This window comes from Ziziphus jujuba, chromosome 10 (assembly GCF_031755915.1).
Source record: "Ziziphus jujuba cultivar Dongzao chromosome 10, ASM3175591v1".
Classification (NCBI taxonomy): domain Eukaryota; kingdom Viridiplantae; phylum Streptophyta; class Magnoliopsida; order Rosales; family Rhamnaceae; genus Ziziphus; species Ziziphus jujuba.
Window position 1 is genome coordinate 163,440 of NC_083388.1, and position 123,627 is coordinate 287,066.

The window sequence follows — 123,627 nt, forward strand, 5'->3', positions numbered from 1 at the left end:
TTTTGGTTCAAAGCATGAAGATGAAATCTCTCCTCCATAAATTATAAAAAAAGAAAAAAAAAAGTTCACTCTCAATGTAATATATATAATCTTGATTAAGTTAGGCTAGTCGTCTTTAACTAGACGATGCTAAACATTTTAAGCATTTTACGTTGCCTGATTAATGTTTAATTACATGAAATTCATGGGGATATTTCATTCTAAATTATATGTAATCAAGCAACATAAACATCCCTTAACAAAATGTTTGTCGAACATCTAGATTATAACAAAATAGGAACATACGTCACATCAAAATTATATGAAATTAAATGTCACACTAATATTGATGTGATGTATGCTCATATTATATTAAAAACAAGATTTTATGACTTAATCAAATATGTATATATATATATATACAGAGAGGCTAGCCTAAGGACCGACCGCATGCCTTACGTGCAGTCCAAAAATGTGATTAAAATTGGGCCCTTTGATCTGCACATTTGGCATCAACGGTCCTGGACAAAAGCTGGTCTCAAGTGAGAATTCTCTTCTCTTCTCCCATTCGCAGCTTCGTTTCTTTGGCCAGATCTCCCATTTCCCATTTGCAAATTCCCTTCTCTTCTCCTCCCATTTCTCCTCCCATTCGCAGCTTCGTTTCTCTTCTCCATTCCAGTGACGTTGCAAGCCACCAATCTCCAGTTCTTGGGATAGCCATTCAGCCCCAACCATGCCAGCCCTAACCCAGATAAAATCTGCAACTTCTCTGCTGCTTCCATCGGTCACCGGCCAGCCCTACCCAGATTTTCATCGTTTTCCTTTTGCTTATCTTTGTTTTTGTTCTTTATAAATAAAATTCAGCAATCTGTGTTACTATAGTTTCAGATCGGTTACCAGAACAGTGGAGGAAAATATTTAAATTATTTTGACTATTTTTTTTTTTTGGTTTCCCTATGAATATTGATAAGGTCTGAGTCGAAATGGTTTAATTTGTTTTTCATGTTGAGTAGAGCTTTTTGTTCCCTTAACACCTAGATATGATTTATCAATAAATAGGTTTGTTGAAAATTCAAACTTGGCTGCTTCTACCGGCCAGCCCTGCCCTAGATTTTCAACTGTTTCCACTATTGAGAGTGTCCAGGTTAAATTTGCAACTTCTGCTTTTGCCTTATATTTAGTGGTTGTTGATTGTTTATTGTTGATTGTTGATTGTTGATTGTATATTCCAGTATTGATTAAATTATAAACTTGAGAGATTGAAACGTTAATGTTGCAACTAGATATGCTACTATATATATATTTTTCCTTTTACAATGCGGTCCCCAAACTAATTGTCTTGATTCTATTCGTCATAAAAAAAGTCACATTATATGGACCATATATAGGTTCTGCGCAGTTGTGTGGAAGTAGACCATGTGATGATCTCACTAACATCTAATTATTTTTATCAAAGGTGCAAATTTCATGTGATTGTAGGACTACCTAATTCCTCTAACAAAGACTTTCACGTCATATAAATTCTATACAAGTTTTTGAAATGGACATGTGATCTTTGGACCACCTAATTATTTGTTTTTTTAATCCCAGGAGGTAGTAAATTAGGACTAAGCCCTTTTAGCACCTACCTTGTCTGCTATGAAGTTGCTAATTGGTTCATTCCATTCTACTTCCAATATGATTCCAATGCTACCTCCTTGTTCTTTCTGAAAATTTATCAGAAAAATATTAAAAAAGACTAAACTGATTAATCGTCTTGCAATCCTATTTAGACATAAAGCAATAAGAATATAAACCTGATATGGTCTTATGATCGAGGTCCTATGATCCTTTTTTTTTTTAATTTGTTTTTTTTTTAAATTAGGTCCTACAATCCTCTGTTTTTGCTTTCTTTAAGAATCTAATTGATAACATGGAATAATTATTAGTCTGTGGATGGATTTCATGTTCTTTTTAGTGATCACGCAGATAGTCTAAATTAAAAAGCAAAGAAGACAAGATGGGCACTTGTCAAGCCAATGAAAACTCTTAGTAAAACTACTTGTTGAATATTAGTTCAAAATACTATTTGCTTGATGACAAAGTTTTACTGAGAGCTATTACAATCCAATGGGAATTACTTCAGCAGAATATAGACAAAGAAAATTGTCTATTTATTTATTTATTTATCGTGTTTATTATTGTATCCTCATAGTTGGATGGTATTATATACATTTGCCCAAAGAGAACCAATTTAAATGCTAAGATGGAAGAAATATCAAGCCTCGCATGCTTACTGGGAAAAATGCATGTAAGCTTTTGAAAAAATTAAGATAATTAATTGAAGTGAAAAGGTTCGAAAAGATATAATATATATTTAGTGGTTGCTATTGCTATTGCTTTATAGTCATTGGTATTGCTAAGTTAGATTCATTCATTCATGTAGAAAGGTTGCTGGTGGTTTTTTATGTTTTTCATTTTTTATGTCTTTTGGTTTTTTATAGCGTATTAAATCCTGCCTTGTGTTCTTTAGAAGTCATAGCTGGAGATTAGTTGTGTAAGCATGTCAACAAGTACTAGTGATGTTCAACCGATCCGGATGTGCTCATGTGGGCAATATATGCATTTAAAAACATCAAGGATAGATAAGAATCCAAATCATCAATTCTGGAAACGCTTAGATGGAGAACAGGTTGTCTACAATTTTTTATGTGTTGAATTTTTATTTGTTTTCATTTATAAAATAATTAAATTATATATGTTTACTTGCCACAGGAAAAAAGATGTAGTAAATTCATTTGGGCAAAAGAAGGGGAAGCTAAACTAGAAAAAATAGATGTACTTATCGGTGAAGTTCGTCGTTTATCTTTGCAAGTGGAGAAATCTAATAATATGCTTGAAGCAATTCAGAAAAATGTCAAGAAGCGCGACCAATATGACATTAAGACTGTCATATTTCTTGTACTTTTATTATTTATTTTCTTTAAAATATTAGCCTAGTAATGTAGTCAAGCAATATATATGTTTTTTCGGTTGGTAAACTAATTATGTAGCACCATATGTATCCTATTAAGCTCGCTGTATGTTTTGTTTCTATTAAGTTGATGTTTAGATTCCTATTTTGGTGAAGCTTTATCTGTACCTCTTGCCGTATAGCCATGCCTCCCTCTCTCTCTCTCTCTCTCTCTCTCTCTCTCTCTCTCTCTCTCTATATATAATTCATTACAGCTTGCATGGCTTTGGAAAAAGCAAATAATATTAGTTTAGTTTACTCATTGTTACAGCTTGCATGACTGTTGCTGGTGCTGCCAAGCTTGCTGTGTTGTTGCTGTTGCTGTTGCCGGTGCTGCTGTATTGCTGCTAGTGCTGTTGCTGGTTTACCGAGCTTGCTGTGTTGCTGCTGGTGCTGCCGAGCTTGTTGTTGCTGCTGCCAAGCTTGCTGTGTTACTGCTGGTGCTCCTGTATTGCTGTTGGTGCTGTTCCTGGTGCTGCCGAGCTTGTTGTTGTTGCTGCCAAGCTTGCTGTGCTGCTCCTAGTGCTGTTGCTGGTGCTGCTGTATTGCTGCTAGTCTGTTGCTGGTGCTGCTGAGCTTGTTTTTGCTGCTGCCGAGCTTGCTGTGTTGCTGCTAGTGCTGTTGCCGAGCTACGTGTTGCTGCCGAGCTACTGTGTACGTGTATTGTTTACATGCACTGTTCACCTATGTTTAAACATCCTTTTTTTTTTAGATTTTTTTTTTTTTGCTAAAATACCTGTGTATAAACATCAATCTCCAGCTTCTCCTTCCTGCTAACTGAAGTAAACCACATTGGTAAATAAACGGCAAACTAGACTAAAAGCAAACTAGCATACATTTAGTTAAATAATCAAACAAGACTTCATGTTTCCAATACATGGCAATTTAAGGAATCTATAATCATAACTCAACTCTCTTTTAGTAACTAAGCTGATAGTTATTGCAATATGAAAAAAAAAGAAAAAACAATGTAAGAAAAAGAGGAATGTTTAAACACAGATAAACAGTTCACGTGAACAGTATGCGAGAACAGTAATCGTGAAGCTTGCTTTCTTAAGTTTCTGTACTAGTTTGTACTATGGCTTTTTTATCCTGGTTAACAAATATACCAACCAATGACAGAATCCCATGAAAATAATCTAGTTTTCTACAAAACCAAAGAACAAAATATCAGCTTTTTGTTCTCTGCAGAATTTACCACAGCATTGAGCATCCTATTCCTTAGAGCACTTTCCTTTTTCGTTTCGATTATTAATGTCCCATAGGATATTTCTATGTGCTTCAGCTAGCTTAAGACTTTTTAGATCTTTTTCTGAGATGCCAATCTATCCATTGACAAACACACCAAAGTAGAGGCCAGAAAATTCCTAATAAGCATAAGTCCAATAAACAGGCATAGAAAAAACATGAGAAAGATGAAATAAACAGGCCAATAAATCTTCTAACAAATAAACTAAGGTGGTGAAGAACAATGTGGCATTTTAGAAGTAAATCAATAACATGACAGATTAGAATATTGAAGTAGAGCAAAATAGTAGTGGTTTGTGGAAGAACATAATTGTTGCAAAAATGGCTGCTTTTCTCTTCATTTATCATGATGTACAGAAATTAAACGTTCCAAACATAAAGAGTAGCATGTGAATATACGGCAAAGCCAGTATACATTCAATCCAATAATCAAAACACATCTCTATTTTACATAGTCAACTGATAATTCTTGCTATAAGATAGAAAATCCCAAACAAGCACACCAAAATAAAAATAAAACAACTTCTTCTCCCAAATCTGTTGCAAGATAGGTCATCCTTTCGTTTTCTCATGCAGACCTGCCAAAGTCCAGCAAGTCCTTAGATTAGCAGCATGTTAGTTCAATAAAATATCGAAGACCATACGATACCACTTAGTTTCATACTTGTGGAAGACAAACTATCAGCTTCAGAATCATATTCCGAGGCATGTTGAGGACTTTCCTCATTTTGTGAGGACCTCTATAGATGGTTTGTACAAAGTATGATCATACAAATTGCATAAGAATAATAAATAGTAAATGTATTATTTTCTTACGGATTGTTGAGGAGTGGACAGTTTCTTTTGTCGTGGGATTGCCCAATTTTTCCACATCCATTTCATCGTCGACATTTATACTTTGTGGCATTTGTTGCCTTCTCCTTTCCCCTTTTTAATCTTTGTCCACATTCCTTTGCCCTCACAGCAGATGGGTCTTTCAAAGCTTCATAGTCATGAGCAGTGCTACCTTTTTCAGAAATGCCTCCACTTTTTGTGTTGCTAACTATGGATTCAATCTTGCCTAGCAAACTTTGAAGACCATCATTCACAATTACACTTGCCTCTTTATATATTATGGCTTTATCAATGACTTCCGAAGCAAGTTGGAATAGTTTAGCTTGCCAAGTCAACATTGAATTACGTTGTCCACCTATCTTAACACCTTGCTTATCGGTTATTATTTGATATTTTGCACCTCTAGTCCACCTTTTCATTATATATTGATTTGGCAAAGGAATGTTACCAAATAGTCTCAAGAATGCCAAGATATGTCTACAGGGGAGTCATTCACTCTCAAACTTCTTACATGTACAATATGCAAAGTCCAATTCTTTATCATAAGCAATTTCTCGCACTCTACGAACACCTTCTTTTGGACTACTCTCGACCACATACATTTTGTGTGTAGCAATTTCATGAACAAATTGTGTCATTATTACTAAGCTATGCCACAACTCATTTTGAAACTTAAGAAAAATCTTGTGTGTGTAAATCTCAGCCTTTTGCTTTTCCATTTCCAGTGGCAATTTCAAAACAAGCTTCTCATTAATATCAACGTGATCAGCCCCTAATTCTTTGTGACGTTGATGTGCAAGCGCCCTATTAAATTGAAGTATAAAATCCATCAATAAGTTTCTCTTCGAAACATATTTCTTGAAAAATGCATGAAAGCTTTCCGCACGTTGGCTGCTTGACATTCTAGCTGAGAATATATGGTTAACATATGCAGGCACCCATCTTGAACGTAGCTCAAATATTGATTTTAACCAATCATTGTTATCTAGGCTTGCCTTCTCAATGGTAGTCATCCATTTTCTTTCAAACTCTTCAGGGCATTCTGATTCCCAAATGCATTGTTGGAAGTCCTTATAAAAATCTCTATAGGTGATTGCATCTAAATACGTAGAGAACTTTTCAAATATGTGCCAACTACAATACCTATGAAATGTATTCAGTAAGCTCTGAACTATAGCTTTTTTCATTGCAGGATCTTGATCGATAATGATCATTTTTGGGTTGTTCGTCGCCATCCTATCTTTTAATAGCTCAAACAACCAAACAAATGATTCCGTTTTTTCATCACTTAAAAACGCACATGCAAAAAGCACCGTTTGACCATGATTGTTCACCCCCACCAAGGGTGCAAATATCATACCATGCTGATTAATGTTGTAAGTTTTATCAAATATAACTACATCACCAAAACATCCATAAGCTCTTCTAGACACCGAATCAGCCCAAAAACAACACTTCAATTTACCATCATCATCTACATCTATTTTAAAAAAGAAGCATGGATCCTTTTCTTGCTCGGTTAGGAAATATTCCTTTAAAAGTTTTGCATCTTATCCTTCTTTGTACACCCAATATTCTCTGTACCCCCAGCTTCAAATTCAAGAATGCTTATTTGTTGATGAGTTGGCACATTTGCTGCTGAAAACTGCAAGGTTAGTGACTTCTTGGCTTCAGATACACTATGATGTGACCTCAATAAATGCACTCTTCGAGGGGTTGATAATGGATGACTATGTTCTTCAACAAATACAGTGATGACAAATTTCCCCATTTTTGATCTAACCACGGCAAGTTTAGCTTTACAATTTTCTCTTGTCATCCCCCGATACCTTTTTCTCTCACCGTCTTTTATAGAAGATACTCCTTCCTTAAAACACATAAATTCTTTCCTGACAACTTCATTCACACCTTTACATCTCTTAGTCGAACTGCTACGAACACTAAACCCCGCCTCTTTTGCATATTTATTGTAGAACTCATGTGCCCCATCTATCGATTCAAACTCTTGTCCAACCTTTGGTTTGCAGTTTTCGACCACTTAGGGAATGTGAACATCATCCATGGATTTTCAATGTGACAGCAAGGATATGTCTTCAACTCGTCTACAATCTGAATTTGCGTCCAACTGTTCTACACTCACGTTTCCAATCTGAATTTGCTTCCAACTATTCTACACTTAAACCAGCTTCCTATTGATCAATTTTTAACTTAGTAAATGGCAAAGCAAAACCATCATGAGAGGTGGTAATATCTTTTATTTTAATAAAGTTTAGTTTCTAAATAGAAGAGAAAAATTTTGCAAAAATAAAGGCACTTCAGCCAAAATCTGCCGAGTTTGCATTATGGTTGTTGATCCAGCACACTCTATAATGAAAGAAACAAATATGCATGCATCAACAGAAAAAAATAAATAAATAAATAAATCTAAATCCTAGGGTTCAAAAAGGTTAATAGTACATATAAAAATGAAAAATATAAGTTGCAAAACAATGAAATAATTACATCTTTGCTAGATAAAGGGAAAAAAAAATATTGATACATAACTCTTTAATCAATGAGAGGTTAACCAATCTATGCAAAGGCTATTAAAAGAATAAAAATAAAAAGCAATGATATCAATTTAATCTATTAACTCTATGTTTCATGCATATTAAGGGGATTATAATTATTCAAAGTTCTTATTCAAGACTAAACTAAGCAGTTTTGGAACGGAACACAATAGTATATATATACATATGTCTTTATGTGTGTGTGTGTGTATGTGTAGATATAGGAATTACAAAATAGAATTACTTTGTGTTCCAATTATAACAAACTTATTTTCTCTTGTATAGCATGCATGGATTGGCCATTCGTATACTCCAAAAACAAGTGGTGTAAATATCTCTTTTGTGTTAGTATTATGATAGACTAATTGAATTGATTATTACACAATGAACAGTATGCATGAACAGTATGCGTGAACAGTGGTATTTATACGCCAGGAAAGAAAAACAACATGCATACATTCATGCTTTTTCTGCGAAAAATATCATTTTCTAAATTTTCGAAAATCATCATGAAGATTGGCCTTCGTTCAAGTTATTTCTCAACCCAAATCACAATCCCACATTTAACAATTTCAACTATGGAAGACTACATAAAATCACCAACATAAAAACAGAATGAAAAAAAAAATTACAAAACATAAACTCACTCACTCACAGATACGAAGAGCCAGAACAGACATGCAGAGTAGAAGATTATGAGCTGGTGGGTACAGAGAAGGGTGGCAATCGTGGTGCGAGCTAGTACGTTTGCAAGATGGCAATGCTGTGGCAATGGTGGTGCGATCTGGTGGGTTTGCAAGGATGGCAATGCTGGTTGCTGCTGGTGCGATTGGGAATTTTGGCAAAGTCCTTTCGAGCTGGTGAGAGCTGGAATATGAGCGGGAAGGTCTCAGGGGAAATTTGGCCAGCCATTCTCACGTGAGAGTTGCTTTGAAGTTGGGCCGTAGATGCAAGCAGTGCAAATCGAAGAGCAGGAAATTTCATCACATGTTTGGTTCGAATATAACCCATGCGGTCGGTCCTAAGGCTAGCCTCTCTGTATATATATATATATATATATATATATATATATAAATATATGTATATGGAAATTTTGGTTGGATGATGTTGATCTTATTGCCATGTATGATGTATCTTATGGAGAGAAGATACACATGGTGGTGGCTTAGCCATTGCAGTTAGGGTTTTGTCTTCTAGACAAGTTTCACATTAATTAGAAGCTTATGTTTTTATGGCCGCAATGGTTTAATGGTCAAATAAGGGAAGGAAAAAAAAATTCAATCTTCAAGTTGACTCTGATGATTTCCTTAATTAAAGCCCCATTTAATTTGTATTAGTAGTTGTATACAGAAGTGTTCAATTCAATTAGTTATCAACTTTTTGAACGACAGTGGAAATCAAGGCTAACACTAACATTAATTATTCAATTTGCTAGCTTTTATTTATATTTTCTTTGATATTAGAGATGGCTTGGGTATTATAATGTTCTAATAGAAAAATGTTATTTATTAACACCGGTGATAATTATTTGAATTCATATACTATTTGGTAATTTAATTATTATTTAAAAGTGTTTATTTTTTTTAAAATTAGATTTTTAGAATAAAAATTCATTTACATAATCATCATTATTAGTGACAAATAATAAAACTAATTTAATATAATCTTTATTTGGGTTCAAGTTTGTGTGAGCTATGATGGAGAGTTTTGTTTTGATGGAGGAGAAGAGAAGTCAAACATAAAAACAAACACGCCATCCACCACTAAGATTGAGAAACAGAGATTACTCAGTCATTAAACAAGGAAAGATCACTCAAAATTCTTATATGGCAAGAATCCCATTGATAGAGAATGTCTTTAAAGATACTAGTTGACTTTATTTTGAATTTATTTGAATTTCTTGTAATAGAGGAATGTGTCATTAGTTCCTTTTTTTGTTCAATACCATTTCTCTATATATTCAATCCATTTTGTAAAGAATTTTTATCAATGCAAAATCAATATACAGTTGATCATCTTCTTCATGTCAGAGCATCATTCTACACCTATCACTACTACTATGGGCTCTCAAACTGAATTCTCTTTGCAACCAAATACTAGCACCAGAGTTTTCGTCCCACAAATAGAACCCATCTTGATAATCCAAGCCTTTCACCAATGCACCAGTTTGGTTTCAGTTAAACTTAATGCCTCAAACTTCCTCCTTTGGCATTCATAAATCCTTCCATTGGTGAGAAGTCTTGGGATCATCATCATCTTACTAAGGATGAACCACCATGTGAATTTTTACATAATGAGAAAGAAGTTCTTATTATAAATCCAAACCACACTGCATGGATTAACAATGATGGGCTATTAACAACCTGGTTGCTTAGCATTTGACTTATGAAATTTTGAGTTTGAATGTAGGTATTGATAGTGCCTTTCTACTATGGAAATCCATAGAAGATCAGCTGCTGCCTTCAACAAAAGAACAAGAATGGGTTTTTAGGGATAGACTTGCTTCACTTAAGAAAGGAAGTCTCTCAAGTGATGAATACTTGATCAGAAAATTCAAACAAGTATGTGACAGTCTTGCTACCATTAATGCTCTAGTTTCATATGTTGATAAGGTGTTTTCATTTGCTTAAGGGCTCAATCTTGATTACAAGGATTTCAAAGTTTCCATGCTAGCAAAAGCACCTTGCCGATCGTTCAACCAATTCATCTTAGCATTATAAAGTCGTAGCCACATGCTGGAAATTAAAGATGAAGAACATGACAATAATCAGGTCTATTTTCAACAATGTGGCCCTGGAAGAGGTCGTGGTGGTGGCCATTTTAAATCAAAAGGAAGAGGCATCACTCCAACAGGAAATTTGAGTGAAGCTAAGGATAACAAAAAACCAGAGTGCCATAGATTGTTGGTACAGGTTCGATCATTCATACATCATGGATAATATCCCAAAAGCATTAGCAGCACTTAATATTGTAGAAGACCTGATCCTAACTTTTATGCAGATTCAAGTGCCACTGCATATATGACAAATGATACTGGTAAAATTTTCAACATTTATCCTTATAAAGGTAGTGATAGTATATATGTTGGGAATGGAAATAGTCTTGTAATATCTCACATTAGCAATGCTAAAATTAAAACTTAAAATGGATGTTTAAATCTTCAAAATGTTATAGTAGTACCAAAATTGAAAAAGAATCTCTAATCTGTCAGCCAATTAACAACAGATAATGATTGTATCTTTAAATTCTCATCCAATGGTTTTACGATAAAGGACTGCAGCCAAAGAATCATAATAACAAGACACAAGAAGGTAAAATTGTATGTTCTAGATGAAGGAAAGCACCATGCCTTAACTGCAACAAAGGCTTTTGTAGATTTGTGGCACCAATGAATGGGACATCTCAGTTTTAATAGTTTGAAAAGTTTACATTCCAATAATGTTATTAATGTTTCCCGTTGGACAAATAAATTTAGTATTTGTGCTAGTTGTCAATCAGGGAAGAGTTGCAAACTTCCTTTTTATCCATCTAATAAAATTTCAAACTTTCATTTGGAAAAGATCCATTGTGAAATTTGGGGACCAACCCTAGTGATTTCTACACAAAAATATTGTTTCTATGTTGTAACATCCCGTCCCAAAGTACAACGAAAAATTTTTCAACTTTGACCGAGGTTGACCGTTGACTTTGACTTTGACCGTTGACCCAAGGGGTCAAAATTTGACTTTTTGTTCCGGTTGGAATTCTAGGTTGACTGAGGCACCGTTACGAAGTACACGTTGGCATGAGTTCATAGACTAGTAGCACGTTGAAAACGGAGCTGCGGTTTGAAAGTTATGAGCAAAACAAGTTGAGGTCCAAACTGTCCAAGGGGTGCCGGAGTTGACTTTTTATTCATGCAAAGTTGAGCTTTGAATCATGCATGGTTGTGAAGTACTAGTCGATACGAGTCCGTAGACTAGCGGCACGTCCGATCTAGACATGTGGTTTGAAAGTTATGGACCTGTAGAGTTTTTCAAATACTATATTATTTTAATATTATTTTTAAACGTGTAACGATGTGCCACGTGTGACTTAATAAATGTGACCATGTGTCACCATGTTGAGATGCCACATGTCAACCATGCTTAATACCCTATTATTTTATTATTGTTATTTGTTATAATAATATTATTTTTAATATTATTTAATTAATTTTTTAATTTATTTCTTTTATTTCTTTTTCTTTTCTTTTTTCTTTTTTTTCTTTTCCCCACGTGGGAAAACACCTTTCTCCTTTTCTTTCCTTTCCTTCCCCGAGCCCGTCAAAAAACCAGCAAGGATTTCTCTCTCTCTCTCTCCTTTGACTCTCTCCCCCTCTCTCTTTGACCAACCGTTTTGGCCGGATTTTAGTGGCCGGACGGCCACACGCACCGGCCACCGGTGAAGCCCAGTCCCCCGTGACCCCAACCTCCAATTTTCCCGGCCAGTCGCCGCCGAATGCGTCCAGATCGGGCCGATGAAGTCGGCGACGGCGGGTTAAGTTTTTCCGGCGATTCTCGCAGTTTCCGGCCAACCCAGCCCGACCCATACCTCTATTCCACCATTTTCGACCCCTCTGAGTCCATTTCCGAGGTTAGATTGCCCAAAATCCCCACCGTTTGAGAGATCCCTCAAGTTTAAATTCGGCCGAAGCTTTCCGGCCAAATTCCGACCACCACCGGTGGAATTGGGGTCGATGGAGACCGGTAATACGATCCTCGTTCCACAAGCTTCGATTCGGTATATTATTTGACAATTTTGGTTAACGTTTGTGTTTGACCCCCCAGGTACCGGGTATTATTATCTGAATAAAATATTAATTTATTTGACTGTGTGTGAATTGTGTTCTAGGAGCACGGGTGAGTCGTGGAATTGATCCCATGGAGGATCTTAGGTTAATTGCGTGCTCCAGGTGAGTGACCCACCTTTAAAAATATTTTGGGGCAATTAATTATATTTAATTGGTGTTTAATTGATATTTGGAATTTTGCTCATGTGGTGCAATTTAATTATAATTGTGGAAAAATATTATTTTATACGTACGTGTATGTTATTGGTGCTAAATGAAATTTTTGGGTTATTAAGAAATCCCCGATTTTTATTATTGTGATTTAATTGTATTTATTACACATGAGCAAGTATTTTCATTAATTAATTGTGTCTGGATTTTTATATTATTTTTGGGCATAATTGGTTTAAATATTTTGTGAAAATATTTGTTTAAATTGGTGGTTTAATTTTATAATTATGCCCGTGGTATATTATTTGTTGAACCTCGTATTACGAGAAAAATTATTATTTTATTAATTATCGATGTTTTCGTACCGGGTTGTTAAATGAAAATATGTGGGATGGTAAGTGTGAAAATTTGGTATATTTCCCACGGTAATTTTGGAAAGAACGGTACGGTTGATTTAATAATTATTTTAGAAGCATTCATACAGTATTAGTGTTCTGGTGTATGTATATGTGGTTAACGCGCAAGTATTATGTCTCCCGTGAGTTTCCATTGGACCGTGGACAGGCAAGTTTGATATTGGCCACAGCCGCCCCCCTCCTTGGCCGGGATGACGGTTTCAGCAGCGGTACTGTCTGGACGTCGAAGTGTCGTTTGCAAGTTTCTCTCTTTAATCTCCCCACCAGTCAGTGCTCGGGACGCTGGATATCGGAGGGCATCACTGGTATATGGTGTGGTGTGTCAAGTACAAATTTTTCGGATAGAAATTTCAAACCCCATAGAGTACAAAAATTATTTATTATAATTTATTACATTTTATTTATATTTGGGGTATTTATTTAATTATTGTTTATTAAATTAATTGATCCCTTGGTTTTCGGGAGGTACGAATATCGGGTTTTGTGAAAATGTTTTAAAAGGGGAACATTTCCAACGGAGTGAATAGTAAGAGTTTTGAGAGAAAATATTACTTCCAATGTTTATGATTTATTTATTATTTAATTGTTGGTATTAATTAAATTCATTTATTTGCTATATTATTAATATTAAAGGTGTTCAGTAGATAGGGTCACTCACTGAGATGATTAGCATCTCACGTTTCTAAATTCCATTCCCCTAGGTCCAGGTTGGGATACGTTGATCGTCTGGGACTAGCCCGACGTCTCAGTTCGTTACCAAAAGTCCAAGAAGTATTTCTTCCCTTTTCCTCTCCATCCTGTATTACTTCTTATCTGTCATCGTATTAATTTCATATTTATTTGTATAATGCTCTGTATACTATATTGGACATGTAGTTATTATTTATGCACTGAGTTGCTGTTATTCTTTAAAGTGCTGTAAATTTGTGGAATCTATTTGTAGTATTGTGGGAGGAATAAGGGGATGTTTATAGAAGTATGTGCTCAGTGCAGAAAATTTTTGGTTAGTCCTACCCTTAGGGGAGGTGCTGCCGGATTTTCCGTTGGCAGGTTCGGTGGTATTTCCCTGGGATCAGGGCTTGTCTAGGGTTCCGGGGAGAAATTCTGGATGAGTCCTGACAATGTTGCTTTTTTTTAATGACTAGTCTAGGTACACTTGGTTATTCTCTTTACATAAAAAATTAGAATGCTCTAAATATTTTTTTAAATTTCAAAAAATGGTAGCGAATTAGTTTGACCGATGAATCAAAATTCTTCAAAATGATGGAGGAGGTGAGTTTATATCATCAGCTTTCAAGGAGCACTTAGGTAAGCATGGAATTGTTCATTAGTTGTCTTGTCTAAGAACTTCGGACTAGAATGGGATTGCTAAAAGGAAACATAGGCATGTGTTAGAGATGTGTTGAACCATGATATTCCATGCCAATGCACCTTTGAAATTATAGGTAGAAGCTTTCCTAACTACAACCTTTCTCATTAACCGATTGCCATCATCTGTTTAAAAATAGAAAATCCATATTTTCATTTATACAAAAGACATCCAGATTATCAAAGTTTATGAGTCTTTGGTTGTAGGTAGCTATCCTTATTTTTAAAATTATGCAGCAAACAAATTCTTAAAGAAAACTCTTCCTTTCATCTTCATTGGATACAGTCCCCAGCATAAAGGATTTTGTTGTTTTCATCCAAATACAATCGAGTTTACATCTATAGGTATGTTATTTTTTATGAACAATATTTTCCATATTTATCTACAAATAATACAGATTCGAAGAAACACCTCAAGCTTGTCAATTTTTTAGAAACCTACATAGAGGAAACAAAAAAAGGAAACCAACTCAACGCATCCATCCCAGATTTCCTTTATCCTATTACCAAACCATGGAATCCTATATCAACTTCTCCTCAAATAAATCAATTCCCATACATACAACACATACACATAGTGAATTAAGGGAAGAATCAGACATGTCATACCTCACAACACAAGCAATCTAAGAATACCGTACTACTCAAGCAACTCATGCAAACAGCTAATCAGCACTAAGTCAAACAACTCTTGAAATAGCACCAAATCAACTAAACACAACAGAAACTGATCTAGTTTCCAACTCTGTAATTATCCTATCATAACAATGGAAAACATAATAGATCACCAAGCTATTGAACCAAATAATAACATTGTGTTTGATTCTGCATGTATACAAGAAAATCTTGTGATTAATTTACAAGTCCCTATTGCAGAAGACAACACCATACTAGATACAAACACACGTTAAATGATCACAAGATAAAAATTAAAAGCCAATCTATAGCTAGCATTTCAAATGGCATTGCTGTCATCAACAAAAAAAACAAAATCCTTAAAGTTAGCCCTTTAAAGTCCTGAATGGTTTCAAGCCATGCAAGAAGAAATCACAGCCTTACGTGACAACAAAACTTGGGAACTGGTCCCATAACCAATACACACCAATATTGTTAACTCAAAATGGGTATACAAAACCAAATATAAAGAAGATGGATCCATAGACAAGTTTAAACCTCATCTAGTAGCAAAGGGATTTACCCAAATTGAAGGACATGATTATATGAAACATACAGTCCTGTAATCAAATATACTGTGGTAAGAATGATTATATCAATAGTTGTTACATGCAGGTGGAAAATTCGACAGCTAGACATCAAGAATACGTTTCTCCATGGCCAACTTAAAGAAACTGTGTATATGGAGCAACCTCCAGGTTTTATCTTTTCGTCTCATCCGCATCATGTGTGCCTTCTCAAAAATCATTATATAGGCTTAAACAGGCCCCTAGAGAGTAGTTTGACAGACTCTCTCAATTTCTATTCTCTTTAGGTTTCATATGCAACAAAATTGATCCTTCACTCTTTGTGCTTCAAAATTCTAAAATAGTTGTGTTATTACTAATTTATGTGGATGGTCTTTTATTAACTAGGAGCAATCCTAGCATCATCAATGATTTGGTTAGTAAAATGGGAGAAGAATTTTCTATGAAAGACCTTGGTAAACTACATTACTTTCTTGAACTAGAAGTACGTTATTTTCGAGGGGGCATGTTTTTACACAGACCAAGTATACATATGATCTTCTGTCATATGCTAAAATGCTCGAAGCAGATCCCACGAAGACACCCCTAGCTATCAAAACAACAACTCAAACACATGATAACGATCTTGTCAATGCAACTGAATATCACAAGCTTGTTGATAGCCTCCAGTATCTCACGTGCACTAGACCTGACATCCCTCATGCTATAAGATGTGCTTGCCAGAACTTCCAAGAACCCACCATGCTAAATCTTAGAGAAGTCAAAAGAATACTAAGATATCTCAAGGATACCGTAACCTTTGGGCTATGTTTCCTATATCAAAGTTTTTTAACTTGACAGGTAATTGCAATGCTTACTGGACAAGCTGTCCAACCACAAAATGAAGCACTAGTGGCTACTACATTTTTTTAGAGCAAACTGCATCTCCTGGTCTTCCAAAAAGCAACCAATAGTAGTTTGTTTTAGCACGGAAGCTGAATATCAAGCCATGGAAACCACAACAGTAGAAATAATGTGGCTCACTTATCTACTCAAAGACATTAGCATAACTTTATACAGACCACCTCATCTGCTGTGTGAGAACATGAGTGCCTTACACATGACCATTAATCCTATTCCGCATGGACAAATGAAATGCATTCATATCAACTACCACTTCATCAAAGAAAAAGTAGCAGTTGGACATCTCATCGTTGCTATATTCCTTCACATTTACAGGTTGCAGACATACAAACAAAACCACTTTTAGGAAAAATGTTTCAACAATTTAGGAACAAGCTTGGAGTTCATATAGCATCTTCTCCAAGCTTGAGGGGGCATGATGAAGGAGAAAAGAAGTCAAACATAAAGAAAAACATGCCATCCACTTCAAAGATTGAGAACCAAAAATTACTCAATCATCAAACAAGGAAAGATCACTCTCTTGGGCAAGAAAATTTTTATATGGCAAGAATCCTATTGATATAGAATGTCCTTAAAGACATTAGTTGACCTTATTTGAATTTCACGTAATATAAGGATGTGTTATTAATTTCCTTTTCTATTTAATATTGTTTCTCTATGTATTCAATCCATCTTGTAAAGAATTTTTATCAATTCAAAATCAATATACAGTTGATCATTTTCTTCATGTTTTGTATTTATCTATCATTTCATTAAGATATCAGTCTCCTATCAGAATATTCTGATAAATTTTCTATCAGAATTTTTATTATTAGCTTTTGAATTGCTTCAAAAGCTTAGATTGAAAGATGTATTTGAAGTTTATAACTTTATTAAAATAATAAAACTCTAGAAATACAAAAATAAACCTCTCAAAACTTATAGAAATTGTAAATATATCTTGAAGTCTTAGTGCTCAAAAAGATCAAAAAGCTGATAAAAGAGATTCTAATGGAATGAAAGGCATACCTTCCATAATGTGTTGTTTAATATTAACATCATAACTTTATTAAAATTAAGATATTTTAATATGAAATTTTTCCTATTACATATATATATATATATTTACATACATACACGTTCCTCTCTTTAATTCTTTGTGGATGACTAGTTTTTTAAAATAAAAAAATAATAATAAGAAGAAAAAGAAAAAGAAAAAGAAAAGGTGATCAAGCACATTAATGAGATATATATGAATAAAGAAGCTAGGGTTGGGTTGCACATAAAGTCTTCCTCGGAACTCAGAGCATCTTTTAAGCCCACATGGGATGTTGCAGTACAGAAAATGACGTATTAAATTTGGACCAAAGGCTTCACCCTCCAGAAAAGAAATTAGGTCTCAGCATTGGAGTGAGAATTTTTGATTGACAAAATAAATAAACATTGCTTTTTTTTTTTTTTTTTTTTTTTTTTTTTTTTTTTTTGGTACCGATTGCTTATGCCTCTGCCTTTGCCTCGTGGTTTTCTATTTCTGGTTGGTTGCCCAACTCTTTCAGCCTTATCTGTCAAACACTTGGACCAAACTCAATAATAACATTGAATTAAATGCCATTTGGCCTTCATCACCACCATTTCAGCAAAAAAAGAAAAAGAAAAGTGTTTCCACCACACCAGGCCAGCCTTGGGGTTGGGGACTGCATTGGGTTTTATTAATTTTATTCATTTGATAATATTATATATCACTATATATGGTCTTTCAATGTATATTATTCTCTAATTAATCACTTCTTTTTAATCTTTCATGCCTGGCGCTGCACTAATATGATTGATTAGCTAGGATTATCAGTGATTGAAGTGTGCGAGTCACATACACACACACACACACACGAAGGATATAATAAGGGATTCATTAAGAATGATAATAAGGAATAAGAATATATAATCATCAACGAAGGTTATACAAATTTAATAACTGTAAATGCTGTCTTTCAAAATCCTTCGTTATAAATCGTTCACTATATATATATATATATATGTGTTATAAAGAACTTATCCATTATTGCTCCTGCCAACAAGATCTAATTATTAATTGTCACTTCTTAGCCTAACAACATAATACTAATTATAAAGCTAAAGTTATTTATTGGCGATATATAAAACATATAGGTGGGGTAAACTGCCCCCTTCCACCTAACCAATAGTGACTTGTCACCTAATTGGTAATATTAAAATATATAGTCCGTAGTCGTAATCAAAATTTTTTTTTGTTTTTTGGCTAAAAGATAGTATAGTAATCAAATAAGTAACGTGCAATTAAGCTGCCTAATGTACTACGTATTGTATCTATATATATGTGTATACGCACACTATATATGCTAATTAATTTAGTGAAGAACACTCACATAAATATATATTTATATATTTATATACAGTTTTGAATTAATTAGGATATTTTGATTTTATAAAGTTAAGATATAGTTTAAAATTAATCAGAAAAAATAGTTATTTATATATGCTAATATTTATATATTTTTGCATTTGCATAGCTTATTTAACCACCAGCTAGCTAGCTAGGTTATAATAGTGATATATACTCCAAAGTAATAAATACGGTGATTGGAGGGATGTTGGTTTTAGCCACAGCTTGGAAGTGTACAAAATATATATATATATATATATATATATATATATATATATATTTATATAGCCACAGCTTGGAAGTGTACAAAATATATATATATATATATATATATATATATATATATATATATTTTTATATAGCCACAGCTTAGAAGTGTACAAAATTCTACAGCTTTGGAGTAGAATTTCATCCAGATCAAAAGTTGAACTTTAAACCTTAGAGGTGTAGCACTAGGCAAACCTATGTGTAGAGGAATGCAATATTGTTTATGTTGCAGATCAAGCAATAAATAAGCTCTTCTCAATTTGATCGTTTCTTTTGCATAAGATTCAACAGTTTTAGTTGCAAATTGATAAGTGCTTTACACCCCCTTGTTATATATCAAAAATCTCTTTTCTTTTAATAAAGAGAAAACGACTTTCTTTTTTTTCGTCCTTGTTTCTAAAGGAAATTAATATATATATATATATATATATAATGGTTAATGTATTCTTCAAATTCAGAATGCGATTGATATTAATTGATTCATGTCTCTGCTATCTACTCGAGTACTTGCCATCCTCCACCTATCAAGATTTAACCACTCCTTAATATTAAATATATAAATCCAGTCTTTCCAGTACACATTTAGAAACAACTTCATTGATCATCATAACTTTTTTAATAATATATTTATTGTAAGCCTTTATTACTTTTACTACAAGAATCGTAATGATAGGCGAACTAATTAATGCGTTAAACAAAATAAAAAGAGATGCGAACATAAAACGTCTCCTAATGTCTTGTCGCTAATATCATAAGACAAAAGGCGACGCATACAAAAACACGCCGCTAAATATCAAGAGACATGCGACGCTAAAAATTTAATGTTTAACCTCTAGCGATGCAAAAAAAAGCATCGCTAATAAAAGCGTCACTAAAAACTGCAACATTTTAATAATTAAAGAAGACCCTCGATAAATACGTCGCTAAAGGTCACAAATGGTGACTTATACAATACGACGCGTTGTTTCTTCTAATGTGTCGCCCTTTTTTTAAAAAAAAATTGCTTATTATAATTTTTTTAAAATTGATTAAAATATTATAAATATAAAATAATTAAAATACAAAAACAATTAAAACTAGCTTCATCCAAAATAATTATAATACAAAAATTTTAAATAAACATTTTTCATAATAAAATAATTATCATATAAATTAAATATTATCTCATAAAATATTTTTACAATTTTGTAAACTATTGTATATGCAAAAGCAAAAACAATATTAATTAAACTTCCATGAATGCATAGTCATTGAGATGGAAGTTGACATCTTCTTGTTGATGATATTATATCCTTATACTAGATATGAAAAAACTAAAAAAAAAAATTATTAACACTTATGCAAAATAAATAAATTAATATTAATTATTAAAAAGTAATTTAGTAAATGAAAATTTAAATAATATTACCATTGTTCTTAACATTTGGCGAGGCATATTACGAACATAGCCACTCCCACATTCATCCTCATTATCATTTTCATCGCTACTTGGCAACTGTATGACAAATGGATTGTGAGTCATCGTAGTATCGTCAAGAACATCTTCTTCAACAAATTCTTCTTCAACAAAAGTATGATGTTGTGGTGGAGTTGAAACAACAGACCATCTCGAATCATGTTGATCTTCAACATAAAATGCTTATTGCACTTAACAAAACAATGTCAAGTAATATCATAAACAAAATATCACAAAAGCAAGATTAAGAAAACCTAACGAATCTAACCTGCGGTTAAAATGAAGAAAAAAAAAATCCAACCCATCACATGTCACTGCCAACCACAAAGAAAAAAGAAACTCACCTAAACGATGGAGACGAAAAAACAAGAAACCCAGCTAACCATGAGGGCGAAACAGAGAAACCCAGCTTCCCGATGGCAACGTAGGCAAATGAAAAATGAAACCCCGAAATATCCCACTATTCAAGTCTCTCTTAGATTGCTTCCAAATATAACATCTATTAGGTAATGTACTTGATGTAGTTTTAGAAAAGAAAAAGGATTCAAAGAAACACATAAAAATTTTAAAACGCACCAAAAATTTTCAAAACAAGCGCGTAAAATTTTAAAACTTTTTTTATAATTCTTTTTTTCTTTTTAAAATTAAGAGAACAGGAGACACATTCACATCTTAAAGCGTCACTTGTTCCATCAATGTCATTATTTTTTATTTTTTAATTATTTTTTATTCTTCATCTAAAAATAAATGCTGAAAATATTTCTTATATATGTGAAACAAAATTACCAACGTGGTAGTTTAATTATTTCGTTTTTCAAGTACAGTTTATTTACTTTAAAATCATGTTCTAAGTTTTATTTTTTATTCCTTAATTTGATGGAACAGTCGACGCATAAAAAGCAAAAAGATTCGCTAGATACTTTTATTTTTTTCCTTTTTTAATAGTTATTAATTTGCTTTTGAAGTATAGTTTATTTGCTTTTAAAAGTTACAAGTATAAATTTTTTTTTTTAATTAAGAGAACAGACGACACATTTACAATTAAAAGCGATGCCTTTTCTCTCAAATTTTTTTTTTCTTTGGTTTTTTTTTTAATTTTTCATCTACAAATAAGCATTGAAAATAGTTAAAGAATAAAAATAAAAAAAAATAGTTAAAGAATAAAAGTAAAAAAAAAAAAGAAGGAACATGCGACGCACTCATAAAACATTGCATCGCCTGTTCTCTTTTTTAAATAATAAAAATACTATTTAAAATATTTGAAAATTTAATAAAAAAATAATTTGTACTTGAAAAACAAAAAAATTAAACAAAAATAATTAATATATTTAACTAATATTTTATTATATTTGATTCATATTTTTATTAACTCTCCTTTAAAATTTTCAAAATAATTAAATTTATCACAATATTTTTATTTCCTATCTATTAAATATGAATTAACTATTTATTAAATTATTAATTTTGAAATAATAAAATTATTATGTGAGTTAATATTTCATTTATTTGAAATATTAGTTTCTAATCAATATTTATTTTAATTTTATTGTCTATCAATTATTTTGTATAAATTTATCTATCAAATAATCCTAATTTGACAAAACTAAAAAGTAATTACCAAATTGGGGGGAAAAAAAGGGGCGCTAAAAGCTGAAATAGGAGACGCTTATCTGATAGTATAATTTCCAAATTTGTCACTAAATATAAGAATAGGCGACGTGTTTTTAAAAAAGCATTGCTAAATGCACTAAAAGGCAATGCATTGTAAAAAAAAAAGTATCTTATTAGTTTTTAAACATAAAAACGTTTTTTCAATAATTTTTCATTACCTTTTTAACATAAAAAAGTTTTTTAAATAATTTTTCAAGTCTTTAATGACACAATTATTAAGAAGAAATCTCTTAAAAATAATTTTTATTTATAAAATTATTTTTAAAGCATAAATAATTGATATATTATTAATTTATACATTATGTCATAGAAGTATAACAAGTAACTTGCCATAGAAACACAAATAAATTAAAGGAATTGCTTAATAATTTTGCCTCATATTTCTATCTATTAAAATTTTTAAAATAATTAAATTTATTACATTTTTATTTCCTATCTATTAAGTATGTATTAATTATTTATTAAATTATTAATTTTAAAACAATAAAATTATTATATGAGTTAATATTTCATTTATTTGGAATATTAGATTCTTATGCCAATATTTATTTGAATTTATCTATCAAATAATCCTAATTTGACAAAACTAAAAGTAACTACCAAACTGGAAAAAATAACGTCGCTGAAGCCTGGAATAGGCGATGCTTTTTGAGATTATAATTTCTAGATTCATCGTTAAATATAGAAATAGGCAACGTGTTTTGAAAAAAGAGTTGCTAAATGCAATAAAAGGTGATGTATTGTTTAAAAAAAGTGTCTTATTAGTTTTTAAAATAAAAAAGTTTTTTAAATAATTTTTCGTTACCTTTTTAACATAGAAAAGCTTTTTAAATAACTTTTCAAATCTTTAATGACACAATTATTGAGAAGAAATCTCTTAAAAATAATTTTTATTTATAAAATTATTTTTATAAGCATAAGTAATTGATATATTATTAATTTATAGATTATGTCATAGAAGTATAACAAGTAACTTATCATAGAAACATAAATAAATTAAAGGAATTGCTTAATAATTTTTTCTCATATTTCTATCTATTAAAATTTTGAAAATAATTAAATTTATCATATTTTTATTTTCTATCTATTAAATATGTATTAACTATTTATTAAATTATTAATTTTAAAATAATAAAATTATTATATGAGGAAACATAAGACGCAATCAAGGAGAATTGTGTCGCCTGTTCCAATTTTTTTTTTTAATTTCTTCCCCTTTTTAAAAAAAATAAAAATACAATTTAAAAAATTACAAATTAAAAAAAAAATAAACTGCACTTGAAAAACAAAATAATTAGAGAATAACAATAAAAATAATCATATCAGGCAACAAGCGATGCAATCAGGGGGAATTGCATCACCTGTTCCAATTTTTTTTTTAATTTGTTCTCTATTTTTTAAAAATATATATATAATTTAAAAACTTGCAAATTTTAACAGAATAAATTGTATTTGATAAACAAAATAATTAGAGAAGAACAATAAAAATAATCATAAAAGACAATAGGTGATACAATCAATGGGAATTGCATCGCCTATTCCAATTTTTTTTAATTTGTTTCCTTTTTTTAAAAAAACAAAAATATAATTAAAAACCTTGTAAATTTACATAGAAAATAAACTGTATTTGAGAAACAAAAAAATTAGAGAGCAACAATAAAAATAATTATAAAAGGCAACATTGCGTCGCCTGCTCCAATTTTTTTTTAATTTATTCCCTTTTCTTAAAAAAATTAAAATACAATTTAAAGACTTGAAAATTTAAATGGAAAATAAATTGTACCTGAGAAATAAAATAATTAGAGAACAACAATAAAAATAATCATAAAAGGCAACTGGCGACTCAATCAGGGGGAATTGCATCGCCTGTTCCATTTTTTTTTTAATTTGTTCCCTTTTTTTAAAAACCAAAAATACAATTTAAAAACTTGCAGATTTAAACAGAAAATAAACTGTACTTGAAAAACAAAATAATTGGAGAACAACAATAAAAATAATCAAAAAAGTCAACAGGCGATGCCATCAAGGGGAATTGCATCGCCTGTTCCCATTTTTTTTTTTAATTTGTTCCATTTTTTTGAAAAAACAAAAATACAATTTAAAGACTTACAAATTATTTAAGAAAAAATAATATTCCTTCACATATTAAGAAATATTTTCAATATTTATTTGTAGATAAATTAAATATATAAAATAATTAAAGGACAAAAGGAAAAGAAGTAACAGGTGGCACTGTTTTGATTAAATGCGTCGCCGTTAACATAAAATGTTTATGAGATTGGTAATGTAAAGTAAGGATATGGTGACTCTTTTCAGTAAATGCGTCATCTAAAATATCTAGTGACTCTTTATGCTATTGATGTGTCGGCTGTTCTTTCAAAATAAAGGGAAAAAAATTAATTTATTATGATTGCAACTTGTAAGATTAAATAAACTATCATTGAAACACAATCAAATAACTAATAAAATAAAAGAACAATGAATAAAACAATTAAAACCGAAACTGTTGGGTCATATATTCAGCGACGCCGAAAATCAGCGTCACTTATTTTTATTTTCAGCGACTTTCAATTCATTTTGTTTCATAGCATCGCTAATTTTATGTCGCCAAATCTCAATTTTCTTGTATTTAGCAACGCCGTGGAAAGTGTGTCGCTTATTGTTTTATTAAGCAACATTTTATCGTGCATTTTTTTATTACGTCGCAAGACTGGTGTCGCTAAATCGCTATTTTCACGTTCCATCACTGATAATAATATCGCTGGCTACCGTTCCCTCCTTTATTATTAGAACCTAACTGATTGATAAGTTTTTGCCAAAAAGATTTTTTACATACAATAATAAAGTTGGTTCAACTGTATTTCTCATTCCTAAGTAACCTAAGTATACAAAAAGATTCACATCTTTCAGGTACTTAATTTGGATAAACCAATAAATACTGTTGGGGTGTAGTATCCGCTTTTACCAACTGGTCTTCATTTCCAAATTAATGTTTTATTATTATTAATTAAACCTATAGAATTTTACAGGTTATTAATTAATTATAAAGCTTTCATAGCATTACAGTTGAGTTGATACTGCAATCTCATATATATAGTTGGTAAAATTCGTGTATTAATTACTAACGAAAAGTAATAAATGTGAACTGAAAACTATATTCTAGCTAGGCACACCAACTAATAACATAGGATATCACAGATTGGCCCCATTATAATTTCATACAGCCCTTGTTAATTAAATTACACACAACATTATAAGAATAATATTAATTATGTTGGACACTGATAGAAATAAAATAGATGTTAGTGCAAATACTGATGCTAAATAATTTTATTTTAATTTCCTTTTTCTTTATTTTGTTTAATAGGAACAACCTTCTACATTCTTTGTTAATTGTATATATTATACAATTGTTTTCTTTTGGTCAGTAAACGACTGAGCTATTTCAGTTCATTTTACAGAGTTCGTTCTCTCAGTCTCTATGTTCTCTCCTTCTCTAATTTCTATTTGACACGTATAACATAATAATGTTAAGGTTACGCATTTTTTTTATCATATAGTTATACAATAATATATATATATATATATATATATATATATATATATATATGCAAATTAAGGATTGTCTCTTTTTTGCCAAACCAATTCTCTTAAAACTTTAAATCATTGGAAGGTTAATTATCATAGTATTTTTCTTTTTTTTCCCCTTAACATTTTCCTCACATACAGGTTCAGTTTTTTTTTTTCTAAAAAAAAAAAAAAACTTATTTAAATTTTTATATACGTTTTTCTTATTTGTTAGTGAAATTGTTGAATTTAAAATTTAAAATTTTAATTTTAAACTTTGATGCTAAGTTAAATTAAATAATATGGGGCATACATTTTTCTAAAAGGTAGCTTGTTAATTCATGTCCAAAACTTGTACTAACTATACCTAGTCTCAAGCTCGATTTTGCTGCATAATCTCATGAGATGACTTTTTTTTTTTTTTCCCTAATTTGTGAAAAATTTCTTCGAGTTAACGAAAGATCACTTGTGACACTTCTTTTCAATTTTCTTTTTGAGCCTAATTAATGAGTCATTTCAAATGAAGAGAAATAATACTTTATATAACAAAGAGACTAAAACTAGATAATTAAGTGACAAACACATATTATACTTAAACTGAATTTCAAAAGTTGGCATGGTCCCCCCCTCCAAAATAAAAAGAAAGCATAGAGCCAATGCTTAGGTACATTACTCCTAAATAATATTCTTTCTTTTTATGGCAGGTCTACTAACACTTTCTGAAATTTGATAAAAATTGTATGAGAATCAACTTTATGAGCAAAAAAATAATAATACTAATACTTTTTTTTTCCCGCAAAAAAAAAAGGTAAAAAAAGATCAATTTTTATGTTATTTCAATTCGCTCGCTCACGTGAATTCTTAATTAGTTTGTTAATTAGGGAACAAGCAGGGGACCATTATTTATTTATTTATTTATTTATTTTTATTAAATTTAGGACGATGATTTTATCTTTGATTTGAAATGGGATATTGTGGTTATCAATAATAATAAAAAACAGGTTACTATCATTTTAGCACATATCATAAATTTTGATCAAATTGTACATTCAACATTTTTTTTAAAAAAAACTTTTTATATTGAGTTCTTAATTTACATTTTTTTAATATTAATTCAATTCCCAAACTGATTATCAAAAAATTAAAAAATTAAGAAAAATTGACTATTTTTCTCAATTTATAATAAAAAATAAAAAATAACTAATTGATTGATGAGAAAACTAGTCAACTTTTTTATTTTTAAATTTTATGTTAATTAATTTAGAAATTAAACTAATGTGAAACAAATTCTCAATGAGAAGTTCTAGTTGTACTACTAAATGAATTCTATAATATTTCACTGTAAATTTATATTTTTACCTCCATTTAAAATTATCATTAAAAATATTTATTAATTAAACATATCTATATTTAGAAGTACAAAATTGAACATTTCAAATGTATTTAGAAATATGTGATTAAACATATTAAATATATTTAAAAATATGTCATCAAACATTTTTAAATACTAATATTTCAGAAGTATTTAGAAGTATGTGACTGAACATATTAAATGCATTCAGAAGTATACGACTAAATGTCTTTAAATACAAATATCTCAAATATGTTTAAAAGTATATAAGTGAATATCTTAAATGTGTTTAAAAGTATACCACGGAATATTTTTTAAAATATTCATAATTTTAAGACTGACCACTCTAACGAATACATCTTTCCAATGTCCAAAAGTGTTATACTGGAAAGAAAATTTTATGAAATTTTCATAATCCTCAATTTCGTCCAAAAATATTGTGAAGAGTTTTCACAGAATGGTGTTTGATTTGTAAGCCAAAAAAAAAATTGTGTTTTTTAACTTAGTTAAAACTCTAAGAATTATGGATATTTATATATTAAAAATATCATATAAAATTATTTTATATTTTTTGTACGTTTAAATGTTAGTGTGTAAAGAACTATACTATATAAAGTTCTTTTAAAATTGTGAAAAATATTCTCATTCTAAATTGAAAACCTAATATGAAACATTTTAAATTTAACTGTATAATGCAATCTACCAAAACACAAGTTACTAAAATGAAATTAACCCATAAAAATCTATAGAGTAGTCTCAATTTTCAAGTATGAATGTAATTAATTTGAAAAAGGAGTTATATATCTCCCACTTTAATTGATATTAGTATATAACTACTTTCCAAATATGGCTTGACCAAAATTTCTACGAAAATCCTCAATATGTAGCAGTATCTAGTTTTCATTTCGCAATTCAATGACAGTTTGATTTTTGTAATACATATGCATGTCATTAATAGACATATATATTTGACTATGCATTATTTGGTAAAAGAAGATAATGATCTTGTAGTTACTTTTTTGTTTTTTTTTTTTTTTAAACTCTTGGTTATTAGAATTGTGAATTTTAGCTATTTGTTTTTGTTACTCTTACTCTGAATGATGAACTCGATTTGAACGGTGCGTAACGACTATATATACACATATAAGTCTCAACCAAATTTACCAAATATATCTATGTATATATATATGTCTGAATCAACCATGTCAATTTATATATATAGTTTTGTAATCTTGTTTCCAAACCCAGAATCAATTATTAGTGAAAAACCACAACACACACGCATACATATACATATATATATATGTGTGTGTGTGTGTGTGTGTGTGTGTGTGTGTGTGTGTGTGTGTGTGTGTGTATTTTGTATTGAAAGAAAATTGAAATTTTCGGTTCTTTATTATTATATTTTTTTCAGAGAAGAATGATACTTGAATTGGATAAGTCTATATACATACATGAACTTTTTTTTTTTGTGTTCGTGATATGAAATGTGTAGATATATATTTGTATATATATATATATATATACACATATAGAATACTAAACAGGATCCCAAAAAAAAAAAAAAATGTAGCTATTCATCGATATATAATATGTTGGTAGGTGAACAGTTATATACAAGATTTTCTCTAGTCTACGGGTGGCCTGTATATTTTCTTTTTAACATTAATCTAATTCATGAGTCAATTAACATTCCTCTTACGGAAGCTGGGAAATAATTAGGGACATACATTAATTAAAGAGAAAATGGCAGAAGGAAAATCAAGCACAGAATAAATATTACGAAATCATAAAACAGGAAAACTGATTTTTAATGATGTGGACTTTGGTTTATCTGTTTTATTTTAAAAAATATTATTTGTCGTTATTAATGAACATTATCAATAGGATTTATAAATTATTTGGTAAATTAAATTTTTAAAATGAAAAATCAATACATAAACAAATGCAATCAATTAGTAATTATTATATCAACAATGATTACATTGATGATCATCACACTGGTGAATAACTAACAAATAGCAAATATTTTTAGTTTTACATGCTAATCCTTTAAAATTTTTTCTCTTTTTTAAACTAAAAATTTAATATGGAATAGTAAACCCATAAAGGTGGTCAATTAAATTACTATAAGAACATATAGGTCTCATTTATTAGTATCTATCTATTTATATATATATATATATATATATATATACAGTCAGTTTTTAGAATTGACATCCATATTTTTTTGAGATATGGATATGATTTTAGATGACGATTTATATATATATATATATACAAAAACCATCGTCTACATTGGATACTCTCCATATACATATATATAGAATCAAATTCGTATTAGATCAACCAGATGATTATATAATTAGAACATTTTTTATCAACCATTGGATCTTTTTAAAATATAATATTTAAAAGTACAGTTATGATTCATCATCTTGTAATAAAATTCACATTTTATAAATTTGGTTTTAGAATGTTCCTAAATCCATTTGGTCACTTGCTGAAGTATTATCTAAGGAAAGTGAATTTTGTAACAAGTCCAATGAACCATAAATTTTTTTTTAAAATTTTAACAATTGAAGTGATCCAATAATAAATAAAAAAAGATATCATGATTTTACTAGTAAGTTGACCTGATATAAGCCTAGTTGTATATCAATTAAGTAATAGTTCTCTAATCAGGATAAGCAAATGATGATTGTTCTGCAAGTGCTAAGGACTTTTAGAATGTTAAGGACTGTTAGAAGTCATCTAGGATTTTAAATTTAAATCTAAATATTAATTATTATTTAATCCATTGATTAATTTTTTGCCAACTAAGCAAGCTTAATTTAGTTAAATCAAAAATTCCTTAATGAATGTGAATTTTTGTTTATATAATATAAAAATTAGCATTTGTCCAAATTTAGACGGCATAAATGCACCAATGGTAATATGTAGAGAATTAATTATGGCTATTAATTAATTATATATTTTTTATTATTTTTTTTTGAAAAATAAAAAAAATGATTTTTCAAAAAAAAAATTATTAGGTAAATTTCATATATCAATTATGTTTATACCATATCAGCTTGACGTTTTATATTGGACATTATCATTATACTGTCCATATTGCTTGTATGGCAGGCTTGTTTCATAATATACATTTCTATTAGAGATATTTTAATATCAGATTTAATCCAATAATTTTATCATCAATACTTTTTTTTATCAACTATTAAATAACTTTAATAATTTAGATTTAAATTTATAAATTTACAGTATCTATATAATATTTATTTTTTTAAAAAATAAAATTTTAATATGCTATTAAATTTATATTAAATTATTTATTAATTTTTAAATTGCAGTCACGAAACAATCCTGAAGCCTATAAAAGAGAGAAATTCTTCTGCACACTAGGTGTATGATTGATGTGTTACAGGTTCCAATTAAAACTTGCCATGTCAAAATTATTTCTGACATCATCTTTACCATTAAATAAGCCCTAAAATTCTTTAACGCCGTTATCTTGTATCCTTCTGTCATTTTTTTTTTTTTTTGGAAAACAATCGCAGTAAGCTGTTGCCTTAATTAGCGTCTTCCAACATTATTTTTTTATTTTATTTTTTTTTTTTTTTGGCTATGACGCAAATTGCACTGGAGTTTGTGATTCTTCAAAGCGATTAATGGCGAATAGTAGGAAAGTTTTCTTACTGCTTTCTCAATGTGTTCTGCAGAGGAGGTATTTTTGGAAGGAGAAAACAGGAGTAAGAGTTGTTCCTTTGGTATTTTTGGAAGGAGAAAACAGGAGTAAGAGTTGTTCCTTTAAGGCACTGCCCAGGCCATTTGGCTCTTATGAACTATAAATGCCATCAATACAGCCCACAGACACTACCTCTCATGTACAAGGCTCAAAGATTTTATTTTATTTTTTTTAATGTGATTGTGGAACTCCAATGGTGGATCTGGTTAATTATAAACCAGAGAGAAAGAGGAGCTGAAAGTGAGAAAGATGAAAATATAAATCTCGAGATCTTAATTAAATTTTTTTTTTTTTTTTTTCCTGATGAAGAACTCTCCTCCAATTGAAATTTTATTTGAGGAAAGCCATTCGCTAGAATGAAAATAACAATGTATAAAATCAAATAAAAAATAAGCAAAGACCACAAGTGAAGAAACGACGTTTTATGAGTGTTGGTGTTAATTCAATAAGCAGAGCTGATGTCAAAAATTATTTTGACAGGGCAAATTTCAATTACAAAAATCATGAGTACTGAAGATTTTCTTCATAAAAGAAAATCGAAAGCTAAAATCATAACCAATCTGGTGTAAAGTAGTTATATATATATATATATATATCATCTATTTTCTAACAATTGCATAAATATAATTTCCTTTACATTAGCTAAATGCTGTTGCAAAATAGCCTTTAGTGATAAAAATATCATCATCAAATCTCATGCATAAACTGATAAGTTACTTTTTTTTTTTTTTGGTGAATATAAACTGATATGTTACTGAATGCAAAATCTTATATAATTTATGTAGTGTCTAATGTGCAATTAAAATAATGAAGTTGGAATAGTAGGTAATGTAGGTGTTTCCAGCAAAAAAAAAATAAAAAATAAAAAAGTAGATAATGTTGGTGAAATATTCACAAGTAAGAAGAATATATTAACATAAAGCTAACGTGTCAGGATAAGTTAATATTTGCAGAGGGCCAGTAGGTAGGAATTTTACGTTAATAGGACTAGCACGTACTATGCAATACTGTTTCCATTTTTAAGAAATATGTGTCACGTGACTAAGCATTTGACCCAGGGTGGGTTTGCGTTGGTAAACTTGACCAAATTAAATAATGTTACTCAAATTTTGATCATAATTAATAATTCAATTTTGAGGAAACCTCTCGCTCTCAGTGTGAGCTAGTAGAGCAGCAGGGGGTGGGGGTGTGAAGGGGAGGGTGAGAAAAAAATCATCAACTACTTGCGTGCACTCAACCTCATAATTGCTCGCTTTCCCCATAATATTTTCATCCTCTATATATAATCTTCTAGTTCTATATCGAAATCTGACATTCCCTCGCTCTCCACCTCCAGGGTGAACACTGACTGTCCCATTGTCTCTGGTGTTCCTCTCTCTCTCTCTCTCTCTCTCTCTCTCTATTCCAATTACCAATTACTCTCTGCTGCTGCTGCTGCAAATAATATTAGTATTCTCATCATCTTCTCCAAAATTCATTCTCCAATGGAGTTGGAAAGCATACTCAAGTTTGTTGAAAACAAGACCATTTTAGTCACCGGTGCCACTGGCTTCCTTGCAAAGAGTAAGTATTTTTAATTTTACTCGGAGATCTCTATACCATTCTCTGGCTCTCTTTCTGATACATTATATTGTATTATATGAAAATTAATTATTGTTTTGTTTTTTGGATATTAATTTATGCAGTTTTTGTGGAGAAAATACTGAGAGTCCAACCCAATGTGAAGAAGCTCTATCTTCTCTTAAGAGCTTCTGATACCAAGTCGGCCACACAACGTTTGCATAATGAAGTACTTAATTACATATATACACTACTTGCCACTTTAGACCCTGATTTGTTTTACTTTACTTTTTACATAATGATATTATTATTATTATTACATCAAATTAACACCCACCTAACTACAGTGGCAATGCCAAAAACTCTCCATGTTGTCCGCCTTAGTAAATTATATATATATATATATATATATATATATGTATATGGCTCTCATCTATTTCAATTAAAGCAACTTCTATACTTATTAATTTGCTAGTTTTTATTTTTTTATTAAATAATACTAATTAATACCATATAAATTTTTAATATAACGATGTTGGAGAATATTGAATATTATGTATGTATATTTGTGTTGATCTGATGGTCAGGTGATAGCGAAGGATCTATTTAGACCGTTGAAGGAGAAATGGGGCTCAAATCTAAATTCACTTATATCGGAAAAGCTGAAAGTGGTGGCCGGAGACATCTCTCGGGAGGACTTGGGGTTGAAGGACTTGAGTTTGAGACAAGAGATGCTCAATCAAATTGACGCCATTGTTAATTTAGCTGCAACAACCAACTTCGACGAAAGGTAACTACTTAATTATACCTATTCTAATTTATCTGTATATATTTAATTAATTAAAAGATTAATAAAATATAATTATTGATTTAAGCAAGTTAATTTATATATATATATATATATATATATATATATATATATATATATATATATATATATATATATATATATATATATATATATATATATATGTATATATATTTGCAGATATGATATTGCTCTTCGTCTGAATACAATGGGAGCTAAGCACGTTTTGAACTTCGCTAAGCAATGTCCAAGACTCAAGGTCTTAGTCCAAGTATCCACAGGTACGTAATTAATATCAATTAATTTGCTTGCTGTTGCTGGTCAAATTAATATTTTATCAATCTTAATAATCATATTATATACAATAATATTATACGGACCAGCTTATGTATCTGGAGAAAAAGAAGGACTAATACTGGAAAGCCCATATCACATGGGAGAGACACTGAATGGGACCTCTGGTCTGGACATTGATAGCGAAGTGAGAGTGATGGAGGAAAAATTGAAACAACTCCAAGCACAGGACTTAACAGAAGCAGCAATTACCATGGCTATGAAAGATTTTGGCCTTCTAAGGTACTATCTTATAATATTCATTCATCCATTCATTAATAAACAGCTTGACTAAAATTACTCTTTAATTAATAACAATTACTTCCACCTTCAATATTAATTTTTCTTTTATTATTATAATCTGTGCTCATGGTTATGTTCATGTATATATGTACTCCAGCTACTCTAGTCTTACATTCAATTTTTCCACCCTAGTTTAAATATACATATATATACATATATGTATATACCTATGTTCATATCTATATACATATATATATGTATATATATATATATATATATGTATAGAGAGAGAGAGAGAGGCTTTCCTTAGACCTTACTTTGGAAGTATCAATATTTATAAGAATTTTCTGAATCAAAATTCGGGACCTACCTGTTATATATAGAAATATTTGGCTCCTCTATTTATATCCATTTGAACCCTCTTTTTGTCATGGCTCAGCTCCTATATAAAACCATCCAATTTATGATGTTTTTCTTGTTAAAAATTTATCAGAAAATTAATTTCCAGCATGTTTTATATTTTTTTCCTATTAGAGTATTGTTTAATATTCAAAATTTACTTAAAGAGTATCAATTATATACTAGTAGTTGTGTTTTTAATAAGAAGCACTATTTTAATTTTATGTAAATACTATATTTATATATATATATATATGTAAAGACTATATATATATATATATATATATATATATATATATATTATATTTTTATTTATACTATTTATATTATTTTTATTAATTTACTATATTTTAGTATTTTATAAATAAAATTCTTGTTCGGACTCCCTAGTAACAACAGTACTTGTACCAAAAAGAAGTACTTAACACAAAAAGTTATTGTCCTCTCAGGAACACCAAAACGTAATATTAATTCGGGCCAAAGGTTCTCAAGCTTCTTACCCTTAATAATTCTCTTAGGTTAAATAGAAGGTATATATGTCTGGAAGAATAATTAAAAATAAAAAAAGAAGAAGGGGAAAAAATATTAGATGGAAATTCCAAAAAGAAAGGACATGGATATTGTAATTAGGAAATGTTTGGTGGTTTCCCCAGGCGCTTGGCTTGATTCATTAAATGAAACTTGGGGTAGCCTGGCAAATGACCATCACAACATTAAAAATTATAATTGACCCTCCACCAAACACAACCCACCGTCTTCCCAAATTGATGAAGTTTTCACTAATTATTCACACCACAAAGGCCATAGACAGAGGCCTCTGCCTACTACTAAGTAGGTTTGGCTTTAATTGGAAGGGAAAGGAAGAAGATTGATAGAGACAAAGACAAAAACCTTTTGGAAATTCCTACTTACTCTTCTTTACCATTATCATTTATTATTACTCACTCTCAACTCTCACACCCTTAGCCTGGTCTCCCGAAGGAAACCCAACATACTCTCATTTATACTGTCTTTTCTCTTCTTCTCCCACTCCTTTACACATTAATATTAGAGTCAAACTAGAGGTGTCATTTATTAAAATTTCCTTCAATCAAATATCAATTTGATTTCCATGCAAGTAGAGCAAATAAGTTTTTATTTTATTTAATTTCCTCACAATCTTCTTATTATTTTTAAGAAAAAACAAACAAATTTGTAATGCAACATCCTAACTACCTTAAATAGCTAGACTTATTGAATCCCAGCCCTTACTTTAAATTAAGATAGAAAGTATCTTACAATAATGAATATTTGTGATGGTAAATGTAGTTGAAAAAAGAGGGTCTGCTTATATATATATATACATATATATACATATATATATATATATATATATGGTTAATAAACGAAGTGGGGTGTATTGGATTTCTAACTTTTTCAACCGATCAAGGTCAGTGCCATGGCATTAAATTGAGAGGGACAGGACAGTAGCAAGTATAGTAACTAGGGGTGAGTCATTGAGATTGGGAGTAATAATATACTTTAATGCACCTTCTACTATTAGTCTCTCTCTATAGTTACATGACACACTACTGCTTTTTTTTTTTTTTTTTTTTTTTTGATAAAGATGACACACTACTGCTGGTAAAACAGGAAGTGGTTTGGTTGGAAATAATTCTATTGTGCTCCCGGGAGCACTAGATATTTGTTCCTTTGGTTGAAACAGGCAGAACCCAAGAAAGGTGCAACCCAATATTTTTATTAATTATATATTACTCTTGTAATTATTATGGTCCAGATCACATGCTATTTAAATAGAGCAACCAACCCCACCCACCCCTTTTCATATTTATAGCTTTGGTTCACGTCTTTCATTTCATATTAATATATATGTAACAAAAACATTTTTTTATTTTCTTTTACTGGGATTATTTTGAGTGGTCAGAAGCTAGCAAAAAGATGGCATGGCTACATTTTTCTATACATATATATATATATATATATATATATATATATATATATATATATTTTTGTATATATGCTTAAATTGAATGTTAAAAATCTGATCAAGTAAGTGCATAATTAAGATGATGATGATGATATAAATAAATAGAAATAAATATGAAATAGGGCAAAGGCATATGGGTGGCCAAACACATACGTGTTCACAAAGGCAATGGGGGAGATGATTGTAGGAGAAGAAAAAGAAAATGTGAATGTGGTGATCGTACGTCCGACCATCGTTACAAGTACATACAAAGAGCCCTTTCCCGGGTGGGTTGAAGGTGTCAGAACCATTGATAGCCTTGCTGTTGGATATGCTAAAGGCAAATTGACTTGCTTTCTCGGGGACTTGGCGGCTGTCGTGGATGTGGTATAATTTCTTTTATTCTTTCGTAATCTGTTTGATTTATGTATTGTACTGACATCACCATATTCTAATTGATTAAATGAAGTCTTTCACCGAAAAAAATAAATGATGCTATAAAGCCACGCATGATAGAATGCAAATTAATGAGAATAGATTAGTCATTTACATGCTTCATGCATCCTGATTACCTAATTTGTATTATTATATCTTCATTTCATAAAATCAAGATATGATATATATATATATATATATATACACATCCCGATGTTCAGATAATTGTTCTACTTATATGTATGTATTCAATAATATAGTCATCAATAAAAGACAATATTAATTGTAAATAAATATTAATATGCTTTCAGATACCTGCTGACCTTGTGGTGAATGCAATCATAGTGGCCATGGCAGCTCATGGGCATTTGTATTTAGGTGGTGGCAGCCACCATAAGCACAATAGTAGCATAATATACCAAGTGGGATCCTCAGTGAGAAACCCTGTGAGATACTCCAATCTTCAGGATTATGGCTTTCGTTACTTCACTAAGAAACCATGGATTGGTAAGGATGGTAAGCCTGTCAAGGTTGGCCACGTCACCGTTTTGAGCTCCATGGCTAGCTTCCGCAGATACATGACCCTTCGTTACTTGCTTTTCTTGAAGGTCTATTTTTTTTTTTTTTCTCAATTCCTAATTCCTAGCTAATTAGCTAATTCCATTATTAATATTTGCATTCATTTTTATATATACAGGGATTGGAATTGGTCAACACTGCCTTCTGTCAGTATTTCCAAGGCATGTACATTGATCTCAATAGAAAGATCAATTTTGTCATGCGATTGGTGGATCTCTACCGCCCATATTTGTTCTTCAAGGGCGTGTGAGTAGTTTTTCTTCAATTTCGTTTTCTTGTACAATATCATGTTTTTAACCATATATATATATATATATATATATATATATGTATATAGATTAATTTTTGTGATGGTTGTTGTTGGCATGCAGTTTCGACGACATGAACACAGAGAGGTTGCGAATGGCAGCAAGAGAAAGTGGGATTGGGAAAGAGAATGAAATGTTCTACTTCGACCCCAAGGGCATCGATTGGGAAGACTACTTCATGAACATTCATATTCCTGGAATCGTCAAATACGTTTTCAAATGAGATTTAAAAGCAAAACAAAGAACACTTTTTTTTTTTATCTTTCTGGATTGCATTAATATTTGAGATATATATATAGGGATTTCTCTAGCTTATGATTTCATGGAGCAACATATATATATATATATATAATTAGTGTTCTATTCATTGAAGGTCGCTAACGAGCGAGCTAGCTAGTGTTTATTTGTAGCTGCCATGCATTAAATTTGTAGCTCACTATCTACTTTCATCATCAAGTGTATCGATCCATTATGAAATATATAATTAAACTCTACATTCTTATTTTGTCTACATCTTCAGGAATCAGGAGCATGACACATTGTGTAGTCATCATGTCAAATTATTTGTTATCATCAAATTCAAATATACACGGACAATATCAATATTGAATCTTTGATTCCTGGCTAGCTATAGGAAAATAATGATAACAATAATCATGTGAAGGATAATAGTGTTTGAAACATCCCAAAGTAAACTAAACGGATAGTCAGTCGTCATTGCTCACAAGAAATGCCAATACGCGAAAAGAAATCTGTCTTATTGTAACACCCCGTCCCGAATCGCACCGGAATCCGTGCACGTTGACCGAGGTTGACCGTTGACCGTTGACTGAAGGGGTCAAAGTTGACTTTTTGACTCGGTGGGAATTTCGAGTTGACCAGGGTACCGTGGCGAAGTGCATGACGCCCTGAGTTCGTAGACTAGTAGCACGTCGAAAACGGAACTACGGTTTGAAAGTTATGGACGAAACAAGTTGCGGTCCAAACTGTCCAAGGGGTGCCGGAGTTGACTTTTTGTTTATGGGGAATTGAGCTTTGACTCATGCATGGTTGTGAAGTGCTCGTCGATACGAGTTCACAGACTAGCGGCACGCTCAAAACGGACATCCGGTTAAAAAGTTATGGACGTTTGAAGTTTACCGGATACCGTATTATTTTAATATTTTTTTTGGGTCGGTGAACAGTGAAACGCCACGTGTCAGTTTCTGATTGGTCCACGTGGCATGAACAGTGTCATGCAGGGGTTTTATTTGTTAAAACACTCGGGGAAGAGAGAGAAAGAGAGAGAAGAGAGAGAAAGAGAGAGAGGAGAGAGAAAGAGAGAGCCACCGCCGGCCACCGGATTTTGCCACTGTTCCGGCCGAGTTACTGTACACGCGCCGGACAGAAAGGTTGCCCACCTCATTTCCGGCAAAACCTCCAAATTTCACGGCGAACGGCCGCCGGACGCGCCCGGATCGGACGTCCGAAGTTTGGCGGCGATTTTTCCCCTCCACCGCCGGCCACCGCGAATCGGCACTATTCCGGCCGATAAACAGTACACGCGCCTGACAGCCTTGATCCTCTCCTCAAGTCCGGCCTACCCACCAAAAATCACGGCCATCGGACCACCGACGCGCCGGGATCGGAGCGTTTTCCGGCGAGGGGTCGAAAATCTTCAAACGGTGATTTCTCCGCCGTCCGACCTCCGTTTTGCTCACCGTCGGTCCCGTTGGATTGCTCTCCTCACGATCTACAAATCTGCAAAATTTCACAGCAAACGGCCACCATCGGAAATTACTGTTCCGGCGACGGTTGCCGGTGACGTGGCGGCCGCCGGAAAGTACTGTTCCGGCGAGTACCCCGAAAATTCCGGCCAGCTCCAGTCCGCAGTGTTCGACCTCCTGAACCCAAATCCGACTTCCGTTTCCACCAATTCGCGACGGTTTGGGAGAATTGCGGAGCCGAAACCCGAAAAGCTTCCCGATAAAATTCCGACCCCGTCGGGTACGATCATCGGAAATTAAGACCGGATCTGTGATTAGCATCACTCGAGCTTTGATTCGGTATATAATTCGTAAATTTTAGTTATCGTTTGGTGTTCGCTCCCCGGGTACCCATTTGGGGATTACCCGAATAAAATATTAATATTTGTGGTTTTGGTACTGTGGATGTTTTAGGTGCACGTGCAAGTAGCGGAGTCGATCCTGCGGAGGATCTTGATTGAGATACGTGCACAAGGTGAGTGACCCACCTTCAAATTAATTTTGGGGAATTTAATTGATGAATATATTATGTGTGAATTAAATATTTGGAATTTAATATCTATGTGCCAAATATTTATTGGATTTATTGTAGAATTATTTATGAATTTATTGGATTTAAGAAAATGCGAATTCTACAAATTTATGCCATGTGGAATTATTTTATGGTTTTGAGGATTTTGAAATTGGTGTGGTTTTAATGGTAAATTGGGCATGATTTGATTTTCAAATATTTCAAAGAAAATATTTGGTTATATTGGTGATTTCAATTTTTATGAAATATGCCCATAAAATATTATGGGATTTGATTATGATATTTCGAGAAATTATTTATGCTTGGAAAAAATGTGGATATTTGAATTGATGGATTTGGGAGTTGGTGGATTTGAAAATCATGGAATTTATGGTATGGATTATAAGGAAATTGTGGAGAATTTCCCGGTTCAAGCGGATGGATTATGCCCGCTATGCTTATGAAAAATGTGAAATTTGTTTTATGATTTAAATTTATGGATTTTATAATTTTTAGATGCACCGTGCACGTACTGGTGTTCTGATTATGTGATATGGTATATGTGATATGGTTAGTGTGCACACGGTTGTGATTAGCGCGCAGGTGGGTGTGAGTAGCGCGCGGTTGATATTATGAGGGTGTCCTGTGGATGCCATCGGAGAGGGCGGCCACCCCCCTTTTGGCCGGGACACCAGGTTAGCAGCGGCGCAGTGGGACGCCACGCGACCGTATGCCGGTTTCTTTCTATAACCTCCTGTCTGGCGGTACCTTGGGACGCTGGGTACTGTTGGCGCCACTGGTATATAGTGGGTGCATCAAATGATTTTCAGAACTGTGTTTTAAAAATAAAATGTTTGGAAACTGTATTGGAATTAAAAATATAATTATTACTGTTCGGATATTTATTTGATGTCTTGGTTTTCGAGGAATATGAATAAAGGGTTTTGTGAAAAGGTTTTAAAAGGGGAACCTTTCCAACTGAGAGAATTGTAAGGGTTTTGAGAGAAAATATTATTTCCAAATAATTATTATTTATATACTTATTACTGTGATATTATATGGTATAGTAGTAGGGTCGCTCACTGAGATGATTAGCATCTCACACTCTTAAATTCCGTTCCTCTAGGTACCAGGTTGTCGGTGTTCATCCAGAGCGGACTTGATCTTCATCGCTGTTTTACTTCGTGAAGTACCCTGTTCGTCTTTATTGCAGTTGTACTATTTCTTTCATTCTTGTTGTATTTATTATGCACTGGATTACTGTATTTATTTTGAAGTGCTGCAATTTATGGAATCAATTTGTAGTATTATGGGAGGAATAAGGGGATATTTTTAGAAGTGTGTTTTCAGTGCAGGTAGTTTGTGGTAAGTAAATCCCTTAGGGGAGGCTCTGCCGGATTTTCCGTTGGAGAGTTCGGTAGGGTTTCCCTGGGATCAGGGCTGTCTAGGGTTCCGGGGAAGGAATTCTGGACGGGTCCTGACAGTTGGTATCAGAGCTCTAGGTTCTAGTATTCCTAAGGGACTGTGCATTGTTGTGCATCCTATCCGTGTTTAATCTCTCGTTTTACCCGTGTGAAAGCGTTCTTTCTGTTTGTCTCGAAGTAAATTCGTTGCCCGAGTTTGAATAACTCTAATCTTCGAGGGTGTCAATTAGGATCATCTATCCTAACGGGAAATTCCTATGGCCTAGTCGATGGTCGAGGATGCCTTTTCTTTTCGAAGGTCAAGCTTATCATCGTGAATGGTATCCGTTTCGTTCATGGAGAAGAAGGATGATTGCCTAAGGATGTGTGTCGATCGATTTCAAGGCGTCAAAATATTTTCCCGATCGATTATCAAAATTTAAATGCTTTTCAAAGTGGTATTTGAAATTAAAGGTGTTTTATTCAAGTATTTTTGGTTTTTGTTCGTACATGTATCTGTATGTTCTATTGTTGATATTATACTGCACCATATGGAGGCGGCGAACCAATGTGGTCCATGTAGAGCTAGCCCCATGATCATGTTGCCTACGAGCCCGGGGAATTGGACGGCCAATATAGGCAACCACCCTGGTTTGTATTGGTAGCAGAGTGTCGGTGACAGTTGGAATCATGGATTACGTAACATGTAGAAGGTGTCGTACGTACCTCCATTACAAGCGTGCATATTTTATTTTATGCTATGAATTTTAAGATATGAATTTCAATGTGGAGTTTTAACAATTGCCTATGCAAGTTAGGTATATTTGAAAAATATATTTTATTATTTGTTTTATGTTATGGTTTTTCCAAGAGCGACTTAAGGGTTAAGTATCGCCAGTCGAGAATCCAAAGCAGGGTATCGTTGAGTTCAAAAAGGAGATCTTAAAGGAAGCACGTGATTCAAGGTATGCGATACACCCCAAGGGTACCAAGACGTATGGAATGCTCACTGGATGACATGGTGGTTTGGCACGATAAAGGAAGTTGCAAGATCCGAATAAAGGTACTTAGGTCACCGATAAGTAAAAGTAGGGAGATGTAAATATGGATTTCGTGCTTAAACTATCATTCACAAAGAGAAGGTACGACAGCGTTTAGAGAATCAAGCAAGCTCCGGATAGCGACTAAAGTTCTACTTGGTGGTTGATGAGGTTAATGAGATGAGGATGATTCCTTAGGCATGGTTGGATGTTTAAGCATGGTTATTTTTCATTCTAGAAGCTAAGATCTTGATATCTTATTTCCTTGGAGATTTAAGGTTCGTATTGGTGGTGCTTTATCGATTCAAGGTGGTTGAGATTGTTGGTGATAATTTACAATGATAAGAAGTATGATTTTTGGGACGGAGTTAGAATTTAAGAAGTGTGGAATACTTTATTGGGTTAAGGATCTAGTGATTTGTTCATAGTATTGGTGGTGATGCTAGAATTAAGATTTAAATTCCTTATTGCTTGAGGTGTGGATTCATGGAATTTATTTGAAATAAGGGAAACTTAGGGTTTTCAAGAATGATATTTGGATGTTGAGAATTTTATTCATGACCTTGATGAATTTAGTTAAAAGAAAGATTGATGTTTGTCGAGGTTAAGACTATTGGTTAATCAATGAGGAGCAGGGGCTTTATAATTGTAAGTACTAGGAGGGTAATCGAAGATAAGTGAATTAATCTCAACCTTAACTTGGTGATACCAGTATTTGAGGAAATTAGACTTAAGTTCTAATCTAACCTTTTAAAGTGCTGATCGAGTCACGAGAGTTGGTTGTTGGTTTAAGGATGCATGCTTTAGAAGCACCTTATGGTTAGCGTTCGACTATGACCAAGACTTGTAGATCGTGTTCTCGTGGACCAATTTGACTATCCTTAATTAGTGGGCATGAGAAGGAAAGTTGCACAAGAGGGAAGTTAAAGTCACTATTAGGCGAATGTAGTGGCAGATGCTTTGAGTAGGAAGGCTACTGGATCCCTTGCTCACATCCAAGTCATCCAACTACCTCTCATGGTGGAGTTGAAGAAGATGGGGGTGTTAATGCATATGCATCCTTCAGGAGTTCTCATGGCTAGCTTCCAGGTACGACCGGTGTTGGTGGATCGTATAGTAGAGACCCAAATGGAAGATCCTAAGTTGAGGACAATTAAGGGCAAGGTACAAGAAGGTCTTGATCCGGAATTTTCCATAAGGAGGGATGGAGCCCTCGTGTATAAAGGACGACTTTGTGTTCCGGATATCCCAGTACTCAAGAAGGAGATTTTAGAGGAGGCGCATAGCTCGATGTATGCGATGCATCCTGGGAGTACCAAGATGTATCGGACGCTTGTTAAGTATTATTGGTGGATGGCAGACTTTGTATCAAAGTGTTTGATTTGTCAACAAGTGAAAGCAGAAAGACAGAAGCCTTCGGGACTACTCCAACCTTTACCGATTCCCGTGTGGAAGTGGGAAGAACTCAACATGGACTTCGTATTCAAGCTTCCTTCCACACCTAGAAGGTACGACGGCATTTGGGTAATCATTGATCGTCTCACCAAGTCGGCACACTTCCTACCGGTACGAGAACGTTTTTCGCCCGAGAAGTTAGCCCAGTTGTTCGTGCAACGCATTGTAAGTCTTCATGGAGTACCGTTAGCCATCGTCTCCGATCGAGATCCGCGCTTTACTTCACGACTATGGCGGAAGTTGGCTGATGCACTAGGAGCAAGACTTAACTACAGCACCGCTTTTCACCCACAATCTGATGGACAAGCAGAGCGCACAATCCAGACATTAGAAGACATGCTAAGGTCTTGCATTATGCAATTTAGCGGTAGCTGGGATGAACAACTGCCACTGATAGAGTTTGTCTACAACAACAGTTATCAAGCGAGTACTGGAATGTCCCCGTATGAAGCTTTATATGGGAGGCAGTGTCGGACACCTTTGTGTTGGAGTGAGGTAGGAGAAGAGAGGCTCCTTGCAACAACTAATGCGGTCGGATCTGAGTATTTAAGGATGACCTTGGACAAGGTGAAGATCGTTAGGGATCGATTGAAGGTTGCCCAAGATAGACAGAAGAGTTACGCCGATGTGCGTAGAAAGGATTTGGAATTCGAGGTAGGAGATTGGGTATTCCTAAAACTATCTCCATGGAAAGGAGTAGTACGTTTTGGACGACGAGGTAAGTTGGGTCCTCGTTATATTGGGCCTTACGAGGTTACGGAGAGGATTGGCCCGGTGGCGTATAGGTTGGCGTTACCGGAAGAGCTAGCTCGAGTACACAACGTGTTTCATGTGTCGATGCTACGGAAGTATATTGCAGACCCTTCGCACGTACTCGAGAGTCCGGATATAGAGATAAGGGAAGATCTTTCGTATGTGGAGCAGCCAGTACAGATTTTGGATCGCGAGGAACGCACGCTACGCAACAAGACTATTCCTCTAGTTAAGGTCTTATGGCGGAACCACTTGGTCGAGGAAGCAACGTGGGAACCCGAAGCACAGATGCGTGAGCAGTACCCGTATCTGTTCCAGTGACGTGCGGAAATTTCGAGGACGAAATTTTTGTAAGGGGGGAAGGCTGTAACACCCCGTCCCGAATCGCACCGGAATCCGTGCACGTTGACCGAGGTTGACCGTTGACCGTTGACTGAAGGGGTCAAAGTTGACTTTTTGACTCGGTGGGAATTTCGAGTTGACCAGGGTACCGTGGCGAAGTGCATGACGCCCTGAGTTCGTAGACTAGTAGCACGTCGAAAACGGAACTACGGTTTGAAAGTTATGGACGAAACAAGTTGCGGTCCAAACTGTCCAAGGGGTGCCGGAGTTGACTTTTTGTTTATGGGGAATTGAGCTTTGACTCATGCATGGTTGTGAAGTGCTCGTCGATACGAGTTCACAGACTAGCGGCACGCTCAAAACGGACATCCGGTTAAAAAGTTATGGACGTTTGAAGTTTACCGGATACCGTATTATTTTAATATTTTTTTTGGGTCGGTGAACAGTGAAACGCCACGTGTCAGTTTCTGATTGGTCCACGTGGCATGAACAGTGTCATGCAGGGGTTTTATTTGTTAAAACACTCGGGGAAGAGAGAGAAAGAGAGAGAAGAGAGAGAAAGAGAGAGAGGAGAGAGAAAGAGAGAGCCACCGCCGGCCACCGGATTTTGCCACTGTTCCGGCCGAGTTACTGTACACGCGCCGGACAGAAAGGTTGCCCACCTCATTTCCGGCAAAACCTCCAAATTTCACGGCGAACGGCCGCCGGACGCGCCCGGATCGGACGTCCGAAGTTTGGCGGCGATTTTTCCCCTCCACCGCCGGCCACCGCGAATCGGCACTATTCCGGCCGATAAACAGTACACGCGCCTGACAGCCTTGATCCTCTCCTCAAGTCCGGCCTACCCACCAAAAATCACGGCCATCGGACCACCGACGCGCCGGGATCGGAGCGTTTTCCGGCGAGGGGTCGAAAATCTTCAAACGGTGATTTCTCCGCCGTCCGACCTCCGTTTTGCTCACCGTCGGTCCCGTTGGATTGCTCTCCTCACGATCTACAAATCTGCAAAATTTCACAGCAAACGGCCACCATCGGAAATTACTGTTCCGGCGACGGTTGCCGGTGACGTGGCGGCCGCCGGAAAGTACTGTTCCGGCGAGTACCCCGAAAATTCCGGCCAGCTCCAGTCCGCAGTGTTCGACCTCCTGAACCCAAATCCGACTTCCGTTTCCACCAATTCGCGACGGTTTGGGAGAATTGCGGAGCCGAAACCCGAAAAGCTTCCCGATAAAATTCCGACCCCGTCGGGTACGATCATCGGAAATTAAGACCGGATCTGTGATTAGCATCACTCGAGCTTTGATTCGGTATATAATTCGTAAATTTTAGTTATCGTTTGGTGTTCGCTCCCCGGGTACCCATTTGGGGATTACCCGAATAAAATATTAATATTTGTGGTTTTGGTACTGTGGATGTTTTAGGTGCACGTGCAAGTAGCGGAGTCGATCCTGCGGAGGATCTTGATTGAGATACGTGCACAAGGTGAGTGACCCACCTTCAAATTAATTTTGGGGAATTTAATTGATGAATATATTATGTGTGAATTAAATATTTGGAATTTAATATCTATGTGCCAAATATTTATTGGATTTATTGTAGAATTATTTATGAATTTATTGGATTTAAGAAAATGCGAATTCTACAAATTTATGCCATGTGGAATTATTTTATGGTTTTGAGGATTTTGAAATTGGTGTGGTTTTAATGGTAAATTGGGCATGATTTGATTTTCAAATATTTCAAAGAAAATATTTGGTTATATTGGTGATTTCAATTTTTATGAAATATGCCCATAAAATATTATGGGATTTGATTATGATATTTCGAGAAATTATTTATGCTTGGAAAAAATGTGGATATTTGAATTGATGGATTTGGGAGTTGGTGGATTTGAAAATCATGGAATTTATGGTATGGATTATAAGGAAATTGTGGAGAATTTCCCGGTTCAAGCGGATGGATTATGCCCGCTATGCTTATGAAAAATGTGAAATTTGTTTTATGATTTAAATTTATGGATTTTATAATTTTTAGATGCACCGTGCACGTACTGGTGTTCTGATTATGTGATATGGTATATGTGATATGGTTAGTGTGCACACGGTTGTGATTAGCGCGCAGGTGGGTGTGAGTAGCGCGCGGTTGATATTATGAGGGTGTCCTGTGGATGCCATCGGAGAGGGCGGCCACCCCCCTTTTGGCCGGGACACCAGGTTAGCAGCGGCGCAGTGGGACGCCACGCGACCGTATGCCGGTTTCTTTCTATAACCTCCTGTCTGGCGGTACCTTGGGACGCTGGGTACTGTTGGCGCCACTGGTATATAGTGGGTGCATCAAATGATTTTCAGAACTGTGTTTTAAAAATAAAATGTTTGGAAACTGTATTGGAATTAAAAATATAATTATTACTGTTCGGATATTTATTTGATGTCTTGGTTTTCGAGGAATATGAATAAAGGGTTTTGTGAAAAGGTTTTAAAAGGGGAACCTTTCCAACTGAGAGAATTGTAAGGGTTTTGAGAGAAAATATTATTTCCAAATAATTATTATTTATATACTTATTACTGTGATATTATATGGTATAGTAGTAGGGTCGCTCACTGAGATGATTAGCATCTCACACTCTTAAATTCCGTTCCTCTAGGTACCAGGTTGTCGGTGTTCATCCAGAGCGGACTTGATCTTCATCGCTGTTTTACTTCGTGAAGTACCCTGTTCGTCTTTATTGCAGTTGTACTATTTCTTTCATTCTTGTTGTATTTATTATGCACTGGATTACTGTATTTATTTTGAAGTGCTGCAATTTATGGAATCAATTTGTAGTATTATGGGAGGAATAAGGGGATATTTTTAGAAGTGTGTTTTCAGTGCAGGTAGTTTGTGGTAAGTAAATCCCTTAGGGGAGGCTCTGCCGGATTTTCCGTTGGAGAGTTCGGTAGGGTTTCCCTGGGATCAGGGCTGTCTAGGGTTCCGGGGAAGGAATTCTGGACGGGTCCTGACACTTATCCTTACTTTTGATCAATATATGTTTACATGTACTTGATTTTGAGAAACAGCACTAATTGCTTCAGTTTTTTCACGGATCCACATGCATATGATACCATACTTCTAACTTCAATTTGCAGACCCAATGGCATTTTTCTCGTTTTCGTCAAATGCTATTATTCATACAAGAACTAATCTGGCACAACTACAAATCAGTAACGATTCATTCTTGCTGCTGTAACTAGATATTTGTTTTTAGAATAACCCAAGATTCTTTTTTGCTCCCTTTCAAGTTTCAATTAATATCTAAGAAATATTGACCCAAAAATAAATAAATAAATAATTATCTTAAGGACGGATTTTTAACAATTTGGCTCATAAAGATTGGCTCTGGACCGGTCCTTTTTTTTTTTTTTTTTTTTTCCAGACTTTGTATCGGAGGGGAATGAATTTAAGTCCACCCCTTTTGTTTTTCTTCCTTCCATCAGCTTTCTGGATCTTCTTTCGTTGCTTTTGAATGAATTTTCCCCCAAAAGTAGGAAACATCTACTGTATTATATGTCTCCAACCCCAGCTGGATAGTTTTGTATCTATTTGCTTATATCTAAATACAATAATATTTTTCTATCAAAAAAAAATAAATAAATACAATAATATTCACAAACTAACATAAAGAAACAGTCAAGCAAGTACATACACATTTATGAAAAAATGAAACTTGATTGTAAAAAGTTCGCTTAAAGCTTCTTTTTCTGTCCATTTTGCGTTCTTTCGTTCTCATTTCTGTTTTTATAATGTATTTCTGTTTATAACAAAACACCTTCTTTTTCAGTTTCTGTGACAATTTAGAGCAATCACTATAAACATTAAACAATTGAAATGTAAGAAAAGCCACATGGAACTTACGAAATCCAATTAGAACCTGAAAACCAGAAAGCTCTTATACCTCATCTTCTGAGCTGAAGCCTATAACATAAAGTAGGAGCTTCACCTCAAAACCACATATCTTTTGCTTGTGTGAAGCTTCACTTAATATAACTTCAGTTCCCAAAGCACCAAATCTTTTTCTCTGCAAAATATTTCTGGCAAAGGTAATGATTTCTATAATCATACACTTCTGACTCCACGTAACCTGAGGAAAAAAGACACCTTCTGACAAATTCTTTTAGCCATTACTTACTTGTTATGACATTTCCTTTTGTCATTTTCTTCATTTACATAATTTTTATAGCACCTCAATCCCTTCAGTCCCTTCCATATATAAATTTTTAAATTCCTGTTTGTCATTTATATACCCTTTTCCACTTGAATTCAGATGATCATCACTGTTGTGCTTCATAGTCCATCATGTCCATTCAAAGGTTTGAATAGGCTTTCTCCATTGCAATGAAAGCAAAACCAAAACCAACTATTCTACAGGCAGTCAAGAGTCTGATCTGGATGTTGTGAAGGAGGAAAGAAGACCTGCAGCTTGGGCAGGTAGAATTTCTCCGAATGTTGACATTGCAGCTGCTGATCTATCCTTAAATATACCCACTTGTCCGTCTGTCAGTATGGATCCCAGTTTCAGTGTGCTCTCTCCAAATCTGCTTCCAACCTGTTAATCAAAAGAAAAATCATGCTTACAAACTTTGCAATCCAATAAATTCAGACAAATAAATAATAAAATCATAGCAATATTTATAAAAAGGAACTCTATAAGTCACCACAATCCAATAACTCTATGAGACACACACATCATGCGGCTAAAAAGATGAGACATTATGAAATGTAATGTGATTTATGCAGTAATTAAGCAGTAATAATAATAATAATAATAATAATAAAGGTCCTCTCCAAGGTGGGATGAGTTGGCTACAGATCACCTAAAAATCATGGGTCAAAATTTCATTTTTCAGTAAATATAAATCGATTAATTCATTAAAACAAAATTCAAAATTGAATGTAGATTCTGATGGATGAAAAAAATATATATCTGCATCAAAGATATTCTAGGAAAGTGTTATGCAAATTTATTTACAAACCAATTTCAAGAAATTGAAATTTCAGTAAAATGGTGAATTAACATAAAATTGAACTTCCTTTGAATCTTTTTGGACATATACAAATAGGATAACTATTACAGCGCATGCAATCCCAAAAAGCAATAGGCTGCAATATTCGTGGTTGACTTCATGGAGTTATTCTAACTTGGAAAGGTGTTATCACATATCATACTACTCATTTAAATTGCACCTTTCGTTTAACTAAAGAAGATTAAGGTAGAGTTTTATGCACGTTAGGTCCTAGATCATAGTTACATGAAGGGGATTACTGTATAATCAATGTCAAATTACAGAGATGTAGTAACAATCATTTTTAGAATTAGATATCAAGAAAAGTTGACATGAAAATCAAATAAAGAATAGCCGCTATGAAAAAAGGACCAAAATCTTTTAAATAGAGCAGTCCTGTTATCCAGGTGCATCCAGGCAAATAAAAAGCCCTCTGTTCTTATGATAAAAGTTTTCCTAAGGATAATATTTGTCTCTTGAAACATAAGTACATTGTAATTATACAGTTTGACTCCAGAATCTTAAACCTATATGTTCAGAATTGTTAGTCTTTCAATATTCTTAATATAGCAAAATATCCTAATATGGGTATTATTACAATTTCAATTATCTTAATGTTCTAATAAATGATTGACGTGAGGATAAACATCCTAAATTCCATTCTATAATTTTTAATTCTCCTCTCTCATCTTCTTTCCTAGCCCTGTTATTATATTCTTTTTTATCTAAATTCCTAACACTAATATTACATATTAAAGACCTCAACTAATACGTATATGGATAAACCATTTCCAAGAATGCCATGCCAATTTCATACCCACTTACAGAAGCAAATTGAAGATTAACAGGTCACCATTACATTTTAGGAACAATCTTGCTACTATCTCATATTTCCAGGTTCTTGAAAAAACGACTGCAAAAATGAAGGCTAGACAAGAGTAACCTTGAACAACAATTGTAAAAGTCTAACAGCGTTACCTGCATGAAAGATTTTAGGAATGGTGTTGCAACCCCAAAACTGGAGTTGTCATCTAAATCCATCTTTCTGGAAAACTCTTCATTTCTATAACCTTTCCAGGAATTCCTTGAAGCGATACCATCAACAGATGTTGGAGTAGATATCTTAGCTGTCCCCCGTGAAGACAATGCGGGTGCACTGGACAACCAAATTAAGTTAAAAGCTATAAGTCATTGTAGAATATTAGCAACCTATAGCAGCAACTATGTTAATTGCCTATTGAATAGCGGAAAAGACTAAAAAGATAACATAGGTACATATATACACTTATTATCAATTGTGTTAGCATAATATTCATAGTTAGTCACACATCCTAGAGACTTTTGGAAATGGTGAAAACTTAATATGGTATCAAAGCCTATTTTCTAACCAGTATGTTAATATCCTGCTAATACCCATCTTTATAATTAATTATGTCTGAAATGTACAAGGTTAGCTACATTTGATGAGGAACCATCTAGTCATCTATTGTATTAGCTTCACATACATAGTTGGGCCCACATCCCAACAAATTAAGAAAATTAAGATATACAAGATCCTCATCTCAGGTACTCACTGGTCGTCACACAATGTGTTTACTGACAAAGCATCCATGTGTGGCTAGATAAAAGAGCACTAACCTGATAGGAAGGTATTTGAAGCGAGGAACTGAAGAGCATCTCATGATATTGGACTCTGAATTAGTTGGCAGTTTCTGAACAGTATCTGTGTACAAGCGATTAAGTTGCACAAAAAATCCAAAAAGGACTGCATGTCGTTGGTATGATTGCCTTTCATTCTCCCAGAGATATGGCTCATACCTTAATAGGAGTCAAAGTAAGTCGCAGAACAACTTAAAACCAACTCAAATAATTATATTTAATAAACCCACGCAAAAATAAAAAGAACAATAATAAAGAAATAAACAAGCCAACCAGTAAACAGGAATCCATTGAGATAAAAGCCTCACAACTCAAAATAAAGTTCTATTGCTAGGTTGGTTTCATTAAGAGACACAATCTGTGTCATGTGAATTCATTATTATTCCCAATCAAGCCACTTATGATATCCCATTGCATTCTCAAACAAAATAATATCTACTTGTACAAATGCAACTATAAAGATAACAGAGAGCCTATCAGAAAGATTAGATGCTTCAGCTCCTGGAAAAAGCAGAAGTAGAACAGTTTTCACCATCACAGTTTCAAACAATTAAAAACAAAGTTAGATTTAAAGTAACAAAATGCATTAACTAAATGTCAGGTATAAATACTTGTCAAAATATAATGAATAAAACATTCCAGCAATTACAATAAAGATTCCGTTTTGCACTAACAAATACAATCTAGTTTATGTTTCAGGTTAGCATGTTTCACATGTCTAGTTACTGGAGCATATCTAGTTCAATTCAAGAGGGTTCTAAAATAGAAAACTTACATTAACAAGATTTATCCTATATCTGCCTCAGACTCCTAACAGGTAGGAAGTTAGCAGCAAAAACAGGCCTCAACCAACAATATCTGCCCATGACTAGTTTGGCCAAAAGATCTATTGAACAATTTTCTTTTGTTACTACCTTCGATGACAACCATTTGCATAAGAAACATACTTCTTTGTAAGTAGCCATGAACAAGAAAAATCAAGCATAAAACAGCTCTCTCATGACTGACCATGGATATACTCTAAATCGTTCATACTCAAATTAGTGGTACAAATTCCAATTAGTATCTTATAAATATGTATAAACTTACGTAAGCCAGTCTATGGGGTCCAATCTCTGTGAAAGACGATTGATCATCCCATCAACATGGTCTCTAACGACTGATTTTGTATGGCTCTTGTCATGTTTCCGTCTGAAAGGACTTTTGACTCTTGGAACTCTAGATAACTCCTCAGTGATATTGGGATCACCTCCTGAAAGAACATCAGCAACAAACCCTAAGTCTAACAGAACCTGCAACACTCCTTTTTCAGAAAGTTCAGATCCACCAGCTTCTCTGGAAGAGAGAAAATCCTCATAAATGCCAATAACCTACAAAGAAATTAGGGCAGCCAACAGATTAACAAAACAAAGTAGCTAAGAGTTGCACTTGAGTAGAGGCTTTTTCGTTTTGTTACTTGTAATTTTTGAGCATTCAGGATATGTAGAAGTGTGTTACAAGAGATTCGTGTCTTTTGATGTAAGATGGATCCTTTGAAAATTCTGTGGTGCTGCTGGCAGGTTAGCATGGGAAGTTAAAAAAGAAGACCAGAAATTTAGGATTGGAACATTTGGAAGTACCAAGTAGCCTTTTCTAAAAAATTGTACATATAGTTACACAAAAATCGACATCTCTCCTTTGGGATACCTGAAGCAGTTTGAAAGTGGATTAATTTTACCAGTCCCCATCTTTTCAGGATGAAGGCATGTTTGAATTGATTGGACTAAATATATCTTACTTAGGCTTGTCCCCTTTATTTATTTTTATAGAACTGTTTCAACACAAAAATGCAATATTTAAGTTTGTGGAAACCCAGATCTTCATTCTTTTAGTTATGTAATGCTCATGGACAAGCAAAGTTGTCAATAGTGGATTAATGGTACTTTCAACATAATTTACTCATTACAACACAAAAACGTATTAAACAGGATCATCGGAAATTAAAAGATGAAGTTGTGAAAATATGGACCAAAAGAGAACTATTAACATGAGAATCCAACGAGATTAGAAATTCAATGAAGCATATATGGAAGCACCCCAAGATAAGAAAAATTTTAACTCCAACTTCAGAAACAAATCAATCATTTGTTTACCATATGCAAAAGAAAATAATAATAACTAATCGCCGGCAGCTTGCAAAGATGCAGTAAAATAGGATATCCAAGCAAGTTGTTTACCTTTTCCAACAGTCTCTCAGCAAATTTACGCATAATTGTCTTGTCAAGTACATGACCTCCAATTCGATGAACTTCTTCACATGCACGAAATAGAAATGAGACAATATACAGAGAAGGCATGGAAGGAAGTGATATTTTCAACTCTGATTGACTATCATGTGACTGCTCTTGCTTGACAACAGTCTCTTCCCAGCCCTGTCCAAATTTTAAAAAATTACAAGCTTTTTATATTTTGGGAAAATTATACACAGAACACCTAGGTTTTGCTAAATTTACCCATATGAAGTGAATCAATGAACAACCAAGTCATCCAACTCAATTTGATTATACAGAGGAAGGAGGACTATTATAATATCCAACAAGCAGTATACAGGAACTAAAGTCAAGTTTCTTTTTCTTATCTTGAAAGACACTACTTCCTCACTGGCTTCCAACTATAAATTGATATAATGAACTATCTGACTGGTTTCACCAACTCAAACCTTGTATAACATTGTATGGAGCTTCAATTCCATCACAAGGCTCCTGTGCTTTTATTAACTGAAAAATCATTAAAGAAAAGAAATAGAATACGATTAGCTGTCCACCACATGGAACTTACCCTTAAGGGAGTTGTCAATGACAAAGCATCATCTCGTCCAAGATCATGAGATAGAATAACCGAAAGCTCATCAGATAACCATGAGATCCACAAGCTGTGAGCTCTAATGCAAAGATCCCGTAAAGTCGTATTAAGTTCTTCAAGTTTTGGGCTTGCAGTTTCACCAGCTCCAAGCAATGCAGAAGTAACAGATGAAGTTTGTCTTCTAGAGGCTAAGGGCGCTTGCCTTCCGGGGCTATCACAAAGAGGAGAATCAGCAGCAGCAGCAGTTCTAGATAACCTCAACGAAGAAGGTGACTTGTCAAAAATGGCAGACACAGTTCCATTAATCCAAAACATTGGAGGACCAAGTATCACCGGAATATGCCTGGAGTAGCTCTGGATTGCAAACAATAATCTCCCTATGAAAAGGGCTCTCTCAACAGCCTGACCGTCCCTTTCTTTGCTGCTTTCCATGACGGCAAACAAATTCTCAAGTTCACCCTTAACCTCAGTCAAAATGGTGGACATACTCTCAAAACACTTAGATTGTACGTAGGGCACCAGATCCTTTAATCTAGGGGATGCCTTTGGAGAATCCAGGAAACTCAATAAGTCCTCAACAACACTCTCACAAGAACTATCTACAGCATCCCTGATCCGACTAACCTCAGGACCGAAATATGCATTAAGACAACTCCGAAATTCATTATCAAATGCAGAAGCCTTCTTAGTAGTAGAATCTATGAACCAAACACCACCGCCAGTCGAAGGACGATTCAAGTACCCAATAAAATCCACACTGGAACCATCCCCAATTGCCTGAATGGTGTCTGCCACCTTCATTGCTCTTGAGAGTTCCACAAACCTTGATTCTACAATCACCTTCATCCTTCCAACAAATGCTTCTTCAAAGATTTCGTCCCATAAATCAGAATCATCTCCTAGAACAAGCTCACGCATTCGACTCCATGGCAACTCAATGTCGGACCCAAAAACACTCTTAAGCCATTCCAAACTTCCTTCCAACACTTCTTTGCTTTCTATCGTCTCCCTTATCAACTTCTCAGCAGAAGCAAGCTCTCTTCCACTTCCCACAGCATCAATCAAAAATCTTCCATTGATCTTATCCACCATCTCTCTTCCACATTCCCTCAACCAAAAAGAACAAACCTTGGCAATGTAATCCTTATCCAGCATTACCATGACAGACTCTAACTTATCTCTAAAGGAATTCCAAAGCTTTACCTCCTCCTCCGGGTTGGGAATTCCGCCAAACAGTTGGGATGCAGGAGGAGAATCTAACACCACCTTATAGAACAATGGCATATCATTCAATACTCGCAAAAATAGCTCACCCACATGCCCAACGCTCACCTGAATTATTCTCAACGCCTCACAGAACACGGAAATGACCTCAGAGCAATCGGCATTAAGAGGACAGCCACCCAACGTCTGCGAAACCCAGGCCTTCCTGGTATCCAGGAACAGACCCAGAACTTGATCCGGAACTAAATCATCAATGGCGGCAACGGCAGCCAAGGCATCAGCGTAGGAAGCAATCCCCAGATCACGATCGAAGAGCCTGTCTCTGGCACGCTGTGAGATCTGGGTCTTGAAGCTCTCAACGATCTGCCACTGATGCTGGAGCAGAGGAAAATTGGATAGAAACCTCCGGTGATCAGAATCACCGTCGAGACGGAGGTGTACGTGCCTGGCACGAACGTACCTAGCTGCGGCCTCGAGGAACATGGATTCGTCGAGGCAGCCCCAGATGTTCTCGGGGGTGTCTACGAGGTACTTGACCCGGCAAGCCACGCCGTAGATCCGGGAACGAGATGGGTCGCGAGGGGTTGTGACGGCGGTGGCTGTGGCGGTGGCGGAGGGGTGGTCTTCGGAGAGAGAGGAAATGGCAGAGTGGATGTTGGAGAGGTTGGAGGAGATAGATTGGGAGGAGCGCTTCATGAGGACGATGGAGTCGGCGGAGTCAATGAGGTCCCGGTAACGGGTCCCAACGAGGAGGCGGAGCTCTTCTTGCTTCTGGTGGATGAAATCTCGGGTGGAAGATTCCACCTTCCGGATCTCCGAAATGGGCTTGGTTCGGAAGAGGGATTCGGCATCCCGGTATCCTCCGCCGGCGAGGGCCGCCTTGCGGGTGTCATCGGACGTCACCGGAGGTACTCTCATTGCCGTTGTGGTTTGAATGTTTTAATGGTGCAAATGAAGAAGAAAGCGGACATTTTTATATCAGCTAACACATGAAGACCAAGCAGTTGCTCTTTACTTCCTCCCGCACAGCCATTTTTCATTTTCAATGGAAAGAAAAGTAACTACCATTTTCCTTCGCACATTTTTTTTAATTTATTTTTTATTAAATAGTATAAAACATCAATATTTACATTAAATAAATAAATAAATAATGTTTATCATAATTTTAATAATAAGAAGAAGAAGAAAAAAGAAAATTACAAACAAATGAGAAGAAGAACCTAAAAATGACTAGAATATTCCGTTCGAAAATTTATAATTATATGAGTAAATATTAGCCTCCTTGAGATAAAATATATAGCCAATACAAAAGTGAGATAATATTTTTTGTAATTTTTTTAATTGTTATGGTTTTTTGTTAAAAATATAGTGTTACTGTGTTTTGCTTGCTTTTGAATTAATTGAAGCTGATTTTACAAATTCACTTTTTTAAATTTATAATTCTAAATGGATATGGTATGATTTTTAGATAATTTTATTCTACTTCCTCTTCAATTAATTAAATTGTTTTTACATATTTACATTTTATATTGTGGCTCACATGTATGACCAGTTATATATCCTATTTAATAGTTTTTCTCCAAATTTTTTTTTTTTAAAGAATATTTTGACAAATGAATTAAAGAAATTCACATTTTAAAAGAATAGATGTAATATGGTTTTTACATATTTTTATTTAAGCCCATCCCCTATGTATAGATGTTTATATTTGGGTTTTGACATTTATCAGGAAAGAGTTTGTCAATGTTGCTAATCCGCCTTATGTCTTAGGCATTTCTCTTTCTCAGTTTCCATTTTGCATTTTATAATACTTTAATTCCTATAACATGTTAAGTAGTATATATTTTTCTTTTTCACTTCATATGCTTAAAGCTTAAACTGGTTAGAGAAGATAATTAAACTAATCAAATAATAAGGTATATAAATTATATTACATATGAATGAATGATTACAATTATATATATTTTTATGGAAAAAATCAAAGGCCAGATATTCATTTAGTTCTTATTATCTGAATATCTTTATACTATTTGGATGACAGATAAGGAATAACTTTATATTGTTCAATTAATATGCCCTGAATAATTTATCGTTGTTTAGTTGAAATCTACTAAACTTTCAATAAAAATTTAGGAAACTCACATAAAATGCAAGAAGAGATATATTCATATGCTTGTGTTGTTTAGAAAGGATAATCTTGATAGTAGTTAAAATGATTTCCAAGATGGATGATCAAATTTTAAAAAATAATAATCGAAGACCAATTATAGGCCAAACGAATAATCAATATTGATAAATTAGTCATTGTCATTAATCATGAGCAACTTAAAATTGAAGTAAACTTAGAAAATGAGCTTCACTACTACAAGGATGTCACAATATAAAAATTAAAATGTAATACCTAATATTCCATAATTAATGTCTTAAAGAGCCTATAAAACCCCAATCCAATTTTAGTTTAATTTAAACAATGTCAAATAATATGCAAAACAATGATAAGATAATGTAAGATAATAATGTGATATAAAAGTAAATAGGAATAAAAACAAAAAATGTATAAAATTTTTAATTTTTTTATCAGGGGAAATTCAATATTACTATGTAAGAATTTAATTGAATTCAATTAGAGAATTCACTTTCCCTTATGAGATTTTTAATATTAAAAAGTAAAAATAAAATGTATTTTAAACTAATATTGTCATATATAATTTATTGATCATATGTCTAATTAATCAATGATAAAAATGAACTAAATAGCTTATTAGACCATTAATTCATATATAGAATGATAAAAGTGAACTAAGTAACATATTAGATCATTAATGCATATATAGAATAGGAAGGATTGCGTACAAAGTTTTTTGATGAAACTTTTTGACAATTAGTTCAAACCTAATGGAATACATTTGCCTTTTTCAAAACCCTTAAAATTTTTATATCCATATCCAACACCCGTTTATCCTTTACTTAAATAATTCAACGCTTTAAAACAATATTTTTCAATCTTCATTAAATATTTCTCTCTCCTAATTAAACCCTAACCATTATTCTCTCTAACATTTCTAAATTCTTTACTTTTTACGGGTCAAATCTTTAAAAAAAAAAAAAAAAAAAAGAGAAGGTAGAATCCATTGGGGGAAAAAATTGTGAAAGAGAAAAAACAATATAATCCAATAACTCTTTCTCTCTTTTCCTTAAATTTTTACCATTAATTAAACAGAAAAAATCATTGACGCATAAACTCAGAAGTTGAATATACATGAAAAGGCTAAAAAATCTGCTAATCTTTCAGTATCTTTTCTGCAACACGGTTCAAGGAAAAGAAATATTCGTGTCATTTTCATATAAATGTAATTTAGTAAAGAGTCAGCTGCAAACTTAAATATTTGGCAGCAAAACCTAGTTTCATAGACAATAGTACAGTACCATTCTCAAATCCCCAAAAAACAAAAAAACACAAAGTTTTTGCATTCTTTTTCCCACGTGCTTATGCTTAAAACATGCAATTGGGATTTCCAGCCCATACTGTAACTCAACCTATTCAAGTTTTGAGAATGGTACAGGCCACAGGGAACCTTTCATGTATATATATATATATTAAAATGCTAATGCAAGTAATGTATAAATATTTTATTAGCATAAAGTTTTATATAATTTAATGATTGACAAGAACCTTTTTAATAATGCCTCTCATTTGATAAACAAACATTATTCATAATTATATTTTTTATAAAAATTATATCTTTTTAAAGAAGCTGAATATTTATATTGCTATTATTAATATTTATAAATGAACTATTAAAATGATAGGTGCAACAAAATATAAATTAATAAAATAATAATGCCTCTCATTTAAAATACAAACATTATTCATAATTATAGTTTTTATTAAAAAAATTATATTTTTTAAAGAAGTTTAATATTTATATAATTATTATAAACTTTTGCTTATATGGAATTTTGACCTAATTTTTTTCAAAACATTTTAGATTTCTAAAACAAAGAGAAAAAAAAAAGAAAAAAAAAGAGAAAGATAATATAATGATGTCAAAAAAAATTGAAAGAAAATTTCTCTCCTTATTCAATACTTCACTAATACTCCATATATGTGAGGTAGGATAACCCTAATAATTAAAAGAAAAAAATAATAATAATTCACAAAATCTCATACAATATTATGTTTAAAAATTGAATTGAAAATTATAATTTTCAAAATTTTTTTCAAGAAAATGTAAATTAAAAATGATCAATTTAAAATTTTAGAAATATGATATTTCTCATAAATAATAAAAAATAAATTTGTTACAATAAACAAATGAGTGAAGTCAAAAAAAAATATATAGTGAAAATCATTTTAAAAATGAAGTTCTAACTTTTAAGATAACATTTTTCATAATAATTTGATAAGAAAAATGTGCTAAAAGAAATAAAGTAGGAAAATATACTTAAAAAAAAATTGAATCAAACCAATACCCAATTCTAATTTTTTGTTTTCGAAAAAAAAAAAAGAACCATTTTAATAGCAGTTAGCCAAACAATTCCTAAGATTTTGAATCTTGAAAGCCATCTTTAAAAATATATATATATATATATATGTATATATATAGGGACAGTCTAAGATCAGAACGTCCTGATCGTTTGCCATCCGGATCAAAACATATTTATATTGCTGGCCATTCAATTAAAATGAACGGTCCATATTAGAATGTCATTTTCCTCTGATCTCTTTCCTTTCTCACCGTTCCAGAAGCAGCCATCCCATTCTTCTCCTTCGCTTTCTCTTTGTGCTTGTGAACTAAATTGGCCGAACTAGAAAGCTCAGCGAAGACTTCATCAACAGCCCTTTCGCACAACCTCATCTCCTCTAGAATGGACGAGCAGAGCAAGGTGATCCAGAGCCTCCTGAGCCCTTTTCTGAGCAAGAGCAACTTCCCTAACCCATATCTTGGCCTTGGCTCGAACCACAATAAGGGCCTTGGCCATGGAAGTAGAAGCAATCTTGGAAGCACAGAGTAAAACCAAGGCAAGGCTTTTGTCAATGGCCTTGTTGGAATCGGAAGCGAGGTTGAAGAAGGTAGAATTGGGAGTGGCACATGGAGGACAGAGATAGGTGGAAGAAGGCGGCGTCGTATTGCTGGTGGTGGAAGAAGTGGGTAGTGGAGAAGCACAGTGAGAGTGATTAAAGGAAGAGCATTTGGCATAGGTTGAGCGCTCGGAAGAAATGGGGATATTGGTGGCGTCAAAGCACATGAAGCGGGAAGGGCAAAAAGGAAGAGGGATGGAGACGAAGAACGCAAGAGGTGTAGGTGTAGAGACGACGATGGATTCCTCTTATCCGAACATAGTGTCGGACACACCGCTTCTAAGACCCATAATTCCCACACTTTGCTGGTGCTGGTGGTGGTGCTACTGCTACTAGTATTGGTGGTGCCTTAATAGTGCTGTTTGGATTGGGATTCGGATTGCTCGTGTTATTGGGTTTTCTTGATGGCTGGTTAATTTGAAATCAAGAAAAAGAAGAAAGAAAGAAAACCTAGAACTGGAATTGAAATTGTGATTGTTTCATTCTTGAAGGAGGATTGCCATCTAGCACCATAGAAACCGACAAACAAAAAATAAATAAATAAATAAAAAATGAGTAATAGAATACAATATAAACAAACTTAAATGCTTGTCTATTAGTATTTTGGGCTTCAATTGGTCACTTTTTTTTCTACAAGTCGTTTTCTTGTTCTGTTCTATCTCAAATCTTGTTGTTTGTACTGTTTTCGAATTGAGTTTTCATAAATTCTGGGAGCTAAGTGAAATATAGTGAAGCCTTTTTTTTTTTTCTTGTGAATAATGGAGAGGTCACCACAGCATGGAAGAACCTTTAATCCTTATCCTTCAACGTTGTCGAAGAACAGACGAAGTGGTTATGAACCATTTGATACATTGTTAATGAAGAATTGTCTAATATGCGTAACAGACTGGAAAGAGCAAAGCGAGGGTTGGTAACTAGCCACGGGTTTATCGGCTAAGCAAGTTGCTAAGTCAGCTAAGCGATAGAAAGGAATGGGATGGTTCGGATGGCAAACGGTCAGCCCGTCCTGATCGTAGATTGTCCCTATATATATATATATGTAGAGTCCTTCTATGGTCAGGATCGACCTGACGAAAATGGTGCGGTCCAAAAACGTGAAAAAATGACCAGCCATTAGATTTCAACTTATCCAGTGAACGACCAAAATATTTCCCTGTCACACGAAGATTGCAACTTTAAAAAAATTTCCTTCAACCTTCCTGCTTTAAAATATCATTTTCTTTCCCGCTAGCACTACTGTTTCACACAGACTTTACCATTTTAAAATTCCCAAATAAAATCTTCTATCTCTCACTGTTTCAAAATTTCCAAATAAAATCCTCCATCTCTCACCGTTTCAAAATTCCCAAATAAAATCCACCATTCCAGCCCCAAATATTTTTCTATTGCTTCCACAGCCCGGGTCTTCTTCTTGACAATCCAAAATCCATTTAGAGCTGGGGTCAAATGTTAGTATTTGTGAGCCATTTTTTTTTTAGCCTTTTTTATTTTTTTATTTTTTAAGCGTGAACAAAAGACCCAAAAAAAAATAAAAAATGGCATCAATGACCTGCAAAACATCACTGGCTTAGGTACCAAACAAGTGGGCATTTTCCTTCAAATTAAGGGCTGCTCTTTCTTGGTGGTCCAGAGTAGTCTTGACGTGGCCGAGAGTAAAGTCCCATGGTGACTGTATCACTGCTCAGAGCAGAAAGGGTGCCTACGGCCTTGATAATTGAATCTTGTTTGGTTGGGCTCTTTTGAATCTTGAGGCCCTGATCTTGGTCGAATATGAGGCTGAGGAGTTCCTACTTGGAAAGTTTCGATTAAGCTGTAAAGGATGAGCAGGAGATCATCGAGGAGTTAAAGTGGTGGGATTTCAAAGAACAAGAATTGAAATGGTGGTGTTGTGCTTTGAATTGAATATTGGAAAGAAGGAGGTTTGAGGATGTAAAATTCTTGAAAAGTTTTTTTTTAATTCCTTCGTAATTTTTTTATATTTTTGCAAGTATCATTTAAAATAATAAAATTCAAATTTAATAAAAAAAATTGAAGACCAATTGAAAATTACAAAATTAAAAAGATAATAAAAAAAATTGGGGGACCAAAGCCAACGCTATAACATCCCAGCAGCGTTGGCTTTGGTCCCCCAATTTTTTACTATTTTTTTTATATTTATTTTTTTAATTCTTATATAATTTTTTTATATTTTGCAAATATCATTCAAAATAATAAAATTTAAACTTAACAAAAAAAAATGATGAACAATTCAAAATTATAAAATTGAAAAGATAATAAAAAAAAAATTGGGGGACCAAAGCCAACGCGATTACATCCCAGCAGCGTTGGCTTTGATCCCTTAATTTTTTAAATTTTTTTATTACTTTTTTTTTTAATTCCTCTATAATTTTTTTATATTCTTACAATTATCATTCAAAATAATAAACTTCAAATTTAACAAAAGAAAAATTGAGAATCAATTGAAAATTACAAAATTGAAAAGATAACTAAAAAAAAAAAAAAAATTAGGAACCGAAGCCAATGCTTTTAATTTTTCCCCCAACATTTTTTTGTTATATTTTCAATTTTGTAATTTTCAATTGGTCCTTAATTTTTTTGTAAAGTTTGAATTTTATTATTTTGAATGATATGTGCAAAAATATATAAAAAAAATTATAAAATAATTATAATAATAAAAAAGAAAATAATAAAAAATTTTAAAAAATTGGGGGACCAAAGCCAACGCTGTTGGGATGTAATAGCGTAGGCTTTGGTCTCCATTTTTTTTTTAATTATCTTTTCAATTTTGTAATTATCAATTAGTCTTTTTTTTTTGTTATGTTTGAATTTTATTATTTTGAATGATACTTGCAAAAACATAAAAAAAAATTACCAAGGAATTAAAAATAAGAAAATAATAAAAATTTTGAAAAAATTGGGGGACCAAAGCCAACGCTGCTGGGATGTAATAGTATTGGCTTTTGTTTCCCAATTTTTTTTTATTATCTTTTCAATTTTATAATTTTTAATTGGTGCTCAATTTTTTTTTTGTTAAGCTTGAATTTTATTATTCTGAATAATATTTGCAAAAATATAAAAAAATTACAAAGGAATTAAAAATAATAATAAAAAATTAGGGGATCAAAGCCAACGCTGCTGGGATGTAATAGCGTTGGCTTTGGTCTCCCAATTTTTTTTTATTATCTTTTCAATTTTGTAATTTTAAATTGGTTATCAATTTTTTTGTTAAGCTTGAATTTTATTATTTTGAATCATAATTGCAAAAATATAAAAAAATTATAAAAGAATTAAAAAAATATATAAAAAAAATTTAAAAATTGAGGGACCAAAGCCAACACAGTTGGGATGTAATAGCGTTGGCATTGGTCCCTTAATTTTTTTTATTAGCTTTTCAATTTTGTAATTTTCAATTGGTCCTCAATTTTTTGTTAAATTTGAATTTTATTATTTTGAATGATATTTGTAAAAATATAAAAAAAATTACAAAGGAATTATGAAAAAGAAAATAATAAAAAATATTAAAAAATATTAAAAAATTGGGGGACCAAAGCTAACACTCCTGAGATGTAATAGCATTGGCTTTGGTCCTCCAATTTTTTTTTATTATCTTTTTAATTTTGTAATATTCAATTGGTCCTCAATTTTTTTGTTAAGTTTAAATTTTATTATTTTGAATGATACTTGCAAAAATATAAAAAAATTGTGAAAGAATTAAAAAGTGAAAATAAAAAAAAATTATAAATTAAGGTACCAGGGATATAATAGCATTAGCTTTGGTCCTCTAATTTTTTTTATTATCTTTTTAATTTTATAATTTTCAATTGGTCCTCAATTTTTTTTGTTAAGTTTTAATTTTATTATTTTGAATGATACTTGCAAAAATATAAAACAGTTACAAAGGAATTAAAAAAAGAAATTTTTCAGAACTCTACGTCCTCAAATCTCATTCTTTTCAATATTCAATTCAACCCACAACACCACCATTTCAATTCTTGTTCCCTGAAACTCCACCACTTTAACTCCTCTATGATCGCCTGCTTGTCCCTCATAGCATAATCAAAACTCTCCAAGTAGGAACTCCTCAATGTCATATTCAATCAGGATCGGAGCCCTAAGACTCAAAAGAACCCAGCCAAACGAGACTCAATTATAAAGGCCATAAACACCTTTTCTACTCTGGACAGCGATGCAGTCACCATCGGGACTTCGCTCTCGGCCACGTCGAGACTACTCTGGACCACTGAGAAAGAACAGCTTCTAATATGAAAGAAAATGCCCACTTGTTTGGTGCATAAGGCGGTGGCGTTTTGCAGGTTATCGATATCATTTTTTTTTTTGGTTTTTTGTTCACACTTTAAAAAAAAAAAATACCAAAGGCTCTCAAAAAAAAAAAAAAAAAAGCCAATGGCTCAAAAATATTAACCTTTAGCCTAAGCTCTAAATGGATTTTGGATTATTGAGGAAAAGACCCTGACAGTGGAAGCAATAGAAGGATATCTATGGTTGGAATGGTGGAGATGATGGGTTTTATTTGGGAATTTGGAAATGATAAGAAATGGTGGATTTTATTTGAAAATTTTGAAATGGTAAAGCTTGTGTGAAACAGTGGTGCGAGCGGGAAAGGAAATGATATTTTGAAAGGGGAAAGTTGAAGGAAATTTTTTTGAAGTTACAATTTTCTCACGTGTGACAAAAAAGTATCTGAGCCGTTTATTGAATAAGTTAAAATCTAGTGGTTGGTCATTTTTTCACGTTTTTGGACCGCACCATTTTGGTCAGGTCATCTCTCTATATATGTATATAGAGTCATTCTATGATCAGGATTGACCTGACGAAAATGGTGCGATCCAAAAAGTGAAAAAATGACCAGCCATTAGATTTCAACTTATCTAGTGAATGGCTAAGATATTTCCCTGTTACACGTGAGAAGATTGCAACTTTAAAAAAATTTCCTTTAAACTTCCTGCTTCAAAATATCATTTTTTTTCACGCTAGCACCACTGTTTCACATACACTTTACCATTTTAAAATTTACAAAAAAAATCTTCCATCTCTCACCATTTCAAAATTTCCAAATAAAATCCTCTATCTCTCACCGTTTCAAAATTTTCAAATAAAATCCACCGTTCCAGCGCCAGATATTTCTATTGCTTCCATAGCTTGGATCTTCTCCTTGACAATCCAAAATTCATTTAGAGCTTGGATTAAAGGTTAGTATTTATGAGCCATTGTTTTTTTTTTTTAGCCTTTTTTTTTTGTTTTTTAAGTGTGAACAAAAAACCAAGAAAAAAAAAATACAATGGCATCGATGACCTGCAAAACATCACCGACTTAGGTACCAAACAAGTGGGCATTTTCCTCCACAATAAGGGCTGCTCTTTCTTGGTGGTCCAGAGTAGTCTTATCGTGGCCAAGAACGAAGTCCCGGTGGTGACTATATCATTACCCAGAGCAGAAAGGGTGCCTACGGCCTTGATAATTGAGTTTTGTTTAGTTGGGTTCTTTTGAATCTTGAAGCCCCGATCTTGATTGGATATGATGCTGAGGAGTTCCTACTTGGAAAATTTTGATTGAGCTGTGAGGGATAAGCAGGCAATCATAGAGGAGTTAGAGTGGTGGGGTTTTAGAGAACAAGAATTGAAATGGTGGTGTTGTGGGTTGTATTAAATATTGGAAAGAAGGAGGCTTGAGGATGTAGAGTTCTGAATTTTTTTTTTTTTAATTCCTTTGTAATTTTTTTTTTATATTTTTGCAAGTACCATTTAAAATAATAAAATTCAAATTTAACAAAAAAAATTGAGGACTAATTGAAAATAACTAAATTGAAAAGATAATAAAAAAAAATTGGGGGACCAAAGCTAACACTATTACATTCCAGCAGCGTTAGCTTTGATCCCTCAATTTTTAAATTTTTTTTTATTATTTTCTTTTTTTTAATTTCTTTATAATTTTTTTTTTATATTTTTGCAAGTATCATTCAAATTAATAAAATTCAAACTTAACAAAAAAAAATTGAAAACCAATTCAAAATTACGAAATTGAAAAGATAATAAAAAAAAATTGGGGGACAAAGCCAATGTTATTACATCCTAGCAGTGTTGGCTTTGATCCCAAAATTTTTTTTATTTTTTATTTTTTTAATTCCTATGTAATTTTTTTTATATTTTTACAAGCATCATTCAAAATAATAAAATTCAAACTAACAAAAAAATTGAGAATCAATTGAAAATTACAAAATTGTAAAGATAACAAAAAAAAAAAATTAGGAAACCAAAACCGACTCTTTTACATCCTAAAAGCCTTGACTTTGATCCCCCAATTTTTTTAAATTTTTTATTATTTTATTTTTTATTTCCTTTGTATTTCTTTTGATGAAAATTGGACAAAAACAAGAGGAAAAAACTTTAGATGAAAATATGATAATTGGACAAAAAAAAAAAAAAGAGAAAATTTTTTTTGATGAAAATATGATAATGAAAAAAAAAATAGAGTTTGTGTTTAAAATTGGACTAAAAAAGAAGAAAAAAAGGAAAGAAAAAAAACTGTCACAAAAGAGAGCAAAGCCGACGCTATTTTCTTAACAAGCGTCAACTTTGTATAGGTTTTAGCGATACTATTTTAAAATAACGTCGCTAAAAATCTAGTATATAAATTTATACATTTGATTTTTAGCGACACTATTTTAAAATATCATTGCTAAATCTTGCTCTTTTTTGTGATAATTTTTTTTTCTCTTCCATTTTTTTCTTCTTTTCTAATCCAATTTTAAACACAAACCCTCTTTTTTGGTGTTCATTATTATATTTTTATCAAAAAAAAAAAAATTTCCACTTTTTTAAAGTCAAATTTTGAAAACAAACCCTTTTTTTTTTTTTTTTCATTATCATATTTTCATCAAAAGTTTGTTTCCTCTTTTTTTGGTCCAATTTTAAACACCAACCCTTTTTTTTCGTTAATTATCATATTTTCATCAAAGAAAGAAAAAAAATAATAATAAAAAATTTAAAAAATTGGAGGACTAAGACCAAGGCTTTTAGGATGTAAAAGCATTATCTTTGATCCCCCAACTTTATTTATGTTATTTTTTTAATTTTGTAATTTTGAATTGGTCCTCAAATTTTTTTGTTAAGTTTGAATTTTATTATTTTCAATGATACTTGCAAAAATATAAAAAAATTGTAAAGGAATTAAAAAAAGAGAAAATAATAAAAAAATTTAAATAATTGGGGGATGAAAGCTAACGCTGCTGGGATGTAATAACGTTGGCTTTGGTCCCCCAATTTTTTTTATAATCTTTTCAATTTGTAATTATCAATTGGTCCTCAATTGTTTTTATTAAGTTTGAATTTTATTATTTTAAATTATACTTGAAAAAATATAAAAAAAAATTACAAAGGAATTAAAAAAGAAAAATAATAAAAAATTTAAAAAAATTACGGGATCGAAGCCAACGCTGTCGGGATGTCATAGCATTGGCTTTGGTCCTCTAATTTTTTTTATTATCTTTTCAATTTTGTAATAATTAATTGGTCCTCAATTTTTTTTAGTAAATTTGAATTTTATTATTTTGAATGATACTTGCAAAAATATAAAAAAAATTATAAGGAAATTAAAAAAATAATAAAAAATTGGAAGACCAAAGCCAATGCTTTTAATTTTTCCCCCAACATTTTTTTGTTATCTTTTCAACTTTGTAATTTTCAATTGGTGTTCAATTTTTTTTTGTAAAGTTTAAATTTTATTTTTTTGAATGATACTCGCAAAAATATAAAAAAATAATAAAAAGTTTTAAAAAATTGAGAGACCAAAGCCAATGCTTTTAATTTTTCCCCCAACATTTTTTTTGTTATCTTTTCAATTTTGTAATTTTCAATTTGTCCTCAATTTTTTTCGTAAAGTTTGAATTTTATTATTTTGTACGATACTTACAAAAATATAAAAAAATATATATAAAGGAATTAAAAAATTTTAAAAAATAATAAAAAATTTTAAAAAATTGGGAGACCAAAACCAACACTGCTGGGATGTAATAGTGTTGTCTTTGATCCCCAATTTGTTTTTATTATCTTTTCAATTTTATAATTATCAATTGGCCTCTTTTTTTTTTTGTTATGTTTGAATTTTATTATTTTGAATGATACTTGCAAAAATATAAAAAAATTACCAAGGAATTAAAAAAAATAATAATAAAAAAATTGAAAAAATTGGAGGACCAAAACCAACGCTGCTGGGATGTAATAATGTTGGCTTTGGTCTCTCAATTTTTTTTATTATCTTTTCAACTTTGTAATTTTTAATTGGTTCTCAATTTTTTTGTTAAGTTTGAATTTTATTATTTTGAATGGTACTTGTAAAAATATAAAAAAAGTTATAAAAGAATTAAAAAAACTAAAAAAAAAATTTAAAAATTGAGAGACCAAAGCCAACGCTGTTGGGATGTAATAGCATTGGCATTGCTGCCCCAATTTTTTTTATTATCTTTTCAATTTTGTAATTTTCAATTGATACTCAATTTTTTTGTTAAGTTTGAATTTTATTATTTTGAATGATACTTGCAAAAATAAAAAAAATAAAAATTATAAAAGAATTAAAAAAAGAAAATAAAAAATTTTAAAAACTGAGGGATCAAAGTCAACGCTGCGGCGAGCCCTTCAATTTTTTTTTATTATCTTTTTAATTTTGTAATTTTCAATTGGTTCTCAATTTTTTTGTTAAGTTTAAATTTTATTATTTTGAATGATACTTGTAAAAATATAAAAAAATTATAAAAGAATTAAAAATAGAAATAAAAAAATTTAAAAAATTGAGAGACCAAAGCCAACGCTGCTGGGATGTACTAGCGTTGGCTTTGGTCCCCCAATTTTTTTTTTATTATCTTTTTAATTTTGTAATTTTCAATTGGTATTCAATTTTTTTTTTAAGTTTGAATTTTATTATTTTGAATGATACTTGCAAAAGTATAAAAAGTTATAAAGGAATTAAAAAAAAAAATTTTCCAGAACTCTATGTCCTCAAATCTCCTTCTTTCCAATATTCAATTCAACTCACAACAACACCATTTTAATTCTTGTTCTCTGAAACTCTACCACTTTAACTCCTCTATGATCACCTGCTCATCCTTCACAGCTTAATCAAAACTCTCCAAGTAGAAACTTTTCAACGTCATATTCGATCAAGATCAGGGCCCTAATATGAAAGAAAATGCCCTCTTGTTTGGTACGTAAGGCGGTGGCGTTTTGCAGGTTATCGATATCATTTTTTTTCTTTTTTTTGGTTTTTTGTTCACACTTAAAAAAAAAAAATACCAAAGGCTCTCAAAAAAAAAAAAAAAAAGCAATGGCTCAAAAATACTAACCTTTAACCCAAGCTCTAAATGAATTTTGGATTGATGAGGAGAAGATCCGAGCGGTGGAAGCAATAGAAGGATATTTGGGGTTGGAATGGTGATGATGATGGATTTTATTTGAAAATTTTGAAACAGTAAAAGATGGTAGATTTTATTTGAAAATTTTGAAATGGTAAATTTTGTGTGAAACAGTAATGCGAACGGAAAAGGAAATGATATTTTGAAGCGGAAAGGTTGAAAGAAATTTTTTTAAAGTTGCAATTTTCTCACGTATGACAAAAAAATATCTGAACCGTTTATTAAATAAGTTAAAATCTAATAGCTAATTATTTTTTCACATTTTTGGATAGCATAATTTTGATCAAGTCCGAAATCTCTTTATGTATATATATATATATATATATATATATATATATATATATATATAACTTGTGTAGAACATTGGTAATATGTCAAAAACCTGATCTGTTACCATCTACCAATGCACTCCGCCATGTCAATTTCCCTAGCCAATAACTTAATGTCATGTTAACTCTTTAACTTTTTTAAAATAGAGAACTTCATCTTCTTCCCAAGCCCAAATCTTGCTTCCCTTTCTAAATCCATTTCTGAATAAATATTTTAACACATTTTTGAGTTTTCAAAAAAAATTAAAAGATTAAATATTATGGTGTTTCTCATTGATTCAGCTCGATTTTTTCACTAAGCTTATCGTTTTTTTCCCTCCCTTTTTTCTTCATATATTTATATATTTTTTCCCCTCCCTTTCTCCTTCAATCCATAGTTTAGTAACCCAGCTAGATTGGATATTACACAGGACTCGATCTACTTTTGCGTCATCATCTGCCGGCCAATTTTGTTCTCCACTTTAACCTTCCCTTTGTCTCCACTTTAACTCTCATGAACAAAAATTATAAACATATTTTAAAATACTACAAAGATTGGACGTAGAACTTTACGAAAACTTAATTTTCAATTTTAAAACTTTTTTTATAGTTTAAATAAGATATTTTAGATATTTTAAAATGCTATAAAATAATTTGATGAAACCTTAGAACTCTCAGAAATATTTGAAGCTTAAACTTCAAAAATTAAAAATACTTGCATTTGAATTTGAAAGCTCCAAAATCTATATAATTCAACAAAAATGGTCTAATATAAATATTTGTACAAATTATAGACATTTCAAAAATTAAACATATACACGGAAAGAAAGTATAAACATTTCACCTGGTAGATAACCCCGCCCCGAAATAAAACAAAAACCACACCAAAAAAGACGAAACAAAACAAAATAAATATACTCCATAGGAAATCGAAACATCCATACATATAATATTTATATTATGTACAACAAAAGATTAAGGATCAGACTTACACCAGGGGAAAAAAGAAAAAAAGAAAAAAAAAAAAAATATATATATATATAAGGATCAGACAGATAACATGTGTTTACAATACTAGTAGTCCAAGAAGCCATGTAGTTAAAGGACAACAAAATATGGCTTTCCAAACAGGGAAAGAAAGAAAAATTCACATCCTTTCTGCTTTATTCCTCTGTCTCCATCACAGCATCCTTCTCTTCGAATTTGACTCCCACCAAAAACCTTATGCTCACCTGCAACACATCAATCAAATTCTCTCAAATCAAATCCCCTCTTCAGATTGAATTGATAGAGAAGCAGTCTGAGTGTTAAAATTCCCCAACTACATACCTGTTTTGGGTCATACACAGCATATTCATTGTATTCAAGTAGAGCATCTTTATGCTCTGAGGATACCAACCTACCGCATGGAACTTTAACATCACCTTCCCAATTGAAATGTTCTGATTCCTCTGTTCTCTTCCTTCCCAAGCCCTTCACTCCCATTTTCTTCTCTTCCAGTGACTTGGTATCCTGGCTCCAACAATACATACATACATGTTTCAGCAAAAGTTAAGTTCCCAAAATCATTTATTATACGAATTCGAATCAATATTATTATTATTATTATTATTATTATTATTATTATTATTAGTACATTACCTCTGGCGGGCTTGTGAACTCGGTAACTTGGTCACCTAGTGAAGCAACAGCAAGAACCAAGAATCCTTCTGGTCTGTCCACAGCAGTAAACCCGTACCTAGCTGCCTCTGCAGCAGCATCAGAACAGACAATTGCCCTGCCAAACTGCAATGCAATGCAACGCAAACCACCGATATTGGTATCATACATTGTACCAGTGACTGTTTGCCAAAATATTTAAATAAATTAAAAAAAATTAAAAAAAAAAAAAAACTCGGGGTAAATTTAATACCATATATCCCGGCACAGGTAGGGAGCATATTGCTGGCAGGAACCCTTTGTGCAAGTGCCTCATTAGATTTGAGCTCCGTGTACCTGCAGCACACAATCATTATTGGAGGAGTAGGACTACCCTATTAGTAATAGTAATTAGAAGATCCCAGAAAATAAACATTCTTAACCCATGCTCCATTTAAGTTGATCCTATAGGACCAAAATTTAATTCAATGACATAAAAAAGGCTTGAGCATCTTACCGCACCATAAAAGGACTTTGTTGGGTAACTTCTTTATTTCATCCAAAGAAGGACATGCTTTGGATTCAACAACAAAAATATTATCAACAGAGACACCATACTCCTGAAAAGACATAAATATGAATAATTTCACTTCATTTATTTACCCACCAAATCTTCAAAAATATTCTATATGCTTACAATATCTCCGAGTTTGACAGGCTCATAGGTTTTGTCCAGGTAATTCAAGATCATCTTATAGTCATCAGAATTCTTCTCCAGAGGAGAGATTGAGCAGCCAAGTTTGTTGTAGCGATCAGATAATGGATCATCAATGGTAGAGCCACTCATGTCTCCTATAAGGTGTGAAGCCACCGTTATGTCTCGGATAGTTTCCAATGCAGATGCAGCCTACAAGATCAGTACAAATACAAAGTCAACTAAGAGCCTGCGAATCCCATTATCAGTCAAATTAAGGAAAATCCGCACTTCATTAGTTTGCTTACATGATCTGAAATTTCTTGGTAATCCCTAAAGATGAAAGGCCTAGTTGATGGCATAAGAGTAAACCATCTTTGGCTAAAATCGGACCACACAGCTTCAGCCTTTTGGCCCTTCTCCTTCATTGACTTAACTTTCTCTATAAATTCTAGGAGCACCTCCTCACCTGAATAAACTCTTCATCAGGGATCCAAAACCAAAAGAAAAAGGATCATAAGATTAGCACAGGAGGAGAGATTTCTCACATCTTCTTAAGTGGACCTTGGAGACCATTCCTATTGGCAGATCAGGAGAATCTAGTCCCATCTCCATCAATGAATATCTAGGATCAAATGCAACAGCTTTTCACTTTTATCACACTTGACAAGTAAAAAAGAGACGAAGCAATCAATCAATGCATAAGGAATAATCCATACTTGTAAATTTCCTGACTGCACAAGACTTTCATGAAGTTTGCCACCACAGGCTCAAGTCTGCAATGTATAGCAGCAATTCCTAGCTGCCGAAGACCAAGGCCCCCATGTCTTACTTCTACTCCGTCATCCTATACAATGTAGATAATCCATTTTGCACATTAAACAAACAAACTCTCGGAGGTAAAGCCATGAAAACTTCCATCAAAATGCAAGTAAAAATTAAATTGTACCATGTCTATGGGATAGAACTTGGACGGCTTCTTCTGAAACTTCTTCTCTCTTTCCCACGGTTCAAATTCATTCCCAGTTACCTCCTCAAAGAGCCTCACAAACTCCTTCACAGCATTATTCACATTCTCCCATTCTTCAAGCCTTTCCTCCGCATTAGGGTCATCGCCAACTCTACCTTTCTTGTAGTACAAATGGGGATGGTGCTCCGATACCATTATCAGTTGCATTATGCAATAACTGAAATAGTTGTACATACTTCCAAATCAAGGAAAAATGAACACCAAATTTCCAACTTAAGACTTGACAAAAAAGAAATCTATTATTACTGATTAACGAAAAAGAAATCTATTATTACTGATTTAGTCCTCGGCCCAAGTCACAGAGATAAAAGGCACAGTTGTACAATATTCCATCTTTCTCAAAGATCTTCCCACCTTGGTCCTGCAATTTGGTATCCTTATAGACCCCTCTTTTCCCATAGAGCTTGAGCTGCGTTCACAGATCATATGGTAGCAACAATTTTAGTATATTTCTATTGTGAAAGCTCCAATTGTTCTTGGAAGTACAATCTTTATGAGGGAGGGAGTTGGTTCATACTTCTGCTGACATTGACTCCAGCGCCTCCTCGGAAGGATCTTGTTTATCCCATGGAACTCCTTTGCCATCCACAGTAAGATCGTGGACAATTTCATAGGCTTCAAGAGGCTGGGCTTCTTGTTTCTCAATGCTGTCTAACAACCATTCTTCTCTTACAATAGATATGCCCCTCTCCCTGCAAAACATTGTTTCCAAATTTCAATATCACACATTCAATATTAGCAGCCAAGATAAACTTTGAAGGACTCACATTGCTTCTGCAAGTTTAGATGTACCACCACGATCTCGTTCAGCAGACGAGGCCACCAGGCAATTTACACCTACCAAGGGAGGCACAAAATTTCCAGTAAAACCAAAAATCAACTACATTAATGAAAAATCAACAAACTTGAATGGAGTCTGTCTTTGACGCTAAAACAATGTAGCTTTTTAAAAGCAAAAAGAGGGCTTAATCACCAATAACAGAGTTGGCAACCTTCCCCCCATGTTTCTCGATCTCTTTTTTCCAGTAATTCTGCAACATTAATTTATCATCATCAATGTTAATTAAACATCACAAGTCAAGTAGTGAAAATAATGAAAACCCCTTTTAGTTATAGTGGCACGTACATGGGTTCGAGAGAGACGGCCCATTAAAGAAATGGTCATGGCAGCAAAAGGTTTATCAGCACCACCTAAATCCCTCTGAGGCCGGCGACTGGCATCTCCATATCTCTTTATCAGCTACACCATATAATATATGCACACACACACACACACACACATATATATATATATATATATATATATAAGCATTGAACAACTTGATTGGTATTTGAGTAAAAGAACTCAAAAAAGAGATTGGAATGGATTTAGAGAAAGACATACATCTGAAACAGCAGAGTTAAGGAGGGAATTAGTTAATTTGATGGGTCCATCTTTCCTTGGAGGAACTTTTGTGGTGAAGGTGCAACTAGACCATTCACTATAAGATCCAGTGCAAGAATAGCGTTTCCCATTGTACTCCAAATTTCCGTTGCAGACTGGGCATTTTTCTAGTGCCCCATAAAACAGCAAGTCTTGGCTGCATAATTTGCATACGTGCATTATGCATACATATGCAATGAATAGAAAAGTCAATCCCTAATATATATACATGCTATATACATATGTATTAATGGAGATGAACTGACCATTTTCTGATGATGACGTGATCGGGGCCGGAGGAGTCGAGTCCATTAGATTCCAAGACTTCTCGCAGTTGTGAGACAGAGAGGTGCTCATCGATTGCTTTACAAAAATCTTCAAACTCTTGTGAAGAAGATTTACCATTTGGATTGCCGTTATTATTGTCACTTTCGGCTTTGGCCTTCTTTGGAGTTTGCTCTGATTCGTGAGCTTTGTTCTCTGCCTTCTGCTTCCTCGTCATCACTTTGTCTTCCTCGACTGGTGCATGACTATGTGACCTTGTTTCATGAACCTGAACATGTCCATATACATACATTTATACAAACATAGGGTAAATAGTTGCGAGGGATTAGTCTAAACTATAAGACACATGGAAGAAAATAATATTGGATTGCAGGTAGGTGGTTAATTTGGCTTTTTCTTCCATAATCAATAGTCCAAAAGATAAACAACCAGTCTACTGTACATATTAGATGAGATTAAAATGTATATATATATTTTTTTTTTGCGTGGAAGCCGTTCCTGTTTTCTTTTTACTGTCGTTAACATATAATATTATCCAAGTAACATAGTATATGGATATGTAATTAGCATTTGTGAGTTAACTGAGACTCCAGAAAGTTTTAACAGAAAATTAAAATGATAATCAAATACCCTTTTCTAAGTTTAGAAATATGGAGTGGAAAAACTACTAGTTAGCTATAAGCCTCAAAAATAAAATATCAAATGCTCCATATTTATATATAACTTGGGACCAAGAGAAAAAAGATATTTGAAAGACGACCAACAAACTAAGACAGATTTCCTCCCCACCACAGCTAATTAAAATGAGAAAACTACTGGAAAATCAAGCTTGTAATGGAGAAAACAAACAAATGATTTTCTCTATTACAGAACAAAACTTCTAGCAGAGATGAAGAAGAGCACAAAACCTTCATGTTTCAGCGCAGTAGTAAGTCGGTCTAGCTCGGTTAGAAGCACAAAGTTAAACCAGAAAGTGCCACATAAGTTGTGGGGTATATAAAAGGCTTTACAGACAAAATTATGAGCACCCCATGTTGACACGTAGAAGTTGTATCTGCTCGTCTGTCGGTTTCCTGATCAGACACGTGTAAAGAGGATATTAAACGTGGCAATATTGTGGGGGTACTTTTCTCTCTAAACCGTTGACAGGTGGTACTATCAGTAGCCGATCAAATACTCTTTCTGCGTTTGGCGGATGAATCCAGGGATCCTCTGCATCCAGCCTCACTGTATCCATAATTTGGTGTTTCATTGTGATTTGACTGATGCTCAGTTTGTTTGGGATTGACATGGCTGAAGGCAAACAAAGCATGAGACGGATGGATGCTTTGGGTTTTAGTGCTTGCTGTTTTCTTCAGGGACAAGCGTACAATAATACATGGCAAGGAACCCACTGAAAGTGTACCACGGGGATAATCTTAACTTAAATGTAAGCATTAAAGATGTTTTCAGTCGGTGATAATCAAAATTCTGCCGTGTTCAATAATATACATCACGTTCTACGAGAGACGTGTGCGTACCAGGCAACTGTACACCTGTGCTTGAGCTAGCATGCAGTTCATAATGCTATTATGTAATAATATTTATCTGTTGACAGGAAGTAGAGAAATGCCATGGGATAATATTTTATATATACGCACACTTGGCCAAACCTGTTAAAAATTTGACAAAACCCTTCTACTCTTTTACCTCTATTTTCTAACTCCACTCCACACTTGAAGTGTTGATTCATTTTAAATGGGCCCCATGTGACTTTAACCTACACATTTAGGATTTTAAACTCTCGTATCAATTTAAAATATTATTCGCTACCGATATAAATATTAAAAATTTAAAATATAAAAAATTCTATATAAATATTGGATAGTTTAAATATCTATTAAAATTTATAAAAATTGACTAAAATTTATTTAAAAAATAATTTTTTTTATTAACTTTAGTATTAATTTATTTAATTAATTAATTATCATATTCATAATAAAAATTGTTAAAATATTATATGGATATTATATTTCTCTTAATTATTTGACTTATAATATATACAGTAATAACTATACATAAATTATTATTAATAAAAATATACAAAAAATATATTTGATAAAATTATTTATTAAATAAGATTTATAAAACAACTATTATAATTATATTATATTTTATAAATATCATTTTAATACTATATAAAATTTTTGAGCAGTTGAAAATTATTTTTCTCTCTTTCATTGTCATTTTAAGATGTAAAATATGATAAATAATTATTAAAACATATTTTTTAATAAATTTTCATGTAATTATTAATATATCAACCATATGAATATTGTATTAAATGTAGTTTTCTTATTTAGTATAACATATTTGATTATCTTATTTTATTTTATTTATTTAATGTTATTAATTTAAATACTATAATTATAATTCTATATAATATTGTATTTTCATATTATTATTTTTCATTCTTATATAATCAATTATTAATTTGTAATTATAGAATTCAAATGAATTATTTCCATACAAAATGTAAATTAAAGTATATATATATTATCAATGAATAGAAACCCATTAAAATTATTCAATTCAATTTGCTTTATTTTACTTCTTTCATTAATTATTTAAAAAACAATTAAAAAGTAAAGAAAAATTTATGAATTATGGATTTAAAGAAACTCGAAGTAATTCAATCTTCAACGAAAGTATTTATTGATAGGTCAACTATATATAGCTGCTGGAACTAAAGTCATTTGACATGTAACTCAATTCAACTCTGAAAGTTTTAAAGTGATGAAATGCACTATAATTATGATTAATTTCTTTAAATTGGAACTACAGATTGTTCAATTCTGGAAATCCATCACAATTTAATTCACAAAGTAGGACGATACGGTTGACACCCTCCAGGCTCAAGACGTTGTAAAGTGATGTTTGAATTGGATACAACCAGCTCATATATTAGACTGCTTTTGATGGGATTGAGTCCTCAAGCCTTCATTCTCATGATATATTGACACGTTTCCTATTGATATACTACCCTTCTATAACCCCAGGAGTAATAATAAATAATAATAATAACAATAATAATTCCCCAAAAAAACGGAGGACTTACAATAGATATGTGCCTGTGAAGCTATAATACTCTTCTTTCCCAGACATTAAAAAAGCAACGTTTGCCAGGTATTAACTAACTTCTGTGCAACTCTTCAAATTTTAAGATATCACACTCACAGAGAAAAATTCATTCTCATAATACGAAAGCTCTCAAAACTAATAAGACACAATCTTGGAACTTACATATAACAATAGCTTAGTAATTTTCTAAGGAACAATTAACTTTTTCATCATCATAAATATAATATGCATTGTGATCAACAAAGGTAACAGCATTTTCTCGCAAAGCTATGCTGATATCATAGTAACTCTGTTATGATCCAATTTCTCCCAAAAACAGAAAAGAGTATACTGATGTTGAGCCGTTTTAGCCAATACTTCTTCCATCTACATGGCTAAGGTTTTTTTTTTTTTTTTTTTTTTTTTTTTTTTTTTTTTAATTATATATATATAGGTACTCCAGTTAAGTTTTAAACATCAACAGAGCTTCCAACAAATTTTGTGATAATGGAATATCCAACGTACTTCAATAAGCTTCAGGGGTTTCAGTAGTGAAGCTACAGTAAGAAATAAAGCAACGTAAATCTTGATTACAAAATAGTCAAAGCAAAATAGTCAAAGCATACTAATTAGACCAGTAGAAAAGATCCTAAGAAGTATACACATTTTTTATTTTTGGCTAAACAGGATTTTTGAGTTCATTTTTTATACTATCCTTGCAGGTGTGGACAAGGTAGAAGGAATTGAACGTATCATTTCAAACCAACAATAATCTTTACATATGTATTCCGTATCATACAAAGACTGAACAGCAATCAAACCAGTGCAAGCTTGTGCAAACCGAAAAGAATAGCAGTCCCTGCAACATGGACACCAGCCAACATTCAAATAGTCTCTGGTAAGTACTAATTAAAGGTTCATCATACTGGAATTCAAGTTTGCAATATCTTTTAATCATGCCAGTTACAGATTTACAACAGAATTTGTTTATTGAAGCATTTCAGATGCATATAGTTGTCTTACTGTCCGAAGCCACTCATTGCTGCATAGAAAACCAGAGAAATGGATGCAAATAAAATCCAGCTTGTCTTATTGTCCAAAGCCATTCATTCATACTAACTGCAGATAAAAAAATAAAAAAAATAAAAAAAAAAAACAAAAAAAAAAAAACAGAGGAATGGATGCAAATAAAATCCACCGAGTCTCCTAAGTACAAAATGCACTTTCCTGTTAATGGTAGGTAGCAAATTACTTCAACCAGCAATGATTTCTTTTCAATTTACCTTCATTGACTTGAAATCAATTTGCTTGTGATTAATACTTAGCCAGCTCAATGCCTTAACTATAATCTGTACCTCATAGTGGAAAGCTATAAAACCAGGTTTACTCAATTTAAGTTCAAAAATCAAGGGGCATTAAATCATGTTCAACTGGAAGTTATGATAAAATGTCTAGAGGAAACACAGTTTTTTCCGTAAGAAGTTAACACGGTTTTAACTATCTACATTTATTAAGATACATCTCAACATAGGGCATATATTTATGTGTAATGTCAATCACATTAACGCTTGAGTACAATATCGGAACGTTCAACCTCTTGGAAAATAAATGGGAACCAAATTAACAGATTACGATTTTACACTCGGTTCTACCCCAAACTACCTTTGATAGCACAGGAGCTATGTATGGAAACAGATATCTTCAACAATTTTGTTCCTTTGACCGTCTCATTTGGACAGACTACAATTACAACAATATGAATACAACAATTTAAACCTGAAAACCAAATTAACTAATTCCACAATGTCATTGATATATAACCACAGGGGGAATCTTGAAATCACCCGAAATAAACGGTATTACCTGTGGTCTTTGCACCAAATCATGATAAAAAGCATACTCTGCCTCATAATCATGCAAATGAAGCTCTGCCTTCTGATTAGTATGATAATGATGCTTAGCCGAATCCGACTTCCCAAACCCAAAAACACTAACTCTGTCACAAATTCCCAAAGCCAGCATTATAGCTTGCATTCCAGAAGAGTAATGGAACATCGAACCATCATGTTCAGATCCCCATTCTTCCAAAGACTTGCCAGTCACCTCCACAAACCTCTTCAAAGAATAATACTTGACAATCCTAGCACACAATACATCGAACCGAGCATCCGTAACCAACAATGGAGCTTTATGGGATGAATTGCATATCGTGTAGTCCAAGAAATGCAAAGGCTGACAAATATACATAACAATAGGGACATTCACTCCGTAAGGATGGCAAAAACAGCCTTCCCTTCTGGCGCAAAGATGCAAAATGTTACTGTTTACAAACGAAATGCTCGTTTTGGATCCAACTTTGCGCTCATAACCTTCGGTTTTAGCATTGTTCAATCGAATAACTACTTGATGATTATCAATCAAATCTCCGTAATCATTTTTCAACAAAATCCCACTATTCCCCACAACAGCGCACGAAGAGAAGCGATTGTTGTCCAACCCCGCCAAGCCATTGTGTTTGTCAATGGGAAGCTTAACAAGTTTAACAAGCTCCGACATGATGTCGGGTTGAAACCTCTTGTTTCTGACCCAATTTTGCAGGGTCCTCCGGAAATCCAACCAATACCTGTAGAAATTCGGGGAGCGGAGCAGCAAAGGAGTGCCCATGGAGGTTCTGGCTCGGAAGTCACGGTGATTGAATCGTCGCCAAGCAGCGAAAGTCCTGTACCTGCCAAGACTGCCAAAGTTGCCTTCCAACAGTTGCTCTATCTCTTGCTTGGACCGAGCTTCTCCAATATCAATGGCGGCGTATTTGAGCAGAGTTGCATTGAGAACTGGCCTCGGTGTGATTTGGACCACCACATTATTATCGTCCAGCTCGGTGGAGCCTAGGCTCCGGCGAACCACATTTCGGGTGGTAAGCGTGGCAGCAAAGATGATGAGGAGGAGAACACTGAAGAGAGGACGAACCGAACGCTTCATCGTCGGCGAGACAAAGAACTCGCCGGAGGTGTCGATGGGTGTTGCTGATGCTAAATATGGCCATTTATAGAACCCACAGATCTTGGAGTTGGAGCTATGTCCATCAGATCCATCTTCGTCTCCTCCTCCGATGGATTTTGGCATCCAAGAGAAGAGAAATATATCAGCGAATATGGAGTGGCTAGAGAGAGAGAGAGAGAGAGAGAGAGAGAGAGAGACTTTCTCTCTTAGAACAAGCAGAGGAGAAGCTGAGCGGCAGCAAAGTGAAAGCGTAAAGTACGGGGGGTTTTGAGGGAAAAGAGTGAGGTGGTTAAAAAAGTGAGAAATTGAAGCAGAAAATTGCAAAGGGAGGTGGAATTGGATTCTGGGTTATTGCCAATGAAATGGTTTTTTCATTGAAGAACAGTTGCAGTGGGAGTAAAAAGCAAAATGGTAGGTAAAGCACAGATCTTGATTCTTGGTGGTTGCTTTCCTCCTGAAGCTCCAATGCATCCCCCACCCCGCAAAAAATTAAAAAAAAAATGAAGAAGAATAAGAACAGCAGAAGTGGCAATGAGGGGTAAAGGGTATGAGGGGGAATCTGGGAGAGATTGAGCTGGAAAGAAGCAAAGCAGTGCCAAGGATCTAGTAAATAGGAATAACTAATTAAAAAAATAAAAAAAAGGATTGGATTAGTGAATTTTGGAGAGCTACACTGCTCTGTGAATTCTGGGAATGCAACAGGCGTAAATTAGAAATGGTTGTTAGTGAGGCCCAGTCCTTGTAATAACAATGAATCTTATAAGATGTGGGGTGGACAGTGGGTCAATATTGTCTTTTTCCTTTTTTCTTTTTTCTAATCACACATGATATTTTGTATTTGGACCTTCTTTTTATTATTTTTTTATTTTTATTTCAATTGTGTTTGAACCATTTTGGTTTGATGAGATTTAAAAAAAAAAAAAAAAAAAAAAATTGTTGTGTGGAACTAACCGGGGTATAGTGGTGGTGGAAGCTTGGGGGATGATTTGCAGTATTCGGTGGATGGGCATGACCTATGGCGCTCCAAGAGTTTATTAATTTATATGTTCTTTTTTTTTCTCTTTTTAATTTTTCTACATTTCATAACCTTCCAATGTGTTTGACAAGATTATCCATTATTTACTAATAATATATATTAATCTTTTGCACTCCACTATGGGTGGGTACCAATTAACAAGCTTTCCCATTGTATTGGTATTGACTGGATTCTCAAAAACCAAAGTGCAAGAAAAATTCCTAATAATTGATTAAAAATTCCTATGTATATATATTGCTTCTTTTTGCAAAAATGTTCTTTTTTTTTTTTTTTGATACATTTTGCAAAAATGTTCTTCGATTACCATTTTACATCCATAAACATATTCTAATAATCGTACTTTAACCATAAGGCTTTGGTCATGAGCAAAGCATGCAACAACTAACCAACTATTTTTCCTAGCAACAAATATATATATATATATATATATATATATAATAAAATAGGATTATATAAAGATAGATTTAGAAAATGGACTAACCAATGAATTTTTTACTCTTTTATCAGAATACTACACTGAATATTTTTTAATGTCTTTAATAGTTTAAGAATGGCTGAATGTCTATATTGATTGTGTTTTTCAGATTTTCCTATCAAAAATTGTATATGCTATCTTATTTTTCGTGTTGAACGAAAATTCGTGATAATATTTTTTGGAACAATTAAAAATCATATATATGCAAATTTTTTTTTGGGAACAAATATATGCAACTTATTATTCCTGAAGAATATTATCATTAGAGCTAACATTGGGAGATAAATATTTGTCAATGTGGTGGGCCATTTATGCTATTATGAATTTTTGGGACCGTATCCTGCAAGGTAGACCATACAGACCTAGTAACATATTAACCATATATTTTTACCCCCCAAAAAAAAAACATATTAACCATATATAAAATTTTAAGTCAATTTTGGAATCTTTTAGAAGTCAATAGACCATATAGACCTTTTTTTCCCAAAATAATAATAATAATAAAACATAATAGACCTGCACGAAAGTCGGTCAACTTTGGAATCATTCAGTCAATTTTCGATATAAATTTCTTGACAAGACGTGGAGGGGAAGCAAAAAGCAAAAAAGACATAGGGGAAGCAGTAATTTTTTTATCTTTTTTTGGGTAATATTTTTAATTTCATCTTTGTCATTATTAGGAAGCTGTGATATTAAATTTTGCAATATTGTGGTACATACAGCCACAGGAGATTTGTTGTCGAATTTAGACATCTTACAAATTAAGGGTATATTTTTGGATGTGGTTTTGAAAGTTTTAATAAGTGTTTTCAAATGAAAAAAACATTTATGAATATGTTAGATAAAAATCTAAAAAAGTATTTTATTTAAAAAAAAAACATTGAAAGTGTTTTTTTTTTCAAATAAATAATTTAAACTTTTAAAAAAAGACATTAAATATATTAATTAATATATAAAAATATTAAAAATAAATTTAAAAATATTTTTTTATTATGTATATTCAAATATTTTATCATTTATTTTATAAAATATTAATAAAAGTGTTTAAAAAATAAATGCTTTTAAAAATTAAGTGTTTATTGAAAAAAAGCATTTCAAATACATTCTAAGGAATATACTTAATAAACTAGTATTTTTGTTTGAAATTAACTATTCATTTTAGTGTGTGTGTATATATATATATATATATATATATTTTTTTAAAAGAACTAGTTAGTATTTAACATGGAGAAATATTGCAAAAGTCTTGCTTATGGCACGCACATATATAGAGATTATTCTCTATATTTAATATTAGCCTTTATATCATTTTAAAATATGAGATTTTAAAAGTATATTTAAATTTTATATTAAGTCATATATTAAAATCTTATAAGAACAAAAATGAGCTTTATCTCTATATGAACTTATGTAAATCCTTAATATATCATTTAATTTCAATTTTTGAAGCATAAATCTAAGATATTTTAAAGGAAGATTATGATGGTTTTTTTTGTCATAATACTTTTCATCTAAAAATACTTATAGAAAATTATGTTATTTAAGATATGAATTTAGCAGCTGTCAAATGTTTTGTCACCAAGATTAAAAGTTAAGTTGGACTATGGATTATTGAATCAAAGTAAATTTTGTCTGGATTTGATGAATTAATTGCTTCTGGCACTTGACGTTGTATTATTGATTATGAAATTTGCGTAGGCCAGGTCTGTACTTTTCATACAATCAAGTAAGTGCTTACAAAAGTCACAATAGTTATAGCATTGTAAGAAGCCTACAATATATTTTACTTATTTAATTATTAATTACAAAGCTGGCTTATAGTCTAACATGTATATATATATATATATATATATATATATATATATATATATATATATATATATATATATATATATATATATATAGAGAGGCTAGCCTGAGAACCGACCGCATACCTTACATGCGGTCCAAAAATGTGATTAAAATTGGACCCTCTGATCTGCACATTTGGCATCAATGGTCCTTGACAAAAGTTGGTTTCACGTGAGAATTTCCTTCTCTTCTCCTCCCATTCACAGTTTCATTTTTTTAGCCAAATCTCCCATTTCCCATTCGCAAATTCCCTTCTCTTCTTCATTTCTCTCCTCCACTCGCAAATTCCCTTCTCTTCTTCATTTCTCTCCTCCACTCCCATTTCCCATTCGCAAATTCCCTTCTCTTCTTCTCCCATTTCTCCTCCTATTTGTAGCTTCGTTTCTCTCCTCCACTCCCATTTCCCATTCGCAAATTCCCTTCTCTTCTCCTCCCATTTCTCCTCCCATTCGCAGCTTCGTTTCTCTTCTCCATTCCAATGACATTGCAAGCCATCGATCTCCAGTTCTCGGGATAGCCGTTCAGCCCCACTCGTGCAGTCCTGCCCCAGATAAAATCCACAACTTCTCTGCTGCTTTCACTGGTCACCAGCCAGCCCTACCCTAGATTTTCATCGTTTTCCTTTTGCTTATCTTTGTTTTTGTTCTTTATAAATGAAATTCAGCAATCTGTGTTACTATAGTTTCAGATTGGTTACCAAAACAGTGGAGGAAAATATTTAAGTTATTTTGACTATTTTTTTTTTTGTTTCCCTATAATATTGATAAGGTCTATTCTCTCTCTCTCTCTCTCCTTAGAACTCTCTGTTATATCTGAGTCGAAATGGTTTAATTTGTTTTTCATATTGAGTAGAGCTTTTTGTTCCCTCAACACCTAGATATGATTTATCAATAAATAGGCTTGTTGAAAGTTCAAACTTGGCTGCTTCCACCGGCCAGCCCTGCCCCAAATTTTCAACTGTTTCCACTATTGAGAGTGTCCAGGTTAAATCTGTAACTTCTGCTTTTGCCTTATATTTAGTGGTTGTTGATTGTTTATTGTTGATTGTTGATTGTATATTCCAATATTAATTAAATTATAAACTTGGGAGATTGAAATGTTAATGTTGCAACCAGATATGCTGCTATATATATATATATATATATTTCCTTTTATAATGTGGTCTCCAAACTAATTGTCTTGATTCTGTTCCTCATAAAAAAGTCACGTTATATGGACCATATATAGGTTCTACATAGTTGTGTGGAAGTAGACCATGTGATGATCTCACTAACATCTAATTACTTTTATCAAAGGTGCAAATTTCATGTGATCGTAGGACTACTTGATTCCTCTAACAAAGACTTTCACGTCATATAAATTCCATACAAGTTTTTGAAATGGACATGTGATCTTTGGACTACCTAATTATTTGTTTTTTTAATCCAAGGAGGCAATAAATTAGGACTGAGCCCTTTCAGCACCTACCTTGTCTGCTATGAAGTTGCTAATTGGTTCATTCCATTCTACTTCCAATATGATTTCAATGCTACCTCCTTGTTCTTTCTGAAAATTTATCAGAAATATATTAAAAGAGACTAAACCGATTAATCGTCTTGCAATCCTATTTGGACATAAAGCAATAAGAATATAAACCTGATATGGTCTTATGATCGAGGTCCTATGATCCTTTTTTTTTTAATTTGTTTTTTTTAAATTAGGTCCTACGATCCTCTGTTTTTGCTTTCTTTAAGAATCTAATTAATAACATGGAATAATTATTAGTCTATGGATGGATTTCATGTTTTTTTTAGTGATCACACAGATAGTCTAGATTAAAAAGTAAAGAAGACAAGACTGGCACTTGTCAAGCCGATGAAAACTCTTGGTAAAACTACTTGTTGAATATTAATTCAAAATACTGTTTGACTGATGACAAAGTTTTACTGAGAGCTATTACAATCCAATGGGAATTACTTCAGCAGAATATAGACAAAGAAAATTGTCTATTTATTTATTTATTTATTGTGTTTATTACTGTATCCTCATAATTGGATGGTATTATATACATTTTCCCAAAGAGAACCAATTTAAATGCTAAGATGGAAGAAATATCAAGCCCCGCATGCTTAGTGGTAAAAATGCATGTAAGCTTTTGAAAAAATTAAGATAATTAATTGAAGTGAAAAGGTTCGAAAAGATATAACATATATTTAGTGGTTGCTATTGCTATTGCTTTATAGTCATTGGTATTACTAAGTTAGATTCATTCATTCATGTAGAAAGGTTGCTGGTGGTTTTTTATGTTTTTCATTTTTTATGTCTTTTGGTTTTTTATAGCGTATTAAATCCTGCTTTGTGTTCTTTAGAAGTCATAGATGGATATTAGTTGTGTAAGCATGTCAACAAGTACTAGTGATGTTCAACTGATCTGGATATGCTCATGTGGGCAATATATGCATTTAAAAACATCAAGGACAGAAAAGAATCCAAATCGTCAATTTTGAAAATGCTTAGATGGAGAACAGGCTGTATACAACTTTTTTATGCATTGAATTTTTATTTGTTTTCGTTTATAAAATAATTAAATTATATATGTTTACTTGCCATAGGAAAAAGAATGTAGTAAATTCATTTGGGCAAAAGAAGGGGAAGCTAAACTAGAAAAAATAGATGTACTTATCGGTGAAGTTCGTTGTTTAACTTCGCAAATGGAGAAATCTAATAATATGCTTGAAGCAATTCAGAAAAATACCAAAAGGAGCAACCAATATGACATTAAGACTGTCATATTTCTTGTACTTTTATTATTTATTTTCTTTAAAATGTTAGCCTAGTAATGTAGTCAAGCAATATATATGTTTGTTCGGTTGGTAAACTAATTATGTAGCACCATATGTATCCTATTAAGCTCGCTGTATGTTTTGTTTCTATTAAGTTGATGTTCATATTCCTATTTTGGGTGAAGCTTTAGCTGTACCTCCTGCCGTACAGCTATGGCTCCCTCTCTCTCTCTCTTTCTCTCTCTCTCTATAATTCATTATAGCTTGCATGGCTTTGGAAAAAGCAAATAATATTAGTTTAGTTTATTCATTGTTACAAGGAAAGTAACACAAATAGGAACACCACCACCAATACCAACAAGAACAACTTAGGTAGAATCGTCTTCTACTTCTTATTTTTTTTGTTGGTCTGAGAAATTTCTTAGGATTAAAGCATGAAGCCTATGGAATTTTATTTGTTTTGGGACTGCAGGGCTGATTATGATCCAAAAGTTGATCTATTGGATCAAGAGTTCATGCTGAAAGGGAAATGGTATCAAAGGAAGGATCTGGAGGTAAGTTTAGAAGTATATATGTTCCCTTAGCATTCTTGGTTTTAGTTTAAATCTTAACTTGTCAGCAAATATGGTAATAGTAATCATTATCTTCATTGTAGTGTTCTTATCCTGTATGCGCCTCACTCTGGCACATTCCTTTTGCTTTGGTGAAATTCAGATTGGAAGGTTACATAACTGTAGTTCATTTATGCATTTGAATTATTTTTAATTGATTGTTTAGAGAAAGCAACAAAGTTTTGCAGTGATGTTGCACACTATAGTCCAGTTAGGTAAATATTAACTTCTGATAATATGTGCTGGTTGTAATTTGTAAATCTTCATTTGGTATTCAGGGTGTGTAATTCACGAGCAAGCAAGTTTATGCTGCTGATTTCACCTAAGTTATCATATTTATTTACTGTTAGTGTCGTTACATCCCAAACCTTGACAACTTTTATTCCAAGTTTTTGTCATATTCATTTTTCATACTAATGCTACAATCTATCTGTAGCACTCTGTTCTCCCCTGTTTTAACATCTGTTACTATTCATGATGAAGCTGCTGCTGTTTTGAGCCTGCTTTTGCTGCTGCTGGTGCTGCTGTATGCTGTTGGTGCTGTTGCTGGTGCTGCCGAGCTTGTTGTTGCTACTGCCGAGCTTGCTGTGTTGTTGCTAGTGCTGTTGCCGAGCTACTGTATTGCTGCTGGTGCTGTTGCTGGTGCTGCCGAGCTTGTTGTTGCTGCTGCCGAGCTTGCTGTGTTGCTGCTAGTGCTATTGTCGAGCTACTATGTTGCTGTCGAGTATGTTGCTACCAAGTTGCCGAGCTGCCAAGCTATGTTGCTGAGCTGCCGAGCTATGTTGCTGTTGTTCCTCCATCACATGCTTTCCTTGATATGTGTCCTTTATATGTATACAAATGAATGTTGATCCATCAAATCACACAGATTTTATTTTTGAAAGGAATATAATTATATGCTTCAACCAATGTATTCATATTACTTATTAACATGCACTCTCAGAAAGTGAATTCAGAAAAAGCATGAATGTATGCATGTTGTTTTTCTTTCCTGGTATATAAATATATTGTTCACGTGTACTGTTCACCTGTGTTTAAACATCCTTTTTTTTTTTTTTTTTTTTTTTTTTTGCTAAAATACCTGTGTGTAAACATCAATCTCCAGCTTCTCCTTCCTGCTAACTGAAGTAAACCACATTGGTAAGTAAACAGCAAACTAGACTAAAGGCAAACTAGCATACATTTAGTTAAATAATCAAACAAGACTTCATGTTTCCAATACATGGCAATTTAAGGAGTCTATAATCATAACTCAACTCTCTTTTAGTAACTAGGCTGATAGTTATTACAATATGACAAAAAAAAGAAAAAAAAATGTAAGAAAAAAAGGAATGTTTAAACACAGGTAAACAGTTTGCGTGAACAATACGCATGAACAATAATCGTGAAGCTTGCTTTCTTAAGTTTCTTGCTTTCTTAAGTTTTCTGTACTAGTTTGTACTATGAATTTTTTATCCTAGTTAACAAATATACCAACCAATGACAGAATCTCATAAAAATAATCTAGTTTTCTACAAAACCACCGAACAAAATATCAGCTTTTTGTTCTCTGCAGAATTTACCACAACATTGAGCATCCTATTCCTTAGAGCACTTTCCTTTTTTGTTTTGATTATCAATGTCCCATAGGATATTTCTGTGTGCTTCATCTAGCTTAAGACTTTTTAGATCTTTTTTTGATATGCCAATCTATCCATTGACAAACACACTTAAGAAGAGGCTAGAAAATTCCTAATAAGCATAAGTCCAATAAACAGGCATAGAAAAAACATGAAAAAGATGAAATAAACAGGCCAATAAGTCTTCTAACAAATAAACTAAGGTGGTGAAGTACAATGTGGCATTTTAGAAGTAAATCAATAACATGACAGATTAGAATATTGAAGTAGAGCAAAATGGCAGTGGTATGTGGAAGAACATAATCTGTTGCAAAAATGGCTGCTCTTCTCTTCATTTATCATGATGTACAAAAATTAAATGTTCCAAACACAAAGAGTAGCATGTGAATATACGGCAAAACCAGCATACATTCAGTCCAATAATCAAAACACATCTCTATTTTACATAGTCAGCTGATTGTGCTTGCTATAAGATAGAAAATCCCAGACAAGCACACCAAAATAAAAAAACAACTTCTTCTCCCAAATCTGTTACAAGATAGGTCATCCTTTCATTTTCTCATGCAGACCTGCCAAAGTCCAGCAAGTCCTTGGATTAGCAGCATGTTAGTTCAATAAAATGTCGAAGACCATAAGACACCACTTAGTTTCATACCTGTGGAAGACAAACTATCAGCTTCAGAATCACATTCCGAGGCTTGTTGAGGACTTTCCTCATTTTTTGAGGACCTATATTGTAACACTCAGTCTCGAAGTATATCGAAAATTTCTCAAATTTGATCGAAGTTGACCGGGTTTGACCGTTGTTGACCGAGAAGGGGTCAAATATTGACTTTTTGCTCCCGATGGAATTTTACATTGACCGAAGTACTGCTGCAAAGTACACATTATTATGAGTTCATAGACTAGTAGCACGTCAAAAACAGAGCTACGGTTTGAAAGTTATGAGCAAAACAAGTTGAGATCCAAATTGTCCAAGGATGTCAGAGTTGACTTTTTATTTTTGGGGATATGAGCTTTGACTCATGTACAGATGTGAATTACTTGTCGATACCAGTCTATAGACTAGCGGCACACCTGGTTTGGACATTTCGTTAAAAAATTATAGACCTACAAAGTTTTTTCAATTAGTATTATTTTAATATTATTTTTAAAAACGTGAATAATTGTGCCACGTGTCACCAAGTGGGATGCACCATGTGTAATATTTTAGAAATGACACAGGTCACCAATAAGAAAATATTATATTATATTATTTTGTTTTTATTTTATATATTATTATTTTATTATTTTATTATTTATTCTTTTACTTTTTGTCTTTTTCCTTCCTTTCCTTCCCTTTCCCCACGTGGGAAAAACACTTTTCTGCTCTTTTCTTTTTCTTTCTTTCCCTTCTCTTTCTTCTTCCCCGAGCCCGACAAAAACCGGCAAAACACACACAGTGACTTCTTTTTCTTTCTCTCTCCTTTGACTCTCTCCCCCTTTCTTTTTAATCGGTCATTTTGGTTGGGTTTCAATGACTGGAAGGCAACACGCACTGGTGGGCTTGAGAGCCCATGGTCAGGCGACGTCGGCGGCCAATTTTCAGGCCATTTGGCTGGCGGACGCGCCGGAATCGGCCATCCAAAATCGGCGACCGGCGGTCCTCCGGCTAACCCCTTTTTCAATGGTTTCCAACCGTGAGACCGGTCCTCTCCACTAGTTTTTGGCCCCCTGGTTTCAAAAATGACTTCCATTTGCCCAAATTCCAAGCTGTTTGTGAGATACGTGGAGGGGAGTGTTTGGCCGGAACTTTCCGTTTATTTTTCGGCCACCACCGACGAAATTGAGGTCAATAGAGGTCGGTAATGTGATCCTTGTCTCACTAGCTTTCTATAGACACCTTATTTGTGAATTTTGGATATCGTTTGTGTTAGTCCCCGGATATCGGATATTATTTATCTGAATAAAATATTAATTTATTTGATCCTATGTAATATTGTTGTTCTAGGAGCACGTGTGAGCCGTAAAATTAATCCTATGGAGGATCTTGGTTGGATTGCGTGCTCGAGGTGAGTGACCCACCTTCAAAAATTATTTTGGGTGATTAATTATATATTTTATGTTAATTGATTATTTAAAAAATATGTTTTATGTGTTGGTGATTTAATAAAATTACTCTTTAATTTTATATTGTTAATTTATGAAAATTTTAATGTGTGTTTTGGTGCCAAAAAATATAGTTGTGAATTTAAAGGAATTGTGGTTTTAATTCCTTTAATTTATTGTCATGTTTATTATTAGATTTATTGTGCATAATTATGTGTTTTTAATACTTTATGAATTTATGTGATTTAATATTACTTTGGTGTGGATTGATTGTATGGATTTGAAGGAAATTATTTATTTTAAATTTATTATATATTGAGGAATTGTAGAATTTAGTCATTTATGAAGTTTATGTGGGTTTAAAGGATATGTTGATTTAAATTAATTTTTGAGAATTGAGAAAGATATGGGTTTGAATTATTATGTTTAAAAATATTTATACATTGGAATATTAAAGATTTGACTTTATGCCATTGGAAAAATTCGTATATTTGAATTGATGGAATGGAGAGTTGATGGATTTGAAAATTGATGGATTTTAAAGTGATGGATTTATGATGAGGATTAAAGAAAAAATGTGGGATTGTGAATTTGAAAAATGGTATGATTCCCACGGTGAGTTTTGAAAAAATAAAAATTTATTATTGTTATTTTAAAAATAATATGGTTATTTGTTTTAGATGCACTCATACAATACTGGTATTCTGTACTGTATATGTGGATAAGCGCGCAAGTTATAATGTCTCCCGTGAGTTGCCATCAGACCGAGGACAGGCAAGTTTGATATTGGCCATAAGCCGCCCCCCTCCATGGCCGGGATGACAGTTTAAGCAGCGGCGCTGTCGGGACGCCGAAGCGACTGTATGCAAGTTTCTCTCTTTAACCTCCCGCCAGATGGTGCTCGGGACGCTGGATATCATAAGGCATCACTGGTATATAATGTGGTGTGTCAAGTATTATTTCTCAGATATAAATTTCAAATCCTAAAGTTTTAAGGTCGTATTTGAATTAAATGTATTTAACTTGTTTTATCACCTATTTACAATTAGTATTTTCTAAAATGTATTTATTCATGTTTTGTCAATTATTTTAAATTGGTGTTTTAGTATTTTATTTTACCATGTTGATATTATTTATTTAAATTTTGAGATTTTAACATGAATTTTATTGTATTCTTTTATCTATTTTAAATTGAGGTTTAAAATCTATTAAAATATTTCCTGGATTATTTCATTGATTTAAACAATGAATTTTATAATTTATATACTGAGTTTATTTTTGTTTTATGCCAAATTTCTTTAATACAAGTTTATTTACGATTTTATTTATTTTATCTAGTGATGTTTATTCTAAATTTAATTATTGGATTTTTTAAAATGTTTTCAATGTATATATTGAGTTCTAAATTAATATTTGTATTTATGTGCATTCTAAATTATTGCATTCCGTTTAATTTGATATTTCCTTAATTATTTTTTTATGTAAATTTTATTGTGATTTTGCTTATTTTATTTATGACATTTTGTGTACAATTTAATAATTGTTATTAAAATTATTCTTGTTTCTTATTATACATTATAAATCTTTAATTTAATGTATTTTATTTATAATTTATCTAATTAATTATTCTTTGATTTTTGGGGCATAAAATATTGGGTTTTGCGAAAATATTTTAAAAGGGGAACTTTTCCAATGGAGTGAATGGTGAGGGTTTTGAGAGAAAATATTATTTTCAATTAATTATTATTTATTTACTTATTTATTCTTAATTAATCAAGTGTACTATAATTATTATTACCATTATAATTGTATAGTAGATAGGGTCACTCACTGAGATGATTAGCATCTCATATTTCTTAAATTCGTTCCCCTAGGTACAAAGAGTGGTAGACCTTCGTCCGGAGCGAGCTTGATCTTTGTTGCTGTTGTATTTCGAGGAGTTCTCTTTCTTTTTATTTATTTCTATTGTAATATTTCTTTCCATCCTTTGTTGTATAACTTTAATACTTAATTGTATCTCAATAAAGCTCTGTATACTGTCTTGGACATTTATTTATTAATTATGCACTGATTTCCTATTATTCATTTGAAGTGCTGCAAATTTGTGGAATTAAATGTAGTAAGATGGGAGGAATAAGGTGGTATATATAGAAGTGTATTTTCAGTGCAGGAAGTTTGTAGTAAGTCCAACCCTTAGGGGAGGTTCTGCCACATTTTCCATTGGAGGGTCCGGTAGGGTTTCCCTGGGATCGGGATTTGTCTGTGGTTTTGGTGAGGGATCTTGGACAGGTCCTGATATATATAGATGAGCAGCATGGTTTGTACAAAGTATGATCATACAAATTGCATAAGAATAATAAATAGTAAATGTATTATTTTCTTACGGATTGTTGAGGAGCGGATAGTTTCTTTTGTCGTGCGATTGGCCAATTTTTCTACATCCCTTGCCCTCATAGTAGATGGGTCTTTCAAAGCTTCATAGTCATGAGCAGTGCTATCTTTTTCAGAAATGCCTCCACTCTTCGTGTTGCTAACTATGGATTCAATCTTGCCTAGCAAACTTTAAAGACCATCATTCATAATTACACTTGCCTCTTCATATATTATGGCTTTATCAATGACTTCCGAAGCAAGTTGAAATAGTTTAGCTTGCCAAGTCAACATTGAACTATGCTGTCCACTTATCTCAACACCTTGCTTATCAGTTATTATTTGACATTTTGCACCTCTAGTCCACCTTTTCATTATATATTGATTTGGCAAAGGAATATCACCAAACAGTCTCAAGAATGCCAAGATATGTCTACAGGGAAGTCCTTCACTCTCAAACTTACATGTACAAGATGCAAAGTCCAATTCTTTATCATAAGCAATTTCCCACACTCTACGAACACCTTCTTTTGGACTACTCTCAACCACATACATTTTGTGTGTAGCATTTTCACGAACAAATTGTGGCATTATTACTAAGCTATGCCACAACTCATCTTGAAACTTAAGAAAAATCTTGCGTGTGTAAATCTCAGCCATTTGCTTTTCCATTTCCAATGGCAATTTCAAAACAAGCTTCTCATTAATATCAACGTAATCAGCCCCTAACTCTTCGTGACGTTGATGTGCAAGCGCCCTATTAAACTGAAGTATGAAATCCATCAATAAGTTTCTCTTCGAAACATGAAAAATGCATGGGAGCTTTCTGCACTTTGGTTATTTGACATTCCAGCTGAGAATATATGGTTAACATATGCAGGTACCCATCTTGAACGTAGCTCAAATATTAATTTTAACCAATCATTGTTATATAGGCTTGCCTTCTCAATGGTAGTCACCCATTTTCTTTCAAACTCTTTAGGGCATTCTGATTCCCAAATGCATTGTTGGAAGTCTTTATAAAAATCTCTATACGTGATTGCATTTAAATACGTAGAGAACTTCTCAAGTATATGCCAACTACAATACCTATGAAATGTATTCGGTAAGCTCTGAACTATAACCTTTCTCATTGCAGGATCTTGATTGGTAATGATCATCTTTGGGTTGTTCATCGGCATGCTATCCTTTAATAGCTCAAACAACCAAACAAATAATTCCGTTTTTTCATCACTTAAAAAGGCACATGCAAAAAGCACCATTTGACCATGATTGTTCACCCTTCCAAGGGTGCAAATATCATACCATATTGATTAGTGTTGTAAGTTGTATCAAATACAACTACCAAAACATCCATAAGCTCTTCTAGACACCGAATCAGCCCAAAAACAACGCTTCAATTTACCATCATCATCTACATCTATTTTAAAAAAGAAGCATGGATCCTTTTCTTGCTCGGTTAGGAAATATTCCTTTAAAAGTTTTGCATCTTGTCCTCTTAATTCATTCTGCACCTTAGCTTCATGGTTATATATATCCTTCTTTGTACACCCAATATTCGCTATACCTCCAGCTTCAAATTCAAGAATGCTTATTTATTGATGAGTTGGCACATTTGCTGCTGAAAACTGCAAGGTTAGTGACTTCTTGGCTTCAGACACACTACGATGTGACCTCAATAAATGCACTCTTCGAGGGGTTGATAATGGATGACTATGTTCTTCAACAAATACAATGATGAAAAATTTCCCCATTTTTGACCTAACCACGGCAAGTTTAGCTTTACAATTTTCTCTTGTCATCCCTCGACACCTTTTTCTCTCACCGTCATTTATAGAAGATACTCCTTCCTTAAAACACACAAATTCTTTCCTGACAACTTCATTCGTACCTTTACATTTCTTTGTTGAACTGCTATGAACACTAAACCCCGCCTCTTTTGCATATTTAATGTAGAATCCATGTACCCCATCTATCGATTCAAACTCTTGTCCAACCTTTGGTTTGCAGTTTTAGGCCACTTGGGGAATGTAAACATCATCTATGGATTTTGAATGTGATAGCAAGGATATGTCTTCAACGCGTCTACAATCTGAATTTGCTTCCAACTATTCTACACTCAAACCAGCTTCCTATTGATTAATTTGTAACCTGGTAGACAGCAAAGCAAAACCATCATGAGAGGTGGTAATATCTTTTATTTTAAAAAAATTTAGTTTCTAAATAGAAGAGAAAAATGTTGCAAAAATAAAGACACTTCAGCCAATATCTGCCGAGTTTGCATTATGGTTGTTGATCCAGCACACTCTATAATGAAAGAAACAAATATGCGTGCATCAACAAAAAAAAAAATAAATAAATAAATCTGAATCATGGGGTTCAAAAAGGTTAATAGTACATATGAAAATGAAAAATATAAGTTGTAAAACAATGAAATAATTACATCTTTGCTAGATAAAGGAAAAAAAAAATATTGATACATAACTCTTTAATCAATGAGAGGTTAACCAATCTACGCAAAGGCTATTAAAAGAATAAAAATAAAAAGTAATGACATCAATTTAATCTATTAACTCTATGTCTCATGTATATTAAGGGGATTATAATTATTCAAAGTTCTTATTCAAAACTAAACTAAGCAGTTTTGGAACGGAACACAATAGGATATTAATACATATGTCTTTGTGTGTGTGTGTGTGTAGATATAGGAATTACAAAATAGAATTACTTTGTGTTCCAACTATAACAAACTTATTTTTTCTTGTATAGCATGCATGGATTGGCCATTCGTATACCCCAAAAACAATTGGTGCAAATATCTCTTTCGTGTTTGTACTATGATAGACTAAGTGAATTGATTATTACATAATGAACAGTACGCATGAACAGTATGCATGAACAGTGGTATTTATACACTAGGAAAGAAAAACAACATGCATACATCCATGCTTTTTCTGCGAAAAGTATCATTTTCTAAATTTTCGAAAATCATCATGAAGATTGGCCTTCGTTCAAGTTATTTCTCAACCCAAATCACAATCCCACATTTAACAATTTCAACTATGCAAGACTACAAAAAATCACCAACATAAAGAACAGAATGAAAAAAAAAATTACAAAACATAAACTCACTCACTCACAGATAAAAAGAGCCAGAATACAGACATGCAAAATAGAAGATTATGAGCTGGTGGGTACAGAGAAGGATGGCAATCATGGTGCGAGCTGGTGCGTTTGCAAGATGGCAATGCTATGGCAATGGTGGTGCGATCTGGTAGGTTTGCAAGGATGGTAATGCTGGTTGCTGCTGGTGTGATTGGGAATTTTGGCAAAGTCCTTTCAAGCTGGTGAGAGTGGGAATGTAAGCTGCTATGAGCGGGAAGGGCTCAGGGGAAATTTGGCCAGCCATTCTCATGTGAGAGTTGCTTTGAAGTTGGACCGTAGATGACAGCAATACAAATCGAAGAACAGGAAATTTCATCACATGTTTGGTTCGCATATAACCCATTCGGTCGATCCTCACCCTAACCTCTTTGTATATATATATATATATATTCCACAACAGTTGTTTCTATCGCTTTAGGTCATTTAAGATGCATATATTGGCATATCCATGTGCTAATAGATTGAACGGTAAAATGATTATATTCTGACAAATAAAGCAGAAGTTCTAATACCATCACTCTCCGGTCAACTAGAGTTTACCCTCCTCAACTTTTGTATTCATATAATAATAATAATAATAATAATAATAATAAAGTCATATATAGGTACACAAGGCATGGCCATGCGTTGATGGAGCTAAATATACACAATTTTTGTTTGAAATGTACGACAATAATAAAATACAAATTTGTTACCAAATAAATTAAAATTTCAATTTTTATTGAATATTTATATAATTTTTTTTAAACGTTTTCAAAAGATATTTTAAGGAGACATTGATATATAGATAAAGTTAAATTGAATGGTAAATTATGAGGTTTATATATATATATATATAGTATTTGTTTACAAAATTTGGCAGGGGCATTATTAATTAAGTTGGGTACTGTATTAAAAAAAAAATTAAGAAGTCGGGTACCAAATTGGTAAATTCTATTGCCATAGACTCAGGTATATGTACTTTACAATTTAGTAGTCGTTTAATATATTTGAGTAAATTTATATTTTAACGGTGAAATGATAATAATTGTAATATATATATTTTCATAACAGAAGCAGGCATTAAGGACGGCCGGGCCTATCTAATCTATTATTTATTAATTTTTCAAGAGAGTATAACTCATAATTTATTTTTCTTTGGGATAAGGATTAAGGAGGTACACGTATTTTTTGTAAATTATTTAAATATACTAAATAGTTCCTTTTTTTAGTGATCAATTATATTAAATATTTATATGAGTAATTATTTTTTATTACAAGAGAAAAATAAGATGAGAAAAATGATCATGGATATCATTTTGAAATGCATGTTGAAGGTGATTATTAGTCGGGCAGGAGGCTTCCTGCATTAGTTTTTTTATTAGAAAAAAAGAAAGAAAAAAGAAAAGAACTTCATGCAATTATTCCTTTTGAAAGGAGCTCAAGGTGTCAAGCATCACAATATTGATTTTCATACTTTATATAAGTTGTGTGATGTGGTCAACTTCTTTACTTTTGTTGATATCCTTAAAAAACTGGACCTTTTTTTTTTTTTTCTCATTTTTACAAGTATCAATTTTTTAAAAGTAAGTTTTTTTTTGTTTTTGTTTTTTTATTTGAAAAGTCTAAAATAAGTTGTTAATGTTGATGAAAACATCTATTTAATTAAAGGAAATATTAATATTTTTCTTGGTCAAACAAAGGAAAGGAAATAATAAAAACTGAATTTCACCGGTATTCAATTAAGTTAAGAACTTCCATGCATTGTTACAGAGAAGAGTTTTAAGGCGTAGAAAGCCGTATATGAGGAGAATGCAGAGTATTTGACTATATAAAAGAGCAAATCCAATTCATCCCCATCAACTCACTAAAACCCTCTAATTAATCAACAACTAAGCAAACGATAAAAACATATTAAAAAGAAACTGCTGTTAAGGTATTTCATGAATTGTGACAACAAGGAACAGCAAAAACTACCATCCAAATAAAGGGTTGGATCGTACATTAATAGACTTGTGCACAACTAATTAATAACAGAAAAGGCATTTGTATATATGTGTGAAAGAAAGAAAAAAAAAAAACAGAGAATATTGATATATATTGAAAAAGCAATTTCTTCAAGCTCCCTCAATTATAATATTAATTATTCTCCAAAACCCAAACCCAGTAGTTTTTTTTTTTTAAACAAAAGAAAAAAATTGTAGATTTTGTGATCATTGATCGATGTTGATGTTGTTGTAACTTAAATCTAGCTAGGGATCATTTGATCGATATAAATTCATCATCTGCATATATATATATATATATATTATATAATACGAATAGAAATAGAAATAGATCATGGAGAGAGTTCAAACCTGTAATGCGACCAACTTCTACGACCTAAACATGGAATACTGTCTGAGAAGTGAGGAAATGAATTCGATGGTGATGTGCTTTAAGAAAACAGTAACCCATGTGAAAGGGTTGTGGAGGGCAGAGAACGCCTTGGCCGCTTCTCTTCCTCTCTTGGTTCTCCAGCTCTTCGTTATCCTCTGCGTTAATCGTATTATGGTGCTAGCTCTCAGGCCTCTTCGTGTTACACGAATAGCAGCTGAAATACTTGTTAGTATATATAATAATATCTTTTTTTTTTTAATTTGTTTTTAATTAATTAGTATTACTTATTAATTTAATATATATATATATATATATATATATATATGAATGAATGAATTAATGTACATGCATGCGTAAAATGTTAATATATATATATATATATATATATATATATATATATATGTATAATTATGGTGGGATTGGCAGGGTGGCATATTAATGGGTCCATCCGTGCTGGGGTCAACGTCGTTAGGGTGCAAAGTGTTATTTCCATACAACAGCGTAATAACATTAGAGAACATAGCCAACTTGGGGATAATCTATTACATGTTCCTGGTGGGATTAGAGGTGGATATGAAGCCCGTGGTACGAGCAGGGAAGAAGGCTCTCAGCACTGCCATTGCCGGTCTTATTCTGCCCGTCCCTGTTGGTTACGGGTTGCACCACTTGCTGATGAGACACCCGGACCATTCCGTCAACAAATACGGGCCCCTGTTCTGGGGCGTTGTGCTGGGGACCACCAACTTCCCCGACCTTGCTCGGATTCTGGCCGACCACAAGCTCCTCCACTCCGACGTCGGCCGCACCGCCTTGTCCTCCGCCGTCATCACCGACATCTTCTCCTGGATGCTCTTTGTTCTGGCGGTGGCCGTTTCCAACGATGGCAAAATCTTCACCGTCATCTCCACGGCTTTGATCGTCCTCTTTTACATATATGCGCTTGCTCCCGCCGTCTCCTGGATGCTCCGCAAAACCACCAAAGACGACCAAAACTACTCCCACAATCACATCTGCTTCATTCTGGCAGGGGTCATAGCTTCTGCCTACATCACCGACTCCACGGGGTGCCACTCCATCCTGGGGGCCTTCATGTTCGGGGTAATCTTGCCCAAGGGGAAGGGTGGGGAGCTCAAGCACGCCCTCACCGACAATCTCGAAGACTTCGTTTCGGGGCTCATGACCCCTCTTTTCTTTCTGGTCATCGGCCTCAGAACCGACACCTTCGAGGTATTCCAGACGGGCAGCCGTATCACCGTCCCAAGGTTCTTGGCCGTTACTTTGTTGGCGCTGTGTACTAAGATCGCCAGTACTTTCTCGGCGGCTGTATTCTTCAACAAGATGACTCCCCGCGATGGCCTGGCTCTGGGGCTTCTCATGAATACCAAAGGCCTGCTTGCGCTCATCATCACCAACTCTGCTAGGGACCTGATGGTTTTGAGCACCCAGACGTACACCGTCATGGTGATTGCTCTCTGGCTCATGACAGCAGCCGTCGGGCCTCTAATTGCCCTGGTTTACAGGCGCACCAACAGAGACCGCCGTCTGGCCTGCCAGTACAAGAACAAGACCATACGAAGCCTGGAACTGCAACCAGACTCCGAGTTCCGGATGCTGGCGTGCATCAACTCGGCGGCCAATGTGAGCGGCCTGATCAACCTGCTGGGCATTTCCAATCCCACAAAGCACTCCCCTATCATGGCGTACGCGCTGCACCTGGTGGAGCTGGTAGGGCACGCGTCCGCCATGCTTATCGTTCACGACACGTGCAACATCACGGCGGACGACAGCAGCGTGAAAGACGACCACATATCCAATGCGCTGGAGAACTTGGAGAGGCAGACCCAAAACATGACGGTGCAATCGCTCACCGCCATGTCATCCTACAGCACCATGCACGAGGACGTGTGCAACCTGGCGGAGGATAAGCGTGTGGCCCTCATCCTTCTCCCCTTTCACAAGCAGCTGTGGGAGGATGGAGTGGTTAGGGAAGAGGAGGATGTGAATTCGCCTTTTAGAAGCGTCAACAGGAATGTCATGGACAATGCATCCTGTTCCGTGGCTATCTTTGTAGACCGAGGAGGCCTCATCACTACCAACGAACACAACAACACTAATGACCATGACCATGACCATGATGATCACGTACAGCATATCGCCATGCTCTTCATCGGGGGCCGTGATGACCGCGAGGCTTTGGCGTACGCTTGCAGGATGTGCGGGAACAAATGCGTCGGCGTAAGCTTAACCGTGATGAGATTTGTCCCCACTAAAGAAGCAGCAGAAAACGACCTCCTCCCCGAAGATGAAGGCGACGACGACAACAACGGTGATATTCTCAAGGCCATAACGGATGCCGAAAGAGAGAAACAACTTGATAAACAATACATTGAAGGGCTGAAGCTCAAGGCAGCAGCAAGTGATAATAATAATAGTATGAAAATAATAGAGGTGGAGGTGAATAATGGGGATGAAATTATCAAGGTACTGAGCATGATGGAACAACAATTTGATATGTACGTAGTTGGGAAAGGGAGAGGAGCTCGGTCGTGTCTGACATCTGGGTTTTCAGATTGGAGCGAGTGGCCGGAGTTGGGACCCTTGGGAGACATTTTGGTGTCTTCAAGCTTTGCACCTAACACATCCATTCTGGTGGTGCAGCAGGGCTGTGTCTCTGCCGATGATGCTACTGAATTAGCCGGACCTGCTCCTGCTGCTGCTGCTGCACAGCTTAAGGACAACTTTGATGCTCATCATCATATGACATGGCACCCTCCTCTCTTCCACAGACCTCATTTTGCACCCTTTCTCATCCGAAAACTCAACCTTCATCGTGACGATGACCATATCATCTAGTCTCATTTTCTCTCCTCTATTTATTTATTTATTTTTTTTCATTTATTATTATTATTATTATAAAAATTAAAAAATTAAAAAAAAACCTCAAAATGATCTGGGCTTATAGAGTTAACATATATTTACAATCTTTAATTATTATTGCTTCTTATTCGTTCTTTTGGGTTTGTATGCTCACTTGTTAATTTGATTTATACGTACTTATTTGCAGTTTTGCGTTGTAAGTATAATGTTTCTTTGCGTAGCTAGCCACGATTAATCGGTTTAATTGTTACCAATATTTACTGCAAATGCATGCTTTTTGTTTTTTGATATGGAACGGAAAACAGGAAAACACATATAGTGATTAATATTTCAAATAAATTATATAAAAAAATTTAATTAGTTTATTTTTTAATTAATTTAACTATTTAAAAATTAAGAATATATTAGTTTGTGCCATTAATTTAATTTGATAAATAAATTGGACAAATATTTTGACGGTGTAACATCACTGTTAATATTCTAGCTATTCATTTGCTCCGTCATCAATATACATATGTTCAAATGTGGAGTAAAAGTCAATTTTCTTTTTCACTTGTAATTATTGGATAAAAAATTAAAAGATAACTTATAAAGAAAGAAGGTACCCACCCTCTAATTTAGCAGTCTAGTTTCGTTTAAAATATAAATAATTCATTCTAAATTATAATTTAATAAAAAAATTTAAAATTAAAACTAACTTAATGATAGTTATAATCGTTAAATTGATTGTAGCTATTAAAACATAAATTTATAATAATTTATGAGTTTAAGGAAATTGATTGTAAAAAAAAAAAAAAAAAAAGATAATTAATATTCATTTTATAATGGGAATAAAAATGGGAAGCGTGGGGATCTTAAACGACGACGTCCTCTTTCCTGGTATAATATTGGGAAGATATGTTGGATTGGACACCCAAAACAATTATCCGCCATGGATACCCTTCTGAGGTCTGGGTGGTGGTGTATCACCATCACCAGCTCTACCCGCTCTCCATACCCCAGAACTCATTCCATTATTCCTCGTCCTCCCAAACCACATTCCACCAGACTTCTAGAAGCAGGACCACGAGCAGGTGAGCTTCAGGCAATTCCAAATTCGATTCTCTTCTGCAGTTCTTATTGAATTTCTAGTGTTTTCCGTTATGTGCTCAGGGGTCCTTCTTTTTCTGTTATTCCCATTTGAACTCCAATTTGATATGTGTAATACTTTTTAATAAAATTTCTCTGATTTCCAGTGCGTGAAAGTGCAGAGGAGAATGTTCTGCAAACATTCTTCAGAGAGAGGCAATTGAATGGGGATTTTATATCAAAAGCTTCAGATATCTTATGGCAGAGGGAGGTCATGAAGTTTGTTGATGCTGATGCTGGAACACTTGCTGACAGTTCTCAACAACCAGAGCAGGTAAAGCCATCTCTTTTTTGACTATCATATTGATGTAATGTATCAATTTGCTTTGGATTGTTGTGAAATTCTATAGAGTCCTACATTAGTTGGTATGTCCTAGTATAGTTCTTTGATAAACTTAAGCGACCCAAAAGTTACCTTCTAATCTAGCATCATTTGACACGAAGTGCATAGTTATTTCAAATAGAATCAGAGAGTGACTAGACTAAAATAGTATGTAACTAGTATCTTCGGGCCATTTTATTCTATGCAATAATTTCTGATAATGCTCTTCAATTGCCTCTGCCATACTTTGGAAAGATTCTTCTGATGACCAGCAAGGGTGTGATGGTTAGTAATATCTCAACTTTTGAAGTTTTAACTACTCTTAGTCTGGCTATCTGTGTTTTGTTAAGTTTGCATTTTTGGAATTGCATGCTGGGGCTGTCTCGACTTTCCTTTTGATGCAAAGTCTTTGAATTGAATGTTTAGGATAAATATCTATCCTCAATTCCTCATCTTTTTGGGGCTTATTTCTACTTTAAAATTACTCTATTCTAACTTTGGTTTAAGAGTTGCTGTGTTTTACTGCTAAATCTCATTATAATTTTTGTTATGAAGTTGGCTTACAAACTATAATGCTCACCTTTGAGTTTTAAATTACTTTTCCCTAATAATTAAATTAAATGTATTAGGTCATGGCAAATGATAATGATGGAGGATTTCTGAAACTGTCAAAAACCCAGGAGTGGGTTTTAGGTGACAACTCTGCACCAGTAAACAAGAAAGCTCTTGCTAAGGTTTGCTTCTAATCTGTTATTCCTTCAGAAAGGAAATAAGACAAAAGTTTAAGAATCAGACTTAGCTTATGGTAACGGATCTGAAAAAAAAAATGGTGCCTTAATGGAGCAAAGGTTCTTTTTAAATATTATTGATTGTTTATATGTCATAACAGGCTATGCAGGATGACAGTGATAAAAGGAAGAGACTTAACCTTCTCAGATATGAAGCTGTATGATTCTTAATCTAAGTGTATTTCATATTTATCTCTGTAAGTAGTTTTCTACGTGTTTCGGTGATATGTATTGTAGGAATTATGTGTTCTTCATCTGTTAAAAATTTTTGCAGTTAATGACAGTCTCTTGGACAATCGCCTCTGACTTAATTTCCTTTTACTATTTTCTTCTGTCCACAGTGTTTGGCTTTTCCTTTTATGTGACAATAGCTATTCTCTTCTGTTATTAGCTGATGAATTTGTAAAATTATATTCGGGAAAAAATCTGAAATAAATTTCGCTCACCAAATTTTAACAAGTTGTTTTTTTGCTGATATACCAAATTTTACTGTTGTCCACTTACATGGAAGTTTTAGAATCTTTTTCCTTTTCCTGCAGCTCAAGAGGGAACTGATGTTTTTATCTATTGGTATCGGAACTGCATGTAGTGGTTATTGTTTGGTTGCCCTATCGGTTCAGGTATTTCTCTCCTCTTTTTTTTTTTGACCAAAAAAAAAAAAAAAATACTTTCCAACTTTAACATTATGCTGTCACCTGGATAAGTGAAGTGGACACTTTAAATAGCCTTTCTATTGTTTAAGGGTCTGTTCTACTTCGCTGCTATGCAGGTGGAGCTACCAATTGTGAATCTGGTCCAAATAGCTTTGATATATATACTCAAGGCAGATGAATAACAACATTGATCGTTCCATATAGTTAAAACTAATTTCTTTTCCTTTAAAAAAAAAATATGAGAGAGATGTTCAAACATAAAATTTATACATAAAAGATTTATGTTCTTATGGAGCACTGACTTGCTTCTCAACTGCACAGGCTGCTATTAGTTATGCAACTGGGGTTCTTTTCAGGTTAGTTGTTTCTAAATAATTGAGGTTGTTTTTGTTCTGCAGTTGCTTATTCGTAGTTTTTGTTTTTCTTTGTAATAATCCCACAACCTTTTAAATATGTGAAGCCGTATGACTTAAGGTGTGTCTTACCTTTTTTCTCTAATTGAATATTTAACTTAGAATCGTGTAAACTATTTAATCTAGAATGACCTATCTGGCTGCATGAAATCAATTAGCATTTTTTCAAGGAATGAGAAGAAGATTTTAATCTTGCATATGCAGCTTCTTGTCTGTATTTGGTTTGGAAATTTAACTGATGTGATTTATATGCAGTTGCTTGTACCTTCAACTCTTGTACAAACATGTAGACAACCTGTCCAGAGAAGTAGTTCCTCAAATCTTCATGCAGAAAAAGTCAAAGAAGTACGATCAAAAACGTTTAGATATTTGTTTTTGTTGGTGCTGCACATTGCTATCTTAATTTTGCAGCCAAAACTTCCATGCCTTCTTGTTGTTTAAGCTTGTATTTATATGTTATGATCCAGAATTGGCGTAAGAAGTGAAGATGTCAAGGATTTGCTAGAGATATCAATAAAGGGTAGTGGTATTGCTCTCTCTTCTCCGAGGCTTGTGATCCCGGCAGCAATATATGGATTGTGGGTTCTATCTCATCGATATATTGTCAGTGACTTCTTGGATTTCCAGGTGTTTAAGATTGTTTCTGTTGTCATGAAATTCTTGTCTGAAACAATTTAACTTTTGAGTCTGATTGAAGTGCCTTAAAAGCTCAAAATAGTTAAAATGGATGTTTGTTTTCTCACTAATAGTACTGTTCTTTGTTCATTTCAGATTTTGCCGGCCATGTTTGGGATGTTTGTCTACAAAGCTGCCGCTCTCTTTCAAGTCTATAGAGATAATGAAGATCTGCAGTTTGTCTTTCCGGAAAATGAAGAAGGCACAAAATGATTGATTATTGTTATTTATTTATTTATTTTTTGGGATACACATTGGAGGTGGACAGAAAGTATTGTACCACCTTATTAAAATTTTCAGCGTAGAGTTGATGCTTCTTGGTTCCCCTCTTCCTTCCATACCCTTTACATGTCAATACCTGGCTGTCTTCCATCCAGTACATAAAGTAGAATTACAAAAAGTACCCATCAAGATAGTCGGAGATGAAATGTGAAAGGCAGAAGAACCAATTCTGGTATGAATGGCTGATTCTAATGTGTCTCTGCAAGTTAAACTTTTTGAGTTGTCCATTCTTCTAGGCTTCATGTTGGTTCAGTTTAATTTACTGCATCCCTCGTGTTTTTGTTGTCTCTCTCTCTCTCTCTCTCTCTCTCTCTCTCTCTCTCTATGTATATATTAGATTAAATGAAATGTAAAACATGATTTTAGTTGGAAATTTCCCTAATTGGAGAATTCTTCCAATTAAGGCCTAATTAAATTTAAATGTTGGTTTCAGGATGGATTGTCATATACTATTATTACTTTTGTAGAGTTGCTCCTTGATTAGCTAGACGAGCTTTATCTTGTAATGACAAAATAGTTATGGTGGCGATTGTCCTCACTGTTTCTAAATGAAAGCTAAATATTTCCCTTAAAAAGAAAAAAGTTTATTGCATTTTGTATTGCTAATTATCATCCATGCAAGATTGTACATATGTCAAACTATTAAATCTTGAATCCTTGAGCATAAAATATGTATTTATTAAAAATTTTGGTTGGTGTATACGTATATATACTACTGAAAAGTCCAGTGAGATTCAACTTTGAATAAATTTGAGCAAATTTTATTCAAACATTTCATTAAACACTTTCATGCACGTGAGGAACAATAACACCGATGAAGACCTCAATTCGGAGAACAAAAAAATAACTTATATAAACGATTTTAAATAATTTCAAATAAATATGTATCAAATACAAGAAATAAGCATGTATCAAAAACAGAACAAATAAAATATGTATCAAATACCGGAAATTAAAAAGAATAACAATAATAAACTAATAATATTTATCAATAATAATAATAATAATAATAATCATAATAAAATTATGCTTAGCGTCGGGAGCCAGATCGACCCCTTCCCTTCCTGAGAGTCAGATCCTCGGGCTTCACGTTTCTAACTGACTCTCCAAAAATCCTTCAAAGTTCAAACCCTAGCTTCCCTCTTCCTTAAAAAAAAAAAAAAAAAAAAAAAATGGCGCAGAGGAAGGGCAGCGACCCCCAAGTGCTGGAGTCAGTGTACTCAGTAATCGCGCTGGTCTTAGTGCTTTTCGCCTGCGTGGAGCTCTGCGACGGCGCCACTGTCGTCGACGTGTACCGACTCATCCAGTATGACATCTCCGGCGTCCCCTTCGGATCCCGCCTCGCCGGCCTCAATCACCATGCTGGCTCTCTGCACTTCCCTCCGGGTTCTGATCTCTCCCGCACTGTTCTCATCATTCCGCTCCGCGAACTCAACATTTCTTTTGTCAAAGGTTCCTCCTTCTTTACTTTACTTTACATTTTTATTGTACTTTCTGTTTTATTTAATTAATTTTAATTTATTTTTTTTACTCTCTGGATCTGAATTCAAACAATTTCCTTCCATGCATATCCTTTCTTTTCTTTTTATTGGTGAAGATCACGATGATAAAAAATTAAACAAAATAAAAAAAAATAAAAAAAAAACATTTTTGAGCTTTATCGTTTAGCTTATGGGTGTCAATGATATGTAACTACTGCTTTGGATACTTTTGAATTGAGGTTTGGATTTTCGCGAAGTACCGTCGCTGAGAAAAAATATTTCTCACTCGTAGTTGTACCAGAGTTTTTTTTTTTTTTCAAATGTTTCCTAAATGCTTGTCAAGGACAGCTATGGGTATTGGTATAGCACGAAGGCTGACCTCGTTTACCTCTACTGCCATCTAGATAGAATGGGGTGGCTTAGATATTTGACCTCGCTTACTTGGGATGCCCTTCTCCACTACCCTTCCTAGTATAAACATTCCTTACAAGTTTCAGAAAGAGATGTCATATTCGATTATTGTTTTGATACTATGGACGCAATTAATTGGATGCTGTGTTCCTACTGATTTCCGAGCTTCAATAGGCTCATAGTGGCTTAAGTAAGTTCGTTGTGAAATTCTTTGCTTCTTTGCCATCGCCTAATGGAGATTATTATTTGCTGTGGCAACCGTCTTTCAGAATACATTTCTCAAAGGCAGCCTCTGGGAGGCTTGCTGTTTTTGCTTCCCCAAACGTTTAGTTTTGGAAATGAAGATGACAAGGGGAGTAATCGTCAAGATCATGGACATTACCAAATGAAGAATGTAATAGCAGAACTTGAACAGTTGCTTATACACTCAAATATACCGGTGAGTAGATCTCATTTTAATTTCTCTTTAGCTTGGCATCTGTTTCTTATGGTGTTGGTTTCATAATTTTATTGTTTGAGAGTGTAGTTGCATCAGGTCCTTATTTATTTATTTATTATGAATTGTAATTCCTTATCTGAGTTCCTTTTTGTATACAATTGGGTTAGTGTAATTCCTTATCTTAGTTACCTGTTAGAGGAAATAAGTTCCTCAATATGAGAATTTCCAACTTTATGAACTTGGTAGCCTATTGAGAGTTATATTTCTAAGAGAGATTCTAAATGTGACAATATGCAATCTTCTATCTTCAGCGTTAAAAATGATTTCCTTAATAATTTTGGGCTTTCCGATATCTCCGCTAGCAAATGATGTTTGTGTTTAGAAGCCAAACATTTCTATAGATATACTTTCAATGTCTCACTTATAATTATTACATTTCTATAGATATACTTTCAAGTGTCTCACTTATAATTATTATCTCTTATTCTGTAACAGTATCCTGTATATTTTGCTTTTGAGGATGATGATATTGAGGCTGTTTTGGCTGATATCAAGAAAAATGATGCCACTGGTCAACCTGCTACTGCTACTACTGGCGGGTAAGTGGATTAATATTTTTAAACAAAATTGTTGGAAATTGTAGTTGGGAGAGTCAAGTACTCAGTAGACAAAAAGAATTGCGTTTGATGAGGTTGGTTGCTGCTTTCATATCTGATAGGATGTTTTTCTGTCCGCAAGAGTGTCCAGGAATTTGCATCTCATGATTATAGATGGCATCCCTTATTTTGGTGTTTGATTGAGAAATGTTTGGATGTAATTTCTTCTATCTCTCTCTTCAGAATGCTTTAAGGAAGAAATTCAAATTATACAGGATAAGAAATAAATTGAAATTACTTTTTTACTAAATGCCATAATTGCCTGTCATGTTGATTAGCATAGGCAGCTTCGTATGTTTAATAAGAAACTTCTAATCAGAATTCATTCTTATATTCTTATTGTCACTTTTCAAGCATGGATGGAGGAAAGAAGATGCTATTTTCTCTTTGTACCTGATAGATAGGCAATAGGCAATGTCTGAGCCATGTTAATGATCTGAGCTTGTTTGGCTCTTCATTCTTGTTTCCATTCTGTGATTTTTCAGACACGTCTCCAAAATTTTGGATGTATGTCTTGTTGCTGGCTAATCCTCCCTTCCCTCAACAAAATGAAAAGAAAATCCCTCTTCTCTTGCTTTACTTTAAAAGAAGGTTTGTAAGATACCTATGTAGAGTGTGAGCAAGAGGTGTATCTAATGGATGTCTTGGGAGTTTTTCTTGTCTGATTGATAGAAGTGGCAGAACAGTTTGAGCCAGTTCTTGGATGCTTACAGCATTTTGTCTTCAAATAGCCTCTGATAAATGATGAAGTAAAACTTTATAGGATGAAAATGAAGATTATAGAAATGAAATATCAAATTGCTTATAAGCTATTACAGTTCTGTATGACAGATATAGAAACTGATTATTTCCTGGCATGGTTTCATTTTGAGATTTAAGCAATAACATATTCTGGTAGATGCATAGTCCTGTTCTCATGTACACCTGTTGTAAAACATTGCAGATACAAACTTGTCATTTCGGTGCCAGAACCTAGGAAGATTGTATCACCCACCATTACTAATATTCAGGTACCTGTTTCATGTCTCAGTGTCCAGTTTATGGTTATACTTATTGTGTATTCAGCTTTTATGTTGGTGGATTTGGGTTTGCAACAGAGACTGATTCTAATCATCCATAATTATGTATAATAATCTTCATTCATTACATAATTTAACTTAGAGATTCTTGCATGCGTTTCTAAGCTTATAGAGGATGCTGTAAGGGATTTTGCTAGATTATGTTTGTAAGTTAAAACTTTCATTTGAATGGTGACAGGGATGGTTGCCAGGATTAAAAGCAGATGGGGATAATCATCTTCCAACAATTGCTATAGTAGCATCATATGATACTTTTGGGGCTGCTCCTGTATGTAACTTTGTTATATTTTTACTTTTAAAATCAACTTATAGCAGCTTTATAAAGGTGTGAGACAATATGAATTTGTAGGCTTTGTCTGTGGGGAGTGATAGCAACGGAAGCGGCGTTGTTGCACTTCTTGAAATTGCTAGGCTATTCTCTCTTCTGTATTCAAATCCAAAAACAAGAGCAAAGTACAACATACTTTTTGGGTTGACTTCAGGTGGACCTTATAATTACAATGGGACTCATAAGGTGCATTTCTCTTCTTCTTGTTCTTTATTTTTCATTATCTTCTTTTATGCAGCTGTCTCCATTTATTGTAGTGTTTCATGTATTTCAGTGGCTCCGGAGTTTTGATCAACGTTTGCGGGAGAGTATTGACTATGCTATCTGCTTGAATAGTATTGGATCATGGGACAATGACTTATGGATTCATGTCTCTAAGCCTCCTGAAAATGCCTATGTAAAACAAATTTTTGAAGTAAGCTAATAAAATTGCACAAGATATTTTAGAGGTACTGTCAAAGTAAATGAGTTTGCTGCTGCATCTTAATTCTGTTTGATGTGGTTTTTGTAGGGTTTCTCTAATGTAGCAGTAGAACTGGGCCTTAAAGTAGGCCTGAAGCACAAGAAAATAAATATTTCAAATCCTCGAGTAAGTAACTATACCTGAAGTTTTGAATTGAAAAATTTTCCAATCCCAAATAGAGCCATATTGATTGGTGTACCAGGTCAATAAGCTGGTTGTGAATCTTGTGTGAAGGAAGCTTGTGATGTCCTCAATTATTTTGTGTACTTTCAGAGGGAAAGTTCATTATAATTTGGTAGACCACTAAATTATCAAGGAAATCTTTTAATCAGAGCAATAGAATTTTATAATGTGAATGACTTAGAGGACTTTATTACTTTCTATCAACGAGAATTAATCGACTTCATCAATAAGTACATGCCTTTCCATGGTTGGTGATCTATGGTACAGCTACTTAGTTTAGCCAAATTTTATTTCAGTGTTTTAAAAATAATTTTTGGTGTGCCTAAAGAAGATGTTTTTGGCTTACGAGGCTTAAGCCTGTAAGATGTATGCTTGTGAGGCTTAAGCCTTGAATCTTTTGAGGCATGAAGCCTCAAACTTTTAGAGGAAGGAAGTTGCTGTTTGTTAAGAAAATACTAATAGAGGGAAAATGATAATAAAGTTATTGCTGGAGAAAAAAAAAATTACCTATACAGATTTATCTTCAATGTATTATTGTTTAGACCAGATTATGAGACTATCGACCTGCTGTAGGTAGCTTGGGAGCATGAACAATTTTCAAGGCTTAGAGTTACTGCTGCCACCCTTTCTGAACTCTCTGTTGCTCCTGAATTGTTAGAAAGCACAGGAGGGTTGGTTGATAGCAGGTTTTGTTTTTTACACCATCTTCTCTTGTTGTTGGAAGGTCTGTAATAGATGGCGGATTGCTAACATGTTGGTTTTTATGCAGGCATTTTGTGAACGAAACTGCAATCATGAGAAGTGTCAAGTTAGTTTCTGAGAGTCTTGCGGTAGGGTTTTATTATTTGGAGAGAGATATTCATTTGAATTTTTCCTGATAATTTACTTAAACTATCATTGTTAGGTGTATTGTTATTGCTTTATTATGCTAATATTTAAACAAGAGGTGGATGCTGTATGTGTAATGTGATTGCTTTATATGCTAATCTTTATACTAGAGGTAGATGATGTATGTGGGTAAATTATACTTGTATTAATTGAAAAAGTAATTCCATTACAAGCAAGATAGTCAAAGTATGCTTGATATGATTTATTTCATTGAGTACTGGTAACTGTAGTTTTAAATCATCCTTGAACAATAATGTACTATGGAATATGAACATAATAAGCAGATGTTTGTTAAGCAAGCCCCTCCTCTCCCTCCCATTGAAATTCTGTGTGAAATGGGTGTCTCAATAATCAAAATGTGTGAAAAGGCTAGCTTGTTTTGTTGGAAATCATACTTTTATGTTCGTTTTGGCCAAGTAGAACTTGTTGCTTACTGTACTCTCTCTCTCTCTCTCTCTCTCTCTCGCTCGCTCTCTTCATGTGAAAATTTTATGGATCTATAACTTACAAAGAAAGATTGGATGCTGAATTGTGATGGAGGCTGATGATACTATGATTTCTTACAAATGTTAGTTGAAAATGTAGTTGCATTCCTTTAGTGGCAAGTAGATTTCTCTCTCTGTTTTATACATACTGCAGTTACCAATGAAACAACCATTCTTACAAGGGCATTAAAATGGCTACAATGTCTTGATTGTTAGGCGCCCAGTATGATGATTGAAAATGTGAACTTAGAATGTGGTTTTGTTTTCTTAGAATTTTTTGACCATGCCCACAGAAAATTAGAATGGTTAGAATTGATTAAATTATCATTTTAATAGTATATTATCCTGATGCAGTCTTTCCTTACCGTATGCAGAGGCATATCTATGGCTATCAAGGAAAGAACATCGAAATCTTTGCCGACAACAGTAGTTTAGCTGTGAATCCTTTTTACATAAGGTCATGGTTGGAATTTTTGTCACGAACACCCCGCGTGACTCCATTTCTATCAAAGAATGATCCATTTGTCATGGCCTTGAAAAAGGTTTTCTATCTTCACATTTCTTATGAATATTATTTCTTCTTTTGTTCAGTTTTTTAATATATGAGTATGAGCCAATCTAAAACACAGTAATTGGTTGAGTTTTCGGCTAGCCCTGGTCTGACGATGATGTCCTCATGACAAATTTGGTTAGGCAACCACATGTGAATTAATGAAATAATATTTAAAAAAAAAAAAAAAAAAAAAAACTACTAAATGATGATAGATTTCTCAAAGTTAATTTGTAGCAGTACATTTTGATAGTTCTTCCCTTTTAATTTTTAGAAGCTTTTAGTTAAATATCAAACAGATTAGTAAGGATCTTTGTGCTTCCACGTGATGGCCATGAGAAAATTGCAGTGAAAGTAAAATAAATTCTCTCTTCTTGGGGAAGAAACCTACTTGGTTTATAAATGCTGGATATTTTTTATCCTCATCTTCTCAGTCTTTTCTTTTGGTCCATTGTATTATTCATGTTGCTTACAGGAATTAGAAGAGCATACTGATGAAGTGAGTGTGCAACATGAGGTGCTTGATGGGATGTTCACTTTCTATGATTCGTCTAGAGCTAAGCTTAACGTATATCAGGTACTTAACCTACACTGTTTGATTGTAATATGGGTGCTTACAAATATTGTTGCTTCGAGGATTTGGAAATTCTATAGGCATCTATGTATTTTTATGTAATTCGCTCTTTTGCTGCTTAAATATTAATCATCTCAAGTATGTTGATACAGGTTGCAAGTGTGACATTTGACTTGCTGCTGCTTCTAGTTTTGGGATCATATTTGATAGTTCTATTCAGTTTTCTTGTCATCACAACCAGGGTATCTCTTCTATCCCCTTTATTCATACCTACTTATATTTTAATGCCACGGAAAATTTATTTTACTTTGTTTGTGGCCTCTAAATAGAATAAAATAGAAATACATGACTGTTAATGTTAAAAGTATAAAAAATATATATATAGCTAATGAGCTATTCAACAGGGTCTTGATGATTTAATCAGTTTATTTCGGAGGCCACCCTCTCGAAAGGTGAAAACAGCATGATAACTGGAGCAAAATTGTACCAGAAAAGACTTATGTGGCTTCGATTGAAATTGAAAGTGATGAAACTGTCGGTGGTTTTCATCCATGTCTCGGTTAGTTCACAACACGAGGGATCAGTTAACTCATGGGAAGATGTTTCTGATTTGTTTGTGCTAGAATGCAAACCATCAAGAAGCCGGGAAAATTTTTTTGTTTAGACTGATAATTTAACAGTGTACGATTTCTTCAACTTTCTTGAGCAAAGTGTAATGTTAATGTTAGAATATGATTGGACTTTTAATTAACCAGCTATATAACAAAGATTTTGTTGCTTATTTGATGGAATGGCCTGTCCTTCCCAGAAGTCGAAATTTTTGGAAAGGGCATACGGTGGACTGTGTATTTCCGTTTCATTTCACTTTGCGGTTGCTATTAGACATTTTTTCGCTTGCTTCTCAATTATGAAAACCTGTTTATGTTCTACAAGATTTTTTTTTTTTTTTTATTGAAATATTTTCATTTCTGTATTGTTGGATATAAATTGAATGTAAGAAAATTTATATGGCAGGTAAAAAGCCAGTGCAACAGCAATAAAATCTGACATGAGACTTATGTCACTTGTGGAATAACCATAGTATACTTATAAAATTGCAGAAAAAGGAAGTTAATATTGTCGATCAATTTCTCGTGGTTCAAATTTTCCCTTCTTTTTTTTTTTTATGATTATCCTTAAATAACTTTTATATGTTAATTTAATATATGTGAAAATATTTATATATTAAACTTGAGCGGGGTTAAAATAAAGCTGGAGTCCATTAAAAGTTCTCTAGCGTCCGTCATTTCCACTGCACAGAAAAGGAACGATACTGGTAACCTTAACAAATTGATACAGTTAAGGAATCTGGAAATCTTTCTTTTCATATAATATTTCAGAGAGAAACTAATGCATAATAATGCTTGAGAAGGCTACAGGTCCATTTGGATGCATACGGATCTCCATCAAAATTGATAATTTTTAAAAAATATTGATAATTTTTAAAAAATATTGACTATATATATATATATATATACAACAAACCGGACATTTTTTCTTTTTTTTAAAGCATTGACTGCCGCACCATAATTTTTTTTCCCCTATATATATATATATATATATATATATATATATTTCAGTTTTAGTAGAAAAAAGAAAATCTAACATTTGTATGGAGAGATTTTAGCGGTTTCATACGTAAAATTATAATTTATTTCTAGTATTGGATTTCTACTTTGTGTTTTATATTGGTGGATTACCATTAACCACGTAAATGGGTATATATATATATATATACATATATGTTATGTATATTAAATTATAAGTTGGATAAATATTAGTTTAGTAGTGGAAGGAGAATTTTGAATTAAAGAATGATTCAATATTCCGATGGGGGAAATCTAGCGCTTTTGTTCTTGTGATCAGTTTTATTATGTAATTTAATTAAAGCTCAATAATTGTAGATATATAAATTAGAAGATTCTAGTCAGCTTTCATCCCACTCTGACTTCTGCATCTTCTGCATGTCCTTCATCGGTCTATCATCATCTCATGAAAGCTGTGCACTTTAAATTGAAAAGATTTTGAGTCCAAAAAGAAAACTAGAAAGAGCATGGCCATTTGCTGACTGATGTTACTTGAAGAATATTTCCAAATAAACTCGAATATTTACTGGGAATCATATTTTTAAGGAAAATCCCTAAAATCTAGGACATTTCACTTTTATCTCGTTGTAGAATCTTATTATTTTATTACCAAAGTTTTAAATAATTGAAGCAAACTGTGAAACTTAATTATTTATTATCACACTGCACCTGAAATGACTCACACCCTCTGTCTATCTCTCAATGAAGGGCCCCCCTTTGTGTTCCAATATTAGATTGGATTGGATTCATCTATTAAAAGTTTTGTTTAAATTTAAAATATTTTAATTTAATTGATCTAAATTTAAAATAATTCAATCCTGCAATACAAATGATTATATTATTCATAATACACATATGCATGTATATATATGCATGCATGAGAAAATGTAATATTTTGAGAGAAGTAGATATATTATGTACTTAAGAGTAGAAGTAAGAGTAGGGAGCACAGTCAAGGTTTTGAAAGAAAGAGTGAATATAATTACTGAAAAGAGGCACATAAAATGGAGTACAAAGGGATCTAATTCTAAATTTCTCAGGAACCAAAAAAGAAAGGGATCAAAATTAAGTTGCAATAATAACAGCATTGCATGCGGATGCGGATGCAGATGCATATGTACGTCTTATAATCCCACTTTTGTATTTTTTTTTCACCTTCAAAGTTTCTATTTCTTCTATTGTCTTGTATATATATATATATATATATACACTTAATTTGCAACTTTCCATTAATTATAATTTTTTAGGAAATCTTTTCGAGTTCTTTTTTTTTTTTTTTTTTTTTTGGCTAAATTAAAATTTAAGATTAGATTTCTTTCTGTCTTTGTATGCAATATAATTTGTAATTTTGTTGGTTTCTTAAAAGTATCAGAGGGATATAAAGTGAAGTCAACGAAACATGGAAAAGGGCAGGGCGAGATTAGAAAATAGAGAGGGGCCAAAAGTGGAAGGTTAAGGGAAAGACTGAAACTGAGACACGTAGAAATTTGCTGCGAGTGTTAAAGGAGTGCCCATACTACACAATCCACATTACTTTTTAACTTTTATACATTTCCCTATATATATATATATATATATATATACATTTATCTATTTATTTACTTTGGTAAATATCCCTATATAATTGAGTCACGCATACATACTACAAACAATCTCCACATCGAATTAATAATGGCTGGCACTTGAAGACTGAAGAGGAGGGTCCCCCTCTCCTGTATATATATTCTCTGACTAAACTTCTATCATAATATCTCTCTCAAAATAAAAAGAAAAAGGAAAAGCTACCTAAGAAGTACAACACCCGAAAACCATAATTGCAATTAAATATTTCATCTTCAAATTACAAGCTAGTTCTACTCGAAACACAGCTTAGAACGGAGTACTCAAAACACAACTTAAAACGGAGGATAATAAAGTTAGGTAACATGTTTGGCACATGACTAACTAATCCATATTCTACAAGTTTATATAATTAATTGGATATATATATATATATATATATATATATATATATATATATATATATATATATATATATATATATATATATATATATATATATGTTTTTGAAACAATTTAATTGGCAATATCACTAATTAGTAATAATTCTTAAATTTTAAGTTCAAAATCTAGGTATAAAATCTTTTATTTATCAAAATCTTTAAAAAAAAAAAAGTATAATAGCATATACATATATGTGTGTGTGTGTGTGTGTGTGTGTGTGTATATATATTCCTTTTCTAACATGAAGTCCAAGTTAATATTCCTAGTTTTGTTATTCATTCAAATTTTTTCTCATTCCAACCCAATCTTGCCTAGCATTCAAGATTCTGTTGGAATTCATCAACTTTTCATACTTTGTATTATCTCTTTAGATATTTTTTGCTACAATGATTACGAAGTTAGAACTATTGGATGGGGAAACAAATTAACTTGATTTGCTACCGGCCAAAGAAACGACTTGACGTACTTTAACAAACTAATACTTAAACAATATAAATAGAACTGAAAAACCTATAAGTAATCCTTTTTAGCTAGTGGTGTTACATAATAAATTATTTTGAATATATATTTATAACCAAATTTATAAATGAGAATATTAATGTGCTTGTGTGCGATTTTGCATGATTATATTATGTTATGTTATACTATATACATTTTTCACCACTACACATATATATATATATATGGAAATTCTATGGCGAGGACGATCCGCACGAGGATCACAGTATTAGTGACGGTTTTTTATAGTATTAACGATGATTTTTAGAAAATCGTCACCAATACTATAAAAAACTGTCACCAATACTATAGTTCGCATGAACACCGTCCACACTATAGACGAACTGTATATATATGTATACACACACACACATAACTAAAGAGGACAATAAAAGAGATTTCTGCTGATTTCATTTGCAGGTATGGGTGCACGTACATGTCTATTTTGCTCAGATGATCTTATATATCTTCTCAAAGGAAGATATGTATCTATATGACTCACCTCTATTTCACACACACACTCACATATGTAGCATATGATGTATAAAGATACTGCTTCCGCGCTAATTAGGACTTTTGATCAGAATCTGGACATGCCCCTTTGTAGGATATCAGTTTTCCTTCCGTATTTGATTGAACATTCAATTCTTACTTTCTCAGACTGCAAGTTGGGTGTAATCTTTCAAGCAAAAAAAGAAAAAAGAAAAAAAAGTACAGAGAGAGAGAGAGAGAGAGAGAGAGAGAGAGTGTTTTTCTATAAAACGTGTGCACCCCCTTTTTTTTCACTTTTTTTTTTTTTTTTTTTAACCATCGATTATATCCAATAGATTATGTATAATCAGATCAATAAATCAATTAACGGTTACATATTTCACTGAACACGGCTTTGATATCCAGGGCATACATACATATTTTAGTAAAACTACATATATATATTCAAGATAAAACTTGCACAGATACATATATACATGCATACATGATACACATAGAGAATCCACAGCAAATCCCAATCTGTCTGGTCCTTTAGCGGACATTATTGAAAAGAATATATATGATTCGAAGAAAAACTAGTAGTTTCCCGAAAGGAGAGAATAGGAAGCTGGGCGGACTCATCTGGTAAGTACATGCATATATACCTAAGCATATATTATATAAAATTTTGTTATAATATGGAGGCATATCTAAATTATTATAGATGTATATGCTCAGTTTATATATGTAATCCAATAAATATAACTAATAGATTGCATTTTCAGCCACAAAAAAATAAATAAATAAATAAAGAAAGAAAAAGAAAAGAAAAGAAAAACTAATATATTACATATGGTCGAATTATATAATCCACTATAATCGTTGGATTATCTATGATTGACATATCTTCACATATGACAGCAGAATAGATATTATATATATATATATATATATATATATATATACATGAAAATTAAATATGATTTGGTTTCTAAGCGAAAACAATTGGCTTTTTGTCCAGCTTCAACGGAGAATATTATTAGCTAGCTAGCCTTGAGAAATTTATATAGAGTAAGATCTAATTGGTGCTATATATATATATATATATATATATATATATATATATATATATATGTATATAGAATATTACTGTGTTATATTATAAACTATAGTATAAAGTGGAACTGTTAATCATGACAAAAAAAAAAAAAAAAAGTTAGGTGCCAAGTATTGAAGTATAGATTACTAATTATTTCGACGGTGAAAATATATCGATGGGTAGGGTGTGGCTGTCAAAAATATGTAGGTGGTGAAAAGACCCAGAATCGAAGGGGCAAATAAGTAGAATAAAATGGAAACGGAAGGGTTACCAGTTATGTAAGAATCTAGCTGCAGGGATACATGCTTACTACTAGACTTAGAGAGCTACTATTTATTGTGTCTGCAGCCACTATCGAAACGTCATCCAATGCCAATATTGCTACCAAATATATATATATATATATATATATATATAATAGATTAGTTTTTTTTATGGAAACATTTTAATAGATTTTCTATAGAATGCTTATTATTGATTTTTAAATTGTTTTAAGGATTTAAATTTAAAATTATGTTTGAAATTTACATGAATCTATTAGCACTAAACTAAGAGGGCAAAGTTAATCGTACCATAAATCTCACATATATTTTTAAATCATGATTTTTAAATATATCCAATAGTTAATAAAGGAGGTTTCATGATTTTATCCCAAAAAAAAAAAAAAAAGAGGTTTCATGAAAAATCTATCAAAATATCATGAAAAGTATGAGAACATTCTGATAAGAAATTGACTATATATACAAAATCATTCTTTTATTAAGATACTCTAACTAATTTTGTATTAAAAAAAACTTTTTTATTAGCTTTTGAATTGCTTAATTAAAATTTTAAAATCCTACGAGGTTAAAATAAACTCCGTTAGAGCCATATAAACCATAAATATATATGTTGATAAAAGATTTTTTAATGAAAAACTAACTATACATATAAATAGATATTATTATATGTCAACAATATATTAGAATTGTTAGGTGTTCATATTTTATCGGAGTCCATATTGATAATTTTTATATTTTATAAAAGTTTATTGTAGCAAAATTATATATATATATATAGGGCGTTATTATGGTGTGGTCTGTTCACATACAGATCCGTACCAAAATCGATATTTTTTTAAAAAAAGCATCGGCTTTATTATTATACAGACACACCAAAATTGACGTATTTTTTTTAAAAACGTATGTTTTAGTGCAAATCCGCATGCGGATGGACTGCACCGTAAACATGTCATATATATATATATATATATATGTGTGTGTGTGTGGGCATATTTACATGCTTAGAGCCACTCAATTTTCTCTTTTTTAGAATATGTATTATATCTTATTTACTTTTGGAAAACAAAATAATGTTTTATGGAACAATTTATACAACGTTTTAGAACAAGTAGCATATTAGATTCTTTTTATTTGTACAACATTTTTTCTTAAAAATTGTAATTTATTCTTTTAAATGGCTACCTGTATAGGGAAAATAAGTAAAATTATTTTCTAAAGTTTCTTATACTAAAGTTTTCTTCGGATTAGTTATAATTATGTATCTATTTTAATAAACACATTATTTTAGTGTAATATTTTATTTTAATTCTTCAGCTTTTAGTTAGTTTGGCTTCAAATTGTACCAAATAAATCATAACTTAAAGTTTTGAATTTTAAGGTCGTCTTGATGAAGTTTTCTAGCATATTATTATTAATTTACTATGATAAATTTACACTATTATAATTTAAAATATATATAAGAGTGAAGATTATATCTCAAGTGCGTTTTTCTAACAAAATCAATAATGTTGGACTTATCAAAGTATTTACTAGTTAATATCATAATATTTAATTAGTTTAATTTTTAATTTATTTATCTATTTAAAAATTTATTTATCTATATATAATTAACTAAATGTGTTTAATAAACATTTTGGTGATTGTAATATATTACTGGAACAAAATTTAGATCCCCCACTACAGATGTGTATATATATATATATGGCCATTTCAAGTTGTTAATCTTACGTACACTAAGGTAGTAGCTGAAATATTAAGCTTTCTTTTTTATTGTTACAAATATATATATATATATATATATATGACTGAAAAAGCAAAACAAATTACAACAGCACAAAACACAGAATAAGCAAATAAAAATTAGACATCTAATAAAATTTAGGATTTTGGGAGGTTATTCCAATTTCCAGAGTCAGCTGAGACAGAGGTAGCTGGCTTATTATATACTGATATAGCTACATAACATAAAAGATGGATGCAGGATGATGGATATGGATGATATAGAATATAAAATGAGAGGTGGGTAGGGTACGTAGGGATAATTAATTATATAAATATAGTTAAATAATTAATTAGCGTCTTCTTGCAGCAGTTTCCCTTTGAGCGTTGAAGAAGAGAGCAGCAACAGGAAGGCCAAGGTCGTTTTCTTGAGCAAAAATGCGACTGCTGAATCGGTCCCTCGAAGGAGGAATTGATATGGAATCGGCCTGCCTGCATTTCTGCTTGAACACTAGGAACACGTACCTGTGGATCCCTATGTTTGGCCTTGGCATCTCATACTTCACCACCTCCCTTCCTATATATTTGATTAATTTTTCATATATAATAATTAATTCATTGTAATTATTTTAAATGTATAACTTACTTACCGAACGTCACATCTGTTGTGCCTGGAATGTCTGTCACTATCCTGTAAAATTAAAATTAATGTCCATTAATCTTTTTATCCCAATTTTACTTAAAATTCTCCAGCTTAATTCCCTCCTTAATTTTTCTAAAAAAGTCATGTAAAACAAAACTTTTCTCATCTATCATAATCATCATCATTTTCTTTTTTCATGACTATAACAAAACAGCCCATATATATATATATATATAAAGGAATTTTTTATCCCGAAATTCTTGATAGACTTTTTTCAAAATTCATTCAATTACTAATGACAAGATGTCGTTTACTTACTTACGATAATAATAGATAATAATTGAATGAAATTTGTCCATAAGAAAATTTTCATATATATATATATATGCATGTATCTTGAGAATCATTGTTGATTTGTACTACTAGGTATATAATTAGAAACTGGTATATATTATTTACGTATCCATCTTCTATTCTTTTTTCCTTTTTCTTTCTTTTTTCAGTTTGTTTTCTGTTGAAGTTGGAGCAACATGGTTTAGAAAGTACCAGTGCAAATGCTCCCTCAGGTATGGATCACTGGGACCAGGAACATCTGGGTCTGTCATGACCTACAAAATTAATAACCAAAACCATATATATTGAAGTCCATTTACCGTAAAATACCCTCGTTTTGGTACAATTTAGCCATAATATTCATATATATATATATATATATATATA

General features: G+C 32.9%; 9 protein-coding genes across 16 annotated transcripts in view; 4 read left to right on the plus strand and 5 right to left on the minus strand.

Annotated features, from left to right (window-relative positions):
- Nucleotides 1–32,131: 32,131 nt before the first annotated feature.
- Nucleotides 32,132–38,066, plus strand: LOC107407145 (fatty acyl-CoA reductase 3). Its single transcript, XM_048467810.2, has 9 exons — nt 32,132–32,493; nt 32,616–32,719; nt 33,078–33,280; nt 33,479–33,579; nt 33,682–33,874; nt 36,383–36,626; nt 36,986–37,282; nt 37,372–37,499; nt 37,625–38,066. The coding sequence occupies exons 1-9, from the start codon at nt 32,415–32,417 to the stop codon at nt 37,782–37,784; spliced, it is 1,509 nt and encodes a 502-aa protein (XP_048323767.1). The 5' UTR covers nt 32,132–32,414; the 3' UTR covers nt 37,785–38,066.
- Nucleotides 38,067–48,489: 10,423 nt separating this feature from the next.
- Nucleotides 48,490–56,644, minus strand: LOC107410057 (conserved oligomeric Golgi complex subunit 1). The gene is made up of 6 exons (XM_048467809.2): nt 54,326–56,644; nt 53,725–53,919; nt 52,598–52,878; nt 51,488–51,667; nt 50,828–51,005; nt 48,490–49,392 (listed from the first exon to the last, which is right to left on the minus strand). Exons 1-6 carry the CDS (start codon nt 56,489–56,491, stop codon nt 49,219–49,221), a joined length of 3,174 nt encoding a protein of 1,057 aa, XP_048323766.1. The 5' UTR covers nt 56,492–56,644; the 3' UTR covers nt 48,490–49,218.
- Nucleotides 56,645–60,406: 3,762 nt separating this feature from the next.
- LOC125420864 (uncharacterized) lies at nt 60,407–60,823 on the minus strand. The gene has a single exon (XM_048468161.1). It carries the CDS (start codon nt 60,821–60,823, stop codon nt 60,407–60,409), a length of 417 nt encoding a protein of 138 aa, XP_048324118.1.
- A 10,466-nt stretch (nt 60,824–71,289) lies between these two features.
- Nucleotides 71,290–76,474, minus strand: LOC107409492 (protein ADP-ribosyltransferase PARP3). 2 transcript variants are annotated; one of them, XM_048467981.2, is made up of 18 exons: nt 76,367–76,474; nt 75,440–75,726; nt 75,135–75,330; nt 74,877–74,990; nt 74,724–74,781; nt 74,518–74,587; nt 74,268–74,442; nt 74,026–74,159; nt 73,670–73,907; nt 73,440–73,567; nt 73,269–73,345; nt 73,029–73,189; nt 72,724–72,933; nt 72,544–72,646; nt 72,301–72,383; nt 72,030–72,173; nt 71,718–71,900; nt 71,290–71,620 (listed from the first exon to the last, which is right to left on the minus strand). In XM_048467981.2, the coding sequence occupies exons 1-18, from the start codon at nt 76,370–76,372 to the stop codon at nt 71,552–71,554; spliced, it is 2,436 nt and encodes an 811-aa protein (XP_048323938.1). In that variant the 5' UTR covers nt 76,373–76,474; the 3' UTR covers nt 71,290–71,551. The 2 variants fall into 2 exon arrangements, with proteins under 2 accessions (XP_048323938.1, XP_048323939.1); XM_048467982.2 differs by lacking the exon at nt 71,290–71,620 and having other exon boundaries at nt 71,734–71,900; nt 72,030–72,229.
- A 2,566-nt stretch (nt 76,475–79,040) lies between these two features.
- On the minus strand, nt 79,041–82,284 carry LOC107409742 (beta-1,6-galactosyltransferase GALT29A). Of its 4 annotated transcripts, XR_007239346.2 has the most exons (3): nt 80,421–82,284; nt 79,581–79,676; nt 79,041–79,416 (listed from the first exon to the last, which is right to left on the minus strand). XR_007239346.2 is itself a non-coding variant. In XM_048469174.2 (2 exons), the coding sequence occupies exons 1-2, from the start codon at nt 81,678–81,680 to the stop codon at nt 79,351–79,353; spliced, it is 1,326 nt and encodes a 441-aa protein (XP_048325131.1). In that variant the 5' UTR covers nt 81,681–82,284; the 3' UTR covers nt 79,041–79,350. The 4 variants fall into 4 exon arrangements, 3 of the variants coding, with proteins under 3 accessions (XP_048325131.1, XP_048325132.1, XP_015872656.2); XM_048469174.2 differs by lacking the exon at nt 79,581–79,676; XM_048469175.2 differs by lacking the exon at nt 79,041–79,416 and having other exon boundaries at nt 79,423–79,599.
- Nucleotides 82,285–100,306: 18,022 nt separating this feature from the next.
- LOC112490514 (cation/H(+) antiporter 15) lies at nt 100,307–102,767 on the plus strand. The gene has a single exon (XM_025070387.3). It carries the CDS (start codon nt 100,331–100,333, stop codon nt 102,743–102,745), a length of 2,415 nt encoding a protein of 804 aa, XP_024926155.3. The 5' UTR covers nt 100,307–100,330; the 3' UTR covers nt 102,746–102,767.
- Nucleotides 102,768–103,661: 894 nt separating this feature from the next.
- LOC107409802 (uncharacterized) lies at nt 103,662–107,462 on the plus strand. Of its 4 annotated transcripts, XM_048468266.2 has the most exons (10): nt 103,663–103,842; nt 104,005–104,171; nt 104,849–104,953; nt 105,109–105,165; nt 105,547–105,627; nt 105,777–105,830; nt 105,982–106,016; nt 106,329–106,418; nt 106,541–106,700; nt 106,845–107,462. In XM_048468266.2, the coding sequence occupies exons 1-10, from the start codon at nt 103,701–103,703 to the stop codon at nt 106,959–106,961; spliced, it is 1,008 nt and encodes a 335-aa protein (XP_048324223.2). In that variant the 5' UTR covers nt 103,663–103,700; the 3' UTR covers nt 106,962–107,462. The 4 variants fall into 4 exon arrangements, with proteins under 4 accessions (XP_048324224.2, XP_048324223.2, XP_015872715.3 ...); XM_048468267.2 differs by lacking the exon at nt 106,329–106,418 and having other exon boundaries at nt 103,662–103,842; XM_016017229.4 differs by lacking the exon at nt 105,777–105,830.
- Nucleotides 107,463–107,838: 376 nt separating this feature from the next.
- Nucleotides 107,839–115,348, plus strand: LOC107409503 (uncharacterized). Its single transcript, XM_016016941.4, has 14 exons — nt 107,839–108,482; nt 109,192–109,361; nt 109,857–109,960; nt 110,961–111,027; nt 111,275–111,364; nt 111,446–111,610; nt 111,699–111,839; nt 111,936–112,013; nt 112,644–112,756; nt 112,840–112,900; nt 113,818–113,985; nt 114,469–114,570; nt 114,720–114,809; nt 114,972–115,348. Exons 1-14 carry the CDS (start codon nt 108,203–108,205, stop codon nt 115,032–115,034), a joined length of 1,692 nt encoding a protein of 563 aa, XP_015872427.3. The 5' UTR covers nt 107,839–108,202; the 3' UTR covers nt 115,035–115,348.
- Nucleotides 115,349–122,528: 7,180 nt separating this feature from the next.
- Nucleotides 122,529–123,627, minus strand: part of LOC107409902 (protein SELF-PRUNING) — a 1,406-nt gene continuing 307 nt past the window's right edge. Inside the window, exons 2-4 of the mRNA XM_016017325.4 lie at nt 123,454–123,515; nt 122,915–122,955; nt 122,529–122,841 (exon numbers count right to left, since the gene is read on the minus strand). Coding sequence (XP_015872811.2) covers nt 122,618–122,841; nt 122,915–122,955; nt 123,454–123,515 — 327 coding nt within the window. The 3' untranslated portion in view covers nt 122,529–122,617. The remainder of the gene's footprint in view (nt 122,842–122,914; nt 122,956–123,453; nt 123,516–123,627) is intronic.

Bases quoted from the DNA above. Each gene is read 5' to 3' on its own strand.
- LOC107407145 (XM_048467810.2), top strand. From the start codon at position 32,415: ATGGAGTTGGAAAGCATACTCAAGTTTGTTGAAAACAAGACCATTTTA. The intron at 33,281-33,478 runs GTAACTACTTAA...ATATATTTGCAG, and splicing joins ACAACCAACTTCGACGAAAG to ATATGATATTGCTCTTCGTC. The intron at 33,580-33,681 runs GTACGTAATTAA...TATACGGACCAG, and splicing joins CTTAGTCCAAGTATCCACAG to CTTATGTATCTGGAGAAAAA.
- LOC107410057 (XM_048467809.2), bottom strand. From the start codon at position 56,491: ATGAGAGTACCTCCGGTGACGTCCGATGACACCCGCAAGGCGGCCCTC. The intron at 52,879-53,724 runs GTAAACAACTTG...ATTTCTTTGTAG, and splicing joins CTGAGAGACTGTTGGAAAAG to GTTATTGGCATTTATGAGGA. The intron at 51,668-52,597 runs GTAAGTTTATAC...ACTCCTATTAAG, and splicing joins GACCCCATAGACTGGCTTAC to GTATGAGCCATATCTCTGGG.
- LOC125420864 (XM_048468161.1), bottom strand. From the start codon at position 60,823: ATGTGCTTTGACGCCACCAATATCCCCATTTCTTCCGAGCGCTCAACC.
- LOC107409492 (XM_048467981.2), bottom strand. The intron at 74,782-74,876 runs GTACGTGCCACT...TTAATGTTGCAG, and splicing joins GCCGTCTCTCTCGAACCCAT to AATTACTGGAAAAAAGAGAT. The intron at 72,934-73,028 runs GTAAGCAAACTA...CTGATCTTGTAG, and splicing joins ACCAAGAAATTTCAGATCAT to GCTGCATCTGCATTGGAAAC.
- LOC107409742 (XM_048469174.2), bottom strand. From the start codon at position 81,680: ATGCCAAAATCCATCGGAGGAGGAGACGAAGATGGATCTGATGGACAT. The intron at 79,417-80,420 runs GTAATACCGTTT...TCCATGTTGCAG, and splicing joins ATTTGGTGCAAAGACCACAG to GGACTGCTATTCTTTTCGGT.
- LOC112490514 (XM_025070387.3), top strand. From the start codon at position 100,331: ATGGGTCCATCCGTGCTGGGGTCAACGTCGTTAGGGTGCAAAGTGTTA.
- LOC107409802 (XM_048468266.2), top strand. From the start codon at position 103,701: ATGGATACCCTTCTGAGGTCTGGGTGGTGGTGTATCACCATCACCAGC. The intron at 105,166-105,546 runs GTATGATTCTTA...CTTTTCCTGCAG, and splicing joins ACCTTCTCAGATATGAAGCT to CTCAAGAGGGAACTGATGTT. The intron at 106,419-106,540 runs GTACGATCAAAA...GTTATGATCCAG, and splicing joins ATGCAGAAAAAGTCAAAGAA to AATTGGCGTAAGAAGTGAAG.
- LOC107409503 (XM_016016941.4), top strand. From the start codon at position 108,203: ATGGCGCAGAGGAAGGGCAGCGACCCCCAAGTGCTGGAGTCAGTGTAC. The intron at 111,365-111,445 runs GTATGTAACTTT...ATGAATTTGTAG, and splicing joins ATACTTTTGGGGCTGCTCCT to GCTTTGTCTGTGGGGAGTGA. The intron at 112,757-112,839 runs GTTTTGTTTTTT...GTTTTTATGCAG, and splicing joins GGAGGGTTGGTTGATAGCAG to GCATTTTGTGAACGAAACTG.